This window comes from Marmota monax, unplaced genomic scaffold, assembly GCF_021218885.2.
Source record: "Marmota monax isolate L192 unplaced genomic scaffold, Marmota_monax_Labrador192_F-V1.1 WCK01_AAM20220418_F8-fsc00024, whole genome shotgun sequence".
Classification (NCBI taxonomy): domain Eukaryota; kingdom Metazoa; phylum Chordata; class Mammalia; order Rodentia; family Sciuridae; genus Marmota; species Marmota monax.
The window spans coordinates 9,046,841-9,191,019 of record NW_026695224.1 but is presented as its reverse complement, the minus strand read 5'-3'; the positions used below and the strand labels follow the sequence as shown (position 1 = coordinate 9,191,019).

The window sequence follows — 144,179 nt, the reverse complement described above, 5'->3', positions numbered from 1 at the left end:
CTGAGCTCAGCGGAAGGACCCTTGACTCAGATGATGTCCTCAGGTGTGGTCATTTCTCACGGGACCCAGCTTCAGCCTCAGACCCCATCCCTTCCCAAGTCATACTGTGACATTTAATTTTTCTAATAGATTAGTTGTGAGGTGCAGGGCAACAAGTTAGTTCCTATTGCAATGGATCGCTTAGTGGATAAGCCAAAAGCTAAAATTTAGCTTTGCTTTGTAACTCAAGGGGAAAAAACCCAACTGGTTCAATTCAAGCTCTAGAAAATGAGCTCGATCCCCACTCCCCCACCTGCCCCAGTTTGGAGCTAGAACTTGCTTCACTGAAGTATCCGTATGCCCAAGATTAAACAGCGTATTTTTTTCAGACTCCTTAGGATTTGTCAATAGGATGCTGAGCACCCAGAACATGGTAAGCACCCAGTACGCCCCACCCCCCCACTGTCCACACTGCATTAGGGCTCTCATTTGACTATCCCAAGATCAATCCGAGGGCCTTCCTTTGTTCCTTTTCTCTGTGGCTACAGGCTGGAGTTGGGTGAATGAGCACCCATCTCTCCCAGTCTCCTGGTATCACCTCTCCTCCTCACCACACATCTGTAAAATGGGTATTCCAACCCCGGCAAGATCGCCTCTGAGCCCAGAGACCCTCGGGAGAAAACTATCACATTATTCTCAGCAGCTCTCTGGAGTTTCCAAAGCTCAGACAAGGATGTCGGCTTTAAAGGAGAGATTTCACCCCGTGAAGGGTGCTTACACCCTCGGCTTTTCTCTCATCCTCTCTTCATTCTCCTCTGTTTCTGACTCTGTTTTTTTAACCCGGCTGTGCATGTATGCGCGTGTGCACACACACCCACACACTCGATCTGAAATAACACTCATGAAATCTCAGTAGCATATGTAGAAAAAGTCATATTCCCCCATACAGATGGGGAAACTGAGTCCCAGAGAGGGAAGGAGGGGATGAATCAGTGGGTGAACGCAGGGACCAGCACCTCCGGGTCCTGGGCTTTTCTCTGCATCCTGGTCTGCTTAGAGGAAGCCGAGCAGAGGTGTAGTGGAGGCGTGGGACTGGGGACGGCTGAGCTGGGACCCACCTGCAGCCCTTCTGAGTGCAACCCTACCCTGTGATGTGCACCACGTCCTGGCCCCAAGCCTGGTGATCGGGCTCTCTGGGATAAACAAGGCTTTTCCTCCTACCCCCAGAACGCTCGTCTCCCCTCTCTGACCCTGGTGCCAGCCCCACCCGGGGAGCCTTGCGTCACTGCAGTCAGGGCGCTGGGGCTTGTGACCTCCGCAGGAACTCATCCATAAACGTGCAAACAATGGCTCAGGAAGTGCAGCCCTTTGAAGTGCCCACGGGACGGGGGGCTCCTTTAAAGTCAGATGGCCCCTTCTCCCCTCCTGTCTCTCCAAGGCCCTGCGGTGGATAAGCCATAGCCATCATTTCCTTTTAGAGATGTAGAAACAGAGACTGAAGTGGCTCTGTGGTGGCATGCTGCTGATCTAGGCCAGCTGTCTCCGGGGCTGTGGGACCTCTGTCCCCGTAGTTGGGACCAAGCAGTCACTCTGTCTCACTGGGCTTCGGTTTCCTCATTTGAAGAAGCTATGGCTTCTTTTGAGACACCGCTTGGATCCAGAAAGGTCAGCCTCTTTTCAATGGCACTTTGAGAACCATTCAAACAAAACAGAATGAAGCCAACTTTTGGGCCCCGTTATTCCAATGACCTAGTAAGTTAATGCGTGAAAGAAGACAAAGCCCAGGTGTACTCATAGCTATTTTGAATGAGCCTGAGCTTGCCAACAAAATCCTTCTCCTCTGAGGAGCAGGGACGGTAGAACTGAGCAGAGGACCCACCATTTGTTTCCTTCTCTTCTGAGTCACTCCTGGGTGGTGTTTAAATATTCCACAACTGCTCTGTTTGCCAAGCTTGTTAATGAGGTCCTCAAAGTGGGCATTACAAGAGGGAGGCAGTCCTGGTAGTTTCAAAGGCAGCCTGCCCCAAGATTGGCTTTCTATTTCTGTATCATTTAAACAAACAGCCAAGTTGACATTGGGGAAAGTGACAACATCATTTTTCCTTCAGTATTTTTGGTGTTTTGTCTTTCCACAGTTTTTATGATAAGAGTATTTGGTTACTGATTTGTACAGACCGTGGGTAGATAAGGTGAAGCCTACAAATGAACAGAATTTGGATAAGAAGGACATGTAATCTGTAAAGACAAAATCAATGTAGCGAAATAGGGTTGATGGATTGTGGAATAAATGTTATATTTTGTTGCAGTGTATTAATCAGTTCTTCATTACTATGACAAACTACCTGAGAAAATCAACTTACAAGAAAAAAAAATTTATTTTGGTCATGTTACAGAGATTTCAGCCCATGGCTGCTTGACTCTGTTGCATTTGGGCCTGGGGTGAGTAGCACATCATGACAAAGGCTCATGACAGAGGAAAACAATATACCCCACGGTGGCCAGGAAACAGAGTGAGTGACAGAAAGGGGCCAGGCTGCATCCCAATAGTGCCAAACTGAGGACCAAGCCTTTAACCAAGGGCCTTGAGGGGTACTCCATAGCCAAACTGTAACAATCAGGTGGAATCTATTTCCTGAGAAAACACCTATTTTCAGAGAAATCAGCTAGACCAGAAATTTCTTATAGCCTTCCATACTTTTCTGTCTTCATTTTGTTGGAGCTTTGACGGGTCATCTGCTTTTCTCCTGCTTGTGAATTTGAAAATAATTCTGAGTAAAATGAAAAATGATTTCAACCCCATCCATGCTGTTCACAGGGCCTGTGTTAATGACTTAAAAGAAACGGAGGCAGCTTCTCCTTCTCCTCCTTCTTTTATTTTTCTAAAAGTTACACCAAGCACAGAGACATTTTGCTCCAACAATCTCAACTTAATTAGAGCACCTTCCAGCTTGAAGTACCAACAAAGCAGATTATGGAGTCCAAGAAATCTAGAAAAATGTTCAAGTTTTTTTATTGACAAAAACTTTATGTATATATGTGTATAAAATGAATTTAGGGAGAATTTCTACCATAGAGAAATGGATTGAAATTTTGTAGTAGGAATTCAAACAAGTCCTCAGCAAGGGGTCCTGGCCTCTCTCAACTCCAGCTCCCTAAATTTATCTTTCTTTGGGGCCCATATATGTGCAACGATTTATGAAGCTACCTCACTTTTGGAGACTGAGCTCCTACAGTAAGCCCCAGCCAACCAGACCAAAAGGGAACCACTAATGATACGCGCCATGGCATCTAACTAAAACCTTAAGGAAGTAAAGACATCCTCAAACAGATCAGTGCTTTCTAAAAACAGGAGATTCACAGCAACCAATCAAAAGGGTCTCCGACGACCTAGGTTGGCGTATTAGTGAAGTTCCCTCTACTTTAATCCCTACAAAGAGAGTTACCGGAAGAAACCTGATATTAACCAATCATTTTATTTTTATATTATTCTGTTTCCTTGTTCCTGCTCAATCTACCTTATAAACACCAACTTCTGCGGTGCCCAAGAGAATGTCTTTCTGTTTTTGTTTTTAATAGACAGGGGTGCTGCCTGATTCATGAGTCATTAAGAAAAACCAGTTAGAGATTTGAAGTCAGGTTGTTGAAATCTTTCCTCTCAACAGAAATGAAGAAAGACTTAAATTCAAGACATTAAATGACCAGATGAAGTAGCTAGAAAAACTGTAAGCAAATGAAAACCCAAACCGGAAGAAAGATAATAATAAATATAACAGCACAAATCAATGGGAAAGGGAAAATAAGCAACAGTTATAACTAACAAAGGCAAAAGTTTCATAGAAACGACAAAATGAATAAAGCTATTAATTTTACCTCTTAGCAAAAAATACTCATTAATAATAAGACCAACAGAAAATGAGAAAACAGATTGCCAAGGTTAGGAATAAAAGGCTATCACTAAGACTACACAGAAATCAAAAGGATAAAATCGGAATATTAATGAACATCTTGCAATAAATTCAACCACTTAGATGAAACTGACAAACTCCTTGAGAAACATGAGATATTAAGTTAAAAATACTAATATCACCAGATATTAATGAGACTTTAGAGCAATCAGTGATCTTATCCACGACTGATGGGAACATCCTTCAATATGGCTACTTTGGGGAAAAGTTTGGCAGTTTCTAATAAAACAAAACCTACAGCTACTCCATACCCAGCAATTCTGCTTCTCGATATTTGTTCAAAAGAAGTAAAAAATCACATTCATGAATATTCAGAGCATGTTTATTTATCATGGTAAAAATTCAGAACAACGTAACCATCTCTCATCAGGAGAATGGATGAACAACTTGAAGTTTACTTTGTGGAGTGCTACTCTGCAATAGAGGTATTCATCACTGTGCACGAATCCCACACATCATGCAAAAGAAGCTGGACGACATAGAGGAACTTTATGTATCTAATGTATTACTTTATAATTTCATTGATATGGATTTCTAAAACAGGCAAAGTTGATCTGTGGTGACAGAAATTAAAACAGTGGTTCCCTCTGTGGTGATGGGGACTATGGAATGCAAAGGAACTTGAGGGAAATTGGGGGATATGGTTCTGTAATGTCCACAGCCCACTTAGTCTAGGGCGGCATGATCGAGGGCCAAGAGACCAGAGAAGACCCCTGGGGATGGGGGATGAGATAGGAGGCTTACTGAGAAATGCTCACTGGGGGAATCCATGGGTAACAGGCTGGACAGGTATTTCACCAGAAAGTCCAGTGGCGATGGACCGGAGAGGTCCACCTCTATTTCACACAGTGCCTCCATGCTGCCATGATGCTTTGTCCAGGGGCAGTAGGGGGAGCCCTTCTGCCTCCATGATGTTCTGATCTGCACCACAGGGGGGCTTCATAGGTCAGGTTTCAGAAGCATCACCAGCCAGGCTGGCTTGGTCCTCCCCAAGGAAGTCAGCATGCATGTAAGAAAGTAGGTGTCCACAGATGGCCCTCACTTGCCCTGATTGCACACAGTGTCCTTCATGATGATGTGCATCTGGACATTCCGTCCCAGACTCCCTCTCACTGTTCCCTTAACTTGGCTGGAAATTTGAGAACAGAAAAGGGCATTTTAGAACATAGTGTTTTATGGTCCTCCTGGTCTTCAAGGAGGACACAAGTTTACATGAGTGCGTCCCGCTAGAGTTGTACATTTCAGTGACTGCAAACTTCTACTTAAAAGAACTATAAAATCAACAAAAAAGCATGAGCAAACTTTTCATTCAGGGTCAAATTTCATAGCATTCCCCTTTGTCTTCATATTTCTATTTCCTAAGCTCATGCTTAAAAACCTTTTATTAACCACCCTGCCACAACGTTGTTTCTTGTTTGAGACTTAAAGCTGTGTTAAAAATGTTTTCTCTATTGAGTGTGTTGAATCGAATGTATTGTGAATTTTTTACTAATATCAAATATGAAGGTAAACTTTCATTGGAAATGTGTCTTTTAATGAGATGGTCAGGATTTATTTCTAATCAACTCACCTATCTATTCATGAGCATCCCTTATTGCTAAAAAAAAGACTGAAAGCCCCTCATCAATAAATATATTTTTATTCATATAGATGTAAACCCTGAACAAAATATTTCCATGTATAAGAGATGGGAATGGAAGGATTTGTTGTAGGAAAAAAATTAATTACTACAAAATTATTTGCCAAAAATCATGCCGTGATCTATTATTTGTAATGACCTACCAGCTACCAAGTTTGTCTGTTCTCCTTTAATTTTATTGGAAAGAATCAGAACAATATAATTTACAAAAACATTGTTCCTTTGTTCCATACCTAGGAAACTCTTATGCCCCAAGGTAAGGTATGATCTTAGGCTTCAGGATAGTTGTGAGGTGCTTCTTTTTCTATAAAGAATTAACAGGAGACATAAATGTGGAAAGGGTCTTTCTTTGAGACCCCTGAAAGTGAGGCAGATGAATTTTAAGAGGTCACGCTCTCCCTTATCTCTCTTCCCCAACCAAGCTAGATTTCTGCTAGCTTTATGGCTAAGCCTTGCTTTTTCCTGAACAATTTTGTTCAACCTCAAGAAACACTCTTCTCTACTCTAGGGGGTAGGCATTTCTCCTGCCTCACAGCACAGAGGGGCACTTCCACACTTGGCATTAGGCACAGATCCCTTTTTACATCTTAGTACAAAGCGCATCTTATTTTTTTTTAATTCATCATTATTTATCATTACAGGTTGAGTATCCTTTATGCAAAATGCTTGGGAAAGAAGTGTTTCTGGATGCTGGATCTTTTTTTTTTTTTCAGATTTTGAAATATTTGCACATTATACGTAATGAGATGTGGTGAGCCGTGTTTGTAGACCGTTGCCGCCATTAGAAGATGGCACCGGTCTCCGTTGTGGATCTTGGTAAACAACTCCTTATTAGGAAGAGTTGGCGCGCTGTCCCTCAATACCCTATGAGAAAACCCCACGAGGCAGCTTTGGATTGGACTTGAGTAAGCTTTATTAGGCTGTGTGTGGGTGCGCGGAAGCGAGCGCGCTTGAGAGAAGACTAGAATTAAGGCCTGAATAAACCGCTGAAAGAATCCTGTGTTGTGTCTTCCTTGCTGGCGAGGGGGTCGCGACAGTTGGTGGCCCGTACGGGGAACCGAATACCTCTCAATCCCAGGATCCAGAACTTTCAGCTGTCAGGGTGGTGCACCGGTAAGTTCCCAGGTAAGTGGGTCAGTTAGCGGGTCGCTCCTCTGTAAGCAGAGAGAGCGGGGATTTTTTGGACTTTCGCTTTATTTCTTTGCTTTCGCTTTCTGCATTAACGCCATGGGCGCCTCTGCTTCTAGCCCTATTCTGTTAGCCCTGGATGGACTGCTACGATCTAAAGGTTTAAAAGTTAAACAGAGTACTTTGCAGATGTTCTTAAAACAAGTAGATCTAGCGGCCCCGTGGTTTGCTTACTCGGGCAGTCTCACGACCCCCAGCTGGGAAAAGCTAGGCAAGGATTTAGATTTTGCACACGAACAAGGGACCCTCGAAGGTGGGGTGATTCCTTTATGGAAGTTAGTAAGGAGTTGTTTATCTGACAGTAGATGTCAGGATGCCCTAACCAAAGGACAGGAGGTTCTTGAACAATTGCATGAGGAGAGGTCCGAGGGAGCTGAGAGTATTAAGAGTGGGGGGAGTGATAGAGATGATAAACGTTCAAGCCAGCCAAAGACTAGACTTTATCCAGATTTGACTGAATTGAAAGCCGTTGAGGAAGACACTAGTTCAGACAATGAGGAAGTATTGGAATTGCTATCAAGGCAAGCTAGAGAGAAAAGGGGGAAAGGTGAAACTAAAGGGCGAGGTGATCCCCGTAAGGCTGTCTACACAGAACATAAGTACTCAAAGACAGATGTGGGATATGAGGAAGAGAGGGAGGATGCTTTGGAGATTCCTCCTGACCCTCCACCCTATCCTAACCAGGACTCAATAGGACGTTTCATGCACAAACATGGAGAAAGGTTCATTCGGACATGGGTCTAGCATTCCCTGTGTTTCAAGATGCCAATCGGGGGCGATATCATGAACCCCTTGACTTTAAAATTGTCAAGACATTGGCTGAATAAGTCTGAACCTATGGTGTGGATGCTGCATTTACACTTACCCAGGTGGAGGGCCTTTCTCGCTTTTGTATGACTCCGTCTGATTGGGCGAGCCTGGTGTGCGCCTGTGTTTCTCCAGGAAAGTATCTGGATTGGAGAGCATTTATGTTAGAGGGGGCAGTGGAGCAGGCGGCCCAAAACCATGCGGCGGGACGCCCTGCCTGGGATAAGGATATGCTTTTGGGACAGGGCAGATTTGCCAATCAACAAACAGGGTACCCACCGGAAGTATATGAGCAAATCAACAACATCTGCATCCGAGCCTGGAAGTCCTTGCCTAACAGAGGGGAAGTATCTGGTAATCTAACTAAGATCATCCAAGGCCCCAGAGAGCCTTTTTCTGACTTTGTGGCTCGGATGGTAGATGCAGCGGGGAAAATATTCGGGGACCCTGATAGAGCTATGCCTTTGATCAAACAACTTGTTTTTGAACAATGTACTAAGGAATGCAAAGCAGCTATAACCCCATATAAAAATAAAGGAATAGAGGCATGGATGAAAGTCTGTAGGGAAATAGGTGGGCCCCTTACTAATGCAGGGTTGGCTGCTGCCGTTCTCCAGCTAACCCGAAAACCACCTCCTCATACAGGAAAGTGCTTTAGATGTGGCCAGGAGGGACATTTTAAGCGTGATTGTCCCCGAACATGTCAGTTACAGGACAAAAAAGGGTCATCCTCAATTGTTCGACAGCCAGGACTATGTCCTCGTTGCAAGAAGGGTAAACATTGGGCTAATGAATGCAGATCAGTCAAGGACATTCATGGACAGCCAATATCAGATAGACAGGTGCCAAAAAACGGCCGGAAGGGCCCTCGACCTCAGGGCCCGCAAATATATGGGGCAATGGAGAATGGGACAATGGAGAGCGAAACATGGCCATCTCTACGACATCCCAAAGATTGCGGAGAACCACTACAGGTGCCGCGGGACTGGACCTCTGTTCCGCCTCCAGACTCGTATTAACACCTAAAATGGGAGTCCAATTGGTGGAAACTGACTTTAAGGGACCTTTGCCACCTGGTCCTGTAGGGTTGTTAGTTGGGCGTGCTTCTTCCGCTTTACAAGGCCTTTACATTTTCCCTGGAATTATTAATCCGGATACAATAGGAACAGTAAAGGTTATGGTAGAAGCTCCGAAAGGTATTGTGTCCATCTCCCCAGGAGACCGGATTGCTCAATTGTTAATTCTACCCAGTCTACATACCCGTTTTCCTGCTGGCTCCCATTTGAGATTAAACGATAAGATTGGAACAACGGAGGGGGGGGGGAATTGTGTCTTTTTGTCCTTAGAAATGGATGACCGTCCCACATTAAACTTAACTATAGAAGGCAAATCAATTTTAGGATTACTGGATACTGGAGCAGATCGTAGCATAATAGCAATGAAGGACTGGTCAAAGGGGTGGCCGGTGCAACTCTCGGATCAATCGCTGAGGGGTTTAGGATATGCTCAAGCTCCACAGGTCAGCTGTAGACATCTATCATGGAAAGATTCTGAAGGACATTCTGGCATTTTTCAACCATATGTACTTGATCTCCCAATCTCCCTATGGGGACGTGATCTTATGAAGGACATGGGGTTTCAACTTAGTAATGAATACTCAACAGTTGCCCAAAAGATGATGCAAGACATGGGATATAGACCAGGTCTTGGATTAGGTAAAAATTTACAGGGACGTAGACGTCCCATACAATCAATACCAAAACTTAACAGACATGGGTTGGGTTTTTCTTAGGGGCCGCTGAGGATCAGGTGCCCATTACCTGGAAGTCAGGGGAGCCAGTATGGGTGCCTCAGTGGCCACTCTCCTATGAGAAACTGGCTGCAGCACATGTTTTAATTCAAGAACAGTTAAAGTTAGGACATATAAGGCCATCCACTTCTCCTTGGAATACACCCATATTTGTTATTAAAAAGAAGACTGGAAAATGGCGGTTGCTGCACGATCTACGGGCTATTAATGCTCAAATGCAACTCATGGGATCTATTCAGAGAGGGTTGCCTTTGCTTTCTACTATCCCTAAAAATTGGCCAGTGATATGTATAGACATTAAAGATTGTTTCTTTTCCATCCCATTGCATCCTCTGGATTCAGAACGTTTTGCTTTCACCTTACCTTCGTGTAATCACGAGGAGCCTGATCAAAGGTTTGAGTGGGTGGTTCTGCCGCAGGGCATGGCAAATAGTCCTACCATGTGTCAAATGTTTGTCGGTGCGACTATTGCTCCACTCAGACAAAAATATCCATCATTAAGGTGTGTACATTATATGGATGATATTTTGTTAGCAGCAAAGACCCAATGTATGTTGGAGGCCGCTTATACTGACTTAGTACATTTGCTACAGTTAAAAGGCTTGCTTATTTCACCTGATAAGGTACAGATAGGGGACTCCATTAATTATCTTGGTGCTACTATCTCTTGTAAAGCTATCACACCCCAAAAGATAACTCTGAGGACTGATAAATTACAGACGCTAAATGATTTCCAAAAATTATTGGGTGATATAAATTGGATTAGAAGCTACCTACATATTCCCAATGTTGAATTAAAACCTTTGTATGAAATTCTTAAAGGTGATTCAGATCTTACTTCCCCTCGACATCTTACTGAGGAAGCCAGGTCAGTGTTGCTTAAAGTGGAAAAGGCTATACAACATGCTAGCCTTTGTAGGTTTCAAGAGGATAAACCTCTCCAACTACGTGTGCTTGCCACTGTGCGACAACCTACTGGAGTTTTATGGCAAGATGGTCCTTTACTGTGGATACATCCACGTATGTCCCCTGGAAAATCCCTTGAGTATTATCCTGATGCAGTTGCTTCCTTAGCTATGTTAGGGATACGACAAAGTGTACAATTTTTTGGTTTCTCTCCAACGTCTGTGATTGTTCCTTATACATGTCAACAAATTCTGGTCTTATGTGCTAACTTGGATAATTGGGCTATATTAAGATGCTCTTTTCTAGGAGAGATAGATAATCACTATCCATCACATCCTCTTATTACATTTGTTAAGGAACATCCTATCATTTTCCCTAAGATCACTTCTTCTACGCCTATCCCAGGAGCTGCAAATATCTTTACAGATGGATCTAAGACTGGTATTGGAGCCTATGTGGTAAATGATCAGCCTCCTATCCAACATCAGTTTGCTCCTGGTAATCCACAATGGGTGGAGCTGCAAATTGTCATAAAAGTTTTTGAGCAATGTCCATTTCCTTTTAATTTAATCTCAGATTCTGTCTATGTAGTTCAAGCCTTAAAGGTGTTGGAAGCAGTGGGTCCCATACACACATCAGGAGTAATGTCTTCTCTTTTTCTCCATCTTCAAACATTGATTTGGAATCGTTCCGCCTGTTTTTACCCCTTGCATATTCGAGCCCACACAGGTTTACCGGGTGCTCCTTCTGCGGGTAATGCCCAGGCAGATCTTGCTACTCGTCCTTCTTGGGCGTTCCCTATTTCCTCCTTAGATCAAGCTAGAAAATTTCATAGTAAGTTTCATATTAATGCACGAGCACTTCAGAAACGCTTTACCATCTCCCGTGCTGATGCTCCACAGATTGTGTTGGATTGTCCTAATTGTGTGATTTTACATCACCCTCCTTCTATAGGCGTAAATCCTCGTGGTTTACGGCCTTTAACTATATGGCAAATGGATGTTACTCATGTTCCTGACTTTGGTAAACTTAAATATGTCCATGTATCTGTAGATACTTGTTCTGGCATTATCTATGCTTCCGCTTTGTCTGGGGAAAAAGCTGGAAATGTTATCACACATTGCTTGGAAGCTTGGGCAGCCTGGGGATTACCACAGTCCATTAAGACGGACAATGGTCCAGCATATACTGGGCGACAATTTTCTTCCTTTTGCAGCCAGATGGGTATCCAACTTGTCCATGGTTTACCTTACAATCCACAAGGCCAGGGTATTGTAGAGCGCGCTCATAAGACTCTAAAAGAGATGTTACTAAAACAAAAAGGGGGAATTGGCTTAGGCCACTCCCCGAAAGAGCGCCTCTCCCTGGCTCTATTTACTATCAATTTTTTAAATTTGGACATTCAAGGGCGCTCTGCTGCAGATAGACATTGTTCGCCCTCTGCCCCGAATTTTGGGTATGTTAAGTGGAAAGATGTCCTTTCCGGACAATGGTATGGGCCTGATCCCGTGCTGGCATGGGCACGAGGTTCTGTCTGTGTTTTCCCACAGGACCGAGCGGAGCCGGTGTGGATCCCTGAACGACTAACGAGAAAAGTCTCGAAGATAACTGATCAACAACGGGGGACCCTACAAGAGTCCAACGATGAGACCCTTCATTCTGCTGAGTATCCTGGCCCTATCACAGACGATGATGGTCCAGATGTTACCAATGCAGTGGTGGGCGGTAGCTCGGACATGGCCGATGCCGATGCCGGTCCATAAAAATTCTAGTGTCCTCCCCACTCTTTTTTCTACTTCATGTGAGATGTCTGCCCCTTGTGTCTCCCCTAGAGGAGACGAGGAACAGGCTTTCAACCTTTCTCGTGTTAATCTCACAGGAGTTTTCTGCTTCAGTTTTTTGAGAACCCGTTGTATTCTCTTACAGCGTAACAATTTGACCAATTGGGAGGACCCCTTACAGAACAGTAGGGTCTCACTGGGAACCTTGTCTGCGGTGCTTAGCCAAGTGAGTCAGGGGAAACAGGAGGGCTCAGGAGAGACTACAAATTCGACCGAAATGAATATCACCACTTTGGCTATGATTTCCCAGGTGTCACTCCCGGTGGCTTTTTCTAACGCTAGTAATGCCACTTATTTTAAGGCCTCTCCTTATTGTACCCCGTACTATTCTTTCCCCCCGACATTCACGCCTTGTCAAGATCATTCTTGGGAGAAGCGCAAAGTTGCTGTGGGTTTCTCTCTTTCCCCTTCTCTTAAAAGGTATTTGTATGATTCTTCCAAGGGTAATTCCACTATAGGGACAGGCTGGTCTTGGTTTCAATGGTTGATTTCCAAAGAAAAGGGGGCCACAGCCGATGTCTCTGCTCTGGCCCAATTGAGAGGAGTCCAGAGCTGGCTGTTTAATGTGTCTGGCTCTGTACAGGACACTGCTAATGGTAGGAGGCTTAAGATCAGTTCATACAATTCTCAGGTGTCCAATGCTACGCTGCCCTCTGCAGCAGTCTGCCTTCATTCTCCGTTTCTGTTCCTTTTGACCAATGATACCAATACTACAGGATCAGAAGTGATTGACTGTTCTAATTGTACATGTGTCTTGTCTGAGTGTTGGAATGGATCCTGGAGCACGGCAGTTGTTATGAAGGTCCCGACCTTCGTCCCGATTCCGGTTACTGCGGATCCGGACTCCTTCCCTATTATTGAGGTGCTCAGGAGCCGTAGGGATTTTGGAATCACGGCAGCTATTGTGACAGCAGTTGCAGTGTCTGCTGCTGCAGCGGTCACTGCTGGAGTGGCCATGGCTAATCAAGTGCAGACTGCGGCCACGGTTAATCAGGTCATCCAACAAACTTCCAACATTTTAGAGTCTCAAAGTAAAATCAATCAACATATTTTATCAGGAATTTTGGCCGTTAATCAAAGGGTGGATCTCCTCCAAGCTCAGATTGAGGAATTGTCAGACCTAGTACATTTGGGTTGTGTTGATCATCGTGCACATCTATGTATAACATCTCTCAGATTTAATGATTCCAGGAATACCTCTCAAATTATTGGACAGTACCTGGCCGGAAACTGGTCCATGGAAGCAGAGAAGTTGATCCAGACCCAACTGACACAAATTGCCATGTTGAACAACACTCGTGTGGACCCTGCGACATTGGGCCAATTTACGAATTGGTTGTCTTCTGCTTTTTCTTTCTTTAAGGAATGGGTGGGAGTAGGCATTTTTGGAGCGATGTGTTGTTTTGGGGTTGTCCTTTGTCTGTGGCTTTTCTGTCGCCTAAGAGCTCGCCATAGCCAAGAAAAGGCTATGATTGTCCAGGCTTTTGCAGCCCTAGAGAATGGTATCTCTCCACAAGTTTGGCTTGCACAACTTAAGCAATAATTTCCTGGGTTTTGGCCATTGCACCCCAAGTTATCTTTGACACTGCACTGGGATTGGCATGCCCTCCTCTTCCTGCTTTCCCAGTTATGGAAGGCCCATGCACTCTGCAGGCCTTGTTGCCATTGCACGCAGGTGGGCTTCCATGCTGGCGCTGCACTTTATGCTTTGGACCCTTCATTTTCTCAGGGGCTGAGAGATGGTGTTGCCACTTCCAACCTCATAGTCACTGACCGGCTACTTGTAAAATCCCCCTTCCTTTTCGCCGTCATCACGATGCAGGATGCGAGGCAAGGCACTGCACTTGAGTGATCCGGTCTCCGGACCTCAAGGGAAGCACGTCCTATTGCATACGGGTTTGGCGTCCAAGCCCTGCCCCACGAAAAAAGGCGTCGGCTGATATGGTGTCAGATCTAGGGAAGGCGCCTCCTTGGGACTGAGCCATACTTTGCAGCCATGTTTGCACAGTGGGATAGGACCTCTACTTTCGCCTGCATTAATTTTTAAGAAATAAGGGGGAACTGTGGTGAGCCGTGTTTGTAGACCGTTGCCGCCATTAGAAGATGGCGCCAGTCTCCGTTGTGGATCTTGGTAAACAACTCCTTATTAGGAAGAGTTGGCGCGCTGTCCCTCAATACCCTATGAGAAAACCCCACGTGGCAGCTTTGGATTGGACTTGAGTAAGCTTTATTAGGCTGTGTGGGGGTGCGCGGAAGCGCGCGCGCTTGAGAGAAACCTAGAGTTAAGGCCTGAGTAAGCCGCTGAAAGAAGAATCCTGCGTCATGTCTTCCTTGCTGGCGAGGGGGTCGCGACAATGAGATCTCTTAGGGACGGACCTCAGTCTAAATGCCACATTTGTTTATGCCAAATTAACCGGAAGGTAATTTTATCCAATATCTTTAGTAAGCCTGCATTGTGACTGTGACCCATGACATGAGATCAGGTGTGAAATTTTCTGCTTGTGGCATTGTCCCCCGCCACCCCTCTTGAATGCCCGCCTGACTTCCCTGGTCCCTCCTCAGGCGGGCTGTTGAAACCGGTGGGGCCTGAGATGGCTGCCATAGAGAACAAACATCTCTGACTGCGTCCTGATAAAACACAGGAACATTCTTCCTCTTCCTTAGCCTGTCCCCTCCCCACCCCTTCTCTTATCCTGAATCTGTAACCTCCTGGCCCCCACCTGGTGGGAAGAGGATTTGCTAGTTCTTGGCCAAGAACTTCCCTCCCCACTGCCCAACCCATGCTCAGCCTCCTTCCTGGTTCCACAATCCTGAGAGGGGACAAAGGACCCAGACTTTGGGGCCTTGGTAACAGCCCATGGTGGGTGGTCGAAGAGCTTCCCATTTTGGAGAATTTGGGACTTCAAGTTTTGGGGTTAGGGATGCTCAATCTGCCCTGGTTTTTAGGCACCTCCCTTCTCCACTGGTCTCTGTCCTGTGAGCACCTTGTCACCATGGACTTCAAATACTCGTTGAATTAACGGCTGAAAGTGAATGAAGGAGGTAAGAAGAGTCTATCCAACATCTCCCCCGTCCTTCCATGATTCCCTCTGTGACTATGAGTGCCGCGGCTTTATAATAAAGCTTTACATCTGGTGTGGCAAGTGGCCCTGCATCACGCACATGCAATGTGGTTGCTGTTTTTCCATAATCTCTGGGATTTGTAGCACTTTTCAATTCCATATATACTTTATAATCATGTTTTTAGACTAAGCTGATCAGTAGAACACACACACACACACACACATACACACACACACACACACACACACACACCCCACATCACAGAGGGAGCTTTATTGTAATTGCCTGCCATTTATAATATACCAAGGAGGAATTTACGTGTATGTCATATGAGGTCAGCTTGTAAATTTAATTATCTTCCTATTTTTTCCTCCTAGATTTACTGAATGCGTTTTAATAATGTTTCATCATTTTCTCAATTAAATTATTGTAAATGTGTTTTAGATGTACTCTTTCTTTTAAACATTTCATTTTCCAATGGTTGACTACAGTAGTCTTGCTAACTCTTGTTATTTCAAATAGTTTTTTTATAGATTCCCTTAAACTTTGTTTATGCCTTTTATTTCTCTTCTCTCATTCCTACATTTTCTTGTCTTCCTGCACTTGTTAAGACCTCCATTGCAATGGTGACTGGGAATAAGGGAAGTAGGTTCTTGTCCTTTCTGATTTTAGAGGAATATTGTCATAATTGATTTTTGCTAGAAGTTTCTGGGAGATCATCAAGTTAGTTTTTTCTATCCTTATGTGGTCATAAGTAAGTGAAGGATTTCATAAAATATCTTTTTCGAATCTATTGGGATTGCTGTGGTTTAGATAAGTGGCCCCCAAAGACCCATGTGTTGAAGGCTTAATCCCAGTCATGGCACTGATGGGAGGGAGTAGATACGTTAGGAGGTTGGACCTAGTAGAAGGAAGTTAGTCAGGTGGGGATGGCCTAGAAGCAGATATTGGGACCCTGGCCCTTTCTCTTTCCCTGTTTTTGCTTCTGAGGCCCAGTAAAGTGAGCAACTTTCTCCACCACATGGGCCTTGACATGTGCCTCAAGTGCCACAGGCCCAAAAGCAGTGGGACCAATCAACCGTAAACTGTGGAACCTTTAAAACCGTGAACCACAATAACCCTTTTCTCTTTCAAGTTTATTTTCTCAGGTATTTTGTAACAGTAATGAAAAGCTAACTAACAGAGTGATGATACTATGGTTTTGCTTTCTAATGTTTATAGAACATTATTATAGGCAGAATAATGACCCCCTGGATTTCCATTTCCTATTTCCTGGAACCATTGAATATGCTACATCACATGGCAAAGGGGAATTAAGATGGCCGGTAAAATTAAAGCATGAATCAGCTGGTATCCTGGGTTACTCAAGTGGACCCTTGAAAGCAGAAAAATAAGTGAAAATAATTTAGAATGATATGAGAACAATTTGATCATCTTTGAAATCTTTAAAGATGAAGAAAGGGGGCCATGAGTCAAGGATGCAGGTAGCCCTGAGAAGATGCAAAAGGTGGCGAAATACATTCTCTTCTAAATCCTCTAGAAGGGAAAAATGCAGTCTTGTTGATACCTTGATTTTAGCCCAGTGAGACCCAGTAACCTCCACAATTAGATCAATGGGTGTTATTTTAGTCACTCAGCTTGTGAGAATCTGCTATAGATACCACTACAAACTAATACAGCATTCATTTAATTACACAAAATATATTTTATAATATTAAATCTTCCTTTAAATTCTGGATGAATTCAACATGATCATAAATTAATTTTTATCATACAATTTTGAATTGGATTTAATGATTCAGTCTATATTCACAAATAAAACAAAATCATTATTTGTTATTATTGCCTTATTGGGTTTTGGTATCTAGGTTATATTCCTATATATTACAATATAATATTAGAATTATCTACTTACTGAATATTTAATACTTGTAACACCACCTGTGTTCTTTTTGAGAGTTGGTTTTTGAGAGTTCAGGAAGTTGGTTTTGACTACTGATTGAATTTCTATAATGATTATGGAATTATTCAGAATTTTTCTTTCTTCTTTTTAAAATATTTTTATTCTTAATCAATACAGTATCATTATATATAGTTGTGAAATACAGTGTGATATTTTAATATATGTATACAATGTATCTCCTTTAGCTTTTTCTTAAAAATATTCATTTGATCTGAATTTTCAAATATATTGACAGAATGTGTCTCATTGTGTTTCCTTATGATTTCTAAAAATTTCTTCTCAGTATGAGGTTAGTATTTGTATTCCTAAAGTGGTTTTTCTGTTTGTTGATTTTTCCCAGACATTTTAAACAACTGATTTTTTAAATTTGCAGATAACTATAGATTTGCAATTAGTTGTAAGAAAAAACACAGGGAGATCCTCTGTATGCTTTATCAGGTTCCCCATGCTAATGTGATGGGAAGTTACAGCACAAATCACAGCCAGGATAACTCATTGACGTGAGTAAGAGGCATCAAGGGGAGGATTCTCCCTGGTGCTGCTTATAGCTGCTCTGCTGCCCTTCTATCCCCCTTAGACTCTGAAGCCACCATCTCATTCTCTAGGTCCACCATTTGTCATTCAAGGTCATTGCACACATGAAATCATCAGTGTGAAAGTTTGGGGACTGGCTTTTTTCTCTTAGCATATACTTCCCTGGAGATTCACCTGGGCTGTTAAATGTGTCAATCGTTGGTTCCTTCTTCCTCCATGGCGTGGAGGTATTGACGGACAGCTTCGGTGTTTCCAGGCTTGTTACACCGGCCCATAATCCCAGCGGCTCAGGAGGCTGAGGCAGGAGGATCACGAGTTATTATGAATTAAGCTGCTGTAAACATGTATAGGTCTTTATGTGAACAGAAGATTTCATTTCTCTAGGATAAATGCTCAGAGTGACTGCTTGGTCATAGAGTAGTTAATGTTTCTTTCTTTCTTTCTTCTTCTTTTTTTTTTTTAAAAAAAAGAATCTGCCAGTCTGTTCTCTCTAGCAGCTAGATAATTTTACATTCACACCACCAGCATTGTACGAATGATCTAGTTTCTCCACATCCTGGTAGGTATTTGGTGTGGTCACTTATTTTTATTCTAGCCATTCTGATAGGCATGTAGTGGTGTCTCATTATGGTTTTAATTTGCATTTTCCTGATGATTAATAATGTTGAATATCTTTTCATGTGCTTATTTATCACCTGTTATATCCTCTATGGTAAAATATCTGTCTAGATCTTTTGCACATTTTCTAATTGGATTCTTTCACTTTTACTGTGGGTTTTTGAGAGTTCTTTATGTATTCTAGATACTACTTTTTGTAGTATTGATTTGCAAATATTTTCTCCCGATGTGTAGCTTATCTTTTCAATTCTTAATGAGGTCTTTCACAGAGCAAAGTATTTTAATTTGGATGATGTCCAATGTATCCATTTTTGTTTTATGAGATCATGCTTGTCTTCTTGTGTGTGTAAATTTAAAGATTCTTTACTTACTCTTAGGACCTGCTACGGTTTGGTTGCTATTCATCCCACAAGGATTGATGTGTGGGAATCCTGGTCCCCAGCATGGTGAGGTTAAGGGATAGCAAGACCTTTAAGGGGTGGGGCCTGCTGGGAGGTTGCAGGTCATTTACTTGCCATGAGAAAGGACTGATGTGCTCTGGGACTCCAGTTCCTCTTGGGCTTCCTGTCTTGGATGTGAACTCTCTTCCCGACTTGTGCTCCCTCCATGACGCCGTCTGAGGTGAGACGGCCAGGGCTCTGTTACCTGAGCTAGCACTATACTGTTGGGACTTTCAGCCTCCAAAACTGTAAGCTAAATAAATCCATTTCTTTTTGAGTATCCCACTGCAAGGATCTAATTATAGTAACAGAAAACAGACAAATATGAAATGAGATGCCCAGGCGTTCTTTTGAACACTACTCCACGTGTGTGTGTCTGCGAGGGTATTTCTAGATGAGATTAACATTTGAGTCTGTAGAATAAGTCAAGCAGATTGCCTGCTTTAAGTGTGCGGACCCTATCCAGTCTGTTGAAGGATTGGAGAAAACAAGAAAACTGAACCTGTGCCCATTAAGAAGAAATTTCCTCTTGGCTGGTTGGAACATTGGTTTTCTTTTTTTTTTTTCTATTCTTGCCTTCAGACTTGATCTGAAACATTGGCTGTCTCAAAGTCTCCAAACTGCAGATTATGGGACCTGTCAGGTTTTATAATTATATGAGCTGGTTCTTTATAATAAATCTCTATCTACCTATTACCTATCTATTTGTCTATCAATCATCTATTGTCATCTATCTATCATCTGTCATCTATCATCTATCTCATCCTCTCTCTCTCTCTCTCTCTCTCTCTTTCTGTAGAATCAACTAACATTTTGGCACTGGAAAGATTTTAAAGGAAGAATTTTAAGAATGAGTTTTCTGAAATTATATCTGGGTTTCCGAAATTGACTTTCTCATGTGATGGCATTTAATGACGGTAATGACTGTTTGTAGTGATAAACAGAGCATGTATAGTCCACAGCTTGATCAAGCAATGGGTATATGAAAATGTCAACACTGGATATTAGAAGAAGCAAGGAGCTGGGTGACTGTGTACATGATACTTTAGATAATTTTTCCCAAACTGATAAATAGAATGAGAAGGATTGTTTGCTTCTAATGTCACTAGTCAAAGGACGGAAACCAGAAGATGATCCCAGAGATTTGCAATCCCAGCTCCAGCAACATATAAATGACCTAAAAACTTACGTGTGTGCCCTGAAAGAGACCCGTATCTTGTGTAGCTGGAGGACCGAGACTTCTGAAAATTGAACGCAGAGTCTTATCCTGCAACTTGCCGAATTACATCACAAGTTGAACTCCCACCTTTGTGGAGTGTCTACTGTTAAGGTGAAGGCATTCATTGGGAACGAATCAAAAATTTATATTGTAAATCTTTCTCCCAATCTTCTCCACAAGGACTTTTTTTTTTTTTAAATCAGGGTAACTGCATTGTGAAAAAGTGACAGACTATAGAGGATGACTGGACATTGGCTCTGAAATGAAAATAATTTTAGTAGACTCAGAACATCACTGGGGTTCACTAGTCAGAATAGAGGCTTGTTACACATGCCCATAATCCCAGAGGCTCAGGAGACTGAGGTAGCAGGATCACGAGTTCAAAGCCAGCCTCAGCAAAAGTGAGGTGCTAAGCAACTCAGGGAGACCCTGTCTCTAAAGAAAATTCAAAATAGGGCTGGGGATGTGGCTCCGTGGTCATGTACCCCTGTGTTCAATCCCTGGTACCAATAAAAAAGAATAGAGGCTTATGGAGATCAGGTGATCAGTAGTGAAGTTTAGTTCAGTTCCATCTCCCAGAGGGCCCAGTGAGTCCCCGAGCCTAGCCTGGGGGATGATTCTAGAGTGCATGATCTGAATAGAGGTATCAGCACTGGCAGAAACCTTGCATTGGTTCCCCGCACTGTGGAGTGAGAGTGGGCATGGTGAGAAAGGCCAGTGGCTGCCACTGGGAGAATGACCTCTACCTAGGACAAGAGTGAACCCCAAGCAAGATTGCATTCCTGGAGGAACTGCGGAGATCAGTATCACAGTGAAGGTCTTGAGAGATGCAGGGGTGGGGATCCCCATCACATCTCCTGTCAACCCACCTTTTGGGCCTGACACAGAAGAGTGACGTCTTGGAGAAGGACAGCTGACGATGGTGTCATTAACCAGGAGGGTAACACTAGTTGCATCTTCTAGACCAGGTGTGATTTCATTACTTGAGCAAATGATCACTGTCACTCATGCCTTGTACACAGCTACGGCTCTGACAAATGCTTTTTCTCCTGTTAGTAAGAAGTTTGCTTTCAGATGGCAAAGCAGGCAGCTTCTCGGCCCTACCTCAGGGATAAGTCACAGTTTAGTTTTTAGGGATCCTTAGCACCTTTCCCTTCCCTAAGATATCATCATATGGGTCATTACATTGGTGATATTATCCTGATTGGACTCACTGAGTAAGAAGATGCTACTCATGTAAACTTATTTGTAAGAATTGTGTGTCGGAGGTAGGAAATAAATCCGACTCAAAAATTCAGGGACCTTTTACCCCAGTGAAATTTCTAGGCATCTAGTGGTGTATGGGGCATATAAAAATATCACTTATGTGGTACAAAAGAATAACTTTTGTATCTCCCCTATGACCAAGAAAGAGGCTCAACACTTAGTGGGCTTCAGCGGATTTGTAGGAAGCATTCTTTATTTGGCTGTGTTCCGCCAGCCTGTCTACCAAGATAATTGAGAAGCTGCTAGTTTTGTGTGGAGCCCATAACAAGAGAAGGTTCGGGATATGTCCAGGCTAACTATGCAAGTTACCGTAACACACAGGCCAAGTGGCCTAGATGGTCCCATGACTTGAGTGGCACTGATAGACAGGGATGTTGGCTGGAGTCTGTGGCAGGGATGGGTAGACCACGACACATACCTTAGGGTTTTGGAGCAAAGACTGCTATCCTCTGTGGAGACTACTTTTCTTCTGAGAAATACCTTTTGGCTTCTACTATGTCTCAGTAGAGACTGAATGCTCAACCATGAGCCATAAAATCACCACGTAACCTAAGCTGCTCATCATGAACTGGGTGTTGCTGGACTCACCACTCCATAATGCTAGGTGAATACAGCAGCAGTTCATCAAATGGAAGAGCTGTAGGTGGAATTGGGCTCGAATAGGACCTGAAGACACAAGTAACGTACAAAACGTGGCCCACATGCCCCTGGTACCCACCCCAGCTACACTGTCTTCCCTTTCCAGACTGCAATTCTAGCCTCATGGGGGGTTCCGTATGGTCAGTGGACAGAAGAGAGATTCAGACCTGGCTTATAATTGGTCCTGTGTGATCATCAGGCACCACCTCACAGTGCCAGCCATGGCATTACTGCCCCTTTCTGGAAATCCAGGAAGGATGGTGGTGGGGAAAATTCTTCATAATGGGCAAAACTTTGAGCCGTGCACTTGATTATTTTGTTTTGACCAGACATGTGATTATAGACCATTCCCAGACTGTGGCCCATGCTTCATCTGGATGATGGTCAGGGACTTGGAAGAAACACAATTGGAATACCAGTCACAAGGAAAACTGGGAAAGAAGTTTGTGGTTAGATCCCTCTGAACAGGCCAAATATGTGAAGGTATCTGTGTTCCATATGATTGCACACTGGAGAGAGAGCTCAGCAGAGGAGTGTTTTAATCATCAAGTGGATAGGATGACCATTTGTGGATTACAGTTAACCTCTACACCAGCCATTCCTGATGTTGTCCAGAGGGCTCATGGATAAAGTGGCCAGGTTGTCAGGATACACCTGGGCTCACCAGTATGAACTTCCACTCACCCAGGACAATCTGGCTATATCCCATCTGCTAACAGGTGACAAACATTTCATCTCCAGCATGGCTAATTCGAAAGGTGGTCAACCTGGTTAGGGTTTTTAAAAGAGTGTTGCCCACGTCCCCAGCGGGCGACAGAGTCAGGGTCACCCCGCATGAACTGGGCTGGCAACGAAAAGACCACACAAATACAAAATACCTTTTTGGGGGGTCAGGGACAGTTCTGCGACCTCAGGGGTCAGCTCCACACTGGGCAGTACTGGAAAGAGCAAGAGAGCGAGCACACACACACACACACACACAGCCCCTATTTATTGGGGAGAAGACATTCAATAGAATATTCCATCCCAATAAGGCAAGGGGTAGGATTTCAAGGGTGGAGTCCTGCTTGGTGATGTCCTGTGGTCAGCAGATTGACTGACATCTTGGCAAGTCACACCCATCTCAGGGGCTGTGTGGGATCACAGGCAAAGCGAGAGGAAAGGCACATTTGCATTGCACATCCCAAACAGCACACCAGTCCCCTCATGTGCTCAAATGTGCATAGCTCACACACACAGCCCATGGATGGCTCCGACAACAGTTGGATGGCCACCATCATAGAAGGGGAAACATTGTTCTTACTGGTGGGCACACGTGACTCTAGATACAGAGTTCCTCTGCCCAAACTAATATCTGGGGGTTTACTCGTTTCCTGATCAACCACCAATAGTAATCCACACGATACTGCTTTGGATCAAGAAAATTCACTTTAGAGAGAACAAAGTGCAGTGAAGGGCACATTCAGCATTCATAACAATGTCTATCACATTCCACCATCATTGCTAACCCCTGCCCCCTCCCTTCCCCTCCCACCTCTCTGCCCTATCTAGAGTTCGTCTATTCCTCCCATGCTCCCCCTCCCTACCCCGCTATGAATCAGCCTCCTTATACCACAGAAAACATTCAGCATTTGTTTTTTGGGGATTGGCTCACTTCACTTAGCATTATCTTCTCCATCGCCATCCATTTACTTGCAAATGCCATGATTTTATTCTCCTTTATTGCCGAGTAATATTCCATTGTGTGTATATGCCACATTTTTTTTTATCCATTCATCTACTGAAGGGCATCTAGGTTGGTTCCACAATTTAGCTATTGTGAATTGTGCTGCTATAAACATGGATGTGGCTGTGTCCCTGTAGTATGCTGTTTTTAGGTCCTTTGGGTAAAGACTGGGGAGTGGGATAGCTGGGTCAAATGGTGGCTCCATTCCAATTTTCCAAGAAATCTTCATAGTGCTTTCCAGATTGGCTGCAACAGTTTGCAGTCCCACCAGCAGTGTATGAGTGTGCCTTCCCACCCCCCCCCCATCCTCGCCAACACTTATTGTTATTTGTATTCATAATAGCTGCCATTCTGACTGGAGTGAGATGAAATCTTAGAGTAGTTTTGATTTGCATTTCTCTAATTGCTAGCGATGATGAACATTTTTTCATATATTTGTTCATTGATTGTATATCTTCTGAGAAGTGTCTGTTCAGGTCCTTGGCCCATTTATTGATTGGGTTATTTGGTTTTTTTGGTGCTTAGCTTTTTGAGTTCTTTATCTACCCTAGAGATTAGTGCTCTATCTGATGTGTGAGGGGTAAAGATTTGCTCCAAGATGTAGGCTCTCTATTCACCTCATATATTGTTTCTTTTGCTGAGAAGAAACTTTTTAGTTTGAGTCCATCCTATTTATTGATTCTTGGTTTTAATTCTTGCACCACAGTGTCTTATTAAGGAAGTTGGGGCCTAATCCCACATGATGGAGATTAGGGCTTTCTTTTTCTTCTGTTAGACCCAAGGTCTCTGGTTTTATTCCTAAGTCCTTGATCCACTTTGAGTTGAGTTTTGTGCATGGTGAGAGATAGGGGCTTAATTTCATTTTGTTGCATATAGATTTCCAGTTATCCCAGCACCATTTGTTGAAGAGGCTAATTTTTCTCCAATGCATGTTTTTGGCACCTTTGTCTAATATAAGTACTCTACCAACTGAACTACATTCCCAGCCCCTATCATTTGTTTTAATTCCTTTATAAAATGACATTTCTTTCTTGCTGCTTGTCAGATTTTTCCTTTGTCTTTAGAGACAGAAGTTTGACTGTTATTTGTCTTGATATGTTTTTATCTTATCTGAGGTTCACTAAGCTTCTTGAATCTGTAGATCTATGTTTTTTTCAAATTTGAAAAGTTTTCAGTCATTACGTCTTTGAGTATTTTTATAAGCTCGATTTCTCCTTTCCTTCGTAGTCTCAATATTATACTGTTTGCTGTAGTCCACGTGTATCTGATTAGATGACTCCTATTGCTCTATCCGCCCATTGAGTAATTTTTCCCTCAGTCCTTTCCATTCTGCTCTTGCCTAAACTTTGAATTTTGGCCATTTTATTTGTTTTTTAATCTCTGACATTTGTTTGGTTCTTCTTTAGATCTTCTACTTTCTAAAACTTTTTGCTGAGACTTTCTATTTTTTTTTATTTGTTTCAAATACATTTTTAACTGCTCATTGAAGCATTTTTGTGATGGCTAGTTTAAACTATTTTCTAAGTAATTCTAACATCTTTGTCAGCTCAGTGTTTACATGTATTTTCTTTCTTTATTCAGTTTAACAATTTCCTGTTCTCGGGATGATGAGTGATTTTCAATTAAAATGTCTTTTGTTTCATTCATTTCTGCTCTTTATTTTCTACTTTACTTGATTATCTGTTCTTTCTCAATTTGGATGCATATCTTCTTATTATTTTGACTTATCATTTTTTAATAATAAGTCTCTCCAGCTATTGGTATAGGTATATCCCATAAGTTTAATTATTTCCAAGTATGATTTTTTCTTTGCCACAGGTATTGTTTTGATGTGTTTAAAATTGAATGTGTATTTTTCCCCTAAATATCTCCTATTGAATCCAACTTGACTACATTTTGGTCAGAGTCTTGCTTTCTGCTTAAGAGGCTAAATTTCATAAGTGTCCTACATATCCTTTAATTGTGCATGATGTTATGTATGTCCATTTAACTCATACATGTTTTACTTGACTTGTTCTAATATTTTACAATCTCACTAGTTTCTATGTCTGCTGTATCTATTATTGAAACATTAACACTCCCTCTGTGATTATGGATTCATTATTTTTTTCCTTACAATTACCATTTTTTTCTTTTCACACACATTTGATGTCATATCATTTGGTGGCTGTATGTTTAGCATTGTTATGGGCTGATTTGAAAATTCAGTCTGGATGACTCCATTCTGCTTAGACAACTTATCCTGTGCAGAACTGGCCCCTTTCCTCATGAGCCCACTTGCCTAGAAGCTGACACCCACCCACTTGCACCCTGACCACAGTGTCTTTCAACTATGAAGCTAATGTGAGCTTGCTCCCTGTATCAGTACAAAAGGTGCAAATTTCTGAGTCTTGGTCCTTTTCCACTTTATGAAATATGTCTTATGATTGTACTTGCCTCTCCTGCCCCTCTTCTTTGTTTTTAAGCTGCTCCCACCAGTGTTCAGTGTCATGAGCCGCAGAACTGTCTGCTTTTTGCTCCCTTGGCCCTGGCTAGAATCAATCCTTGGTCTTTGCTTCAGAAAGACCAGGAGTTGTTTTTGGGATTTTGGAATAGCGTCTTAACAGCATTACTATGTTTTCATAGAAAGAATAATTTTTACTATCATATAAGGACTCTGTCCCTCTAGTGTTTTTCTATTAAGATTTGTTTGTTTTAATATAAATACAACAGTTTCCTTTTGTTCAGTATTAGCATGGTATAACCTTCTAACCTTTGATGTTCAACTTTTCTTATAACTGTTGCAAACTGTATAATATTGGATTATTAACTTTAGCCACCTTGATTATTTCTTGTAATTTAAAAGTTTAATCTAATCTATGTTAATTTCATTATTGGCTAATTTGGATTCATTTTTACATTTTTTTGGTGTATATGTGATATTTATCCTTTCACCACATTTATCTCTTTTATGCCTTCTAATTTGCTTAATTTTAAAATTCTCATAACACACTTTGCATATTTTACCTGCCATTTCTATTCTTTGAGTGTTTCATTTAACATCTGATATAGACAATTAATAAAATCCAACATAACCCGTATCTCAAACTTCCTCCTGACCAAGATTTAACACTGATCATTCCCTTCTCTTGGTAAATGTTCGGGATGTGGAGAACTGCAGTTTCCCTTTTGATGGATATCCGGTTGCTGCTTGCACCTGCTTCTCCTTCTCTTTCTTTAAAATTAACATTAAAAAAAAAAAGATTTATCCACCTGTCCGCTGTTTCATGTGCTTACTATTCATGATCTTCTGAGTTCATTTCCCTTTTTTCTTCAAGTATAAACTTTAGAGGTTTCTTGAAGAAATTCTGTGTGTGACAAATTCTGCTTTCGTTTATTTGAAAATAACTATTGCTAATCCTTTTAAATGAGCTTAGTAGGTGTGTTAGCTTTTCATTACTGGGATCGAAATAAACAACAACAAAAACAGCTTAGAAGAGAAAAATGTTATTTTCTGGGGCTCATGGCTTCAGAAGTTCGGTCCATGGTTGCCAATTCTATATTCTGACCCCAAGGCAAGGCCGAACATCATGGTGGAAGAGGGTGATGGAAGAGAGCTCCCACCTTGTAGAGGTCAGCAAGCAGAGAAAGAGAAGGGGAAGGGGCTGCAGGACAGATGAACCAAGGCATGTCCCAAGTGACCCATCTCCTGTGGCCACACCGCACCTGCCTACAGCTTACCAGTCAGTTAAGATAGATGGCTGATTGGGCTATAGCTCTCCTCAGCTCGTCATTTTACCTCTGAATGTCCCTGCGTTTGGAGAACACTCATGTCCAAGCTAGAACAGTAGGACACACAATTCTACACTAACAATTATTTTCTCTCAGCCATTCGAAGACACTATTCCAGCCTTCCTGCTTCTGCGGTGCTGCTGACAAGTCTTTCAATGCTGTTCACAAGCCTCTCTCGCGGTAAGGAATGTGTCTGCTTCAAGATGCTTTCAGGAAATTTGTCTTTTGTTTTCTGCAATGTGATTTTGAATTGAGATTTAAATTTCATTCTATAAGTTATCCTTGGGGTCCACTAAGGAACACAAGGGGTTCATATCTATCGGTGGTAGGATATCGTTGCCTTGTAGCTCTTCACATAAAGCCTTTCTCTCATCCTCACTACTCTCCCCTCAAATCCCAACTGCATGTGTGCCAGCTATTTTTATTCTTTTACCTTCCCTTTCACATTTCCTCTTTGCCTCCAAATCCTCCTTTCTAGTTTCTTTACATCTAATATCAGTTTCCTGATTCCTTTTATAGTTGTATCAGTATTTAGAGTTTTACTTATTTATTTAGTGTAACATATTGTATTTTCCTAAAAACTCTATTTCTAGAAGTTTCTTTAAATATAGCTGGTGTTCTATGGTAATATGTTGTTAGTTGCTCATATTTTTCATCTTGTATTTCCTTAAAAAAATTAAAGTCTTATTTCCAATTTTACATTCAACAATTACAAAATCCAAAGATTCTGAGATCTTTTTCTGCTTTTGATTTATGCTGATTCTTGCCTTATTTCCTTGCATGTTCTGTAATTTTAGAGCTTTGGTTTGGCTAGGCTGTACTTGGTCACCCTACACAAGTTAGGTTGAAGATCTGACCCTCCAGAGAAGACCTGCATTTGCTTCTGTCATGTATCCCAGTGAATTTCTTAATTCTCAGTTTAGGGTTTCACAGAGAATGCCAATAGTCTAGATTTCAAACCTCAAATATGCATGAGGCTAGGTCTGTTTTAAAATTGTGTGTGAGTGTGTGTGTGTGTTTGTGTGTGTGCACATGTGCAGGCACATGTGTGTATGTGGAGGTAGATGGAGTAATTGGTACTAGCCCGGTCCTCCTGCCATAGCATACCATTCGAATGGACAAGGTACATGAAACGACTATTGTTAGACTCTGGGCAAAGGCAATACCAGATTGTCATCCTTAAGAGAGAAAGCAAATGCGGTGAGAAAATGTCTGCAGTGGATCTCTGTCTAGAGAATTTTCTGGACTGTTTCCTGGGGTGGAAGGGCCCACAGAGAAGTGTCACTTAGCTAAGCAGACAGAGATGGAGCCTGGGGAGGCTGGGGAGGCTGCCCTGGTTGAAGTGTGGGGTGTGCTGTTTAGATAAAGAGCTCCAGAAACCTGCACAGGAATCCCTCCGAGCTTGGTGGACTACTCCTATGGACTGAACCCCTAAGCCCTCCTCCCCAAACTCATATGCTGAAACTCTAACATCCAGCTGACTGTCTTTGGAGATAGGGCTTTTAGGAGGGTCATTAGGGCTAACTGAGGTCATAAGGGTAGGGCCCCATGCCACAGGGCTGCCGTCCTCATGAGGAGGAGAAGGACACCTGAGTGTCCTGGTGCTCCCGACGCACTTGCTCTGTCCCTCTCTCTTCCTGCACATAAAGAGAAGCCTCGTGAGGACACAATGCAAAGGCAGCCATCGACAAGCCAGAAGAGAGGCTTCATCAGGATCCAACCCCGAGGGACCAGAACTATGAGAAAATAAGTTCTTCCTGTTGAGCCACACAGCCTTGGGGATTTTTGCAGCCTCAGCAGATAAATACAAATACTAAGCTGCATAGGCTGAAGGCAAGCCTTCCTGAGACCAGGTGAAGGACACCTACTGGGGAAAGAAGAGCTACAGAGGTAGCTGTTAGCCAAGTATCTGCGGAGCTCACCCAGGTGGGGCCGGGTTGCACTTCTGAATAGGCAGAGTGGAGAGACCTCGCTAAGTACTTGGGACTTCAAAAAAGAGACCCAGAAAGTTCACACTTTGGGAACAAGGCTAATCTACTCTTACAGTAAGGGACTCTACAGACGCTTTCTAACAACAGTTTAAACCAAACCGTAGAAGACTCAGACTGATCAGCATATTAACTATCTGGATGAACAAAACTCAGCGCCCTCTAAGGATTACAGCCAAACGTGGACACCCAGTAGACAGCATCTATAATGTCCAGGATACAACGTGAAATCATTCCTTTGTTCCAGGTGACAAAGGAACTGTGACTCATGAGTAGGAGAATAATCAGCTAATAGAAATAAAACTAGCAGTGTGTGTGTGTGTGTGTGTGTGTGTGTGTGTGTGTGTGTGAGAGAGAGAGAGAGAGAGAGAGAGAGAGAGAGAGAGAGAGAGAGAAAATAGGAAGCAAGGGCTTTGAAACTATTATTATAAATATATGCAGAAATTAGAAATCTGTGAACATAATGAGGAAACATTAGCCAAACAGAAACTATAAAAATAACCAAATGGAAATTCTAGAAGTAAGAAATATAGTATTGGAAGGGCAACACTTACAGTGCAGAAGAAACCACCAGTGACATTGAAAAAAAAGAGTAACAGAAATTACAGAAACTGAAGCACACAGAGAAAGAAAGTGAGGGGAAAAATGGTCAGAGACTCCGTGTGTTAGCTTTCTTTCTGTTGTTGTGTCAAAATACCCAAGAAAATCAATTTAAAGGAGACCAGGGAGTCAAGGGCAGCCTCCAGAGGCCTAGATTCCTTCCACGAGGCCTCACCTCCTCCTACAGCACCACAGGCTGGGGACCAAGCCTTGAACACATGAGCTTCTGGGGCACATTTAATATCTAAACCATAACACTCAGTGACCTGTGCGATAATCCAGGGGTTTAAGTTTGTATAATTGGAGGAGATGAATGAGAAATATTAAGGGGAGAACAACATTATTAAAACAAATAAAAACTGAAGTTTTTTGTATTTGATGGAAATTCTACACCTACAGATTCAAAAAGTTTGGTGGGGATAAACAAAGGAAATCACACCAAGGCAAGCCATAAGAAATTTCCTAAAGCCAGCAACGAAGAAAGAAGGTTAAAAGTAACCTGGCAATAAAATTATCTACGAGAATGATGAAAAGAATCCTTGTTAATTTCTCCTATGGGCAGATAAGGGAGAAGGCACTGGAATCTTTTAATTCCTCAAGGGCTGTGTGTGAATAATTATGAATTTTAAAAGAGACCTACAAAATAAAGCCAATCTGGAATTATCCAGCACCAATATTCTTCAGAAGTGAAGATAAAAATAAAAACACATTTGGACAAAAGAAAGCTGAGAGAATTCATTTTCAACAGGTTTATGCTAGGAGAATGGTTCAAGGAAGCTTTTTATGTTAAATAAAAATAATGAAAAAGTGGAATTACACAAAAAGAAGTGTGCCAGAAACAGAAAATATGTAGACTCTTCTTTTTTTTTTATTCTGTCTCTAAACTTTTTAATTCTCTTAAGGGTAACTGACAGTTTAGCACAAAAATGATAAAAGTGTCTCTTGGGACACAGAGAGAATGTTTGACAACAGCCCAAATAATGGGGTAGGATAAAATCAAAGTACATTGTTGTCAGGTTTACACATTATAAGTTAAAAAAAGTCTATTATTATTTGAAAATAAATGTATTGAAATAAAATAAAACCATTGAAACTAAACAAATGAATCATTAAAATAAACAAAGTAAATAAGCCAAAAGAAAATACAAAATGATACCACTCTTAAAAATTAATCCAAAAGAAATAGAAAAAGAGAAGGAAAGTTCCAGGCATAGATACAACTAATAGAAAACAGAAAGCAAGAGAGTAGACTCAAACCCAACCACATCAATAACTACATTAAACGTGAGTTGGAGAGAAGATGCTCCCATTCAAACACAAAAGCTCTCAGAGAGGATTTAAAAACTCAAGACCTGGGCTGGGGATATAGCTCAGTTGGTAGAGTGCCTGCCTCGCATGTATAAGGCCCTGGGTTCAATCCCCAGCACCACAAACAAACCACAACAGCAAACTCAGGACCCAAATGGGCCACCAAATACCCATTTGAGATGTATATTGCAAATAAAGATACAGGCAGGTTAAAAGTATAAGAATAGAAAAAGATAAATCATGCCAACCGTAATCATAACAAAGTTGGCATGACTGTGAGTAATATGAATAACAGAATAATAATAAGAGAATTAGAGGAACATTTCATGATAAGAGAGTTAACTAGTCAAGATTACAGAAAAAATAAAGTGATCATAAACCCAATAACAGAGCATCAGAGCAGCTGACAGCTGATAAAACCACAGCATAGTTTGAAACTTCATATTCCTGTGTCCATTATGCTGAACAAGTGGACCAGAGAATTATTAAGAAAATACCAAACTCACATAGCACCATCAACCAACTGCCTCTGTATTTATAGATCACGACATTCAGTAATTGCAGAATACACGTTCTTTTCAAGTACACACACTCACTCACCAGGATGTAATACAAATGGGCTAGAAAGTGAGGGTTAAAACTTAAAAAAAAAAAAACTGAAATGGAAAAAAAATGAATCAGAGGTTTCTGCTCATTCTAGAACTCAGGCCAAGACAGAAAAACTCCCTCATTGTCTTTCTTTGCCAGAAGACGGATCTCTCCAGTTCAGGTTTCTCTGTTGCTAGCTCAGCCCCTTTCAGTGTCTGCTTTTCTCCTCTGAGATCTCAGTTCCAAGTCCCCACCTGATATAAAAACCTTATCTTTTGTCTCTCATGGCCACAAGACACCAACCCTGTGTTACTGAGGTTGACAAATGTCTACAAGACAATTAGCCTTTACATAGATTTTGGCTTTCATTTATTTAAAAATAATTTTTTTCTTTTTAGTTGCCAATGGACCTTTATTTTATTTATTTACGTGTGGTGCTGAGATTCGAACCCAGTGCCCCACACATGCTAGGGGAGCGCCTGCCACTGAGCCCCAGCCCCAGCCCCAGCCCTCAGATTTTCTTTTTGTCTGAGGAGCATTTCCCTCCATCTTGCAGGCTTATCTGAGCCTTTCAAAATATGCCTGAGACATTTTGTTGACCATTCTAAGGGTTTTGTGGCCAGAGGGTTCTCAGATTATCTAGTTTACTTCTTTCTGGAACTGAAATAAAACCTGACATATAATTCTTTAGTTATTTGATGGGTTCAAATTACATTGGCCTAATCAAAAGTTCCCTCGGTTAGCGCCAGACAGCACTGGGCTTGAATTCCAGCCCTGGTATTCTCCCATTATGTAATTCTGAAAAAGGAATAAGACTTCTCTGGGCTTTGATTTATAAGAGTTTTAGAAATCATAACTCCAGGTTTTCAAGTTTGCTGTAAAGATTTTCTCTATACTTACACCATAGGACACACAAGAAGCAGAAGCAATGATGCTATCATTCATTCATTCATCAAATATTGAGTGCTCACTATGTGTTGGGGAACCTTTTACGTACGAGGATGTAATAACTTAAGTTTGCATGCAACCGGAAAATAATTCCAGATAATTTTAAGTACAATAAAAAGAAAGGTAATAGGATTGAGAATGTCTGTAGAAACACAGTAGGCTTTTCTGATCCATGATGGGTAATTCCTATTTGATGATATGACATTTGATTTAAAATCTGCAGATGAAAATGTTCTAAAGTTAGATAGTGGTGATTGTTAAATAAATACACTAAATTATATACTATAAATGGGCGAATTATATTCCAATAAAGCTACTGCATAAAAATGAAAAAAGAGAAAGTGGGGTGAAAATCTTGGGGAAAGAGCAAGCCTGCTGAGGAAGAGAAGTATAGACTGAGGCTGGAATTGGGCTCAGCCAATTTGAGAGAAAGAAAGACCTGATGTTGAGAGTTCCGTGATGGGGATTTTGAAAAGCAATCGAGATCTAGTCTGCAAGCTGAAGCCTGACCATACAGGGCTTTGTAGGCCATGGCGAGTATCTGGATGTTATCCAAGTAGCAATGGGTAGGCTTTGGGGGGAAAACCAACCTGACTGGAGAAGAGATACCTGGGTTATGCTCCGGAATGATCACTGTGCTTTCTCCAAGTCAAGAGAACTGATGAGAGGGGGAAAATTAGAAGCAGCAAATGAAGATATTCCCCAACAGCTGAAGATGAAGGACCTCACTGCAATTTTGACTTTGTCCTCAGTTCCCTCAGATTCTACTTTATTGATCACACACTTATTCTGAAAGCAGAGGTGTGACTAAAAAAGCCAGGACAGGAAGGGACCATTCATGTTGCACCACAAGGAAGACGATTAGCGTAGTATCCTGAAGTTCATCTTCCTTTGGATTCAGAGTGACCTGGACTATTATCCTTATGGGAAGGTCACAGTACCTTCAGCTGACCTCGCCTGGGCCACAGAGGGTCAGGAGTGTCACCCTCACTGGACTGTGGTTTTTCAGTCTTGTTCCCATCTCCACCGCTGATCAGAACCCTCTGAACCACCTCTGCTCTCTTCCATTTAAGAACCAAGTCAACATTCGGCATCTGGAACCCATAAGTAAGAAAACACATGGCAGATGTAAATCTATAAATTCTATAAAACATGCTGCTTTATAAACTTGGTTAACAGTATTGCCTCTGGAATCAGGCAAAATTTGGTTTAATTCTAAGCTCTTCCATTCAATGAATGACTTAGGAAAAGTTCTAAATTTTGTCAAATAAAATTAGGGAGAAAAATATCTATGCTTCACTGTGTGTTCAGGTGAGTTGTTTCTGTAAATCACTTAGCACAATGAGTAATACAGAGCGAGTGCTTCAAATGGTAGCTATTATTACAGTTTGTGTTACTTTTACAAGGGGAAAATAAATATTATAAAAAGATAAAATCCACTTACCTTTAATCCCTACATGAAGTTTAAATCATCATACTCTATGTAATCTAGGATAATTCAATTTTTTCCTGTAATAAAATTCATTTAAAATAAATTTTAACAATTACAAAATCTTTAGTAGAGTAACTTAACATTGACAAAGTATAAATAAGTCACTTAACCAACTATTTCTAATTGTGAATTACTATGAAGTATTGACATGTATGTTTTGAATACTCCCAAAATGAAACTCTAACTCCTATGTTCAGTGTTAGATGAATGTTACATATAAGTTACATATACATATAAGTACATGTGTTATATATTTCTGAAGAAATATTAGGTATTTTTAAGATTTACTTTAGAATTTTTAAATTCTAAAGAATATGACATTAAAGAATTCTATAGATTTCTGAAGAAATATTAATTTTAGAATTTATTTTATTTATTAATTCTAAAATTTATTTTGGAATTTTAAAGATTTTAAAGAATTTTTGTGACATTAAAGAATTTTAATGACATTGAAGTTATTGTACAAATAAAAAAGAGGACATTATTCAGCACATACAATGTTATTTTGAGAATGCAAGAACATCAAGACAGAGGTGAGATAAAATATGCTAAATGTATAATAACAATTGATTTAAGGTGGTAGAAGTAAATGTGATTTTTTTTGTTTATTCTTTTCTCCACTTTTTCTCTTTTCTAACATGCATCAATTCTTTTCTAGTAACGATAAGAAAATGATGCAGCTAATATTGCAAAAATCAACAAGCTGAATATCAAAATGCAATGGAAATAAATTGTTAGAATATATGGATCTCCACACAGATACTTGGGAACTGTGCCGGGAGAGAATGGTTACCTAGACCCAAGACTTACATTAAATGGGATAAAAAGGACCAGGATTCTTCCAAGTTTTCTACTGGAGTTTGTGATATGTGTAATGAATATGTATCAAGAATTCTGGGAGTGCCTTCATCCCATCAAGCAGTAACAGAGCATTTAATTAATATGCTGATGTAATGATTCAACAAAAACAAATAAGAAACTTTATCCAAGTGAGTAGGAAAGAGAAAAAGCCCAAGATTGTAAGCAAGTTCGCTTCCTAGGGAATGTTTCTTAAGTATGTTTTGATCTTCTTTGCTGATTGCTATACAAAACACAAATATCCAAGGACCTTTGAAGTAGAGAGCCCATCAATCCCAATAATTACCTTCAACTAACCACCTTGCATTTGAAGAGTCTGAAGAGGAGGGTTCCTGAGTCTGGGAACCTCATGCAGAGAGCAGAGCAGAGCCTTCTGAAAGGGAGGCAGTCTCCTCCCTCAGAGGAACCACCAGGGACTGGCATATGCCGTCTCCAAAAGGCCAAAAGTAGCAGAGGAAGTTTAAACATGCATAATACAAGCACCCTGGTCTGTAAGTCTCCAAAGTCATTATCTTTCAATAGAACTGTTTGGACTGAAATTTTTCTGATTTATAGATTTTAGGGCCTAGTATTTCTCTTTTCAAAGAAAGCACAGGGCATTTCATGCTGCATAACTGTCGTCCTGGCATTAGAGTATATCCACAAGTATTCCTTACATCCTAACCTTGCACCAAAGACCGCGTAGTAATAAATGGCTTTTAAGTAATACCAGCATAATTTAAAAAAAACTTCACATAATGGTCATGCCTTACTTTTCTGCAAAAAATTTGGCATAAAATCTATGACAATTATGCAGTGAAATACCCTCCCCAAATTAGTATATAAAACCACAGAGCATTTAACAGATTTAATAAACTTAATTCTTCACTTTAAATCTTAAGAGGAGAAAAGTGTTTCTGGAAGAAGTCACTGTTAAGAGGGACACGAGGAGAGGCCTGTCCAGTTGTGATGACTGCTGACCACAGCCTGTGTGGGGGCACATCCAACCCCTGCAAAGCCAAGTTCTGTATGAATAACAAGGATTGCTTCTTGGGGGTAATGAGTTTTTACCATGTCTGACATTTCATGAAGCTAAAATGCAAATAAAATGACTCATCAACTCCTCCAAGTGCAAACACATCTCACACATAATATTAAGAAGCATAGTACATGGCAACAAAACGGCGAAGTCAAGAATGTTTACTGTGGCAAGTTGGTTTATTCAGCAACAGAATCATAAAATAGAAACATTACATTCAAAAGTGGAAGTAATGAGCATAAACCATTATTTTAAAACAGAAAAATGATAGGATCATTTTTAAAAGCCCTACAGAAAGAAAGCCTTTAATTTATAATGCTATTCTTTAATGATTAATAAAAATTAGGTGGTTTTTTTTCCATGATAAAATATCATGGTACCTGAGTATTACATACATTCATCACTTATGACAGACACTATTAAAATTATTTAGTAATTACTTTACCTAATCAATTGTTTCCACTCACCTTAACACCTTTTCTAAATGCTTTCAACATATAAGAAGTAAATAATTACATTTACTTATAGATGAAATTTTCTGGTGTTCAGTTACCGAAGTACATATTTACCCATCAATTTAGAAAACTAACTGCTTACTATGTAAAAACTAGTTTAAAATCGTGACACTTGATCAAATATAATCTCTGACATTCTCATGATACTTCTCAGCTTCAAAAATGACTTTTAAAAAATAGCTTGGGGGTGAATCATTAATACATTCTGAAACATAGCCAAAACAAAGAGTTTGGTGTCGAAGGCTGAATTCAGAATAAGAACAAACTATTTATGTACATTATTTTCATAAATTGGTTCTTTGTTCAAAATCTCAAATATAAGTGATATTAGCAATATGCATACATGAGACCTAATACAAATGGCACTTCAGGGAAATTATTGCTTAACCTGGAGGAGAAATGTTACCACTGGATTCCTGCCTGGGGCATAAACTGTGGTTTTGCATTAATAAAGTAGGTTTTTCAATTCTCTGGCATTTAGTGACACTTTGGAAGCTTCCTGCTAATCATGTAGATATTTCAGACAAGCTCTAAAATTGGAGAAGACACTTAACAAATAAAACTCCCTCTTGGATGATAAAATATATTAATTCTACTATCACATAAATAGAACCAATCTGATTTATTTATCAGACAAGTGCTACCTTCTGAACCATCCAATCCAAATTAAATTCAACTCTGTGACAAACAATTCATTTTCTCATTAGGCAATCAATGTTCCCTTCAATCACAGCGATTCCCACCTAGCCTCTGGCCACAGCAGTCAGCTTTCAAACAAGTCCTAGCCCTGTAGATCACGTAAAAAGATATGATTTCCTTAGAAGTGGGTTGAAAGAAATCTGCAACAGAGATGAATGTTAAAGAGAAAATGAGCCCTTCCTCCCCACAGTAGGTGATCCAAGAAACAAAATTTAGATGAAAAAATGAATCTGTGGAGTGCAAAGATACAACATTTTTCCATGCTTCTCAGACTTTTCTTATTTTAAGAAAGGGGAGGAATTAGAGAAACACAGTATTACTGGTTTTTAGAGGAAAGTGGATTAAACAGTGTTTGTATTTTTTAAAACTCTTTCCAGTGTTGATTATTGCTGACCAGTAACTAGGATGGCCAGTGTATTCATTTGGTAACGCTAATGAAATTGAAAAATCCATAAAAATATACAGTATTTATCACTGGCAAACAAACCAGTAAAGCATAATATAACATAGAAGAGAAGGAATGTCACTTCATATCTGCTGGTTAATAAAAGCATTTTTAGTAAGAAATCTTATCATTTTTATAAAAAAGCTTCCCAATTTTAAATATCATTCCTCACATGCACATTGGAAATACTATCAATAAATGCTTTTATACTTTCAATATTCTTCATGGGGCACTGCTTTCAGTCATCTTTTTTGTCCGAGGTCCTATCTTCATGATCTTCAGGACAGACTTTATTACTTGCAACCGAGGCAGCTGTGTGGACTTCACTGGGCAGTGAGTACACATGGCTTGTCTGGAGGTCTAAGTACGTTGTAAATATCTTAGCATATTCTGGATGTCTTAAGGCAAAACATTTGAATTCCTCTGGAAGAGGAGGAAAGAAAATCCAATCAATTGGGTGAACCTTCTTTCGATAGGATGTAGATTAACAAAAGACTTTAATCATACAGTTGGAAAACTCTGTCACTCCACTCGCACACATGGCTCAGGGGAACATAATTTATCCATCGCTTTGGAAGACAGTTTCCCATTAGCTACTCAGCGTGAAGATACACGTACTCTGTGATGCATTAATTCTATTCTTAGATACACTGCCCAGAGAAATCTGTGCAAATAGTGTTCTTGGGGACATGTAGGAGAATATTCATAGCAACATTATTCATAATAGGTAAAAAAAAAAAACGGAAATAACTCAAAGGTCTATCAATAGCAGAAACTGATAAATTTTATGTTCATGGAACATAATAAATATCATACAGCAATGATGAACAGCCATATGACAAAAACATGTGGGTGAATCTTAAAAGGGTAATGCTGATTGAAAAAAGCCAGATACAAAAGAATACATATTGAAAGAGTCCATTTATATGAAGTTCAAAAAACTTAGACAAGACTAAAATACAGTATTTAAAGCAGCACACATCTGTGGTGCAATGGTAAAGCGGGGCAGAGACTTCCTGTCTGCTGGCTCCCTACACTGCCCAGGCTGATCTCAAGCTCCCAGCTCAGGCCGTTCTCCTCTCTCAGCCTTCTGAGGAGCAGAGACTATGGGTGCCCAGTGCCCAGCTCAGAGATGCCCCCTTCCTTTTTCTTCTTTTTAGTACTGGGGATGAACCCAGGGGCACTCAACCACTGAGCAACATCCCCAGCTCTTTTTACGTTGTATTTAGAGACAGGGTCTTGCTAAGTTGCTGAGGCTGGCTCTGAACTCTTGATCCTCCTACCTCGACCTCCTGTGCCACTGCGCCCTTTTAAAGTCCGGGCAACAGGCCCCTCCTTTACAAGTGAGGAAGGGGTTGTGGTTGGGAAGGGGCACACAGGGTTCCGGGATTCTGGAAAAGCTCTATTTCTTGATCTGAATGGTAATTACATGGGTGTTTGCTTTATAAAACTTCATTTTGTCCTATGTTTTATTTCATTTTCTGTATTTTGAGTAATAAAAATATTTATAACTTTTAAATTATTTCTTTCAGTAATAATTTTTTTTTTCAAATTGTTACCCAGGATTTTCTATTATTAGTGGCTTTGAAAGCTATTTTAGCACTTAACTCTGGTATAGAAAGATCAGTCTTGAAAAGCTGAGCCCTGGCTTATCATTGACAATGGCTTGGAAGGCATATAGAATAAGACCTCTGAGGAGTGGACTTTTTTTTCTTTTTTATCAAGTGTTTTAGATTTAAGAGCTGAAACAGAGGTGTAGAAGGCTTACTAAGGTCACTACCAGGATTTGAATCTTAAGACTCTAGTGAACTAGGGTTTTGTAAAATACAATGTTGCCCTCGAGTTTGAAGTTTCTCTGTCCTATTCGACATGAGTCTATTTTGCTGATGGAGAAGAGAACTAAGTGACTTTCAGGGTACCCGAGCTTGACAGTGGATTTACAGAAAGAACTTCAATTTAAGACTTGAACTAAAGTTCAAAAGATTAAGATCATCTGTTGGGATATCAGTGGCCTTAAAGAGGATCTCATTTCCAGTTGGCTAAGTGGAATTTGGGTTTTGACTAATCGAAAACCAAAAAGAGTTTAAGGGATCACATTCATGACACATGTCAACACCTATTTTTAAAATGAAATGATCAAGTACCTCAAACATTCCTAAAAAAAACTGAACTTGTACAATATTGGGGAAAGAGACATTCTGTATATTCTGAAAAGAAAAAAATGACTGAACTTCATAAAACAAAGCATACTTCCCTAAAAGGACAAATCATTTGTAGTATTATTTTTTCTTTGAAATACTTATGCTGAATAGTTTTTCAAAATTTGGTAATTCAGAGTAATAAAGAATTTTCCTTGTGAAAGGAAAATGGCCACAGAATTAGTATCCATGGGTTTATGAAGCTTCACCCTGGTACAAGTACTCCCCCCATTTCATCCTTTTGTGTTTTTTAATGCCCTCAATAGGTTAAGGGCCCTAGGTACTTAGTTACCTAAAAAGAAATGTGGGGCAGCCCAAAGGACAGTAGTTAAAAGCCGGTATGAGTTCTTTCCCATCCAGGGAGTCAGCAAGCTGAAACTCTGAACATCCTACAGGGAGGGGAGGTAATGAGAAATTAAGGAGCCCCCTCCGGCCTGACGGGGAAGACTGGGGAAGATAAGCCAGCCCAACTCTCAGGGCCACATCAAAGCCGGGGCAGGAATGCAAACGCCAGGGGAGCTAGCTCCCTGTCCTTCAGCCCTCCCTGGCCTGCGTGGCCGTGTGGACCTGGGCCACCAGGAGAAGGCACAGGCATCCACCACAGGTCTTCCTCCATGATTTTCCCTCCCGCACAGGGGCTGCAAAAGAGATGGCATGAGACATGAATGTAAAGGCTCACATAAGCTGCCATGTCAACATCAGTGACTGTGACCGTGTGGCTCCTATCATTGTTGGTCCCTCGGTCCACACCCTCTACTGGGGATGTAGTTACAACCAGTTTCATGAACGTGTTCAGGGTTGTCATGCCAGGCTGATGGCTGTCACATGCAGCAGATCTAAGAGGCACCAAGGTACAGTCAATAGTGCAGGCTCTGATGTTCTTTGGCTCGATGATCTTAGAAAATTTACTTATATTCTTTGTCCTCAGTCAAATAAAAGTAATTAAGAACACTGATTAAACAGGCTTGCTGTGAAGATTAATTGAGTTAATGTATAGAGAATGATCACAAGATGCCTAGTGGTCAGTAATCAGGTATTGCTTCTGCTGTCACACCACTACCTCTACCATCATCGTGGTCACGGTTATTGCTACTATTAATCTATATGTTAAAGGAAACACTGTCATACCCTCCGTATAAACGAGGAGCTCCTACTGCCTACTCACCATAGGAAACAGAGTCTCCTTGGGCAATCTCCTTGAAGAGACCCGAAACATCGAGGCTGGGCAGCCCAAGGGAAGCCTGGAGAATGGTAGAAAACTCTTCCTTTGTTATATAGCCATCCTCATCAATATCAAAGAGCTGGAGGAAAAATAAAATAAAATATAAGACTTTGTCTCCTTAAGCCTTTGTGGTATGGAATGATCTTGGAAAATAAACTCCAATAATTCAAACATTCATGGTGCCCAGGCAAGATATATGAATGAAGAAAGTTTGGGCTCTGCTACTCCGACACTTATGTTTAGTGGTAGAAAGAACCAGAATTAAAATAGAGGCACGGGGACATGTGAATCCTGTTGGCTTCTGGAGGAGTTGATATTAAAGCCAAGTCTCAGAACATGAGGAGATATCCCAGAAGATATCAGGAATGGCAGGCGACTGCCTGGGGCCCAAGTCAAGGGCCTGAGAGGCAGATCGCTGCGATCATGGTAGATACAAAGTGTGTCACCTAATCCTGCAGACGATGAACGGAAGGCAGTCTTGGAAATGGGGTGTGGCAGGAGGTGAGTGAGTGCCGCAGTCTGGCTGGGCACAATTCAGGAGCCACTTGTCAAAAGAAACGAACTTTATGTTTAGAACCACACACGCCAAACAAAACAGCTCCTCAGGAAAAACCTTCAGAGCCCAACTGCCACCACCGGTTTCCCCAGGCCTCTACCTCCCCCACTCCTCCTGCTCTTGAGGCCGATTGGCTGGGTCCCCTGGGCGGAGCCAAAAAAGTCCCCCAATGAGCAGCTCCCTAGTCTGAAAGGGCGGGGAAACAGCCCCAATGAGCATCACAGCAGAGGAGCCAATCAGCTAGAAGTTGCTGGGCCGCTGTGAGCCAATCATCAGCTGGCAGTCTGAAAGTCTGCTGGGGCCCCTTGGGCTGTGGCTCTCAACAAGTGAGGCTACAGACAAGAAAACCAATTAAGTTTGGGGTAGATATGCAGGAAAGGCAGGAGGGGCAGAGCTGATAAGCAGAAGAGACAGGACCTGCGGAAGAGGTGTGCAGACGGAGAGGAAGGCTTCAAAGATGGCTGAGGCACTCTAGGCGGGCAAGTGGGTGAAAGCAGGTTATGTGACCCCAGAGAGGGAACGAGCGAGCGAGGTCAAGAGCTGGACCTGGGCAGGTTAAATTTGAGCCAGTGGAGCCAGGAGTAAATGAGGGATTCAGATATTGCTTTAGGAGACTGATGAGGCGTGAGCTATGAATTCAGGTGAGAACTGATTACCTGTGGCGAACATGCAGTTAGGCAAAGCCCTGGGACAGCGGCAGGCGAGGTGTGTGAAGAGCAGAGAGACAGACAGACGGAGAAGCACTGGAAGGAGACCAGGAAGAAGAGTGCATACCCTGGACGCTAAGGGAAGGTTTTCGTGCTGAGGAAAGAGGTTCTGATGGTGGTAACGGCCACCAGAGAAAAGTGCCATAGAAAGATCAAGCAGGAGGTAAAAAGGTTTGCTCGGATTTGGTGACTTCAGTCCACAGTTTCAGGGAACTGGAAGCCACGTGGTCCAGGGAATCAAGGGATGGACAGAAGAGCAAAGGCAGCTGGTATGACCGCATCTTTTAAGAAATTAGCAGTAAAGGGTGGAGATAACCAGGTAGTAGCCAGGCACAGAGGGAGGCTGTCTTCAGGAACGTTTGAAGAACGGATCATGGGTGGAGGGAAAAAGGCAGCCGAACGGGAGAGGCTGAAGGTCAGGAACAAAAGGGGGCAACCGAGAAGCAATTCACGTCCCAAGGTCTCCTAAGACTTCAATGGGGCCAGCACAACTCTTCACAGGTGCTGACCGGAAGTTTGCAGATCACTGTGCATGTGTTAGCTCTTAACCGGCCACCACAGTCCACGTTCCGTGAGGGCCACTGTCAGTCCCAGCTTACAGACGGGACAGTGGGAGCCCAAGACACTTAGGCACCTTTGCTCAAGTCACACAACTTGTAAGTGGCAGAGCTGGCTTCAAATCCAGGCAGATAATGTCTAGAGTTCCTGCTGTGGAGGTCTCTACTTCTGGTTAAAAATAAGATCAAAACCAGAGAAAATCAGAAAAAAATATGGTATGAAAATTATAAAAGAACAACAGGCTCACAGCAAGTAGTGTTTTAATCATTCACACACATTGGGCGGGGGCATAACTTCTTGTCCCCAGAGCAGAAAGCACTAGATTCTAGGTCATTTCCCACCACTCAGCTCTTGATCAGGCAGGAGATGGTTGGAGAATGAGAAGTGAATCAGCGCCTGAAGAGCCCCGGTCCTTATGCACCTTGGACTAGGGACGGTAACTGCGGGATGCAGTGGCTGCACCGCCCCTCATCAGCGCTGGTGCTTCTTCAAGGCCTTCCACTCCTGAGCAATCCCTACAACCTCTGTCCACAGCCCCGGCCCTGCCACATGGTGACCCTCCCTTCTGCGCAGGCTCCCTTCACCTCCTCTGCCTCTCCCACACCTACCCCAGGTCCCTCCCTCACCATGGCTCCAGCGTCTCCCTGCTCCAGTTCCCAGACTGATGGGAAACCTGCGATCTGTGCTTTGGTGGAAAGTCTGACACCCTGGTTTCCTCTGGGGGAATGGTACCCCCTACCACTGTACAGAACCCTGCAGGACTCTGCATCCAAACCTCCCGACTCTCCCACCAAATATGTGGCCCAAGGCCATTCAGACCCTCCCTGGAGGATGAAGTATGAACTGAGCTGCAGCTTGTTCACTTTAACTATGGGGGCGCCCAAGGGAGGGTTCCCCAGGGCCCGCAGCAGGGATAGTTGCTGGTGCCCAGCTCTGAGCTCCCTTCATCCACTCCCTGGCCCTACAACTAATGCCACTGTGGTGTCGGCCAGTCTCTCTGTCACTCACACACGAAAAACTCCACTAATATTTTATCTCTAAAGGTCGCTGTGAAGGTGAAGTAAGGTAAAAGACAGCAGTTACTGCAGAGGCAGCCCAGGAAAGGATGGGGAAGGGTCTTGTGCATAAAAGGATCCTGCTAACCGAGAAACAGGAGTATGTAAAAACATCTCCCAAACAAACACACTTGAAAACAAAGGTTAAAGAAGGTTAAAAAAAAAAAGAAAAAAAACAACAATGTGAAGCATGACCCCCTCCTTACTGGAAAAAAGAGCTAACTATAGCTCTGAGTCTTCCTTTCTTCCCTCCCCCACCTCCAAACCAAAGTCTAGGCTAGACAAAATTCTCACGACTTCTTTAAAAACAGTAATTACTGTACTTAAGGGTCAAATTTTCTATCAGGTCTTTCATTGGTAAACCAAAGGTGACTCTCTGCCCAGCTAGACTTATAATTACACATACAATCCCATAACAGAAACAGAACTATCTGGATTGGAATAAGTTAGTTATGTGTGTAATTTTAGGGTTTGATGATGCATAAGTCTGTAAAAGCTGAAGGTTTGCAACTTTTTCTGAAGTTCTGGCCCTTGCCTTATGACCATCTGCTAAGAATCAACCACTTAGGTTGGTTATAGGCCTCGCAGTTAACTGAGTTTAAACCAGCACAGGATAAACAGTAAGCTCAGGGAAGCTGTTATCAATGATGAAGCACATGAAATTCCTGAGGTTTCCCCTGGGGGCCTCCAAGACATGAGAAAGAGCTCTGGGTGGCAGAGCCCTGCCAGGAGTCACCGTGGGACAGCCTTCTCAGAGACAGAAAGAGAAGAGCAGAAAATGGTCAGAGAAGGTCCATAGCAAAAAGCAAAGAGCATGCACGAGTGTCCATGACGGAGACTGTGCTTCACCTTGTAGGGGATCACATGAGATTGGGACCTGCAGGAAACATCATGTGCAAATACAAACAGATGAAGCACCTTCACTCTTACAACGAAACATACCTCTCCATTTCTACTCCTGAGTGGAAGATGAAGTCTGGGTCCCGACAATTCATACTTTCATCAAGTTCTTCTGGGGGCCAGGGACACGGATTTTACTCATTTGCTCCCAGTTAGATCCCTTGCCTCCATGAAAATAATGTGCTAACACAGGAAGGTGGGAACGTGGAGATTCAGGAGGGTGTCCACCTGACATCTCGACAGCAACGTGAAGTCCACCTCAGATGCCACTTAACATATTTCTGACATACAGAATGAGAAAATAAGGGCAGGTCGGAATTTTCCAGATAGTGAATCAGAATGACTAGTGACAAATGGTATTTATAAGCCTCACTTGATGGCTTCAAAATGGAAAGGCTGAAAAGAAATAATCTTTAAAGTTAATTTGTTAAATCACCCATTCTTCCACCTAGATATTGTTTCCTAGCTGCTTCCATTTTTGCTTAAACGAATGAATACTTGTGTTTTCTTTATTCTCAGGAGCAACTGACTTAATCACATTATTCTCCTGTAGATGTCACAGTAGATCTATAAACTCACAGGACAGATTCACTGATTTTCAGATAATACACTTAGCATCAACACTTGTTGACCAAGGTGCTATCAGTGGGGTTGACAGTACCTTAAATGCCACCTGGATGATCTCCTCTGTGTTGGCCGGGTGACACAAGACGGCCAGGCCAATCACGTACTCTCTGAAGTCGATGGTGCCATCATGGTTCTGTGAAAGGACAGAGGAAATCGATTAGGCAGGTCACTGTTGAATTACTGCTAATCACGTCACACAGTGAAATTGAAATATGCCACACATCATCATGGTGCCCTGAGCCTGTGTGGAGGAAAGTGCTCACTTGGGTGGAATGGCAAGCACATGGTCCCGTCATTCCCAATTCAGAAGAAAATTGCATTTCCTGTTTATCAATAATTATAAGTATTTTATTAATGAGGCCATTTACTGTGGCCCTCCAGCATCCAGTGTGGGTTCCCAGCTCAGTCTCACCTTGACGGGATCCCCTGTGGAGGCAAGGTCTAGGACTGACACACTTAGTGCGACCAAAGCATTAATTTCACCATTATAGGTGCTCCTTTCAGAATGGCCAGCACCAAAGAGTCAAAAAAGGGTGTTATGGGTTACTGAGCAATCTGCCACATCGAGAAAATGGGAAGGGAAGGAAAAGGTAAACGAGGCATGAGTAGAGGCTATATTCTTCCTCTCCTTCTGCTTTAATTTGCAGTAAACCATCAGCAATTGGAACAAACTTGGGCAAACTGGAAGAAACGGTTCAATAGCCCCTTGGGAGAATCAGGTCCCAGAAGATCCTGTGTTTCCAAGCCAATAAAAATGAGCTGTAACTAGTAATGATACACCCCAGAGGGCAGTTCATGATAGCAACATAAAAGAAGAATTGCTCATTCTATTCCAGGCTGTGTGAACACACAGTCTTCCTTACACTTTCACCTGGACAGGAACTCAGAGAGGGTGAGAACAGAAGAGAAAGCTCAAGACAAAGACAAAGCAAAGAGGGATGAGGCAGAAACCGAGGGAGGAGAGAGACTGGAGAAGGAAGAGGACTACGAGAAAGGGAAAATGAGAGTAAGAGAGAAACCTGGAGAGAGGGAGCGAGAAGAGGGGAGAGAGAAAGAACCCGTCAACAAGTGCAGTGATTATGTTTCCAGGTATTAGAATCATTTTGGCAGCAAAACCTTTAAGTAATAAATTCTCAGAAACACTGTGAGCCAGTAACAACAGGGCTAGAGCCATACTTCATTTGGTAGATTAATAAATGATGTTTGGCAATGACAGAAAGGTGATGTTGGACTGTGACTAAGTATCTGCAGCACTTCAGTCAAGAGCTCCTTAATGGCAAGGACTGTGTTCTTTGTGTGGCAGTGTATTTCCCTTGCCTAGCACACAGACAGTTGCTAAAATTAAAAAAAATATATACTTTTTTCTCTTCTGTCCTTACCTACCACTCTGAGATCAGAACTTCACTTTAAAACAGTATGGCAAGCATTCTTCATCAGGGTTTCATGAATGAACTTGGGAAAGGAGGAAGCTGTGGAGCATCTGAAAAGGTGTATGCACGTTTTTTAAATATGTATTTTTTTAGTTGTAGGTGGACACAATGCCTTTATTTTATTTTTATGTGGTGCTGAGGATCGAACCCAGCGCCTCTCGTGTGCCAGGTGAGTGCACTACCACTGAGCCCCAGCCCCAGCCACAGCCCTGTGTGTACATTCTTCTTAGGGAAAAATCTGGTAGCTTTCATAAGCTTCTCAAAATAACTAAGGCTCAAAATGTCAACAATTGCTTTCACCATATTGCTTTATCTTACTGCAGGGTGGAAACAAAAAGGAATGATAATTTAATTTCACGTTCCTACTAGAGAAGATAGAAACAGAGGTTTCAAGATTTCCCTAAAGTAACAGGGTTTATTCCCAAGATGAAAACTCGGGTCATGTGACTGCCATATTTGTCTGGAAGGTAGAAAAGTAGGGGGCTGTCTTTTTTTTTATTTTCTTTAATCAAGTTTATTGAGGTATCTTTTACATTCAGTAAAATGCATCCATTTTAAGTGGGTTGTCTGATTGACACATGGTGCCCCCTGGCAGCCACCAATCAACACTAACATTACATCCCCTGAGAAGTTTCAGGAGGCGGTTCTAGGGAACATAATTTCCTTCTAGGGCCACCACCCTTCAATTTTTTCTGTGCACCATGGAGGGCTGTTTTAAGGAGTCTTAGAGATTGAGGGGCTGACCAAGTCATAGCTGTATAGCTCGACACGGAAAGCTTTCGGTGGCTTTTCCCACTAATCAAAACAGAAGTCTTACATAGAAGTTCTGAAGAATAGATCTAAAAATGATGTACAAACGCTTAAATTACAATAATAGATTGCCTACAGGATTGGAAATACTCCTTTGAATTTACTTTGTACCTCTATTGTGAGATATCCAAATTTTACCCACACTCCCAAACCTTATGCAAAACACAGGTCAAGAATAGGAACTTACTCTGTGAGGGAGAAGGGGAACAATAATAGGTCCTTGCTATTACCATGAGTCACAGAACAAGGTAAAATTCTAGACCCTTAATTTTCACTAACAGTCTCTTATTTATGAGTAGTTTTGACTGACAAAATTATATTAAGGTAGACCCTTGACTTAGTCACATTAAAAAGTCTATGGAAGTTTTCTTTCTAGTAATGTTCAGGGGGAAAAAAACAGCATGTAAATTATTCTAAGGGATTATCTTACTATATTAATAAAATAAGACATTGCAAAGGTTCTAAATTCATAATAAAATTTGGAACTGGAAGGAATCTTACAAATCATCCAATTTCTTCATTTTTACTAATAAAAAAAGCCCTGAGATATATATTTCTCTTCAGGTTACAAAACTCACTATTGCTCTAACTGCAACTATAATTTAGGTAGTCTGAATGCCAGTCATTCAAAATAAAGCAAGTGACTTGATAAAATATATTTAAAAACAGATAAAAAGTTAATAGCAACATACACCGATTTTTGTCTTATGAATCAGTTTCATGACACAAATTAATTCACAAATCTATGGCTCTGTCTTTTAAATACTTACCAAGTTCCCTTGGAAGAATTATAAACTTAATAAAAACATCTAGACTTGAAAATCTTTTCAGGGCCATATTTCAAAGAAAGAGACCAGCTATTTGGTGGCAGTCCCTAACCCATCTATAATTTGTCCCAACCTGTCGCTCAGGTACAATGCAGAGTTGGAACCAAGGAGTTACTTTGAGTCATTGCAAAAAGATGTGTGACAAAGCTCCAGGATGTGGGCCTCATCCCCTTCAGGTCAACAGGTCAGAAAATCAGAAATGCCCGTGTGTCACTGTGAGCCCCTCGCCACCCAGCTGCTTCCATCTGCTTAGCTTCCAGGGCCAGAGGAAGGTTCTAGGCTGCTTGTTCATTTACCGCCCAATCAAGGAGTAAATGGCCCGATTCTCAAGTTTCAATTCTCTAAGGTTATTTCACAGTTGGATTTATTCAACATTTTTATTCATATGGGATAAGATAATCTTTATAACTTTTAAGTCTAGCAATATTTAAGGCTATGTTTGGTATACATTTGGCAATGAAAAACTCCAAAGAATAGGGACTATTTTCTTTTTATTGTGTTTTTATAATTGATATAAAATTGTGTCTGCATATAGAGATAATCAATGTTCTCAAAGTAAGTTTAAATGTTTATATAAAACAGATTTTACTAGCCAGCAGCCAACAAAAGTCTTCAAGTTGCTGAAGGTAAACTACAATTCAAAGAAATGGTATCATTAAAATACAGTAAATTCTCAGTTATCCAAAGAATCAGAGAAGAGAAGTCTGTTTACTGGGATTGAGTCTGTTTCTACCACACAGATAAGTGTGTCACCAATTTTCTTGGAATTAAATATTTTTAATTTACTTAGCACTTAAAGCAAACACTTTAAAAAAGTAATTCTGGAAGTTCTTCAAGATCAATACACATTAACATCAGTACCCTGCAGTTGCTTCCACAAATATTTTTTATGTCCCCATTCTGGGTATTTGTGCAATGCTGATAAGATTTCTGACTGAGATCGCTTTGTTAGTCAGCTTTCCAAAACACATTCAGTGCTCCTCAAAAATATTTAAGAAGTGACCTTGAGGATGACGTAGGAAATTTAAATGTTTTTAAAAGTTTGCGGCTCTTAACCACAAAGCTCCCTGATCCTTTCCCTGCTTTATCGGGTTGAAGAATTTAGTGGATTACATGAAGACGAAGTTATTGTTTTCAAAATCACATGGGATATTTTGAAATTGAAAGTATAAATGGTACAACTTCACATATTTTATCACTAGTTTCAATTTACTACATTGATTAATATTATAAATTTTAAAATAATGGAATAGATACACCAAAGACCTGCGTCTTAGGCTATAGTAGTCTTCCATTTAGAAATGGACAAAATTTTAAAACACTGTCAATTAATACTTCTTCTAACATTGAAAATATTCCTCCAAAACATAAAAGATTAAATGAAAACTAAGAAATTCAATCACTTAGGTTTGGACTGAAATTTTTAGTAGCCATGCTGGTGACTACATACAAATTTATACAAATTTAACCCAAACTTAGAAAGAACAGAAGATACACTGGGGTTACTTCAGGATGCTTTCTCATCTGCATGCTGGAGAATCATAGGCAATCCCTCAACATGAGGAAGAGGGAAAATAACACCACCACTAATGTGAGATGATTGTCTTACCTTTTAATAAAGCAGTTACAATGATGTTTGAAGCAAAAATTTAACTACACATTGTCCTTCCCACAATCATCATGTGGGAAAATTCAATTAAAAACTTGAAATATTTGAGTCCTTAGAAGACATCTTGGCAACCTTTTCCTTTCCTGGCTGCTCCAGACCTGACATATTCCTGGCTTCTTCTTGAATATTAATGTGTGGTTGCTGGCTGCAACCTCATGCTTATATAACCACACCTGGTCTAAGTAGCTTACCAGACCAAGTTGAGTTATAAGTCCCTTGAGGAAAGTGGACGTGCTCTCTGTGCTTGGCTCAGCTCAAAATTACATGTGTGTGGTGTTTCATAAATATTAAATGATGGTGATGATGGGGAGCACCCAGGCCCAATGCCAATCTCTCTCAGTTTCTCTGGGGATTTCTAATAGGCCAGTTACATCATTGCAACAGTTACAACTTTCTTCTGAATGAGTCAAAGGAGGAAAGAAGAATTTATCTTCCGACTCAGGAGGACCCTGCGAAGAAGCCTGGGATAGAGGGAATGCATTAAAAAACAGAGCAGCAGAAGGGATGGGAACCCATTCAATAGCAGCCAGGGGAGCTGAGCACTTGCAAATGCAGCCTGTCTTGCTGAGCAGACTCACCAGGGGATCCTGGATTCTGCATTCTCCACTCTAACAGCCTGTATCAAAGTTATAAAACCAAACTAAGGGTCATGCTCAAGAAAGGCACAACTATCTCACCTCCTGGGTGGCAGTTTCTCAGCATCCTATCTTCCTTCTCCTGGACGTAGGGAACACTGACTTTCCTGTTTGGCCTGTTTTGGCTGAGACAGATTTGAAAACTATTTCAAGGAGACAGAGTACTACAAGTAGCAGTTAGGGCTGTCAATCTTGGCTGCTCCTCAGAATCCCCAGGGGAGCTTTCAGAATATCCATCTGCACGCCCCACCTCTAAAGAGACTACTTTAAGGTATTTGGAGCTGGGCTCAGGCATTAGTATTCCTAAAGACCTCTCTTGGTGAATCTAAACTTCAGTCAGGGCTGAGAACCACAGCGACATTTGTTCTCTATATTGCTTCATATTCCATTTAGCTAATTACTATTTGTTTTCTTTGTTAGTTTTTTCCCCCCTGCCTACAGTTTTAAGATAAGCAAAAGAATTTCCTTGCTCTAAGGTAAGGCAAGACATGACAAGCACTGTGTAAGATCAACCAGGCACGCCTAACTTTGCATGATGTACATTTAAGAGTGATCATTTTGATTCATTAAGGCAACTGAAGACATTTTTGAACTATGGGCATATCCTTTTATTCCTCAATGCCCACGACTTTAAAAAAAAAACACAAATATATTAAAATAACCCTAAATTTCTGTTTCTTTTACTAGAAAAAAGAACTAAAGAATTCTAGAATTTTAGCATCATTTAAAAAAAAATCTACCTTTACATAAAATCCCTTAATTTCACATTTCTGAACCTGTTTCTATACAATTAAATAGGGTTCCTGGAAAGTACCTTTTATTTTTGTACATAATGAAAAGACCAGATGTGAATGAGAAAAACAGATTTTAAACTTCTCTCCTTCCATTTTTAAAAGAAAATATACCTCTGGAGTGCTCTGTTAATTTATTTCAGGATTAAAAAGAATTTCATTACTAACAACAGTCACAACAAGGACAAAGTTCCAAATGGTTGGAATTCATTAGCCCAATAAGCAACCACGCCTTAAATTCTATTCCACTAGAACTCCCCCGCCGACTACCTCCCCACTACATACATACATCTACGTACACCTGCTATCTCCCGGGCTGATATACAAACCACTGAGCAGTTTTCATTAAAAAAAAAAAAAAACTATTTTAATTAAGGAGCTAAGGGTAGCCCGTTATCAGAAATGTGCAGGGCTCCTAAGAGGGCTCGTCCGGAAGTGACAGCTGTTGGGCTGGGTCACAGCAAGCGTGGACAGAGTGGCAGGACCTTCAGCAGTCCTGTCCCTCAGGGAGCCTCCTGGCTTCTCTGCCCACTTCAGGAATACATGGTCAGCTGCAGCCATTCTTGGATGGACACCTGAATCAGGCCATCTGCATCTCTGTCCAGGGACTTGAAGGCACGGAACATGGCGTCCAGGCGGACCAGGCAGCTGATGAAGTCGTTGAAGTCCATGCCCCCGTCCTCGTCGACGTACCGGCGGACGATCATTTGGTAAAGCTGTTCGTTCAGCTGGAAGCCTGCTGCCTGCAGAGCTTCCCGCAGCTGGGATCTCCCCAGAGACCCGGAACCGTCCCTGACGTACTGCAGGTAGACGCACTGCCACCTCTTGATGTTGTTCCACAGATACTTGAACTCCTCGAAGCCCAGCTTCCCCGTGGTGTCGCTGTCCATGACCGATACGATGCTGCGGCACGTGTCCAGGCTAAATCTGGCGGTCTTCAGATACTTGTGCTTCGCAAGGACTTTGTTGAGAATGTTCATCAGGTCAGTGGCACCCACCTCCATGTCGGGTCCAGCCAGCTGCGCAAACTGGTGCCGAAAACGCCTCACCTCCTCGCTCTCCGAGGCTTCCACGGTGGTGAAGTGCTGCTGGGTGGGCGGCGGCGGCTCCGGGGTATACTGAGCGGCAGCAGCCTCGCTGATCAGGTTCACAATGCCCCCCATGATCCCGCCAATGCTTCCTCCTCCTCCTCTTCTCTGGACACCTCCTCCAATGAGACCTCCAAGAGCTTCTCCAAGACCTCGATCGGCCCCTTCCAACAAGGCCTTTGCAAGAAACATTCTTTCAACAAGCAAAAGTGTAAAAATTTCAGCAGCTTTTATCTCCTATACCTGGGAGACTGTATAGGGAGAGCGGGGGTGGAGCGCAGGTAGCTCAGGTGTGGGAGAACTGGCTTTTCAGACCTGCTCCACAGCACCACGCCTCCCCAAGGGAAGTCTCATCTCCACCTGAAGTTGCCTGATGCCTCCAGGTCCTAGCACCTGCCATACTTTTAGAGGGCCTCAATAAAATTGTTTTTGATTCTTCCAGATAAATATTGATACATTATTCTATCGCCACACATGAGAATATTTTACATAGAAAATGTAAAACTATACATTTCTACCTGCCATTGCTTTCTTAGTTCTTTTTCTCAGCACCTGAAAGGCGGTATGCATTTTCCCAGGAGGAGAAGGTAAATGATTCAAAGAAATCGTCAATTTCTTTTTCTAAGGGATATTTGTTATAAGGGGAGTGTCATCAAAGAATTATTGAGCATCGGAAAGATACTTACCAATACCCTGTCTAGAGCAGAGATTTTCAAAGTCCAATGTTCTTAAGAAAAACCTGGAAGAGGGTTTTTAAAATGCCAGGTGCCCAGGTCCCACCCTCAGACATTCTGATTCTGGAGCCCTGCTTGGGCGGGGTCCATGATTATTTTGGGATTTTTAAAAAGTATATCATTTATACAGAAAAACATACAAACTGTAACTGTACGGCTCAAAGAGTTCCATTGATGGTACATATCTGTGTCCCAGCACCCAGATCCAGAAACGAACCTCACCAGCACCCCAGAAAAAGCTTCTTTCTTCAAAACTTCTTTCTTCTTATTCACCTCTGCCAAGGTAACTGATATCCTGACATCTAGCACCATAAATTAATTTTTGCATCTTAATGAAATAATATAGTATATACTTTTCATCTTCAATTCACTCCTCCTCTCATCCTAATTCTACCTCCTGTCTCTATGAATTTGACTACTCTGTATGGCTTATAAAAGTGGAAGTATGTAGCATTTGTGTCCTCTTTGTGACAGGTTTACTCCACTTAATGTCTCTGATGTTCACCCATGTTGTAGTATGTCTCAGGATGTCATTCCTTCCTGGGGATGAATGATATCCCATTGTGTAAACATGCCAAGCTCTGTCTTTCCATTCATCCGCTGGTGGACACATGGGCTGCTTCCCTCTTTTGGCTATGGTGAAGAATGCAACTAAGAACATGGGTGTACAAACACCTGTTTAAGTACCCAATGTCAATTCTTTTGGGTATGTGCCTAAAAGTGGAGTTGCTAGAGGATATGATAATTCTATTTTTATCATTCTGGGGAACTCCCATACTACTTCCCACATTGGCTGCAACATTCTATCTCCCCCCAGAAGCTTGATGTTGAACATCTTTTCTCCTGCTTACTGGACATTCGTTTAATCTTCTTTGGAGAAATGTCTATTCAAATCCTTCGAACATTTTTAAATTTTTTCTTTAAATTATTATTATTGTTGAATTGTAAAAATTCTTTAATATTGTGGGTACTGATTTCTGATCAAATATATGATTTATAAATATTTTCTCCCATTCTGTGGGTTACCTTTCTGCTCTGTTGTTCTTAGATGCATAAAAGTTTTAAATTTTGATGTGGCCTTTTGTTGTCTGTGCTGTTGTTGGTAATATATCCAAAAATCATTGAGAAATCCAGGGTCATGAAACTTTTACCATCTGTTTTCATCTAAGAGATTTATGGTGTCAGTTCTTTTGATTTATTTTGGGTTAATCTGTTTAACAGTGTGTTTTAGTCAGTTTGGTTTTTGTTGTTGTTGTTGCTGCTGTGACCAAAAGACCTCACAAAAACAATGTAGAGGAGGAAAAGTTGACTTTGGCTCACAGTTTCTGAGGTCTCAGTCCTTAAATAGCTGACTCCATTGCTCTGGGTCCCAGGTGAAGCAAAACATCAGGTAGAGGGCATGGAGGAGAAGAGCAATTCTAGACATGGCAACCAGGAAGCAGAGGGAGAGCTCTGCTCATCAGGGACAAGATAAAGCCCTAAGGGCACTTCCCCAGTGATAGACTTCTCCAACCACGCCCCACCTGCCTGCATTACTGACCACTAATTACTATCATTGGATTAATATACTGATCAGATTAAGGCTCTCACAACCCAATCATTTCACCTCTAAACTTTCTTGCATTTTCTCACACATGAGTTTTTTTGGGGATGCCTCATATCTAAACCATAACGTGGTATAACGTAACTTCATTATTTTGCACATGGATACAGTTGTTGAAGCTCCATTTGTTGAAGACTGTCCTTTCCGCATTGAACAGTTTTTGTACCCTTGTTGAAAATCACTCTATCATATATACAAGGGTTTATTTCTGGGATCTCTATTCTATGTTATTGGTTTATGTGTCTCTCCTTATGCTTGGACTATTTTGATTACTATAGATTTGTAGTGATATAGTTTTGATACCAGGAAATCTGAGACCTCCAACCTTGTTCTTCTTTTCAAGATTGTTTTGGTTATTTCTAGATAACTTGAGCTGTAATACGTATTTTATAATTGGTTTTTCTATTTATTTTTCTTGAAGCGCTTCTTCTCCTGTTTCTCCAGTTTCCTGCCTGAACCACTGTTTTCTTTATGACGTCCAGATTCTTCCGTGGAACCTCTCCAGTCTCACAGAAGGACAGCGCTGCTCCTCCACTTGTCCTTGAAGCTTCTCCCCCAATACACTCATGGGAACATCAGAGAAACAATCCATCTGTGAGGTGATACTGCATTTGTTTTCCAGGTACCAGGAGATACTGCCTTTGTTCTTGGCAGCTGCTGGGCCAATGAAGGTGGAGTGGAAAAGGAGTCCCTATTTTGGTGTGTTACCCCTGGTCTTCAGGGCTCTGGAAATTGGTCCCTTTGCTGGGCCCTGGGAATCACTCAGACACCAGGACTGTGGTTTTTCTATTTCTGTAAAAAAAAAATCATTGCTGGAATTTTGTTTGGGTAATACTGGCATCTTAAAATATTAAGTCTTCTAATTCATGAACATGAAACGTCTTCCTATTTATTTGTCTTTAATTTCTTTTAGCAATGCTTTGTAGCTTTCAGTATACAGGTCTTTTAACTTCTTAGGTTTATTCCTAAATATTTTATTCTTTTTGATGTTACAATAATGAAATTGTTTTCTTAATTTCCTTCTCATGTTGTTCATTGTTAGTGTATAGAAATGCAACTGCTTTTATTTAGTGATTTTATATCCTGCAACTTTGCTAAATTCATTTCTCAGCTCTAACTTTTGTGTGGAATCTATAAGGCTTCTACAAATACAATCATGCCACCTGTGAACATGGATAATTTTGCTTCCTCCTTTCTAATTCACATGGCTTTTATTCCTTTTCCTTGTCTAATTGTGCTGGCTATGATTTCTACACTATGTTAAATAGAAAAGGAGAAAGTGGATATAGTAGTCTTGTTCCTTGTCTCAGAGGAAATACTTTTGATCTTTCTCCGCTGAGTCTGACATTGTCTGTGGGCTTTTCATAAATGGCATTTATTATGTTGAGGAACGTTTTTTTTCTATTCCTAGTGTGTTGAGTGTTTTTATACTGAAAGGTATGGGATTCTGTCAAATGCGTTTTCTGCATCAGTGAGAAGATAACGTAACAATGTGATTTTCCCCACTTCCTTCTCATAATGTTACGTATTACATGGGTTGATCTTTACATACTGAACCATTCTTGCATTCTAAGAGTAAATCCTACTTAATCATGGCGTACAATTCTTTTAATAGGTTACTGATTCTGTCTGCCAGTATTTTGTTGAGGATTTTTATATCAATAGTCATATGGAACACTGGTCTATAGTTTTCTTTTCTTGTAGTATCTTTCTAGACTATGTTATCAGGGTGATGCTGGCCTCACAGAATGCGTGAAAGGATCTGGCCCCTAGCTTTTCTTTTGGGGGAAGTTTTTGACTACTGATTCAGTATCCTTTCTAGTTTTACAGGTCTTTTCAGATTTTTTTTTTTTCCTTCAGGATTCGGCCTTACTAGATTGTGTATTTCTAGGAATTTGTCAGTCTCATCTAAGTTATCCAATTTGGTAGCATACAGTTGTTCACAGCACTTGTTTATAATCCTTTTTATTTCTATAAAAATTGATAGTTAAGTTTCCTTTTCTATTTCTAATTTTTTGGCTTGCTTTCATACTTGGATGCTTTCTTCAACATTACATTTGTGAGATTTGATTTTCTATTTTTAATAAGCATCTTCAGAAGTCAGAAGTCAGACTGTAACAGGAAATCCCATGCATACTTTGAGAAACCCTACCTTTGATATTAGGTAGAGTCAGAGTTCTAGTCTTCCAAGTATTCAAAAATTGTATTCGTGAAATCACAGACTTACAGACTAAACTATTATAGCACTTTGGGTCTTAATTTCAAGTCTGCAAAATGATGATAATAGCATCTCCCCTGCTTACTTCAAAGTAATTCAAATGAGACTTTTACATATCTATGAATATGCCACAGTGAAACCCCAACATTTTCTGTAAGTACTATACACCAATAAAAAAACTTTTAAATAAAAAAAAATTCAATCTGATTTATTATATCAGGGCTTAGACCCAGTGCTTAGGATACAAATGCAAATACAACAGCATTGCTGTGCTCAAGGACCACGTAGATCCACAGGGACTAGTTGTAGTTATAAGCTGATGACCATGTTCACATTTCTACTATTAATACTAATCTCCTACATTTGTATAAAATATGTTTTGGTATCTAGGTTTCATAAAATTCCTCTTAAAATCATAAAAGTATTCCAGATGAGAAAAAAAGAAAACAGAAAAGTTAAGCAAGTATACATTTTCAAGATCATTCGTCTAATGCATTGTAAATTAATTTTTAAGCCATAAAGTGCTAGAACTGAGTAATGATGAGTCCTGCTATTATTTGGGAAAGAATAGTAGATAGGGGACATTGCTATCTTTAGGACATGGGAGAATATCATGCCTCCTTCTGTTATAGCCCGTGGTTTAAATAAAACTGTCCAATGACTAGTTTTATTTTTCATGGGTACAATGAAATGATCTCTGAACACCAACAGACAAATGTCTTCCTTAACCACAAAGAAAAGTACCACAAAAAGACTGCCTGGCTTTTAGGATTCACAGAGGCCATCTGGCCTTGGATGGATTTAAATGCATGCACAGAAGCTTCTCTCAGAGGAAACTGAATGGGCTTTGTTTTGTAATATTGCAAATTAACTTGATAGCATCCACTATCATACAATGTGCTTCCTTATGCCCACCTGAAGTGTTTTTTTTTTTTTTTTGCTACAATTTAAATTCAGTCCCTCTTATTTATTTTCTGTGAAGAAGGAGGACATTTGGTTAATAATTTCTCATAAGCCATCAGAGAACAAAAGACAGGTATTAGATTAACAAGCTTTTTCTTCTCTGGACTATCTAATCCCCTAAGGCTATTTATTAGAACATTAATAACAACCAGAGTTCCATCTTGGAGGGAACTCTACAGAGCATCCTTGGAGAAAAAGGGTACAAGAAGAGGCCACACCTAATGGAGAATTTCACGCAAATTTGTGAAGGAAGAGTTATTGAACTTTAAACAATGACGTGAATGTTATCAACGACATTATTCACAGTAGCCCAAAGTGGAGACAACCTGAGTGTCTACCAACTGGCGAATGGATAAACAAAACAGAACACATCCATATCAAGGGATACTATTCAGCAATAAATGAGAATGAATTCTTGATACATATTACATAGATGAACTTCAAACATTATGCTAAGTGAAAGAAGCAGGGGCTATAGCTCAGTGGTAGAGCTTACCTAGCATGTACAAAGCCCTGGTTCAATTCTCAGTACCATAAAAGAGAAAAATAAATAAATAGATGGAAAAAACCAAACACAAGACACCATATATTGTAAGATCTCATTTACATGAAATAGCCAGAAAAGAAAGGCAAGATTATAGAAACATAGATTATAGAAATTAATAAAAAGTAGATTGATGGTTGCCTAGGGCTGGGAGATAAGTAGTTGACAGGAATTTACAGTTAATGCCACAAGGAGTCATACTGAGTTGATGAAAATGTTCTAACACTGATCGTTGGTGATAGCTACACAACCTGGTAAATGCATTTTTTAAAAAATCATTGCATTTGGACTGGAGATGTGGCTCAAGTGGTAGCGCGCTTGCCTGGCATGCGTGCAGCCCGGGTTCGATCCTCAGTACCACATACAAACAAAGATGTTATGTCTGCCAAAAACTAAAAAATAAATATTAAAAAATTCTCTCTCTCTCTCTCTCTTTAAAAAAAAATTTAAAAAAATCATTGCATTATATATACTTGAAGTAAGGAAATTCTATGGTATGTAAAATATGCTTTGAGGAAGTTTTGTTTTTAAGTCAATGCTAACAGCATACACCCCCCTTCCTGGGCTAGCAACCCTTCTGCAAATGAAGAGGATGAACAATGTGCTCCCAAGGCTCCTCTAGCTCTCCAGTTCTACGAGTCTAGATTTCCAGCGACAGCAGAGGCCTTCTCTTACATTCAGTTAAGGGTCCTTTTGGTCCCTGAGCCTTTCCATGCTACATATCAACTTAATCATTCTGTATCTTGAGTCTGGTTCCATTAATTTGAAGACAAGCGTATTTACCCTTATTCCCACTTTGACACACTGACTGTTTCCAAAGAATTCCTGATCTCAACCCATCAAGTAGGTGGCTCCTTCAAACAATTCCAAGAAGGGAGAAAAGAACCTGGTTTAGACTAACATAAGGACCTACGACTCTGAGTTTGGATCAAACCTCTCGATCAAGTGGGAATTTCACCTCACTGCAATGTGATCAAGACCAGACTCTCCTAATTTGTTGATAAGAATGTCACATTGGATGAAATCAAAAGCCTTTCTAGAATCCATATAGATAATATCTATTTTTCCCTTATCATTTTGGACTGTCACTTTGTCATCAGAGGAAATTAGATGGATCTGATGCAATCCATTCTTTACAGAGCTCTGTTCTCTACTTCCTTAAGGTCTTGAAGGAGGCCAATCACTGATCATCTGCTTTAGTTCAAAAGTCAAGATTGAGTTTTATGCAGACTCCTTCACTTCCTCTGTTCATCTCCCTGCTATACAGGCATTGAAAAGACAAAAGTAAAGTACATGATTCTCAGGTCTAAACAGATATTTCTAGTACAACAGCCCTCAGACAGAGAAAATAGAGTGATGGGCTGATGGGAGTCAAGTCAACCTGAGAACTGAAGAGGAAAGGGCTCAGATATATAGAATGACTTGGCTTTCAGGATGACTGAATAGAAAAGTTCATCTGTTCCACCCAGAAAATCATAGCCTTTACTAAAAAATTATATAATATGAATTAGAGTGGGTTTCACATTGCAAGTCCCGGCAAACTGAGATTGGAATCAAGATGCGTTCTCATGTGAACTATTTAATACTGTATTACTTATCAAATCTGAACTGCAAATTTAAATGATAGAAATTTTACAGTTTATTTTCAATCACTAAAGCCACCTAGGTATCCTGCCCCAACTTTCAGCATGAGAAAAAAACCTGTAGGAGACAACACCCCCCCTCCCGAACAGGAAGGGGCAGAGGGGACGCCTGTTATTACTGGCACTCCAGACTGACACTTGAACTGAAACCAAGAACAGGACAGGCAGGAAGAACTTGGGATAAAGAAACATTCATTCCACATAATGAAACAGTAACAAAAGATTTACAGAAGTTTACAATAGCCCCAAAGCCTGGGTTGCCAAAGTGCTAAAGTAGACACAAACTTTTCCTGTCTAATATTTAAGCAAAGCACATTGCAATGCCAGAAGCAGCGAGCGAGTACTAGCTAGCAGAAACAAGAAACCTCATGGCACTAGTCCAACTGTTTTTATAGAATGGCAATAATAACCGTCTAAATTTTACTAGGCAACGTTCTATTATGTCCTAAGAGGACTGGAAAAACAAGGTAGACTCAGACTACAGCTGAGGAACTGAAAATCCATCTTCCTCCTTCTTTTCCTCTCATGTGTGAAGATGAAGGATATACTACTAGTTAGAGTTGTGGGAGGATATTAACAAGAGGAACACAGATTAGTCCAGATTAAGATTCCCAGTGATCTGCTTTCAATCCAATGTGAAGATCCCACAGGTTAACAGTGGTCACTGTAAGAACAGACAGGCATCCTTCAATCCATTCCTTAAACCTGCCAGCATGCTTTGTTTGCATCGGCTTAGGTGATACACCAGGATCAGCAAATTACAGCTGTTGGCTAGATCCAGACTGGTGCCATTTTTGGAGATAAAGTTTTATTGGGGTGCAGTTATGCCCATTTGTCTGCGCACTGTTTATGGCTGCCTTCATACCTCAGTGGCAGAGATGAATATTTACAACAGAGACCTTATGGCCTGCAGAGTCAAAAATATTTTGCTTCCAAAATACTTAACTGACTCTGGAATATAGCTTGAAATATAGGTTGTGAGCAGGGAGCATGCACGCTGTTGTGGCATGGTGTCAGGTGGAACATCAAGCTGGACACGTCCTGAGATGGAGGGTGGAAGGCATGCTAGTAGCAAGAAGACAGCATGGTGTGTTGGCAAACTCACAACAACAATTACGTTCTTACTGAAATATTTGAGGGCTATCTCATAGTACACGAGATACTGCTATGAGGGCAGCATACGGGTCTACTCAACTGCACAGTTTAAGAACAAAATGAATGACACAGACACTTTTATAACTGTAAAAATGACTGCTTTGTAATTGCTTCTCATTTAGACTGTATTATTTCTTAATCTCATTAAATGCTTTTAAATCCCGTCAAGTGTGCTAGCAAAATATGTGGTACTTAATTTGAATTAGGAATATGAAGACACTGAGAGAAGGTAGTGATTTTAAACCACTTTTCCAGGCTTCAACTCTGGCGAATCCCTAATTAGCCTCTGATCTGGAGTATTCATATTCAATACATATTCATGAAGATAAAGATGCTAACTTGAACCCAAAGATAAAAAGATTTGTTTTTTGTTTTGTTTTGTTTTCCAAAGAGATTGAATCTTTCTAAAGAAATTATTCCAAACTAGCAAACTCTGCTCTGCTTCGGATCATGAATGCCATATTTTTGTTGGACCTTCAAACGGTCTGTCACCAAATATTTGAGATTCTAAAGAACATGCTAGAAGGATCTAATAACGTATTTTTAAGGACAAACTAAGGCAGAAACTGTTATGAAGTTTTTGTAGACTAGCCAAGAACACACTGAAAAGAATGAAGGAATGATGGAGAGAGAACCAGATCCCTTCTCCATCCCCCAAATCTGAACCACACCTGTAACAGACTTGGAAAAGACTGAGAAAGGAAAATAAAGGGGTGGGGGAGTGGAGAGGAAGGCGATAAAATGGGAAGGGGGTGAGGGAGGGGCTTTGGGAGTTTGGCACTGCAAGAAGTTACAGCTGCTGGAGAGCGACAGGAACTCAGCCCTGTCTCTCCCCAACCCCAGCCCTGGTAAGCACTGAATGCAGCCAGATAGGCTACTCCTACAGAAACCACTGCGGAGCGCCCGAGCCTCCTTGCTCTTCCCATCGAATGTTCCTCAGCGAGGTCCCTTTAACAGACTGAACAAAGGAGACCGGCTTGGAAGCAGATATGTGCCCAAGGCATGGCAACATTGCATAGCTCAGCTTCTCAAAACAGAGAGAACCTCACAGGCACAGACATGCAGGTGTGCTAAACAGGGGGAGCGGGAGGGAGAAACAAGAGCCTGAGTCATTATTCTCCCTGATCTTCCAGTAGGTTGAAGAGCCACAAGAAAAGCATTTCTAGACCAGCTTAAGGTTCATCTCTGGGGCTATATCACATCATTTAAAGAAGTGAAGAAAACTCAGTTATAAATGGTATCAGAGCCTATGGAAGCAGCCACGGAGAAGCACGACTGACCAGTGGGCTACACTGCTCAAGGGTCTCCAAGCGCCTGGGTCAGCTGACTGCTCCAGTTCAAAGTGAGCCAATGTTTTAATGCTCGCTTTGTGCCCCGTCCCCACTCCCAGATCTTCCTAAAATTAACAGTGCCATAGAAACAGTGGGCTGTTGGTGGGTTATCACTCATCATCAGAAGTCAGAACTAGTGTCCTAACAATTCTGTGACTGCAAACTATGACAGTTTGACACCTCGAGGACAGGGCAACCTCTACAGATACTGTGTTTAATGTTTATTTTAAATCCCAGTGAGCACAATGTCTAAGATGTGCTATAAACTCCTCCTCTGTCCCTGTTTCGGTCCCTCTCATTTCCCCCCATCCAGTCCTTGTTTGTATGTCCCTGCCATATTCCTTCCTGACACCAAATTCATACAGAGAAATGCCATTTCAAATTGCATAGTGTCTACAGCCATCATGGTAGCTGCCACATAAATCTTGTAAAAAGACAATTAATATACAAGGAAAAAGGTATCTCTAATTTCCCAGTTTACAAAGTTAAATCCAATGACATCCTTCTCCTTTCCCCTAAATCTTCATTACACTTTATAGTCACACTGTAGCATTGAAACATGGTCATTTCATGAGGGAGAACAAATTATTTGTATGCTGTGAGCAAGCAATGAATGAGGCCCAGGTCCTACATATAGAAGGAGGTTGCTGAAGAGTACCACAGTAAAGAATCATTCATCTGTGTGATCACAGAATAAGTCATTAGGCACACTGGTGTACTCTAGGAAAGAAGAAAAAAACCAAAAAGTCAAAGAAACAAAAATACCCTGTCCTATCTGTTATCAAGTTATAATTTCTTTGCAAAGTACCTTTTTCTGGTAGTTAATACCAGGACTTCCAGTACCAGCCAAAATGGAATAAACCCAGTTTAGCCTCTCTCTCCCAATTACAACGAGAATCACTGAACACAAGTACAAAAAGTAACTACCTCTGCCCAAACCACCCCAGCAGCAGGACTGGTGAGGAAATTCAAAAACTTGGAGAATAATCAGTAAGGATGTGAAACCATGGAGATCAAAGACAGGAGGATGACTTTAAATTGTTAGAAGAACAGTCAAGTTGGAATTCTACCTACAACACAAATGTCCCTTAGGAACAATTGCAAAACAGTCATATACTGAGAAGGAAAAATAAAGAGCTCATACTCCTAGATATTCACCCAAATGAAATTAAATTAAAATCAACATTTATATAAAAACCTATACACGAACATTTAGATTATATCTGTATTCATCATTATCCATGACTAGACACAAAGCAAATGTTCTGCAACAGAGGAACAGATAAACTATGGTACATCCATACAATGGAATATTACTCAGTAATAAAAGGGGAGAAACTATTGAAACATACAACACTCTGGCTAAATCTTAAATGCATTATGCTAAGTGAAAGGAGACAGACTCAAAAACCATAATAGTGTATGATTCCATTTATAGGGCATCTGGAAAATGTAAAACTACAGGGACGAGAGCTAATTAGTGATCGCCAAGCATTACAGGTAGGGCCAAAGCTTGTCTACAAATGAGTAGATAACTACAATGGGATTATTATTTTTTTTGGGGGGGCGGGGTATAACTGTTATGTATTTTAAACACAATGGTAGTTACCTGCCTCTATGCATTTGTTAGAACTCAGAGAATTATAACCCAAAGAGTGCATTTTACTACTGATTTTATATGCTAGAAAACAATTAAAAAGCAGAGAGTTTAAAATCTTGATATATTTTCTAGGAAATTTTTTGACAATTCAATTGCATGTACTAATTACATGTACTTAAAATTAACAAGCAGCCAAGAGTTTAACTGAAACCTTTGTGACAAAATTGAAACCTTTGTTACAAAGCATCTTCCAAAAATAAAATCTATTTGATCTTCACATACTTTTGGATAAATCCAGAAACTCTCAGGACAGAACATTATCACATGAGATTGATATGTAAATTTAGATATAAACTTTAAAATTCTTGACAATTATATAAACTTTTCCATTTCCATATTACAAATGTGGCTATATGGTCACAATATTTATTTATCACCTGGTATTTAAAATAAATAGACAATATCATAAATGTTGCACACATACATTATTATTATTATTGTTGCTAGGAAAAATTAAATCACGTAATTAAACCACAAGCTCAGCCTTGATTCTTTTTTTTTTTTTTCTTTTTTGGTATTGGGGATTGAACTCAGGGGCACAACCACTGAGCCACATCCCCAGCCCTATTTTGTATTGTATTTAGAGACAGGGTCTCACTTGAGTTGCTTAATGCCTTGCTTTTGCTGAGGCTGGCTTTGAACTCTCCTTCCTCCTGCCTCAGGCTCCAGAGCTGCTGGGATTACAGGCACATGCCACCACGGCTGGTGTTCAGCTTTGATTCTTCTAACACTGGTCTAAAGTACTCTGAATACCCGCCATATTCCTCATGCTCTGTAAAAACTGGTAGAATAAAATAAGATTGAATTTTAACATACCCTGTCAAAGAGAGCAAAAAGTTGTTTCAAGACATCGGAAACAGGTAATTTTAAATACTCAGCAAATTCTTCAATTCCAATTCTTCCACCTTTTGAGGAACGTGCAATAGACGCATATTCATCCAAATGCTTACGGATGCCATCCCAATCCAATCTAAACAAAAAATATAAATGTTACTAGTTCTTTTCAGTTGACATGGACATTTTATAGGCAGTTCTAGTCATTTGACTGAGGGAAAAATATTTTATGTATTAAATATGAATCTGATACATTTTTTTAAAGGAAATCAAATGGGAGAATCAAATGGGTATTTAAAAGCATGTGTTGAAAAGAAATAAAACAGTGTGTTGGAGATTAAGAAAAATTAAAAAATACAAATACATGTTGTACATTAGGCAAGCATTTAGTTTTTAAAAGCATATCTGTATAACTCAAAATACACTAAATATCTGACAGAGGAAAAAGTAAATAAGACAAACAATGGGGTGGAATAATAAATGACTTATGAGAAGAAAATCAAAAAGCAAATTTTAACCTCAACATTATTAGCACATCAATAGTATTTACTGAGTTTTTACAAAAGGTTATAATTCTTGTTTCAAGGAAATTCCAGGATGATAATGAAATTGTATTTCAGAAAATGTTGTGAGAAGGAGATTTGGTAGACTAGAACTTCCTCAAACGTGAGAAATTCTCAGGGTGATAAAAATACTGGAAAATATACAGAAGCTTACCTCACATCCTGCCTTTGCCTTGTAGAACTAAACAAGTAGCCTAATGCATATTTACAAATCCAATTTCAGTGACTGGCTACATTTATCAAATCGAGGGAACATTGTGAACATAATAACAAAACATTTTGTTATCTAGAAGGTATTTTTCTATATCTATATACATTTTCCATATCACTTGTTTAAATGTTTTATTTTAATATTGAGCTTTGATATAGTAACAAGTTCTGCAGCTCCTTCCTAGGGAGGATGCCAAGGTCTATTAAATCAAAGTTGTACAAATTCCTAACAGGGTTGAGAACAGGATGAATTGAACATGAGAGGGTTTGAGGGTTACACCTTTCATACCAGATAGCTCCAAGGGAAGGTTCTAAATGGTTTAAATTAGATCACAAAAATACAAATTTTTTAAAGGTGGCTTTTAAAAAAGTAATAATAACAAAGACCCAGAAGAGAAGAAAAAAGTTGACCTAGGCAAGTACTGAATGTTCAATGATGGTCAGAATATCCATTACACAGGTCAATTTATGTTCCCCATGGGAAGTACTACCATATGCCAGTACCACCTAATGATGCTGTCCTCCCTGTAAGCAGAGGGCAAGACTGAGCAACTGTTCTGAGCTATTTGAGTAGAGAGGCAATTTGTCTGGATTCATGCTTACTATCTTTTGGTTTCTTCCCGGGACTGGTGAACAGATCTCCAGAAGGTTTTTTTTTTTTTTTTTGCATTTGGATCCAGGGCTTCATATACGCTAGGCCAACCCTCCACCACTGAGCTGCACTCCCAGTCCTTTTTAAATATTATTTTGAGGCAGGGTCTCACTTACATTGGCAAGGCTGGTCTCAAACTTATGATCTTCCTGCCTTTGCATCCCAAGTAGCTGGGATTACAGGTGAAGCTAACTATTCTTGAAAAAACAAAACCAGATGAACAAAATAGTCGGTAAATTTACGACCCTGGCTTTCCTGACAAACATCTGGTCCTAGAACTGAGCATCAATAAAGGAAAAGAAAATAAGCACACAGGATTTCAAATTCCTTTTGGACACCTTTATGAAAGTACAATAATTTTAAAATGTACTTACTTTAATTTCTGGCTAATTTTAGTAAATTCCACCAACCCGGCTTCCATGGGCAATGTTAGCTGTCCTGCCGAAATCATCAATCTGCAGTCTTCATAGGTATGATCTGTCACGGGTATCCCCAGAGCTCTAGAAGCATCAAGAATAAAACTGAAATTCAATTTTTTTTTTTTAAATAGGAATGATTTTTCATCAGCTCTGAACTGTTCAACAAATAATAGCAAAAGGAAAAGTATTTACTACTTTTTAGGCCAGTAGCTGTGGCTTTCTTTGCCAAAGAGACATATTTTTCTACTTCTTCAAAGACTTAACTGGGGCCCCTAAAATGTTAGGTCTGCATGCTTCTGTCCATATAGCTGATAATTTCTGTTTTGTTGACTTGAGTTTCACAGAAAGCAATCAGAAGACTTACGTCCAAGTTTTTCGGGAATCCTTTACTAACTGTGAACTTTCTGACAATTAACCCAAGCTTCATTTTTCTTGGCTGCACATAGGAACAATTACTGTCCAGGTTTAAGGACAAAATAAGAATGCTAGTAGAGACACTGCTGGAACAGATAACGGCATCTGTGTGCACTGGACATGGACCGTCCATCTAAACCCTTAGCATCTGTGCTTCTTCATCCTTCATAACTAGAGGTCACCTACTTCCTGAAAGCAATCTTCTAAATTACTGAAGCAAATTGATACTAAGCTGGTATTTCTTGCAGACGTCCTCCCTTTCCTCAAAGGAAACCAGAACTCCTCTCTACCTCACCGCTGCTCAATGAGACTGAGGCTGACGGCAGTGAGGTGGATCAGAAAAGATGCGTATTAGTGAGAACTGCAAAGCACACCGAGTACAAGAAGAAAGGCTGTCCACACATGGTAATCATTTCCTGAAGCTTCTTCTTCACTAAAATTTTATCTGCAAATATTTAATGAAAATCATAGGATTATGTCTTCAATTTTACTTGACTTTGTTGAATCACTGCTAGGAAGACTGACTGATTGAATGAGTGCAATTAGAATAAAGCAGTTTTTCTCTATACATAGTTTTTCTGGGCTGTTTTTGATTAACACATATTTTGGTGTAAGAATACTTAAAAGGGAAAATTAAAATGTTAAATATTTCAGGAATTATAATAATAAACAGTACAGCATAATAAAGAAAAGGTGGGGTTTGGGGAACAGGTATGTGGATGTGAGTTCCAGCCCAGGCACTACCTATGATTTGGGGTGACTGTTCCCAGAGTTCACGTCCTCTCTCCCTCACGGGTGGCTGAGAGGTGACGCCAGGCAAGTGAAGGTTCCAGCACACTGCTTGGTGACAGTCTGCCACCACCACTGCAGCCCCCCCCCCCCCACCTCACCTGCTTTGCTCCTTTCCACTTCCAGATGCTCTTGTCTCCTCCTTTCCTGCCCAGTCTCACAGCAAACAAAGCCAGGAGACGGGCACTTCCCACAAGGGGAAGGAACTTTGGGGAGGACTTTGTGCAGCCGATCGAGGTTTTTCTTACTCTTTAAATAAGGCCATTATACCCTGCCTCCTCACAAATTAAGAAAAAGCTGCGTAAACAAATCCCCTCTCTACTTTGGGGCACATTTTGGGGAAGCCAAAATATCTGGTATAAATTATCTAAGTTCTCTGTACTTGTTTTGTAACTTTTGGACAGAAACTGATATGAAAACAAAATACAGAAAAGCAAATTTCGTAGCTGGTTTAGAAATTAGATAAAATATAAATATAAATAAAATATTAGATAAAATATATAATATATATATCTCAATCAGAATAATCAGGCTATAAGGCCAATTTCAGCTATATTCAGAGTTCCTGTTGAATTCTTACTAAAGAGAAAAAAATACTGCAGGTCTGTTAGCTCCAAACCTCCTACTAGTGACTGAGGGAGGTGGTGCCTGGGTGGGGGTGCACATCTGGAGGGCCAAGGCTGCCTGGATGGTGTAGCAAAACGCATGCTTTCATTACAAGACGGGGTGATTTATCTAATTAGAATACCAGCCAGCTAAAACACTCTTAAGTGCAGGAAAATATATGCCTATGCTTTGCAGTTTCTAAATCCTAAATTTATAGCCATTCCTTCACAAGAGTAACCTTTTTCCTTTTCTGTGCATCTTTTCAAACCTTTGCAAACTTCCCCTTCGTGGTGCTCACAGCCCTGATGATTCTGAAACCCTCAGGCATGGGCAGCTGCAGGGGAGCTGAGGGGAGGGGTGGGATGCTCAGCAGGAGCTGCCTGCAATGACAGGGCCAGCTGGGGAGAATCCACCTGTGGACAGTGCCGATTGGTCTCCTCTGGCTGTGCTATCCTGGTCTTTCAGGTAAAGACTCACTTCCATTAGTTTGAGGCTGAAGCTGGGGAAAATATACACATCCCTGGGCACGTTATTTTGCTTATGTACCAAAGTAAGTTGGAGACTGCGGCCCTCAGTGGGGCTGGGGGAGGAATTTGAAAGCTATGTTAAATGACATTTGCCAATGATTTTCAAATTATTTACTGTTTGAAATCTTATACAGTAACTTACTCTGCCATTAAATTGCGGACTCTATTGGCAAAAAGGACAGGATCGTTTTTTTCTGCATCACTTGGTACTTGAACAGGCATAAACTGAAAGACAAATACAACTTTCCATAAAAATCCTTAGGCCTAAGACATTCAAATGATAAGTAAATTAATTTATCAACATCGATGAGTAAGTCAACCAGTAACAGCTGCCATCCATTAAGCACCTACTATGTGCTGGGTACTTTACATTAGGGGCTTTATATGATTAGCTCTCTCACCAATTCCCTGGGGCCAGCCATACCATTTTCATTTGATGATGAATAATGGGACTTGAAGGGGTTAAGTAATATAGCCATGGCCACAAACAAATGGCAGGGCCATGGTGTGAAAAAAAGAGAAAGTTCTGTATAAGGAGATGCCACTTCTTCCAGATTGTCCTGTTCTCAAATCTCGTTAATCATGTTGACGATCATGGGCACTGGTGACTCAGAGATGCTTAAGCAAGACAAGACCCAGTCCCTAGTTTTGAGCAGTGACTTCAGCGGTATAGAGAGGAGGCACCCAAGAAGAAGAGGAGGAGAGCAGGGGAAGGCTGGAGGCCCCCACAGTGATCCACGCAAGGCCTGCACCCTGGAATGCAGGAAGCAGAGCACGGGTGTGTGCAAGGCACCTTTAAGAAAAACCGTCGAGGACTTACAGAAGCACATGCTACATGTCACTTTACTTTTCAAATTCATTTTACTGATTTGTCCAAAGGAGAGGGGGGGCATGGTGCACAGCGAGCCCTCAGCCGCTGCTCTGCTATGGGAGCCTGGAACAGTCCTGTAGTCTTCCAGGGCCGCAGGCCCCTCCCCCCTCAGTGAGAAGCTCTGACCAGATGGTCTAAGGTCCTTTCCTTAGCTTTCAACAGACCTTCCAGTTATTGTTCAAGGTGGAAAAATACACTAAGCCACCAGAGGTCCCCCTATCACTTAAGTATCCAGAACAACAAACTCAACGAATAAACAAGACAAAAAATTCCCCCCCCCCCATCCTGATAGTAAACATTTTTCTATTTGCTTTAGTAGGAAGCTCAAGGAAGGAGAAAGTTGGTTGAAAATCAATGCTCATAAAATCTCCTGCAAAATGGTATAAGGAAGAAAGTTTTCAATGCCAAATAATTCTTCATTTTTTAAAAAAGCCAAGTGACTATTTATAATGTACTTGATTTATAGGTCATAAAAGCACACACTGAAAACCCTGAAACATAAATGGCTGCTACACGGTTAACCAAACATCATACTTCGAGCTGTGGGCCTGGTTTCTATGCGTGCAGGCAATATTTTCCATAAAATGATTTTTAATTACTCTCATATTGGCAAGGTATTTTATTTTTTGAGGAAATACATTCCAACTGGAGTATAAAATAACTAAAAGCCTGGGTTGGACCCTCTTGGGCCCTGAGGGCACCATGCCTCCTGAGAAGCAATTCAGTGGAAACTCTAATAAAGAGTCCCCTCTCCTAAGATAAAATCTGGCCCTCCAGACTACATTTCCATTTTGTACCAAGTCATTCAAGATTCATAGCCTGAACACACGCCCCTTATTTGGAGAGGAAGATTAGCCAAAAAGAGGAGAACTTGATTGCTACTACCTGGTATGGCCCTTAGTGCACAGTTAAATAAATACCCCAAGGACTGCAGGACCCCAACTTTCCCTTCCTCCTCCATCTTCTCTCATCATGCTCAGTACTCACACTGATGGCCCATGTGACACCTTATCACAGAGTCACTTCATCTAGCTACACTTTTCTCAATTCCACCTCAGCCATGGAAGCAAACGTGACCCTCACCTCTTCCTCGACCCTTCCTCAGTCAGCGTCCCCATCGGCCACGAGCACTGCTTCTCCCCTCATCTAGTCCCTCACAGACTGCAACAACGTCATGGTCACACCAGGACTATTCACCCCTTCTTACCCGCCCTCCTCTGGCAACATCTGCCTGGGTGTGGGAGACAGGCACTTCCTAGAGCCTCTCTGTCACCTGGACACTCTCACTTCTGCCCACCTACAGAGACCACCATAGACCCCTTGGATCCCACCCTCTCCCTCCTATTAGAGGCAGGGGAGGGAAGCTACAGGAAGTCACACCTGCTGCTGCTGCTGCCTCTCAGGTTGCAATCCCACCTTGACCTCACCCTCCCTGGCCAGCAGCAGGCCACTTCCGATTTCTGAAAGACGATGGTCTCTGGGAACTTCTATTCCCTTTGCTACTGCACCTGAGACGGCTCTCCCGCCCCCACACCCCCTTAACTGTACCACCCTTCCCAGGTGAGGACCAGACTAGCTGACACATTTCCCATAGTAACACCTCTAGATCATGCTTTTGGCCCCATAGTCCCCCACCTCCTCTTGGGCCTTAAACAGCACAAGATATTTACAGCTCCCACTAACCAGAGCCAGGCCTGGACATCAGTGCTCAGAAAACTTGTTTATTCAATGTGTCTTGACCGCATCAAGCACATTCCTCTCTGCTAAATAAATGACGAGTGGGAACAGACAGACCGATGAGCGATGACACTCTGTTCAATCTTTTCTTTTTTCTTCTATTAGAAAAGAATTTAGAAGATCAATCTTAACACATGTGTGGTTCTAATTCTTCCTGTGATTTTTCTTTAAGTCTTCAAAGACAGAAAATGCAAAAGAAGGAAGATATTTATGAGTAATTCGATGCTTCTTCCCTCAAAGAAGAGAGAGATACATCCAGATGAGAAGGGAAATAAAAGCTAACAGGCACTGAACACTTGCCACACGCAGCACATAAGAAACCTTATTAAGTCCCCGTGACCCTACAGAACAGATACTACTGTAACCATGGTCCAGAGAGAACACAGGCTTAGGGAGGTTGAAGTAATTTTCTTGAGCACAAAACAGGTAGGCAGTAACAGAACTGGAACAGAACTGCCAGCTAATAAATACTCTATTTACAATGCTCCATTCTCTACTAGTATTCATACATTTTAACCAAGTCCAGAAGAAATTAGCTTGGTTAGAACAGTATGTATTGGGGTGGGGAAGGTGGCGGGGAGCGTGTAGTTATAAGATGGAAGTTGTCTAAAAGGTTTATTTTAGATTCAAAATTACAAACAATTCTTAGTGTATCTGGTTATTTTGATAAGTCTACAGCAACCCAATGACTCACCCAGATTTCTACTCCTGTAAGCTCTACTCAAGTGCCTCATAGAGATGTACCTTTTTAAGAAAATCTTGTATTTTTATTGCACCTTTTCTGCTTTTAGATTTGCAAGTACTTAGCACTGTTAAACCACCCACTGTGTTCAGCACAGGAACATGAAACACAAGTCTGTGGTGAGCATGCACCAGCCAATATATTCCCCATCTCTCAGGAGTGTAGTAGGCTCCCATCTAGGTCTGTACAAGTGTACTCTATGTTTGCAAGTGGACAAAACCGCCCAACAACACCTTCCTCAGAGTATGCCCTCATTGTTGAGGGAGAGACACAACTGTTTTGACCTTCCTTATGTAACTGGCTCTTTGAAGACTAAAAAAGTAACATATAGGGCTGGGAATGTGGCTCAGTGATAGGATGCTTGCCTAGCATGCCCAAGGCCCTGGGTTCAGTCTCAGCACCATACCCTCACACAAAAATAAATAAAATAAACAGCTGGACACAGTGGCACACGCCTATAATCCCAGTGGCTCAGGAGGCTAAGGCAGAGGGATCTTGAGTTCAAAGCCAGACTCAGCAACAGCAAGGCACTAAGCAACTCAGTGAGACCCTGTCTCTAAATAAAATACAAAATTGGGCTGGGGATGGGGCTCAGTGGTTGAATGCCTTGAGTTTAATCCCTGGCACCACCACCCCCCCCCAAAAAAAATAAAATAAAATAAATAGAAAAAAGTGACTTATCTGTATAGGTGCTGACCATAACACTCATTATTAACTACAGTCCTTTCCTAAATCAGATATTCTTTTCAAATGAGAAAAGAATTCCTTTCTATTACTGAAGGCAATGAATTGCTCAGCAGGATTTTGGGCCTAATGCCAGCCACTATAAGCCCACTAAGAGCTTTGTAAAGGAATTTTACAAAGCCAAATATGTCTACATGCCGACAGATAAATCATTTTAATGCATCTGTAATACACTGAGTGGCTTCTAACATACTTTGAATGCATCCTGAGATACAGCCCATAAAGAAGTCAAGCTTGCATTCAGAAACTGGCTGGTGGCCCCATGGTCTGACTTACCACCAACCCTCTCTTGTCAAGTCCTCTAGGAGGCTCTTAATTTCTGCCATATTTTGCAATGCTTCTTGCTGGCTAACTTATTCCCAATGCCCTGATAAACTCTTGGCTTACAGGCACAGAGAACACATGTGGCCGTGAGGTGGCTGCTTGATGAGGTGATCACTTTTCCACTTTGCAATGTTACGATTCAAAGGGTAATTTTCAGTGAATCATTTCACAGTCGTCATTGCTCAAGGATGCCCAGAACAGTTCCACAGGGCATGAGGTTTGGAACTTACCTTTTTAATACCCAAGAGTCAATAAAATAATATCTTTTCCAAAAATAAATCTCTCTGTTGGTGAAGCAGAGAGGGATGGAGAAAAGGAGATAAGAAAATTCCCTGTCTATTATATTCACTAGATTTCAAACAAGTGAAGAGTTTGGTAATCATCATTCCTGACTAGAGACGTGTGAAACTAAAGGACACGTCGATATTCTGAGATGTCCTGTGACTCACAAAATTAAGAGTGTCTAGAAGAGCTCTTTAATAATCCTCTCAAAGTTCACTGTACAAGCCACAAACTTAAGACTATCTTCTCGAGTGATACACCTTGAATTAGGTTTATCTAGTATTCAAGAAGTTCTAAGTGTGTGTCTAAAACAGTAACAAGGATTTCGGTCACTTTTAAAGTAAAAGAGAAAAGAGGGGAGCACTCCCAACCACCAAGACACTGAAACGGGAACAAAAAGAACAGAGACCTCAAACCAACCTCTATGTGGGAGGCTCAAGTTCTGCCTCTACAGACGTGCTGGAAAAGATGGACCTCAGCGGCAAGGCCCAGCTGCTCACAGCCTGAGCCAGGGCGTGGACAGACTCAGGGACTGAGGGCTGCTTAGATACACTTTTTAGTTATATCTGAACAGTGGGGAATTTAAATATTCAGATATCATAAAGTAATTGGAGTTGTCGGGTGAAAGGCAGCATTGTAAAAATAATTACATAATAATTAAAAGAAGATGACTAAAGTGAAGTCCCTAAACTCCCACCCTCTCACCCCACACCACAATTCAAATACATCAAATCCCCACTGAGTCAACTGTTTTCAACCAGCTGAAAGCCATTTTGTTTCTGAAGTTACAGAACAAAGGGTATATTCTTTTCTTTGGCCAGAAGATATTATCTAAGCAGGTCTCAGAAGCAGCTGGAGAATGCAAATATTGTCATTTTAAGAAGAAAGAAAGAAAGTCATGACACAGAAAGGAAATGTGGTAATAGCAGTCAGGGCAAAAATGAGGAATTTACATACCTCTGTTGTAATGTAGTTTGACCGCTGACACTTGTGCAGAACAAAGGGGTACAGTTCTTGTGCACTTCCACATCTGTTGCTAGGTCTTGTTTTAGCTGGAGAGCGGTCAATTTGGAGGAAAGAACAGAGGTGTGTGTGTAGGTGTGCGTGTGTGTGTGAGAGAGAGAGAGAGTGACATCTTTCACATTTGCAGAGAAGACAGCATGGCTGTTTTAACTATGGGCTTTATTGTTTATTTAGAAAAGGAGAACTGGACTAGACTACCTGAGCAGCTATTGCAAAAGAAAGATCTGTGCTCAGGGTATCTAGGAATTGTATGATCTGGGGCTTCCTGAAATATACTCTATGAAACATTGGTTTCAGGTGATATCCAGAGAAAAATGGCTTCTTCGGTCCAATATTTCAAAGGCCCTAAAAAGTACTGAGAAAAGAGACCTAATCCATTTTGTTTACCCTGGTACTTCCTAAAGGGCACGGATTAGTTGTTGTTTTCTCCTAGAAACATCCAAGAGCTGGTACTATGTTTTTTTGTCATGCTGAGATGCTGAGCTGGTTTTAAAACAAATGGTGTGAAATAAAACTAACAGTTTCAAGGAAGGCAAGCAACATGCAAATCTCAAGGAACATTTCACTGAAGTTAAACTCATTCTGAAATATAATTTGCTCTCCTATATCATCTGGAATTACTGACAACTTCTAAATGGCTGAGTGGCTAAACCAGCCAACAAAGCAAAACAGACCTGTTATGAATTAAATTCCACAGACCCGCATCCAGAGCTCTGTATTACATATGCAAATTGAAGGTTTTCATTCTGTTAATACAGGAATGCAATTAGAAACAAGGCAAGTGTTTTCAGACCCAATATTCTAACCCTCTTTAGCAGTTCCCTGAGGGTATCACTTGGTACCTAAAACCAACCTCCAGAGTCTTAAAGATCTGGCCAGAATTTTCCAAATGGTCTCCTTATTCTGTAGCTCCCCATCTGCCACTGAAACTCACACCAAGAGACCGCCACCTCCCAGCAGGACTGCCTTAGGCTCCCCATGTGGAATGACACTGTAAGGGGGAGCTTCTGCCTTCTTAGCTCTCCCCCTGATTTTCACAGACCTCCTCTTCCAGGACTTGTGGGCTCCACCAGCTACTGTGGGCTCCCCCTCTCCTTTTGTCAGGGAGCAGAAGCACAAGGTTCAGCCTGGTAGAGGTCACCACTGAAGGCATAAGAGATGTGATCAGGGGACGCAAATCTGTCCAGCCAGGGTTGTTACATCTTAGAAGTTTCCAGAAGTTAGATTAGAGGTGTTTCCCTAACAGGATTCCATGGGTTCGGTTTGACAGTACGGATTTATATGATTGAACTAGGGGTGCTTTACTACTGAGCTTCTTTCTCCACCTTTTTTTTTTTTGAAGCAGGGCCTGGCTAAGTTGCTGAGGCTGGCCTCAAACTTGCAATGCTCCTACCTCAGTTTCCTGAGTTGCTGAGATTATAGGTGTGCACCACCATGCCCAGAAAGACAGAGCTTATTTTAAAGGTGGTAAAACTTCACATCTGGTCTCTCCAGACCAGAAATTCAAAATTAAAGGAAAGCCAAATCTCAAGTTCCAAGGTTATATTTTGAATGACTTACCTCGATTTCCACCTTTGTGAAGGGCTGGCAGAAAGTCAAAACACAAAGCTGGATGCTGAAAAGTAAAAAAGAGAGGGCTATATCTTTATGTGGTAATACAAGTAGCATCTAATGTTACTCCACAGACTTTCTCTACACAAGAACGCCACCACAGAACACTTAATTCACATGCAAATATATATATATATGTATATATATATATATATATATACACACACACACACACACACACATTTATGTTTATATACATATATTTACTATAATGCTATAAGTGCATATAAATGCTACACCACAGGTCAAATACTTCTTGGACTGAGACAACCATTTTAAAGTTAAAATACCAAATGCCATACCAAATATGCATTTGTGAGTCAGAACCACAGCCCAGCAGTGTAAACCCCCAATTTGAAGTTTCCTTGACAACAACGACTCAAAGGCCTAAGCTGCTTGAGAAGCTATCCAAAGGCACATTTTTAGGGAAGCTCCTGAGTATAGCACTGTTTCTTGAAAGTGGTTAGCTACCTCTTCAAAGACAATTTTTGGAACCCCTGGGAAAGATTTCTGTGGGATTTTTTTTTTTTAATTTAGCCTCATTAGTCAGCTGATCCAGAAATCAGGCAGAGTGGATTAGACTATATGTTTAACAAAACGACCAATCAACCCTTTTCTGCTAGAAAGGAATTTAAATACTGTTTATTTGTAAAAATTACTTTAAGAGACATACTTGAGGAAGTGATGGGTCAAACAAGAACTTCAGTTAAAACAAGAAATTTCGGAAGTAAATTAACCACTTCCATTAAATATGTTATCATTTTGGGACAGGGTCTCAAAATGTGGCATTTGGAAAACACAAAATTGTGCTTTTTAAAGATTTTGTTTGTTTATAAGTCCTAAGAAATCCCTGATTCTTCAAGTATCTTTTTTCAGTTTCCTGAATTCACTCTCTTGTTTTCTTTTTTCCTTTATCACATCTTCCCAGGTTAGAAGACTAGAATAAGCCACTTTATTTTCTATCCCATTCCCTCTCCAGAAAGCAATTTATTTGATTAATGTCAGCTTGAACTGTTATGTAACCCACACCCCCCAAAAAAACCATACTGACCACACCATGAACCCAGAGTCACTATCTCTATAGGGAACTAAATTTGGAAAGGCCCGAAAGATGACACACATCAGGAAGTATAAATATGTACCCACCCGATTTTTAGGAACATCTATTTCTAAAATGTTCGTGACGCTACTTATTTCTCCTAATTCTCTCTTGCATAAAAGCTAAGAACCAGCTACTCAAAATCATGGTGGCATGAAGTCTAATAATAAACAGATTTCTTACAAAGTAGAGGATAATGTACTGTCTACACATCCCTTACGGAAGCATAACAGGACCGTAATTGTTTCACATGTGCGAAGGGTTATTCCACTGACCCATTCGTCACCCATTCTCATTAAAATGTATTATTTCAAAGAATCTGGCAGAGTTCTTGAAGGCAAATGATGATTTCCTTTTAAATATTTCCAAGTGGTCATCACCTATCAGACTTTACAAGGGGAACTAAACAAAAGATCTTGAAGCAAAGTGCGGTTCTACAGGTTCTGTTCTTTTTCAAGGCCCATTTTTAGCTCGGTTAATAGTGAAACTGTTGCTGTCCTCACTCAAGTGCTTAGAGAAACTGCTGATCCCTGCACTTTCAAAATCCAAGAACGGAACTGAAATCCCAGTGAGCTGGTTTCTCAACTTACATCAAACACATCCCAGCTATTGCAGGACGTGCAACTAATGTGATCTGAACTGCTTAAAACAGGGTGGTAAAGTCTCGATGCAGACCCTAGAGGATGCTCAATCTGCAATGCAAGTGAAAGTGCAAAACTCAAGCTAAATATGATGGAAACTGGTCACTGCAATGCTCCTTACAAGTCAGAAGACAAAAACTTGAGGAAACAGAAAAATAAGAAAATAAAAACCTTGAGGCCCATTTGAACACTGGCTAGAATTCTCCACATGGGAGATACCAGGGGTTACTGGGCGAAGTCATGATGCTCTCTGCAGACATCAGGTACTTAAGACTCTGGTTCAAATCTTTATTTTTTGTTTTAAAGAAGAAATAAATGATCTTTTATTTTCTTCCCTGAAGTAAAATGTATTTAAGCTAATCACAGACAGAGATGACTTACAATGTATATCCTTGCCATGTCCAGGTCACAGTATCCTACAATGACAAAAGTATTCAAGTAGTTATTTCAGAAGGAAAATATCGAATAAAACAAAGACCTTATCTTTTTTTTATGATGAACATTTTTATGTAATTTTTAAAAATTTATATATGACAGCAGAATGCATTACACTTATTATACATATAGAGCACAATTTTTCATATTTCTGGTTGAAAGACTTAATTTTTTTTAAAAAAATTTAGTTATAGATGTCACAATACCTTTATTTATTTACTTACTTATTTTATGTGGTGCTGAGGGTTGAACCCTCACACATATGAGGAAAGTGCTCTACCGCTGAGCTACAACCCCAGCCCCAAAGACCTCATTTTAATATTGGGATTCATGTATACTTTTCCTGAAATTAAAAATAATGCATTGAAAAATGAAACAAGCACATTATTATTAAAAGTGGTGAACTGACCTATGAAATCTTAGAATATGTCTCTACATAGCAAAATACCCATCTTCCTATGTCACTATGGATCTTTTTGTGGAAAAAATTATTCTGAATTTTTACAAAAACTAGTACACATGCTTAGCTATTTTCTCCCAATATGAACATATCTAGAAAATGAATTTTCTTACAATAAACAGAATACAGTTTATTTACAATAAACAGTTCAAAAAAAAAAGGAAGGGGTTATTTGGGAGAAAAGATTAAAGTAATGCATATTGAAAGAATTTGAGTATACAGAAAAAAAAATCAACCTATAAACAGAGGTACAACGAGCAAAAATTTGATGGTTCTAATTTTGCTTTTTTATTTTAATTTCATTTTTCCAAGGTTGAGAAAACAGCCACTGAATAGAAAGATGGATTGATGGAGAACTGTTAATCTTTTTTAATATTCTTTTTGTAACTGACTCTTTTTAGTTATACACAACATTAGGATTCATTTTGACATAATTATAAAAGTATGGAATATAATTTGCTCTAATTCAGTCCCCAGTATTTTCCCTTTCCCTCTCCTCCTCCTTCCCCTGTTCCCTTCCCTCTACTAATCTTTCTGCTTTTTACCTTTAGGGTTTTTTTCCAGTGTCTTTGTGGATAGACATGATGGGGAGACTCACTGTGGTATATTCACATATGCACACGGGAAGGTTGGGTCAGATTCACTCCACTCTTGTTCCCTTGCCCCGTCCCTTCTCCTGCCTCCTCAATCCCTGTCATCTACTCCACTGATCTTTCTTCTATTTTGATGGTATCCCCTATTTCCCTTTCTTTCTCCTTCCCCCACTACCCCCTGCCATCTTGGACTACCTCTCACATATGAGAGAACATTTGACCTTTGAGTATCTGAATCTGGCTTACTCCACCTAGCATGACCGTCCCCAGTTCCATCCATTCACCAGCAAATGCCCTAATTTCATTCTTTCTTAAGGCTGAGTTATACATTTTCTTTATCCATCCATCCATTAAAATGCAGCTATGGCTCCATAGCTTGCTGTTGTGAACTGTGCTGCTATAAATTTTGATGAGGCTGTACCCTATAGTATGCTGATTTTAGGTCTTTTGGACATACCAAGGAGTGGGATAGCTAGGTCATATGGTGATTCCATTCTCAGTTTTTTGAGAAATCTCATATTGCTTTCCAGAGTGACTGTACTAATTTGCAGTTCCACCAATAATATATGAGTGTACCTTCCCCCCACATTCTTGCCAATACATTATTATTTGTATTCTTGATAACTGCCATTCTGAATGGAGTGAGGTGGAATCACAATGCAGTTTTGATTTGTATTGTGAATATTTTTTCATATATTTGTTGGCAAATTGTATTTCTTCTTTTGACACATGTCTGTTTAGTTCTTTTTTAAATTTATTCATTTTTTAAATTTTGGGGGAGGCAGTACCGGGGATTGAACTCAGGGGCACTCGACCACCAAGCCATATCCCCAGCCCTATTTTGTATTTTTTATTTAGAGACAGGGTCTCACTGAGTTGCTTAGCACCTCGCTTTTGGTTAAGCTGGCTTTGAACTTGAGATCCTGCCTCAGCCTCCTGAGCCGCTGGGATTATAGGTGTGCACCACTGAGCCCAGCATGTGTTTAGTTCTTTGGCCAGTTTACTAATTGCGTTATTTATTTGTTTGTATTTTTGGTGTTAAGTTTTTGGAGAATTCTCAATCTTAAATAGTGTAGATAACTAACAGTTATCTCCTGCTTTTTATATAAATTCTCTAGCAAACAAAGTCCTTTCAGAACCAAAGCATTCCCCCCCAAAGTCTTTGGGAAACAGTGGCACGATCTACATCCAGAGAACAACAACATACCCAGCTGTGTGGAAAACAGCATTTCCTGAGCTAACTCTGGACTTTGAACAGGGTGTTAAGTGCTTTCATATATTTCCTTATTTCATCAAGCTACCAGCCACGGGTCACACAGCTCATAAGTACTGAGCCAGTAATTAAAGATCAAGCTTCTCTCAAATTTATCCTGCTGTATCAACCCTTCTCCATCAGTAATGACCTCTAAATCAGGAAAAGTCTCCTTCTAGGCTTAATTAAAATTACAAAGTTCTACTATCCTGTCCAGTGAGACCCTACATCTGGGATTTAATCAGACAGTGACAACAGAGGCTAAGAAATGTCTTCCTGAAGCTTCATAATAATAAAACGATATTTAATATTGGTATCAACAATGTGCCTATCTTGAAAACCAGCCACGGCAAGCAGAATGAACTTGCTGATTCCTTCACCATTCATCTATTCTTTTCCTTATTCACACAGGAAAAGGGGTCTGAGAGCAGGAGGTTGTTTGGAATATTTAAATTGCTCCCACAGAAGAACACTGTGCTTACCAGCTTGTTGGGGTATCTGAGGAGGATGGGCTGCACGGGGACTCCCGGAATGAAGGCTCCTGGAACCACATTGAAATTTTGTCATACGGTTTTCATATGAATAAAAATTTTACAATAAGAAAAAAATCAATTATAAATGCTGTAAGTACGCTGATGGCTTACAAGTACAGATCACAGAATCTATTGCATGTGTTGGCAAATGCCTAGTGTTTACTAAAATGAGGAATTTTTAAAATTATGAATCAGTCAAGCAAATATTTAATCCTGTGCTGAAGGCATTTACATATTTCGTTCCTTATTTGTGTGCATTTCCCAAATACCTATTATTCAACAAGATTTGTTTACAAAGCAGTAATGACAAAATCAAGATGAAGAGAAATAAGAATATCTAGATAAAGATAAAGACAACTCCTTGAAGTGAAAACTACCACAGTTGCCAGAAGTGAGCTATCACTTCAGGGATGTACATTCGAGCAGCCAAACAAAACCTTTAAAAAAGGGTCAAGAGTTATGCTCAGGACCACCTGCCCAGTATTCAAAAGGGAGTGAATCACGGAGGGCATTTGAAAAGCCATAATAAAACAGGGACTCCACTTCACATCAGAGGACCCTGGGGATATGCAAGTGTTCCTTGGAGGAAAAGAAAATTATCTACAGTTTGTGTGTGTAGATACATACACACACACACACACACACACACACACACACCCTATAAGAAAGAAGAGGTTATGATACCAAAAGAGAAAGTGAAGGAGTTAAGTTCTGTGGAATCACATAAAAAACTTTTTATCAGAAAAAAAGGAAATGCTCAGAGCAATCTAAAGCATTACTTTGTGTACTGCTATCTATAATCATTTGAGAAATCTTCCACACTACTTTGTTATAATACATAAATTAATTTATCTCACCTGGTTTAAAAGTAATCAAACAGGAACGATTAGTACAAGTACCTTCTGGGAAAACTAGTATCTTGGGAGAAAAGGAATAGATTTAATATTTCAGTCTAATGAATAGATTACCTCTTATTCGCTTTCTTATGACTTCACAAACAGCTGCGAATGCTTCAAAAACAAAAATGAAATAAAAAGCTAACTCTTGATTCTACTGAAAGCTCAAACCAGATTATTCAATTTTCTTCTAAGAGAAATACAGTTTAGCCATTTAGGTTCTTAGAAAATGAATTTAAGCTTTGAATGGAGAATATGCTTAATTTACAAACATACTACATTTTTCTGAATGATGGTTTTTACCAATGATCTGAATAAATTTTAAAAAAATACAGAGGCTGTAAGTCTTGGTCAAAGTATACACTAGGCAAAGCATATTAAATTCCCTCCTTGCAGCTACACATCCTTACCCAAATAACCACCTACTTTGTCTCAGTTTTCCCATTAAATGATGTTCACTCCCACAACAGAGTTCACAGAGGTCTTGAGGACAAAGGAGAAAATTGCTTCATGCTGACCTGACTTAGCCGATGGATGGAATACAACGTATTATCTATTTTTTGAGGATATGTTTTAGCTTTTAATGTATTTCTTTATGTTTTCCATGTGGAGAACAAGAAGTATGATTAGTTCCTCCATTAACCCGACTAGATGGCATCTTGGTTTCCTGAAGCTTTTAAAATTTAGTTATGAGCCACGTGCTAAGAACATCAAATAAAAGTAAAATTCTTGCACTCAACGCAGTTAGTAATATGTATTTTATAACAGAGAGGGAAAAGATTATTGAGTTAAATTGCTATAATTACAGGTTATTTCTAAAATAAAAATTATTATATATGCAGTGTGATTCCATCCTCCAAACTAAAAAATGGGTTTCCTATGAAAGATATAATGTTGTATTCAGTGCAAATTCTACAACTCCATAACTAACAAGGAGCAGCCATGAAATGAACCATAAAACCTCAGAGCTGGAAGGGGCATTAGGTCACCCAGCAACAGTAATGTTGGAATGTTTTCTACAATAACCCCACCCGCCCACTCCGGCCCTGGAATAGCGGTTGCTCAGCCAATGCCAGAAAATTCTAGAGATCCCAAAGCAAGACTATTCTTCCTCTGGACAGAAAGAAAGTTCTTCCTCAAAACAACCAAAATGAGGTGAAATCTACCTTTCACCTCCCACCTACTTATTGCAGATATACTTTTTGATCCAAAGAGAAAAATCAAACCCTAATTACAAATGCTATTCTTCTCAATCACTGTTTAAATTGTTCCTCAGAAGCCTTGGTTTCTAAAGCCTCCTGGTCAGCCACACTCCTTTGGTACTTTAACATTTGCATGTCCTCTGCAGGACCATCAGTGTGCTAGAGGTCATCTGTTGTCATCTGCACAAAGATCAAGGGACATTACCATGCAACAAATACTGCCCTCCCTAATCCTCAGCCAGCACTGTGAGGAAAGGCTGCAGAGATGGTGAGGCTGACCAAGCCTTATGGGTGATTTTGAGACACCTCTGAACTGAGAAGCACCACCTAAATATACTTCAGAAAAGATGAAAGAGCTGGCGGGGCGCAGAGGTGCACACCTGTAATCCCAGTGGCTCTGGAGGCTGCCAGCCTCAGTAAAAGTGAGGCACTCAGCAACTCAGTGAGACCCTGTCTCTAAATAAAATACAAAACAGGGCTGGGAATGTGGCTCAGTGGTTGAGTGCCCCTGAATTCAATTCCTAGTACCCCAAAAAAGAAAAGATGAAAGATCTGCACCATTTTTTCAGTGAACCCAACATACTGTTGAATATAATGGGGCTTTGGAATTTCATACACTAAATTATACGATATAGTCATATTAATTCATGGGGATTAAATTCAGAGATAGAAAAATCATGTTTTATGATGGGGAAGTAAAAATTGGCTGAAGAGTCTGGCAGATAACAAGGATAACACAGTGAAGTCCATGAAGGAGCTCACGCAGAGGCGGACTTCTGATTACTCACTAGTTCATTCACTCTGCATCCATCGTGCTGAAGACACCTGGTGTAGGTGTCCACAGATGTTAGCACCTGTGGATCCACACAAGAAAGTCTACAGATGGGGAGTCAACTCAATATGGCTGCCTTTTACCTGGGGCCATTCCCCTCCGGAGGTCGCTCGCTTTATTATTTCATTTATTGTGTTCTTTCGGGAATCCGGATCCACACGGGACACCAACACTGGCTGCACGGCCCGTAAGAGACCTTTAAGATGAAGAAAAAATCCAACCAAGCGTTTTTTTGACTAAAGCCAGCATAGCAATAGTATAGGATAAAACATAAGACAAATTTTATGGAAAACTAAAATGACAGCAAAGAAAAAACTAAAAAATACTGCAAAGTTTATTAGAACTTAGTTTCTAATTTCAAAAAGAGAGGTGGACAGTTATATCTAAAAAGATCTCATGGGCTGGGGTTGTGGCTCAGTGGCAGAGCACTTGCCTAGCAGGTGTGAGGCACTGGGTTCAATTCTCAGCACCCCATAAAAATAAATAAGTAAAATAAAGGTATTCTGCCCATCTACAACTACAAAAAAAATTTTTTTTTTTACAGATTTCATTAATGTAACAGAAGTATGTGGAGAGCGGATAATATGAAAAGAGGCAAATACAATTTTTCTCCCCAATGGTCTTCTGCCTCGACAGACATTAAACCTTTGGAATATTCAAGATTGTCGTGTTGAATTTTAGGAATATTTTGAAAAATGATTATCTAAATTTACAGTGCACATAAGTAGAAGGCAACTTTACACATTTTACTGAAATTTTCAAAAAGTCAAGTGTTCTCGACAGCTTCCAACCACACGCAAAATAAGCCTCCATTTAGCAAAAGCTTATTGCTACACACTTTCCAGGAAGATAAAAACACATTACATAAAGCCGGTGGTTACAGTCAAGAAACAAAGTGCCTGCGCTGAAGGACACAGCTTCTAGGACTGCTACCACTTCTGCAGAGCACAGGGGCCACCTTCACCCCCTCTCCCTTGTCACCTGAGAGAGAATCCTGGACAACTGGGAGATGTGACTTGGAGACTGATTCCTTAGAGAGGGACCAAAGTATCTGATGGGAAAAACACTACACTTGCTTCATTATTTCTTACGGCAGGAAGCGCTGACTGTTCCTCACCATGATTTTCAGAGGTACCTCAAGGAGACGCCCAGGGTAACCAGGAAGAAAACAAGAGTTTGGAGAAAAGACTCCGTATGCCTATCAGCCTAACACCCTGAACAGAAATTCATGAAAAAGCACGTAAACTGTGCATTGGTTCAATTCTCTCTAAAAATAAATAACTAACTAAATGAAACAAAACAAAAAACAAGAATCAGCATGTCCAGTATTTGAACACTGGTCTTCCCCAGCCATAAATAAGAACAAGACAGGATGATATGATAATAAAAATAGGTATTAAAAAGAATGATGAGGCTATAGATTAATAAAGTCTAGCCTTTTTTCATAAATTCATTCTTTCCATATAGGACCTAATTATAAGAAGAAATATGTTGAAATATTTTAAAATTTTTTAAAAAAATTTATCAAAAAACTCCCAATATGATTATTTTAATTTCAAGCATAAGCATGAAAATATTTCATCTGTTACCTTTCAAGTACTTACTGCCAATCATAGGGATCTGGACAGTTTCATACCGAGACACCAACGAAGGCAGTCCAGACACAATACAGGCAATCCCATCAAAGAAGGACGAATGAGGGGCGACAACAAAAATGGGTGCTTCCAAAGCGCTCGCAGCCTTTCCTTTCACACTCACTTTAAATCCCATGGAAAAGTAGAGGGCGTAACCCAGATATCTCAAAACCAAGTGAGTAACTGTCCTTTGAAAATAAATGCAGAAAAGACATAATTAGCTTTGCTGATCGAAGTTAAGCAGCATGGCTTCACTCTAAAATACAAGAAAAAAAAAAACGTGTCAAAGAATTGCATTTTAAAATATAAGCTCGGGAGATGAATAGCTAACACTTACAGGGAACTGCTTACTGTAGGTGCCAGTCACTATTCTTGGCCTAATCTATTGAAAAGTAGGTATTATTTGTTACTATCCCAATTTTACAGGTGACAATAGTGAGGCATGGAGAAGTAATTTTCCCCAGGATATGTAGCTATTAAATGTCTCCATTACTCTGTGACTATAAAGTGATAAAAATGCATTTTAGCTGGGTGAGGCAACACAGAACTGTAATCCCAGCGTCTTGGGAGGCTGAGGCAGGAGGAACATAAGTTGGAAGTTAGCCTCAGAAACTTACCTAGACCCTAAGAAACTTCATGAGATCCTGTCTCAAAATTAAAAAAAAAAAAAATTAAAAACTGAGGAAGTATCTCAGTGGTAAAGTATACCTGGGTTTAATCCCTACTACAAAAAAAATAAATAAAATTTATTTTTAATTAACACATGTTCCCCACTGAGATAACCAAATCAGTACTGCCCTTCAAAAGTAGCCAACTTAGGAATCTCTATTTGTGTCATGAAAATGCTGCTATCTCCTCAACACTTTTAGACCCTTCACCTGAATTTGTCCTCAGAATTACTTTAGGAATAATTTTTAGAAGCAAATCTCATCTGCATTGCTTAGCCCTTTGACATCATCACGAATCTTCAGAAGTAGGGGTTGGGGACATAGCTCATGACAGAGTGCTTGCTGAAGTGCCTGAAGGCCCTGGCTTTGCTCCCCAGCAACCCCCATGCTTCAGGAAATAAATTTGTATCTTGAAAACAACTTCAGAAATGAATTTACCATCTTACTTCCATGGACCAGAGAAGCACCTAAGGGATTCCAGAAATCTAGTTGTTTACTTTTTAAAAAGATTCTGCCACGGGAGACTAATTCATTCATTAAAATCCTGCCTGGGCCCATGGTGGACACCCAAGACAGGTAAAAGAAATCTCTGACTTGATAAGCTTGCCGGAGGAGGAAACCCAAGCAGATTCCCAGGAGCACAAACACAGACTGGAGATTTTCATAAATGAATTAAGTATACAGCTTTTCATGATAAGTAAAATAAAATATGCACAGTTGTCCCTTGGTATCCATGGGCAACCCTTGTGGATAAAAAGTCTTCAAATGCTCATGCCTTTTAAATAATATGGTATATAATGATACCTGCGTATAACCTTGATTTTAAATTGCCTCAGCCTATTTATAAGATCTAATTCATGTAATTGCTACGTAAATAGGTAGTAAACTGCATTGTATAGGGAATAATAGCAAGCAAAAGAGTCTGCACTTGTTCAGTACAGATGTATATTTCCGATATCTTTGATCCACAGTTGGTTGAGTCTGCAGATGTGGAGGGGTGACTACATACTGCTCGCAAGGTATCTAAGGAGAGCAATCAAAAATGGGCTTCTGACCTACGTCAACTTTCTGGTAATAATACAGAGGAATTATCAGCAGCTAGCCTCTGGGGAAGTCTGTGACTTTTATTTCTTAGCAAAAAGTGAGACACAGAAAACCAAAGTACTTTTCCAAAGAGCTCCGGAAATAACACAGCTCTCCTCTTCCCCTTTAGTTTGGACAGGAAATCTCTATTCATAATGGGTATGAAGTGCACCCCTTCACCAACTTTCAAACATTTCCAAGTATCCCCTATTCAGAGCCATTAGACACTGACATTTAAATGTTTTAAACATTAAAGTTTGAGGCCACAGACTTTGAGAGGAGTTAGTGATAACTATTTTCACAGAGAAAGGTAAAACTTTATTTTCTACTATTTATTATATTTATTTTTTGGATTCTGAAGGCTACTTCTCCCATCCTCCTAGGCTTACATAAGAATAGAAACAATAGAAACCAAAAAGATAATCTGAAAAAAATTGGAGAATCATGAAAAACGTCCCTTGAAGTGTTGTCTTGAGTTATGACACAGAGCATCATGATCTGCCAGCACGGGGTTCATCTCCACTTCAAACCAGCCTCATGTTTGATATTGACATTAGTTCACTAGAACATGCACTGAACAGAAAACTGCACATCCTTAAAAGTTTCTAGAACAGTATTTCTCAAAATTTTTGGAGGACGTATCCACATTTGAGATTTGGATTAAGGAACATATCCTTGTGTGATGGGGACGGAAAATCGGTACAAAATTTCAAGAGAGTTCACTAGTGTCCTAAAACAGATCTATGGATGTGGAATCCACATCAGGAAGCCCCACGTTGATGACACACAGGTGGCGACCATTTGGCTCTGCCCAACCCGAATGAACGTTCATCAGCAGCTTCATTCATTAGGATTAGTCTGTTCTTGATGCCAACCTAACTGTGGCAGAAAGGAAGTCTAACATAAAATGTTAACATCTGGAAGAGTTAGACTGCATTAATGATTAATCTGTATTAATGATAATCACTAAAGAAATTAAGGAAAAATAATATAATTGATACACTTATATGTCCCTGCAGAAATCATTTTGTTACTGTGGGGAGACCAAATCAATTGTGAAAATAGGAAAAGCAAAATATAGCAAACTGTTTTACAGTTGCAATATTTGCAGGTATACTGGTGCTGGGGTTGTAGCTCAGGTGGTAGAGTGCTCGCCTGCACATGTAAGGCACTGGGTTTGATCCTCAGCACTGTATAAAAATTAAAAATAAAGAAATATATGCAGGTATACTGATTGACTATCAGAAACGGGGATTGATATCTCTTTCTCTCTCTCTCTCTCTCTCTCTCTCTCTCTCTCTGTACCAGGGATTGAGCTCAGGAGCGCTTAACCACTGAGCCACATCATCCCCAGTACCACCCCGGCCCTTTTTTTCCCATTTTATTTAGAGACAGGATTTCATTAAGTAGCTTAGGGCCTTTGTAAATTGCTGAGGCTAGCTTTAAACTTGCAATCCTCCTGCCTCAGCCTCCCAAACCACTGGGATTACAGCATGTGCCACTAGGATTATCATTTTTGGCAATAATTCAGAAAACAAAGTCTTTTAACATAAGAAAATCATAACGTCAACAGATGATTAACAGAAATGTGTTTGGGCAGTAATTTCTACATAAATTAAGGTCCGTTTTATCAAAGAAATGAATTATTAAATTTGGGTAAGTTAAATAAAAATACTCATCAGTGATTTTTTGTCATCTGGATCTACCTGATATCTGGACTACGTGTTTCTTACCGTCTCCAGTCGGTCACTGGGTAAGTCGGCTTCTCGGGACAGCAAGCTATGAAGGCGGCGGCAAATGGCCAAGATAATAAGAAAAGCAATCCAATCAAAATGACCCGAAGTGGGAGCAGGATGATTCCAAGAAGGAAAGCCTGAAAGTCAAAGTGGATAAAAACAGATCGAATGACGTCATTTTAACATGTTGCTATGGAGCTGAAACACGCAATAGGAAAGCTTAATGCTATTCATGCATCTACCCACAGATGATCTGGGTACTGTGCTGCCCACATTAGAATGTAAACAGAGAAGAACAAGCCATGGCGTTTGACCTCACAAAGCCAATCACATACTGAAGAAAGAGTGATGAAAACCTGAAGAGAGCTTGATCTGTACACTGACCAGAGTGAATGGAGAGGCTGAGGGGACAGAGAAAGGGGTGTCTGATTTGGCAGTCAGGGAAAGCTTCCTGGAGGAGGTGCTGAATGGTCTTGCAAGTACTAGCAAGATAAGAGGGAGAAACTGTTATTTGACAGCTACAGGTTGAAGGAAGAATGTGAATGGAGGCACCAGAGTATGTTCGAGAAAGTGAGTGTGCTATTGAATATGCCTGCCGGCCCTAACAATAAGGAGATGGAGGAGGAGAAAATAAAAGAAAAAATAAGTAATGCAAATAAGAACAGCAAATCATACATGAATGCTTCCTACAGGTTCAGGCTGTAAACACTGGCACATAGTAATTCATTTAACTGCAATCTGATGTCAAAGACAGAAGTGGTACAGAGGGTTAAATTAAATTACTTAATAAGATCATATAGTTAGTAAATGGCAGAACCAGGATCTGAACCCAGTTTGGTGGCCTTTGCTTATACCACATTGCCTTTCAAGTGAAATAAATTCTCCTTAGGTATAATGCACTGTCTTTTTTTTTACATAAAAAATTACACTATCTAACAGTGCCTCTTTCTATCTCTACTAGCTCTATGTCATCAAATAACTTATAAAAAATGCAAAAAGTATTCTAGTTACCTGATCTCTGCCAAATTATTTGAGTGCATGTGTATGTCTGGTTCAAACATACATAAAAGAAAAAGGTCAGGTCTTCACTGTGTAATTCAGTGACCTTGATCTTGATCGGCATGTACTCATGTAATTGCCACCCAAGTCAACACATGGAACATACTACCACTCTGGAAAGCCAGCTTGTGCCTCTTCCAGTCCCTGCCTATGCTCTTGGGCAACAGAGGATGAATTTCTGTCACCACTGCTTAGACGGATGTGTTCTTGAATGTCACACAAATGGAATCATGTGACGTAACCTTATATGGCATGCTCCCTCCACTTAACATATTTCTTGGTTCAACTGTGTTGTTTTGCATAACAGTAATTCATTCTTTTGGACTGCAGAGTATTATCCCACTGTATAACCCTTTGATGATCTGTTCACTGATAAAGCCACTGTGAACACTCTGAAACACGCCTTTCTGTAAATATATGTCTTCAGTTTTCTAGGAGTGGAATTGCTCAGCCATAGATGTTAATTAACGTTATAAGGAACTAACAGTTTTCCAAAGTAGTTGTATCATTTTAAAGTATCCCTGGCAGTGTGTGAGAATTACATTGCTGTATATCCTGGCCAATCATTGTTGTTGGTAGTTTTTTGAAAAATCAACTTGTTAAGGGACAATTTACATAAAATAAAAGGCATCTCTTTTAAACTCTATATGAGTTTTATCAAGAGCATAGACCTATGAGTATGAACGAATATAATCTATTCATTCATCTATCCTTCTGTCGACACCCAACTGTCTAATTAGTGTTATTTTGAAATAAATCTTGAAATCAGGTTGTATGTGACATACAACTTTTTCTGCTTCAACATTTTCTGGGGAGTAAGGTATTCTAGATCCTTTACACTTCCACATAAACTTCAGAATTAATTTATCAGCTTGCCAGACACAATCAAATCTATTTATTGGGATTTCAATAAATCTATAGACAAATCTGGAAGGAACTGTCCTCTTAATAACATTGGTTCTGATGGTTCATAAACATGATTTATTTTTTCCACTTACATGAGTCTTCATTAATTTCTAACAGCAATATTTTGTTGTTTTCAGTGTAGTAGTCTTACAAGGTCTTGGTTAAAAGCATTAAGTATGTAAGGTCATTTTATTCTTATTATTGTTATTGTTATTATACATGCGATTATTTAATTTCATTTTACAACTGTATCCTCGTGGGGTATAGACATAAAATTGATTTTAAGTTCTGATCTTATTTCCTATGACCTAGCCAACTTGATTTATTAGTTCTAGTGGTTAGTTGTTTTGTAGATTCCTTAGAAAGTTCTTTATACACAACCATGTGCTCATCTCTGAATAAAGACAGGTGTACACTTTTCTTTCTGGTCTATGCTTTCTTTACTTTTTCTTGTCTTATTGCACTGACTAGCACCCCTAGTTCAGTGCTGAATAGAAATGGTGAACAAGATAATTGCCTTGTTCCCAACCTTTGGGGAAAACATTATATTAATAGGAAGTACTTCATAAATATCCTGTATCAAGTTAAAAGTTTCCTTTTATTCCTCCTTTATTGAGAACATTTTTTTATTATCATCAGTGGGTGTTGAATTTTATCAAGTGAGCAACAAAATTTCTGTATCTGAGAAGATCATAGATTTTTACTATATATTCTGCTAACAAGGTAAATTACACTGAAATTGAAATTTTGGTATGTTAAATTAACCTTGGATTACTGAGACAAATCAAACTTGGAATATATGTGATATATTATACTTCCCAAATATTGTTGTATTTGACCTGATGACATTTTGTTAAGAGATCTTATATCTAAAACCATGAGAGATATTGGTCTATAATTTTCTTTTCTTGTAATATCTTTTTCAGATTTTGGTATTGAGGTGATGCTAACCACATAAAACTTGTTGGGAAGTATTCCACCCTTCTCTACTTTCTGAAAGAACTTGTGTAAGTGTTTTATTGTGCTCTTAAAAGTCTGACAGAATTTATAAAGTGAAATAATCTTGGCAAGGAGTTTTCTTTAAATGTGTGTGTGCAATTCAAATTCTTTCATAAAGATCTAGTCACATTTTCTAGTTCTTCTATTCATTTTGTTGTACTGGATGGATTCTTGTCCTTTCCTACATGTTTCAAGTTTTGATAATAATCTCTTAATAGTCATTTAATCTGTAACGAAATATGTTTTTTTCATTCCTGATACTGGTAATTTGTATTTTCTCATTTATCAGTCTTGGTGGGGATATAACAATTTTCTTAACTTATTCTATTTTATTAGTATACCAACCAAACGTTTGAATTAGTTGACTTTCTTTGTGGTTTGCTTTCAATTTCATCTCTTGTATTCATGTTCTTGCTTTGAGTTACTTCTTGTGTAATTTATCATCCTTCTAGCTTCTGGAAGTGAGAACTTAAAATCACTACTTTTAAAACTGTTATTTAAGTATTTAAATCTGTTCATTTACCTCTATACATTGCTTTCCCTGAATCCCATAATTTTGGTATTTTGGATTTTCATTTTCTATTTAGTTTAAAACATTTTAAAATTTTCACTGGTGATTTCTTTTTTGACCCAGGAACTCTTTTAAAGTGTTCAGTTCAATGTCTAAATATGTGGGCAGCTGTAATGTTAAACAAGTGCCTCTGATCGTTTTTCAAAACACACTGAGAAAAGGCTGTGCTGGATGAGCCCCACTGCAGGTCCAAAGAAGCCTTGCAAATGTAGTCATGCAGGCAGCCACCAGCCAGGGCAGATGATGACATTTCTCTGGGAATGGTTTTCTGATGGAGTCCCAACCTTATTCTTTTCCCTGTAACCACCACAGGGGAGGCATGGTTAGCATGTGTGATCAGCTTCTTTATCCTTCTAGTTTTTCCTTCCTTCCAGAATCCCTGAAGGCTCTTGTGCAAATACAGTTTAGGGATCTGCTGAGAATGTAGGAGGAATTTACATGCCAATTAAGGGGCTCCTTCCTCTCTAGCTTCCTCCTTTCTGGTACTTCCTTCCTCAATTTCTAGTCGCTCTGACTGCCATGAACTCTGTTCTCTGTCCTCTTGCACAAAAGACCAATAAGACTGAAGCTTTCTACCAATCCCTCCCATGGTATCAAGAGAGAACCCTGGGGAAAAAAAGAGGGGACACAGGGAAATTTCACACAGTATAGGAACAAATCTCCTCCAGTTTCTGTCTTTTTTTTTTTTCTCCAGAGTACCTTCATATAGTTTCTTATAGGACTAATCATTGTAATCTATGAGAAGATTTGTTCAGTTTAAGCTACTAGTACTCCACCATCCCTGGGACCAGAACTAACCCTGTTAAATTTCTTCACCTGAAAAACTGACTTATGAATACAGTAAAACTTAGCTATCATTCTATTTTCTGTAAGATAAATTATGAATAAACAAGACATGGAGGAGCTCCAGAACTATTACTAGGAGAGATCTTGTTTGGCCTTTATTGCACTAACACATGGAATTATATATTTTGTACTTGTTTTTTAACTTTCTCAGTGAAACATAAGCGTTAGATGAGCAGGCCGTATTTCTGTAGCTCACTGCTCTATCCTCAGATATTAGCACTACACCTAGTAGAGGCATTCAACAAATATTTTTGGTCTGAATGAATGGCCCCCAAATTACAACCAAAAGCTCATTTCAATTCTGCTCTCAACTGAGGACATAAAAAGGAAGCTACTTTTTTTCCATGCCACAAAATAACAAACTCTTAAGTAGTCAAAAAATGGACCAGGGATGAAATTAAGCCCTATAATGAGTTCCAAAAGTGACAACAGTTCTTAAGTAAGACACTAGTCATCATTCATTGTCTGATTTGAATCTGACTAAATCCTCTTAAGTATTAATTTGTCATTCTTGAATGAAAGTATGTCCATCCTTTAAAATAAATAATACAGACAATACTGTTCTCAGCCATTACTCTTTACTGGCTAAGGATGTGGCTCAGGGGTTAAGTGTCTCCGGGTTCAATCTCTCACACCAAAAAAATAAAATAAAATAAAAATAAAAAATTTTTTTTTTCATCTTTACCCAGAACATTCAAGCCATTCCAACATCTTTGGTATCATTCATCAAGAGAGATTTAAAAAATTTAATGATCAGACCATGTTCAACTCATTCAATCTAAGCGAATTTTAATAATATATATAATTTATAGACAACTAATAGCATAATGATCAATATTAAGATCAGCATACACTATCTCACTTAATTCTAACCTTCCTTTGAGGTTTATTATTTCAATTTAATAGATGAATAGTTCAGGGAGATTACGTGACTTGGCCAAGTCACACTGCTAATATTAATGCCTAAGTCTTCTAAGACTAGTGCCTCTCCAATCCACCACAGCTCTTATAAGAGTCCTTTCAAAGCCATTCTAAACAGTCACAGACCAGGTGATTAAAAACAGACAACAACAACAACAACAACACACACCAAAATTAGTAATCTACTGTAGGTGCAATACAAATATTTATAAGTACGCCACATTGAACCTTGTTCCAAAATACGAAGCCAATAGGTGAACATACTTTCCATTTACACATGACTGATCTGACTAAATTTAATCTGAATGGTCAAAGTATTTAGAAGTGCTGCAGTCATGTCAAGCTACCAAGGGAACATCTGTCCATTTAAAGACACAGATCAACTTTCAAACTAGTTTCTTTACAAGGAGGTATTACCACGACCCTTCCTTTCTCTTCCTTTCTCATACTCTTTTCAACCAGACATCTACCTCCCATTATCCTACCATCCGATACTGCTTAGCTCAGCACTAAACCTGCCCTCACAGGACAGCACAATAGTCTCAGCTGTGCATACAAAAAGAATTCAAAATTACACTCCTTCAATCCAAAATAATGAAATCTGTGAGACAGACAGGGAAAGAAAATAAAAATTAAAAAATTATTCCCCTGCAGGACACACAGGACAAGTATATCTTGTAGAGTCTATCTTATTCTTCAATCAATAATTTCATCAAGAGGAAGTCCAAAAAGCGAGACTGCGTAAAAGCAGTCCTTTATCAGATAAGGGAAGGAAAGCAAATTTCCTTTGTGGGAACAGCTACTTTTAACAGTGGCTCCCCCTCATCCTGGAATCTAGGAAAAATGTTTGGGTGAAAGCTGATGGAAGATGGGAAACCCTCAAACGCCCTAAACGGATACGTCTAATAAGTCACCCCTCTTTCTCGATTCTGAATTTCTAGCCAGGATGTCCCAGCTCAGCTAGATCATTCCAGCCTTACCTGTTCTAACTCCCAGCCTTCTCCCTCCTTACTCATCCCAAGGCAAAAGGAAAAAAAAAAAACCCTTCCCCAAGCCCACTCTCCAGAGGTAGGTCTGCCTCCACCACCTCCCTCACGTCCAATCCAGCCGGATCGCCCAGCTCGGGCAAGGTGGGTCTCCGCCCGCTCAGCCTCTTGGCCTCCAGAGGCTCCTCTCAGACCTGCCTCCTCCGCACCTGCGCTTCTCCCGCCCGCAGCGTCCTCCACCCCCAGACCCGCGGCCCTCGGACGCCCCCGGGGGACTGCCCCCTTTCCCGCAGGCCGCCCCCCTCGGTCACCCGCGCCCCGCCGCTCACCTGCAGCAGCCTGGCCGTGCCGAGCCCCGTCTGCTGCACGAAGGGGTTGGGCACCGGCGGCGGGATGAAGGACGCCTGGCGAGGCACCATGGGCGGCCGATGCTCTGCGGCCCCGACGCCCGAGCCTGGCACGGTGGCCGCCACCGCCGCCGCCTCGGAGCACCGGTTCATGGCCGAGCTGGGCGTGGCACCCGAGCGCAGCGAAGGAAGCCGAGCGCGCAGGCCAGCGCCCCAGCCCAGACCCAGCTGCAGCCCCTCAGGAGTCCCAGCCCGAGGCGCCGCTCCGGGCCCTCTGCGCACGCGCCAAAATTACCTAGGCGCCGGCTGCCCCGCCTCTGGGCTGTGGCCCCGCCTCCCTTAGGTACCTGGCTCCTCCTCCTCAGTAATCTAGCCCCGCCCCCTCGGAGATGACTGCTTTCTTTCAACAAGATGACGGTGAAGGGTAGCTTTGTAACCTTAATGCTCCAACCAGGGACGACACTTTAGGCGGAGTTCTCTGCTTTAGGGTCAGGCAAATCTGGGGTTTCACTTTGTCTTACTGTTCTGGCCATGAGCTGTGTTCATGATCCTTACTGCCTCCTGTAAATCCAACAAGGCTAGGAGCAACACCTTCCCCTGGGCTGTTCCCGCAAGTGAATTGAAATCACTAGGGTGCTTTGCTCTTGTGTAAACCAGTTTGAGTTCCAAGTTTGTAGGCTAATATAGACATTCGTACCAGGGATGGAAAATGCTCCTCATAAATCTTATGGGATGACTGGGGAATGGTTCCCCAGAGGATGTAACGGGGCTGCTACTAGAAAAGGCAAAAACAAGTTGACTTCCACAGTAGATGAGGAACCTGACTGAGAAAAAGGGAACGATTTGGGCGTGGCTCCATTTCGACCTGAGGAAGTACAGGGGCCTGTCTGGGCCTTGATGGGTGAGGGCCAGGGGACACAGGGGTTGTTCCAGGACCTGAGACCAATGGATTGATCTCCGAGCGCCTAGAGTGAAAGAATGAAGATGGCTCTTCTGGGTCTCTTATTTTTCCAGATAAATTTCATGATTGGTTTTTCTATTTCTATGAAGAATGTCATTGGCATTTTAATAGAAATTGCATTAAATATGTATAATGCTTTTGGGAGTAGGGCCACTTTGACAATATTAATTCTGCCTATCCAGGAACATGGGAGATCTTTTCACCTTCTGAGGTTTTCTTCAATTTCTTTCTTTAGGGTTCTGTAGTTTTCATTGTAGAGGTCTTTCACCTCTTTTATTAGATTGATTCCCAGGTATTTTATTTTATTTGAGGCTATTGTGGATTCGGGTAGTTTTTCTGATATCTCTTTCAGTGGATTCATTACTAATATATAGGAATGCATTTGATTTATAGCTGTTGATTTTATATCCTGCTCTTTCTTTGCTGAATTCACTTATTAGTTCTAGAAGTTTTCTGGTGGAATTTTTTGGGTCTTCTAGATATTGAATCATGTCATCAGCAAATAGTGATAGTTTGAGTTCTTCTTTACCTATTTGTATTCCTTTAATTTCTCTCTTCTGTCTAAATGCTCTGGCTAGAGTTTCAAGGGTGATGTTGAATAGAAGTGGTGAAAAAGGACATCCTTGCCTTGTTCCAGTTTTTAGAGGGAATGCTTTCAATTTTTCTCCATTTAGAATGATGCTGGCCTTGGGGTTAGCATAAATAGCTTTTACAATGTTGAGGTCTGTTCCTACTACTCCTAGTTTTTCTAGTGTTTTAAACATGAAAGTGTACTGTATTTTGTTAAATGCTTTTTCTGCATCTATTGAGATGAAGATATGATTCTTGTTTTTACATCTATTAATGTGATGAATTACATTTATTGATTTCCATATGTTGAACCAACCCTGCATCCCTGGGATGAATCCCACTTGATCATGGTGCACTATCTTTTTGATATGTTTTTGTATTTGATTTGCCAGAATTTTATTGAGATTTTTTGCATCTATGTTCATCAGGAATACTGGTCTGCAGTTTTCTTTCCTTGATGTGTCTTTGTCTGGTTTTGGTATCAGAGTGATATTAGCCTCATAGAATAAGTTGGAAGGGTTCCCTCCTTTTCTATTTTATGGAATACTTTGAGGTGCACTGGTGTTAATTCTTCTTTGAAAGTCTTATAGAACTTGGCTGAGAGCTATAGAAACAAAAACAGCATGGTATTGGCAGCAAAATGAACTTATAGACAAATGGGACAGAATAGGGGACACAGAGAATAACCCACATAGATACGGTTATCTCATACTAGACAAAGGTGCCAAAAACATTCACTGGAGAAAAGATAGTCTCTTCAACAAATGGTGCTGGCAAAACTGGAAATTCATATGTAGCAAAATGAAATTAAACCTCTCTCTCTCACCCTGCACAAAAATCAACTCAAAGTAGATCAAAGACTTATGTACTAGAACAGAGACCCTGTGCCTAATAGAAGAAAAAATAGGCCCAAATCTTCACCATGTAGGTGAAGTTAGGATCTAACTTCCTTAACAAGACCCCTAAAACACAAGAAGTAAAATCAAGGATTAATAAATGGGATGGATTCAAACGAAAAAGCTTCTTCTCAGCAAAGCAAACAATCAATAATGTGAGAAGAGGGCCTACAGATTAGGAGAAAATCTTTACCACATGCACCTCTGATAAAGCATTAATCACTAGGATATATAAAGAACCAAAAAAAAAAAAACTTAACACCAAAAAAATAAATATCCCAATCAATAAATAGGCTAAGGAATTGAACAGACACTTCACAGAAGAAATACAATCAGTTGACAAATATAATAAGAAAAAGGTTCAACATGTCTGGCAATTAGAACAATGCAAATCAAAACTACACTAAAATTTCATCTCAATCCAGTCAGAATGGCAATCATCAAGAATATAGGCAACAATAAATGTTGGCAAGGACATGGGGGAAAAGGCACACTCATACATTGCTGATGGGGCTGCAATTTGGTGCAACCCCTATGGAAAGCAGTATGGAGATTCCTCAGAAAACTTGGAATGGAACCACCATTTGACCCAGCTATTCCATGCCTCGGCTTATACCCAAAGGACTTAAAATCAGCATACTACAGTAATGCATCCACGTCAATGTTTATAGAAGCTCAATTCACAATAGCCAAACATTGGAACCAACCTAGTGTCTTTCAATAGATGAATGGATAAAGAAAATGTGATATATATATTCAGTGGAATATTACTCAGCTTTAGAGGAGAATGGAATTATGGCATTTGCCAGTAAATGGATGGAGTTGGAGACTATAATGCTAAGTGAAATAAGCCAATCCCAAAAAACCAAAGGCCGAATGTTTTCTCCAATATGCAGATGCTAATACACAACAAGGGGGATGGGGCACTAGAGAAGAATAGAGTTACCTTAGATTAGGTAGAGGGAAGTGAAGGGAGGGGAGGGGAGAGGATGTGGGGATAGGAAAGGTAGTAGAATGAAACAGACATTATTACTGTATGTAATTATGTGACTACATGACCAATGTGATTCCACTACATGTACACTCAGAAAAATGAGAAATTATATCCCATCTATGTATGATATATCAAAGTGCATAAATGCATTCTACTGTCATGTATAACTAATTAAGACAAATTAAAAAAAAAAAAAAAAACACTTATCCCTACTGATAAACTCTGCTTGCAGCAGGCCGGGAACCAGGAAAAAAATCAATGTGGGCATTGGTATAGCTCCTCCTCTAAATGTATCCACCTCTGAATCTCAGAATCATCTAACCCTATCAGAGAGCTGTGCAGCCTTGAGTTAGTCACTTAACCTCTCTGAGCTCCTTGCCTCATCAAAGGGATTAATTCCTGCCCCCATAGGATTATAGTAAGGATTAAATCAGGTGTAATGTACATAGAAAACCACTCAAGAAGTGGCATGTTGAGGATCAGCTGAAATTTCTCTCAGTGTAACAGAGATCCTGATTAGCAGTGTATGAGAGCTATGATGTAAGCTTCCCAGGCTAGGTGGTCTTCAAGTAGGACTTCCTAATACCTTCAATGGCAGCATATGCTGGGGCTCTTTAGTCAGATACCTGCAGAAAGTGTGTCTGTTCGGGGCGATCAAGAACACAAATCAGTAGGCAGGCTTTGATAAAAGAAAAGATCACTTTCGGTCCACTGAGGTCACCCCCGAGCTGTCCTGAGCACTGCTCACCTGTTTCCCCACCAGCCCCACCAGGAAAGGCCTGGAGGCATCAGACTATCAGACGACAGCTGGAGCTGGCAGGCACCTCTGAAAAGAATCCAGGCCTTGAGCTGCTGTTTGGCAGCAGCTGGGGGACTTCTATGGAGGAGAGCAGGGGCGGGTAGCCTGGCCAGAAGGCCGAGTGAGCTCACCTGGTTCTGATCACAGCATCTGTGTTCAGAAAGCAAGCACGTTACTGTCCTGCAGGGTGACTGGGGAAGGTCTTGTGGGGTAGGTGGAGGGCCATGTTGCTGTTGGAGATTCTGGGCTGAGGGTCGAGTTCCTCCTCTAGGTCATCCTCTGGCCTAGCCTCTGTTCTGTTACCTAACACTACAGGACCCTGGGCAGACCACTTGTCTCTGGCCCTGGTTTCAACTAGCTAAAATAGTCTCTCCCTCTTGAGGTGGTTGTAAAGGTTAAATTAAATGATGCATGTAGAGTACCTGGCACGCAGCAGGTTGCTAATGAAGCAGGGTGACACGGTTGCTGCTCACTGTCAGCGCCAGCATTGGGACAGGTATCACTATTAAGAAACAGACCGAGAGAGAAAACCGAGCCCGGAGCCTCAGGTATCATTCAGCCTGCAGCTGGGTGGAGCGCTTTGCGCATGCGCATCAGAGACCCCCCCAGCCCCGCCCAGCCTGAGGTGGGCTCCCGCGGTTTCTTTTGGCAGCTCTGATGTCTTCGGCACGCACCATCCCTACCCCTCCCGGGGCACACTGGCTCTTTTTCAGTTTCCTCTTCTGGCTTGGGCTGCAGCCCCCTCTGGGGGCTGAGAAAGCAGACGGCGACACGGCCACTCAGTTGGTGTCTTTATTTATACTGGTCACCACTTCCCTTGGGGAACTGTTGAAAAGGGAGGCAGAGGGGCGGAGCGGGAAGCCGCGGCTGGGTCGGCCTCCATCCAGTGGAGGCTGCCGGTGGGGAGGGCGTCCTAAATGGAGTGATCGGGCCAGCAGCGCTGGGTGGGCTGGCATGTGTCACTCAGTGACTTCAGACCACCTGAGCCCTTGTGTCCGGGAATGAATGCCATAAGGTGGAAATAAAAAATCACAAGAAAGTGCACACAAAGCAAACTGCTAATGTAGGGGCAGCCAGCAGTGAGAAGCCAGGTGTCTAGGGTGGCCACCTGGCCACATCCCTACCCCACGGCCCCATGCCAGGCTGTCGGGCCGCCAGTGCCCTCTGGAGACAGTCTCTGTTGGCTCAGAGGCTGCTGGGAGCCACAGACGTTTGTGGGGGGAGAAGAGCCCAAAGCGAGGCAGCACCAGGTCAGCCCAACGCAGGGCTGCATGGACAGTATCAGAGCATCTCTTTGGGGGGGCTCTGAGGGGTGTGAGACTCGGGGGAGGGGTACAATCCAGCACCTTTCTTTGGGCAAGGATGAAGGCTCTCTCTGGACTCTTAAATTACCAGGTGAGGGTGAGAATGCTGATTAGCGACAGAGCCGAGGGCATGGGCACAGGCCCCTGGGGTCCCTCCCCGGTGCTCAGGCCCCATGTGTGGAAGGGACCCACAGGAAGGGCCGTCGGAGCCTGAGCAGCTCAGCAGCCCAGCCAGTCGGATTTGATGCTTCCAACCTTCACGCTCTTCAGACTTTGGTTTTCCAGCTTCAGGTAATAAGCACCCTTGAAGAAATAGCTGTGACCTGGGACAGAGAAGGAAAAGAGACTGTGACCACCCATCCTGAAATTCTGGCACTCCCAGAGGATTCCTGGGAACTGGAAAGTCTGCCTGGCACAGGGAAGAAGGTTTTGAGCCAGAAAAACCCTTCTGGGGCCGAAGGAAGGGAAATGCCCTATGGGAGTAAGGTCTATGATGGGTCAGAGACACCAACCTCTTAGAGCTTGTGATGGATTAAATTAGATAATATGCTGTTAGGAATAGTGAGAGTACTCCCCTTGGCACCATCATCAAACCAAGCATTTTCCTACACCCGAAGTGGGCAACCAGGAAGCGTCCAGCCCTCCCAGGCCCACAGATGGCTTTTATTTGGCTCACAGGAGTTTCTTTGTTTTTATCTTTCATTCTGAGTAAGTTGCCAACATGTAAACATCTGGAAATGTCACAGGAATATAGATTTCTGGCTTCTTTCTAAAATAACTAGAATATCTAAGAACATGAGATCAAAATCTGTGCAGGCTGACCACTGTCAGAAGCTGCAAAGCAACTGGGCCCTCCTGCACACTCGCTGGTTCACTACAGAACTCACTACTCCCTACTGTCTCTGCCTCCTCGTCTCACCTGTGCTGTGTGGCCCATCCAGGCTTCAGAATCTGTCAACTCCCCCTCGTATATATGATCCTACTTACTTTGTTTCAAACTCTAGCACACAGTAGGTGCTCAACAGATGTTCAGTTGAAGATAATCCTTAGCCTCACACCTGACAGCACACTTAGCCTTGCACCTGATGGTACAGTCCTTCTACTTGCTCACGTAGGACCTCTGGCCGCTGGAGTTCAGAGCTACGTGCTGAGCATATAGTAGGGACTCCAAAGGATCTTTGGTTCTATCTGGCTCAGCAAAGGAACAGACAGAGAGCCTGGCAGAGTTGGCCTTGTCCCCAGTGGAGCGCCCTTCTGCTGATGGGAGGCAATCGAAGGCCTCTTGCAAAACCCCAAAGGGCCTGGACCAAGCCCCAGAATGAATCCAGGGCACCAGGCCATGTTGCTGGCCCCCTAAGGCCTCCCTCCCTGCCCCCACCCTGGCTGGAGGCCCTGCAGCTGTGTGAGGGGCCTTTTTAGGTCTCACTGCCTTGGAGCCTGGCTGGGGGAACAGAGGTCAGGGGTCTGGACGCCTTCCCAGCACTGGGCTGAAGGGGCTGGTTTGTTTCCTGGGGCGAGCATGCCGGCCCTGCACAATGAAGGAGTGTGTGCTGGAGCGGAATGGGGGCCCCCCCGGCTGGGGGTGGGGAGTCCTCGAAAGCGGACAGAGGCCTGGGGAGCTCACCACCGCCCTGCAGGTCCACAACGGCATCCAGGTTGTCGGAGATGGCGTTCCAGGCATCGGCGATGAGCTTGGGAAAGCCGGGATCCATTTTCTTCTTTACCTCATTGTATCTGTCAGGAAAGAGAACGAGACACGGTGGACCAGTAGGCCTCTCGGAAGGCCACCTCCCCGAGATCTGGAAGGGAGAGAGGACCCAGAGGATGGCTCCTGAGGGGGCCTGGGAAACCCTACCTGGCCCTTCCAAGAGGCACCCAGAAAGAGGGCAAGTGCCAGGAGTCGGGCCAGGGTGTGAAGCCCAACACCACCACTCGCTAAGGACATAAAAACAATCTTGTGATCTCTGCCAAACAAGCATGCAAAGTGTCTGCCTGTCCCTGAGCCTAGGACTTGGTAGGTGTCTGGGAAATGTTAGTCCCTTACAAATCCCTGCTGCAGTCTCAGGAGCACTGGCCCGGGGCCCATGGAAGGGGACCCACCCCATAATTCTGTCACTGTGTAGTTTGAACTGTCAGGTGGAGGTGACAACCCACATCCTGGGAGATGACGGTGGCTGGGAGGGTGAGGCTACAATGCAAGGTGGTGGGTGTGAGCCAGGCCTGTTAGTCACAGGGCGGACTGCATGCCACCTCCGTCCCACCTGCTGCTGCTGTCCCCACCTGCGGCTGCTGTCCCCACCTGCGGCTGTTGGGGTGTGTACTTACTCAGGGCCCCACCTTTAATTCAGGTAAATACCTGGAGCCTTAGCTGGCAGGCTCTTCTCCCTGACTCTGCCTTCTTAAATTTTTTGGAAAACTTTTTAGATGTTGCGGTCATTTTGACTTCTTTGTTTCTCCACCCTCTCTCAATCTGTTTATTACACTCTAAATATTTAACTAGCTCCCACTCTATGCCTGTGGGTATCTCAGTCAACAAGGTCAAGTTGTCCCTCAAGGAGAAAATTTTCTAGACCCCTCTGTGTTTGAGTCCTATCTTGGAGGGAGCCACGCTGTCCTCTGTGGAGCTTCTGAGCCAGTTCCTTTCTTCCCATGGCCAGCTCCCCTGGGGTCCCAACTTCTCCTCTGGCTCCCTAGGACAGGGCCCATCCCCCTCAGCCCACCACCCCAGAACTGCCATCATTTCAGCCACATCATGGACCTTCCCTCTTGCAAAACCTACTTCTTCACGACTTGGGTTACCAAAACCAAGCTCCCTAGCTCAAATCCCAGCACTCCCAGCTGCCACCCCTCCACTGACCCCTCCAGTGACATCGCCAAGGGTTATGATGGCTCCAAGGTGTGTGGCCCATGCTTGAACTTGCCCTCATTTCTCTCATTCTCCCCCAGCAAACGGGAAGAGCAGGAATTAACCCCACTGTATAGATGAGGAAACCGAGGCTGAGAGAAGTGAACCCATTTCTTCTCATCCAGGAAGAACACAGTAGGATGGCATGCCATGTTGGCTTGGAAGGGGACTCTGTGTCTTCTTCCCTTTTCCCCTCTGCGCCCGCCATCTTGAACAGTGCTGCTCATGGGCTGGCACACTGCCTGGAGAAGTTCCACGGGTGGTTCTCCTCTGCAGCGTAGAGCAGGTATGAGGATATTTGTGTTCCAGCTTCCTAACCTGTGTGTCTTCGACCTTCTTGAGCGTCATAAGCATGGGGCTGAAAATAGCGCTTACCTAAAATGAGAAATTCGGGTGCCATGCACAGCTTCAGGCCAGGGTTGGGCACTAGCCCATAAGGACGGACACCATCATTTGCCTCCAGTGTATTCCAGTCACTTTCACTCTGTTGTAAGCTCCGCGAGGACACTGCCTCCTGGCACCTCGCTAAGTGCCTGGCACATAGAAGAGGTTGCATGTATATCTGTGGGCTCAGAGGAAGCTTCACAGTATTCTGGAAGCTACTTCTCACCTTCCATCACTCAGGGGCTCTCTTTCTCTCCAGTAAGTTCTGCCTCTGCAGTCTCAAGCTCATCAATGACCTCTTCTGAGAGAGATGTGTCCTTTGGAAGCCCAGCCCAGGGCCTCTGAGCAGCCCTTCGGCTCCATCCCTTCCACAGAGAACTCAGGGAGCTACCTGGGTAGTGCAGGTGGTCCATCTTGGCCCCTGGCTTTAGGAGGAGGTGGGCTTGATATGGAGAAGGCCTGGGAGGCAGATAACTTTGCCTGGAAACTCAGCCGGGCACTGCCACAGCCTGTGAGTCAGCGTGTGTGCATGCACACTCACACTCACACGGGAACACATCTGTTATCGTGTGTCTCCACACACACGGTGCCTGGGAGGGGTGACTGTGGAAGTCCTTCCAACACTTGCCAGGAAGACTGCAGGGCTTCCCGATTCTAAGATTCCTATTTGTGTGATCCTATGCCTCTCGCCATCCAGGGTTCTCAGATCTGAGACTCGGAGCACCTGTGCAGCTGAGATGCCACTCGTAGCAGGTGGGTGTGGTTGGGAGTGTCCCAGGGCCTGTGGGCGGAAGGCCCACTCTGTGGCTTCCTGGCTGGCTGTTTTCCTTTTGAGGCCTGAGATATCAATCAGCTTAGGTCGCTAAGTGTCTTAGCATTCCACCCTGATGCTGGCAGGCTGGGGACATAAGCAGCTTTTAAATCAGGGCAGCTGGGGCAGGAAAGGGGGCCTTGGAGGAAGCAGGATTGTTTGGGGGATGGCAGATAGCATGTCCCTCTGAGGAGCTCCTGGGTAGGACCCAGATGTAGTGACAGCCACAGAAGAATGGGACACTAGGGGGGACAGGTTGGAAAGTCACCCCCATAGCCTTCGTGCACCAGTCTGGCCTTCCTAAATGACCAAATGAACCAGAAGTCACAGCGGAGAAAGCAAGGGGCGGGCAGAGAGGAGAAGCCACCACCCTGGCTCTGTCCAGCCTACTTCTTTGGGCCTCAGTTGTTAAGTGTCAACAATTGTCATCAAACTCCGAAGACCTGGGCTGCCTCTTGCCAACCAGTCCTGGGCATGGGGCTGTCCAGCCTGATAGTGGCCTTTCAGAACTGGACCCTTCTCTTCAAATGACCTGGAGCAGAGAGAGAGCCACCTGCCTCCAAACTGTTCCCCTGCCAGTCGGCTCCCACAGCCGCTGGGCCCGTGGTGGACACTCCAGAGAGTTCCTGCTGCTTCTGCGGGTTCCACTGTGGATCCTGGCTCCTGTGAGCGGTGGCTGCCTTGGCATGTCCCTTCTGCCACCCCTGCACTCTTGTGCCCACCTCTTGGGACTCCACTACATCAGGGGCAATGTAGACTAACTAGTATGGTCTCTGGGAGAGCCAGGGTTCGAAGCTTCACCTGTCACCACATGGCAATGGGACTTTAAGCTAGGTGTTTAGCCTTTCTGCAAAATGGGAATAATATCAATCAGTGTCTCCCAGAGCCCCTAGAACAGTGTGGGGCACACAGTGTCCACAGGAGCAGCTGTTATCTTGTCTTCATTTTGATTCCCTCCTTCTTCAGTGAGTCACCCGAAGAGACGGGCTCCAGATTGGACTCGAACCCATATAGAAGGCAGCTACGAAGGCCAGGAGATTCTGACCAGCGTTATGCCAGCTGTGTGCACAAGGATGCTTCACTCCTTGGTGACTTCTTAGAAGGGATGCAGCCCTGGCAGGTCAGAGGCCAGAGAGGGGCATTCATGGCCCACTGACCTCTGAACTTGACCCAGGAGGCATCGAGCCACAGTGTCTTCTCGCACGCAGTTGGCTGTGCTGCTCCCCTGCCCACAGCCTCCCATACCTCCAGAATTTGTCTCCAGCAAAGATGTACGTCTTCTTGTTCTTGCTCCAGTTGAAGGCGGCGTCCACTTTCTGCACATCAGGGGGCAATCCCAGGCTGGTCAGCGGCTTGGGGTAGCCTCGCTCCAGGGTGCTGGCAGAATAGACCCAGTACTCATTCCCTGGGGTGGAAGAGAGGATGCGTTGGTGGCTGGTGCCAAGTCCCCCAGGCCAGGCTGTCCCTCCCATCATCTGTCTGGCACGGGACCCCACAACAGCCATTTTCAGTGGGGAAGAGCTTCCTGCTCGCATAGGGGTTCAGCGCTGGAATTGGGCCCCACACACAGGGTTTTGTAAGTCAATTACAGAATAGAGAAAGTGTCAGGCTGAAAAGGTAAGTGTGAGTCGGTGAGTGAGATGGAACCCACAGAGTGTCATGCCTGCCACAAACAGGCACATGCCCTGACAGCCAGCAGCTGTTCTGGTCAGGACCCAGGGTTGCCGTGGATGGAGAGGGGAGTTGGCTGGGGGGAGAACGGCTACACATGGTCTTGATGAGCCTCCCACACTCTAGAAAGCCTTCGCTGAGCCCCACCTCGGGCCAAAGCAGGGACCCATTTGGTGGCCCCGTCAGAGCCCGTACCTTATCTGCTCCTAGCAGCCTGGGGATCTGTCTCCCTGAGCAAAAGGGCAGAAGCTGCATTCCCAGAGCCCAACAAAACCCAGGACATAGTACACGCTCAAATAAATGTTGAAGGAACCAGGCTTCCCACACTTCAGCCGTGTGCACCAGACCTGATAGATTTTTCTGTTTCCAGAGACTCCCTTGTGCTACTATTTATTTATAAAGTTTTGCTTTCAGTGAATTCCACTGGAAATCTTTAAAAATAAATGTCTTAAAAGAACTTTAGGGGACTGCCTCAATGTCATGTATCAAATAATCTTTTCCTATACTAACTACCTCTGTTCAAAAAAACAAACAACAACAACAACAAAAACGTGTAAGCTAAAAATGAAAACCGGCAGTTTTTAAATATTCGATCTCAAGCACCCGCCTGCCAAAGGCTCAAAGAAAGATGTCAGAGACACACGGGCTCTAAAATGAGATTTCTTCCTTCTTGAAAAGGAAGCAGAAAGATGGAAAGATAATTCAAAGGAAAGGAGATGTTTCTATGGGGGTGAAGCTCTTTGGTGTCAGGTGACAGATGAATCCCATGCTCTGGGAAGCGTTGCCGAAAGAAGGAGCAGAGGCACACACAGGTGCCCGGGGACTGTGGTCTGGGCAGAGGAGAGGGCCTGGGCCATCCCACACACCTGCAAAGAACACGGCCTTCTCCTCCTGCGGGGCCTCGTACACAGCGTCGATCTTTTCCGGGAGCTCAGGCCAGAATGTGGCCACCAGCAGGGGCCCCATAGGCTTGTCACGTGGATTCACTGTCCGCCAGATGAACCTGAGGACAGGAAGAGGACACATCTTAGGAAGCCACACCTCCAGTCACTCAGGAGCAGCTCTGACCACATGTGCCTCCCCAGGCCCACCAGAAGCACCCCAGTAAGGCTCCTATGATGCGAGGGGGAGACAAGACCAAAGGCAGGCTGGAGAAGCAGGGAGGGTTTGGCAGAGTCCCTCCGCAAGGTGCTGGGGCTGAGAAGAGCCCCTTTGCTCCCTGCCCCCACTTCCTCCAGGAAGCCTCCTCTGGCTACCTCGGCTGACACCGTGTTCTTCTTTTTCTCAGCTTCTCAGAATCATCGGTTCTAAGAGTATCTTATCTTATCCACGTCGTACCAGACACTTTACGTGCCTTGTAAAATTTAATTCTGAAAAAGAGTCAGTCTAGTTTGCACACTTGATGGTCTACCCGGCATCTGCTATCTATTTCCCCATCATCCTTTCTCTGAAAATTCACATGTATGCCCCACCCCTCTCCACCACCACCAGCAGCCCCCACTGCCTGTGACCCAGGCGCTATTCTAAGAGTAGATGCTGATTCGTCTAAGTCAATGGTCCTCAGAGTGTGGGCCCTGGGCCAGCAGCAGAAGTATCACCTGTGGATTTTTTAGAAATGCAAATTATTAAGTCCCCCCCCCGCCCCCGAGATCTATAAAGCAGACTCTCTGGACTTGTGGCTGAGAATTTGCATTTCCGTAACCCTTCCAGATGATTTTAATGCACACCAAAGTTTGCAAAGTTCAGGTCCCAGCCAATCAGAGCCCACCATTCCCTGGCGATGGTTACTGACTCAGCAGCAACCATGACTCATGTTGGCACAAGACAGAACAGATAACTTGTATCTTATCATCTCACATCTAGATGTGGTGTGTGTGTGTGTGTGTGTGTGTATCTCTGCTGGATTTGGGGACCCTTTCACTCCAATTGCACTGGCACTGTTCTCTTAACCAGGGGAAGACCCAGCCTTGGGATAAAAGTCAATGTCAAGAGTGGCACTGCACCAATACCTCGAGTCAATGACCCTCTTCTGCCCCTGGAAGCAGCCTTACCCCTGGACACTGTATCACATAAAAGCAATTTCTCTCCACTGCTTAAGCCCTCATGAGTTCGCAACCGGAGTGGAGGGTAACTCGGTTCCTTGCAGCAAAGCCTCCTGATACAGGAAGGTGTCATGACCCTTATTTGGCCAATGAAGCTCAGAGAGGTTTTGGACTCTGAAAGCCAAGTTGAATGACCCTGCAGTACCATCTTCCTGCCCTCCCAACGTCTAGCACTGATTTCTGCATATGTCCAGTGCTTAAGTATTTACTCATTAATTCAATGAGTCCCATCAAAGTCCTTTTGGAACAAAGTGTGATGTGGCAGGTTGTGATGGCTCTGGCTGGGCCCCTCTGACCTCTGCACACTGCTCAGGGCTTCCTGAGCAAGAGCCCCAGGCTAAGGGCACTGCAGGAGGGTACGGTTCCCACTCACCTCTTCCCCATCCCACCAGGGGGCTGCAGGGTGGCCCTGGGGCCTGATGATGCTTGATTCATCATTGCATTTTGGACCCCGGTTCTCTTTGCCTCTGCCATCTCCCTCCTGGCGAGGCAGGGAGGGAGGGCATCTGCACCCTGGCACCTGGCCCTGTGCCTGGAGCAGAGGAGGCTCTTCACAAGTTCACGCTCCCTGTTCCTCCCTGCGTAAGTCAGGAGCTTTCACATGTCCTTAGAGAGGCTTTGCAATTTTCCCTGTCTCTTGCAATAACCAACCGGTCACCCCATCGCCATCCATCAGAATCCTGCTTCCCCTTAACGCCTGTTCAAAGGCTGGCTCCCCTGTGAAGCTTCCTAGGTTGTCCACAAAAGCACTTTGCCAATGCCTCTGCAGTCTCGTTCCTTTCATTCTGTCGCATATGACTATCAGTTTTTTATGCCTCTATTTCCCAAACCTGACTGGTGAGGCACAGGTTTTAATGTGCATCAGAACTATTGCAGGACTTTGCTACCATGCAGATTCCAGAGGGACCTGCCTTCAGAGGGTGCAGCCAAAAAGCTGGGGGCAGAAGCCCACCTTTTTAAAAAATAGTTCTGTGGATGCATAATGGTCGTTCAATAAATTGCATACATTTAAAGCACAGAATTTGATAAGTTTGGAATTATGTTTACCCTGGGAGGCCATCACCATAATCAGAAGTAGAAATATATTGATCACCTTGTGCCCACTTAGCCTCGCATCTTTCCACAGCTGACCTCTGATCTGCCTTCTGTCACTGTAGGTTAGTTTGCATTTTCTAGAATTCTATATAAATGAGTTATATAGCATGTACTCTTTTTTTTTCAGGGGGGCAGTTACTGGGGATTAAACTCAGGGGCACTCGACCACTGAGCCACATCCCCAGCCCTATTTTGTATTTGATTTAGAGACAGGGTCTCACTGGGTTGCTTAGCACCTTGCTTTTGCTGAGGCTGGCTTTGAACTCGCGATCCTCCTGCCTCGGCCTCCCGAACCACTGGGATTACAGGTGTGCACCACTGCACCCGACTATAGCATCTACTCTTGCCTAGCTTTTTTTCACTCAGGATAATCATTTTGAGATTCATCCACACTGTAGTGGACATCACCTCTTGTTAATAGATTCTTTCTCATTTCTTTTAATTTCAATTAATTTCTTTTAATTTCTGAGGAGTAATCCACTGTGTAGGTATGGCACGATTTCAGACACCCACACATTTAGCACTGATGCCCCAGGTGACTCTGATACAGGAGGCATATGGACCTCCCTTTAAGAGCACTCATCTAGATATGGAGCAGGGCCTCTGTCCCCAGTGCAGTCCTTCCCCGCCCTCCAGCTACGAAAGCCTCCAAAGTAACTGGCATAACAGATGCCGAGAAAATAGTGGTCAGTAGTAATAGTTAATGTGACTGAATACACTCACTCCATGTCAGGCATTGTTCTAAGCACTAAGCCCACTGAATCCCTATGAGATATGTTGGAATATTATCATCATTTTATAGATGAAGAAACTGAGGCACAAAGAAGGTACTTAATTAAGTTGCTATGATTAGGCAGCCGGCATGTGGCATTAGCCAGAGTTCATCATCACTTCACCCTACGAATGGGTGAACAGATAGAGCCATCCATGGGTGGAAGGAGAGGGGATAAGGAGTAGGTGGTTGGCTGGATGAGTGGGTGAATGCATAGATGGATGAGTGCAGGTGAGTACGGGTGGGTGGACGGATGATGGAGAGAGAGATGGACTCTCTAGTGAGGACCTAGACACTGCTAGCCATTATCCAGGGGTGGAGGGCATTAGGGCGATGCTCAGACCTTAGTCAAGTGAGGAGGGGCCTTTACACATAGCATGAGGGATCTGGTCCCTCCCTGCCACCCAGAGCAATTAGGCTATTTGGAGATCAAGGCCATTCAAGAAGGCCAATGGTAGCCTGGCTTGATCTAAGTTCTCCCCTCCATTTCACTTTGGGATGACCCCGTACACGGCCATCCATGCAGCTTTGCCACCCATCTTTTAGAACAGACGTTGGGTGTGGCCACGGGATTTGCATCAGTGAAATATTCTCAGACATGATGTAAATGGAAGTTTTCAATGTCCTTGTGTGGTGGGATTTGGCCTCTTGCACCCTGTCATCTGCCACTAGTAGCCACTGACCCCAGAAGAACAAGTGACATACAGAGTCTACCTGACCCCCAACTGCACCTGGAAGCCTAGACACCCAAGACACCCACAGAGCTGAGAGTGCAAAAGAACTGCTCGTGTGGCCAGCTACGGACGTGCGTGTTGTGACACAAGGCGAAGACTGGTCGTCCTGGGGCCCCCAGGGGGGTCCTCAGTAAAGGACGGGGACACAAGAATAAAGGAAAGGGGCAGAGGACAGAGGGCAAGAGGGACTAGACGTAGCTCCTACACTCACCGGTCCTTGAAGAAGAAGATCTCACCACGGATCTGAGCGATGCCATCAAAGACAATGTCCTGTTTGCAGATCTCAGGAGTGACAGGTCCCAGTGTAGGGGTGGGGCCGGTGCCAGTGTCAATGTCAGTGTCAGGGGAGACCCCTAGGGGTGGGAGGGACACCTGAATTTAGATTCTCCCCCGCTCCAAGGGTTGTCCCCAGCAGGCTGGACCCTAAGGCTGCCCACGCATCTAAGGCTCAGAAAGAAATGTCCTCTGGTCCAGTGTTGGCCCAGGACTGAGAGGGGAGTGGAAAGAAACAAAGCTCACACACTCTGTCAGTGCTCTTCGTTCACGTCACCTGAGTGGCTTCTCGCGCTGCGTCCCCAGGTGAGGGTCATCACTATTCCCAGTTCACATATGAAGGAACGGGGGCCCAGGAAGGTTGAGACACAGGGGCCAGGATTCAAACCTAAGGCTCAGGTTCTTATGCCGCCAAGAGTCAGGGCAGTCAGGGGGCTGCTTGGGTGTCCAGCAGCAGGGGTGTGGCACTTCCTCAAGGGCGATGCCTTTACTCTCATGATAAGCAGCCACATTGGAGGACACTGAGTCCAGAGAGGTAAAGACTTGCTAGATCTCCTGCAGCTGGTCAAAGACAGAGGCAGCTCTGGACCCTGCACCTCTGGGTCCAGATCTTGGGTTCTTTTCCAATTGGATGTTCCCCAAGCACCACTGCACAATTGTGGCCTGGTCCAAATTTTATATACATATACATACATACCTATCTCTCTCTCTCTCTCTCTCTATATATATATATATATATATATATATATATATATATATTTTCCTCCCCAGTACTGGTGATTAAACTCAGGAGTGCTTATCCACTGAGCCACATCCCCAGCCCCTTTTTATATTTTATTTAGAGACAGGGTCTCACTAAGTTGCTTATCGCCTCACTAAGTTGCTGAGGCTGGCTTTGAATTTAAGATCCTCCTGCCTCAGCCTCCCCAGGCGCGGGGATTCCCGGTGTGCACCAAGGACCACTACATTTTTAATTTCTTTTTGTAAAGAAATGCAGTGACTTTTTAAACTCTAGTTAAATTTACTGTGAGCAGATAACAAAAAATGAATCATTGATATCAGGGACTTGTGGTTATACTTCTATTAAATAAAATCATATTAAGAAGACTAGAAACTTCCACTCCTATCTCATGAAGGTCTCTCCACACAACGGGAAACTCCAACTTGTGGCCAACCAACTCTCCTGGATTCTAAACCCCCCTGGGTTGCTTAAACGCGGGGGACCTGGAGCCTGAAAGTTCACCGTTCTCAGGTCACAGTTTACTCACATAGAACATGGAAAGCCCTGGAAATAGGGAGTCCGAGGCGTCTCCGGGAAGCACAGCTTTGACCCACGCCAGGACCAGGTCCCCACACTCCTGCCTCCAGCCCTTGTCACCAACAGTCCTGGCCAGATGGGCCTTCCTGCTTCTCACACCCTGGGCCCCCTCCCAGGTCACATGACTCCCCAGGTCCCCAAGCTGAGAGTTACCGTAGAGTTCCTGAATGCCCTTGATGTCGTCCTGCGACAGGCGGAAGTTCTTGGTGTAGGTGTAAATGGGGGCCATCAGGGCCCCAGGGTCCTGTGAGTGCTCCAGCCCCATGGCGTGGCCGAACTCGTGAGCTGCCACTAGGAACAGGCTGTACCCTGAGGGCCAAGGCAAGGGACAAACAAGGAAAGATGAGACTCGAGTGAGACTCGGCCCAGCCAGGGGGACTGGGGCGGACATTCTCAGGGCGGGGCGGAAAGCCCTGGAAGCGGCACTCTGATTTCTCATGTCCTCATGCTTTTTAGTAGGGTCATCCAAAGTCCCCATGGCCTGCTCCAGAGAGGGCTGCAGTGTCATACAGAAGGGAAGCTTGAAGCACCTGCAAATCCCCTTTGTTAAAGTTCAAAGTCCCATGTATTAAAAATTGTGCTTCCTGTCTCTTTGTGTCTCTTTAAAGAGGAGGAACAAAACCTGCTCCTAAACTAGGGTCTCCAGAGAGGTAGGAGAGGGGGGCTGCTGGGCCAGCCCCGGGCTCTCTGACTCCTGCCCCAGGGAGAGCAGCGAGCGCCATTTCCACCTGGCCAGGCTCAGCAGACACGCCCCAGGGTGGGTTCACTGATGCCCACCCCCCAAAAGATATGTTCAGGTCTTAACCCTGGGAACCTGTGAAAGTGACCTTATTTAGAAATGAGGTCTTTGCAAATCAGGTCACACAACATTAAGGTGACCAGACACTGGAGTGGAGTGGCCCTTGATGCAGTAGGGCCCACGCCATGACAAGAAGAGAGACGGAGACGGCACGGAGCAGAGGGGAGAAGGCCACGTGATGAGGGAGCAGAGAGTGCCGAGGGGCAGCCTTGGGGGCCCTACGGGCACCTTGGGTTAGACTTCTAGCCTTCCAGAAGCATGAAAAAAATCCACTTATGTGGGTCGAAATGGTATAGCCACTTTGTTGTGGCAGCCCAAGGGAACAAATTCAAAGTCACAGTCCAGGCAACAGAGAAGCCCACCCTCAGGTGCACAGCAGGTGAATCAGGCATGTCCACAGGCTGGTTTGGGCCAGCCTGTGGCCCTCGCCAAGCTCCCTCTCATTGTGAGGAAACAGACATGCTGACCGAACCCAGCAGGCCCTGGGCCAGCCCTCTCACTGGTCATCGTAGGCCCTGCAGCCTAGAGTGGACACAGGGCCCAAGCACACTGTTCCTCAGGGAGGCTGTGGGCTGTTCCTGGTCACTCTCTCACCCCAGCCTGAGGCCTGGAGGGTGGGGTTATCCCAACTGGCTGTGTCCCCAGCACAGACAGGGACCACCATTCACAACCTGGCAGAGGACAGCTGATGGGTCAGGATGGTCTGGCGGCTCAGGGAGGGACTCCTTTTCCCTGCGGTCTGCTGCCTGCCCAGCCCCTTGAGGCTCTCAAGTCAGAGTGGGGATGTGTCCAGGGAGAATCGCCCTCTGGGACTCCACATGCTGTGGTAGCCTCAGACCTGGAGGTGTGGCCGAGGTGGCAGGCAAGGTCTGGAACCCAGGCCAGCTCGGGGGATGCGAGGGGTCCTGTCTGGAGGCTGCGTCTGCCCACCTGAGGGGCTGGGCAGGGTCTCTGCTCTAGGTGCAGGCCTGGGGTATGTGTCCCTTACGGGGGCAGGTGGGTGTCCGGGGGCAGTGTCGATGCTGGAGGTGTGGAGGGAATGTCCATCTGCCCAGTGAAGGGCCTCCTACCTTGGTCGGGGCAGAAACCCCACTTGCGGTCATCGTCGTAGTTGGCCGAGGTCGCACACCACATCTTTCCGTCACTGCGGCCGGCGCTGGTGCAGCTCTCGTGCTTGTTGCCCAGGAAGGTGAAGGGGAAGACACAAGGGGCCCCTTCGGAATTCCCTCCAACAGTGGACATGGCTGTGGGCAAGGTGCATGGGTCAAGGTCACCAGGGGAGGACAGCATGATGCCGATGTCCACAGACCACGCTGAGACACCCCAGGCGCGGCAGCCAGCGCTCCCCAATCCCTGCGCCAATCACCCTCTCTGCCGATCACCCTCTGCCGGGGGGCCACGTGCTGCCCCCCAGGGGACCCAGGCCCAGAGAAACTGAAACTTGGAGAGATGAAGAGCTTGGCCAGGGCAGGTCCTGTTAGGAAGTGGCACAGGCTCAACCCTGGCTGCCAGATCCCGGAGCCGGCACTAGCTTCCCGGGGCTGTGAACCCAGGGGCAAGACACCAGGAGGCCGGGCAGGGCTCAGGGTCCCAACACGCTCAACGAGAGAGCGACCCCACCAGACCCCACCAGCAGGGTCCCACAGGGACCAACCTCCGGGTCAGGGCTGGAGGAGGGCGGGATGGAGAGAGGGACATGGAGACAGAGAGACTGAGGGAAAGCAGGCCAGGAGGGGCCGGGCGGACAGAGGCAGAAAGAAACACCCAACGTGACAGCTGGTGTCACCAATTTGGCTGAACTGTGGTGACATTTGGGTGACACCAATTCTGCTGGACTGCGTGAATGCCTCACGGGGGCTCTGACTTCTGCATCGGAGCCGCCAAGGACCCGGCTGGCACCCACCCTGGGGAGGAGGTTGGGGTGGTCAGGCGGGTTTCTGAGAGACAGCAGGGTGCTGGGCCCTGTGGGCAGGGGAGGAGGGGACACCCACCGGTCTCAGGGCAGAAGCCATACTTCTTGTCGCGGTCGTAGTCCTCGGTGGTGCCACACCAGCGGTAACCGTCCGTGCGGCCCTCGGTGGTGCAGCTGTTGTAGGAGGTGCCCTGGAAGCGGAAGGGGAACTTGCAGGGCTGTCCGTCGGCGTTGCCACCCATGGTGAACAGGGCTGCGAGTGGAGGAGAGAGGGTGACTGAGAGAGAGTCCCCTGCCCGGGCACTCACCGGCTGGCTGCCGCCTGCCAGGTCACACCAGCGAAGTTGCTGTGTTGTTAAAATTCAAACATCTCCTCTGCTGACGGGTAAGGAGCCGCTTCTCCAAGCTCCTGGAGAGGACCCCTGGCCCCCTGGCCCCCCTCGTCCCTGCCCTGGGACCTTGTGGACACGAGCCAGGAAACGCATGTCACTCAGCAGGGCCTCCAGAACCCTTCCCCAGTCCTGAGTCACCATCCATTCTGCCTGGTCAACACCCACTCCAGGTGGATGCTAAACATGCCACCCATGGTGGGCATGTCCCCATGTGTCTCTCCATCTGGCAGACAGGGACACTGAGGCTCAGAGAACACTGGGTTCCAGAAGTGTTCCTGGTCACAGGAATAAGGACACGGATGGAGACTGTAACTGACAACTACCAGCACACTCATCTCCATTCCTCTCACACACCATCACATGCATGGGTGACCCTATGTGGCTTCACCTCCTGTCAATCAGAGGCCCTCTCCTGGACAGTCCCTCTGTGGTCCCTGCAGGAGGGAGAGGAGGGTCAGGAGGAGGAGGCTCTGCCCTTGGGAACTTTTCCATACACCCTCCAGGCTCCCGCTCTGGCCTCCTGGGGCAGCCATGATGGAGAGCTGGGGAAGAGGGTGGGATCCAGGATGTGGCCTCTCCCTCTCTCTCTCTCTCTTAGGTTCTTCTCCTGCTCCCCCGTCCCCTCCTCTGTCCCAAAGCTACAAAATGGTGTGTCTCTGGAATTGCCAACTAGCAAAACCACAAGTGCGTAACAAGGACCATCTGTGCACAACGGCGCCAGCGGTGACCTCACCAGTCCCAGTTAACTCCAGCATGGCCAGGAAGGAGCCTAGCCCTCCTCCCACCACGGAACCCAGGACCCTCTCCCCACTGTTCCACTCTCCCTGAACAGGAGACACTGTCCCATCATGCCAGAAACCATGGCACCTCAGGAAGAGAAACACACAGAGTCCAGAAACTGGTGGCCTCAGATGGGGGGAAAGGTGAAGTGTTAATTCAACTAGGTCCAGCCCCAGGCCTCTGCCACCCAGAAAGCCCTTGTCTCTGCTCAGATCCTCCCTCCTGGGTCCAGTCCCCAGTGAGGGGGGCGGGAAGCAGACCCTGAGTCAGCAGTCAGGAGGGTCTGAGTAACAGGAACCCCAAACAGGCACGTGGTGCAGGCCCACACCTGGCCACAGACCAAGTCGACCGCTCGTGTCCAAGGCAGGGAAAACCCTCCCAAAATTATGAAATACAGCGGCTTTGCCTCCTCTTCTTGGGGACCCCCTGTTCCATTAGAACAGCTGACTCAGGGAAGGTTAGTGTCACCTGCATGTCCCCCCAGGAAATACAAGATACAGAAAATGTCTTCTTTAACAATTTCTGGCTTGTCATGGTCGATGGCTTGAACACTTACTTAACGCAGAGTTTAGCTTTGGTAATAAAGTGTAAACAGGAAGACAATTCGCAAGCTGTTTGCTTCTTCTGTCAAGATGGACGCTGTCCAGTGCAAGTCACAATGGGGACAGAGACACTCCTGGACAAGTACAATTATAGCCCCAAATGATGAAGACACTTTATAGGAACTGAAGATACTTTATCAGATGGAGAAGGAGGTAGCATTTAGACCCCCACTTTCAGATTTTTCTACCATTTTCCCCAAATCTTCTGGGCTTTTGATCATGAGAATCATGGAGCATGCTGACTCGATCCAATATGGAAGACCGTAGACTTTTTTTTTTTTTTTAATTTATGAGTGTAAGGTGTGTCAAGGATGGTTTTAGAAAGGATTGAGTCAATATCGTTACCCTTTTTTTGATCCCGTTCCTTCTCGATGGCTTCAAAGATCTCTGAAAATGTTATTTCAAATGCTGACAAAAACACACCCAAAAATATCAAGTCAAGCTTGATGTCTTCGTCAAAACAGAGATATAAGCTGGACCATCCGGATGAACAGAAGGACAGAGTCCACAAGAGCCGGACAGCGGGACTGCTAGCCTGCATGCACGAGCGCGCGCCCACACACACACACACACACACACACACCCTGCAGCTCTGTCAGCGGGACCTGTGCACGAACAGTGGCTAACAGTCTCAGGGTTGCAGTCCCCAGCCACGTCAGGTTCCAGCTTGGTCTGAGACCTGCCTCCCATCCTTCAGCTAGACTCTCTACCCCACCCCAAGCCTCTTCCCACCCTTGGAGCCCTCAGTCCTGACTGGAGTGTAGAAATGGTCCCACAGAGAACCACTGGCCACGTTAGTAGTTCTAACTTGATTCTCACATATGTTAGAAAGAATAATCAACACACTAAACCAGCCACTTCACAAACAATGATGCTAACCGTGGCCTGGAAACACATGCACTGGTTGAACCAAACTGGGACGTAAACACGGTTTCTCAGCCAACCACAGATCCCATATACAACAGTGGTCCATGGGGCCACAGCTCCTAGTGACATCGTCACCATCTCAGCACGGGTAGGTACAGCTTACGATTTCACACAAAGTGGAATCGCCCAACAATGTACCTCTTAGAGTGTGTCCCCATCATCACGGGACACCAGCCTATGATGACACAGGTGAGAGAGACACAGCAATGGCTCAAGTCGGGACGGCCTGGGCTGGGGTCCTGGGGGGACCCTGGTTGACAGGCCTGTGGGGTCTGGAGATGGGGCCGTAGCAGGGAGCCCCCGAGGTTGGGGCCTGCAGTGGAGAGCGGGCTGCTCACCTTCGTGGGGGCAGAAGCCGTACTTGCCGTCCTTCTCAAAGTTGTAGGTGGTGGAGCACCAGAGAAAGCCGTCGCTGCGGCCCGCGTCCGTGCAGCTGGTGTACTCACGGCCATTGAAAAGGAAGGGGAACTTGCAGTACTCGCCGTCGGCGTTCCCGTACTTGACGCGGACCACTGGGGAGACACGGGGCAGGGTGGGGGGTTCAACCTCCTGGCTTTCTTTGGACACCAGGCTTCCGAGTCCCCAGGGCTGTGACTTCCCTTCCCTTCCATCCACAGGTCCCTCGGAAGCAGAGGGGAAGCCCCAGGTGGCTAGGGAAGCCATGGTCCTGTTGCCAGGTAACAGGAAGCTGCGGGGGGGGTGGGGTCGGGGTGGGAGGGCGAGGAGGCCTGGGGCAGGCCGAGGGCCACCATCTTACCTTGCCCTTCTCCCAGGGTCCACAGCTCGTCGTCGTCAAAGTGGGAGTCTCCCCCGACCCCCGTGCCCGGGGCGAAGGCATGAGCCAGGAGCCCATCCTTGCCGTCGAAGGGGTAGCCGTCGCCATGCTCTGGAACACACGGGCCTCAGCTTCTGCTTACCCCGTGGACCCGGGGGGCCCGTCCCTACCCACGTCTGCACCCCTGCACCATCTTCCATCTGTCCCCAGCCCCTGACCCACTGGGGTGACCCAAGGATGGTGAACACAGGGCATGAACGGAGAGTCTGTGGCCTGACTCTCACCATCGTCTGGTCCACACGACCCCCTTCCGGGCACCACCTGCCTTCACTGATTGTGCTAACCCAGGGATGCTGCACCCCCCCACAGGCCTACAAAGCCACACCCATGTCCTCGCCACTGACTCTCGCTGTCCCTAGGGTCTACCCTCCTGCCCACACTGCCCTCTTCATAGTGTCCCTTCCTTCATGTCACATTGTCACCCACATTCACCGCACTCACCCCCGGGCCTGCTTTGCTACTGAGGTCTAGCCCTCTAGCACGTCTACACTGATTTTGTGCCTGTCCCCTGGACCCATTGCCACACCACCCACCTTCACGTCTATGTACCGTCAGTGCCCGCACCACCAGCCCAGCGGTGGCCTTGACCCCAGCTTCCAGCTGCTAACTCCCATGTCTACACTGCTCCAGTGTCTGACCTTCTAACTACAGCTTCTTACGGGGCCATCCACCAGGATAGCCACTAGCTTCATGGGGACCTTGAACACTTGAAATGGGACCTGTGTGGCCAAGAAACTGAATTTTCATTTTAAAAAGTCTTTAGTCATTTCAATTTAAATAGCCACGCGCACTCAGAGCTGCCCTTTGCACAACAGAGTAGCCACTCAGGGCTTCCCCGGCTCCAGGTTCACACAGCAGCGCGTCCATCCCCTGTGCTCCCAGCCACGGGGCTCTGATGTCTGCCTGTGCTGTGCTGCCCCCGCTAGACGACCCCCGTGTCTACACCGGCTACTGCGCACCTGAGTCGCCCAGGATCTCAGGTCTCTCTGACGTCCATGCAGCCCCCTCATTGCTACCCACCCTCCAGCCCCCGCCAGCCCCCGCCAGCCCCTCTTCTGCCTACCCCAGCGGCCAAAGTTGATCATGATGTCAGCCTCTCCGTCATGGATTCGAGAAAACCGGAGCGGGGTCACGGAACTCCAGACCTGGAAGGCGCGTGCGAAGGCATCGTCCACCGTCTCCGGGTCCAGATCAGGAGTGTAGCCAATGATCCTGGAGGGGTGGATGGGCAGGTGAGCACGCAGGCGTGTGTGCGAGGGTGTGCAGGTGTGAAGTGTGCTTGTGTGCGAGGGTGTGCGTATGTGAAGTGTGCTCGTGGGCAGGTGTGTGTGTCCGTGAGCATGCAAGTGCATGCATGAGCACAGAGGCTTCCCTCTGAGCTGTGTGATCTTAGGCAAGTTTTCTAACTTCTCTGTGCTTTATTCCTTTCCTTTGTGATGAAGCGATCTGGCACCAGAGCCCACACTGGAACACAGCCTTCCTACCCCAGGGCCCCTCCAATAAGAGTAACAACTAATACTTATTAAACTCTTGCCACAAGTCAGACTCTGGAAGACTTTTATTTATACTCCATCTAGCTTAGTCCCACAATTAACCCTATGAGGAAGAGTTTTTAATGGCCCATTTTATGGAGTAAAAAAACAACATTTGGGGCCCCCAAAATTAAGAAGCCCAGCCTGGCGCAGTGGTGCACGCCTGTAATCCCAGTGGCTTGTGAGGCTGAGGCAGGAGGATGGTGAGTTCAAAGCCAGCCTCAGCAAAAGCAAGGCACTAAGCAACTCAGTGAGACCCTGTCTCTAAATACAATACAAAATAGGGCTGGGGATGGGGCTCAGTGGTCGAGTGCCCCTGAGTTCAATCCCTGGTATCCCCCCCCACAAAAAGCCCAACACCCCCTGGTTAGTGAGTGTGTGATCTGAGTCCAGGTCTGTCTGACTCCATTTACCAAGAGCCTTGCATGCAATGGTCAGTCCTGACTAAAGAGACCTCGTGGGTCCCCTGAGCGGAGAAATCCAGGCCCAAGGACACCCTGTGTCCCTCAGCCCGATGGCCCTGCCTCCCCCAGCCCTGCCCTGGCACCTGTAGGTGATCTGGTTCTTGTCCCACTTGGGCTTTCGGGGGAAGAAGTTGTAGTTGGCCACGTCGGGGTTGCCACACCGCGGCTTCCGCATGGTCTCGATGGTACTCTGGTCCAGCTCGCCTGTCTGGGGCAGCCCGAAGAACTTCTGCATCTTCTTCAGGGTGTCTTTCAGCACAAACAGGTTGCAACTCTCCTTAGGGCAGCCGTAGAAGGTGTTCAGGTATTGCTGGAGGAAATGAAGAGTCGGGGAAGAAGAAGCCACAGTCAGGTAGGTATCACTGACCAAATCACGCTCCAGGGACCCACCTCCAGCGCTGAACCAGAGCTGTCACTCACTTGCTGAGTGACATAACAGCTGTAGAAAGCACAGGCCCACTACTGTGCAGGGAGCTTTCTATGTGCTCTAGCATTGAAGTCATTAAAGATCGACACATTCAATGCTCACAGGAATTGCAGATATTATCATCCTCAGCATAAAGACAGGAAAAAAATAAAGCACAGAGAAGAAAGTTGCCTACAATCACACAGCTCAAAAATGGCAGATCTGGATTCAGGACCAAGCCATCTGACTCCAGAGCTCACAGTGGAACAAAACCTTCCAGCACCTGTCCTTTACCCCTGTCATCTCAGCTAGCCACCTACAGCTGGTGACTTAGGGATTGTTCTCCTCCCTTTTCTTCACCAAGAGCTTCAAGAGTTATGAGTTTGAGCTCCAGCAGCAGACAGAACCTGGGTTCAAATCCTGGATCTGACATTTTCAAAAACAAAGTGGTCCTCTTCTTCAGTGGCTCTTGCCAAAGGAAACCCCAAACCAAACAAGCCCCTGTAGAGGTTCAGGGACCAGCCGATTCATTTATCAGATGAATGCATGAGGGTGTCTATCATTTGTCACTCCTCAACTACTGCTGGGGACAAGCCGATAAACAAGACAGGCATTTCTGGTCTCGAAAGTTCAAATCCCAGTGCAAGGTAGGGGAGGGGGGCTGATGGATCACACACAAATAAATGTGAAATTGAGTAAGTGCTAAGGTCCATGTTGGAGAGGTGAAAGGAGCCAGGAGATCTAACATGACCCTAACCTCATTGTGGGTAGTCAGTCAGGAAAGGGGTAAAGAGAGTCTAACAACAATCACTGTAGGAGAGCAGCAAGGGCTACTGCTTACTGAGTGTTCACCAAGTGCCAGGTACCTACACTAAGTGTCTACACCATGACTTCTCCTTTCACCCCAAGATGGGTACCATTATTACCCTTGGTTTGCAGGTGAAGAAACTGAGACTCTAGAAGTTAAATCAGCTGCTGGAGATTATCAAGCCAGCTTGGCCCAGAGGTGCATGCCTGTAATCCCAGCCGCTGGGCAGGCTGAGGCAGGAGGATCTCCAGTTCAAAGCCAGCCTCAGCAAAAGGGAGGCACTGAGCAACTCAGTGAAACCCTGTCTCTAAATAAAACACAAAACAGGGCTGGGGATGGGGCTCAGTGGTCGAGTGCCCCTGAGTTCAATTCCCAGTCCCCCCCCCACACCAAAAAAAAAGAAAAACTGATTACCCAGGGCAGTTGGTTAATGTACTCCTTGACTTGAGGCCAGGGAGTCTAAGCCCAGAGCCCCTCTTCTTAAGCACTGCTCTGGGCAATCCAGATGTGTACTTGACGTCAAAGGTGTGAACTCAGAGACCACTGTCATGGTCCACAGTCCCACTCAGGCTAACCAAAGGGCACATCACTATGCCAACCTGAAAAAAGTAGACCTCTGAACATTTAAGATCTCCCACTGCACCCATCCAGGGGACAGACGGTGTGTGTGTAAGGAGGGGGGGTCAGGGGTGGAGTCACATCCTAAAGGTGCTTGGAGTGGGCAGAGGGCATTGGATTCCTGTTCTGCACAGATTAGGGCAGAGGCTGGCTGGAGGGTAAGGGATTTCGAGGGTGACAGAAGCAACGGGGAGACAGATGTCCGGTGGTCCCTGAGTGGGCCACAGCCCTCCGTGCTTTCAGAGCGAGGGGAGATGCTTTTCTGCCGCCTGGCCCACGGCTTATGCAACGCTGAGGCCAGGATGCTCAGCGAGCCAAGAGCGCGCGCTCGCAAAACAACATCTGAGCCGCAGCTCGGGATCTCCTCCAGGAGGGAGGCTCCTGGCCGCTCTCCGACCCCGGCAGGGCTCAGTCCGCCCCCGCCCCACGCGCCGGGCTCACCCGCGCCTGCCACTCCCTCCCCCACCCCGCCCGCCCGGGCCGCCGGGTCCTCGCCTGGTCCTCGCCATCGGTCTCCTGACCCTTGGAGAAGTTCGAGGAAACTTTCCGTGGCTCACCCCTTGACCTTTCTTGCCAACTTGCCCAGTAAACCAGGCGAAAAAAGATGTGCCCGGTTTCCCTCCTGCCCCAATTATGTGCCTAGGAGTCCCCTGGAGCCGAGCGAGGACCAAAGATCCCTCTCCAGAAGTGTGCCCAAGTTCCCAAGAGTTTGCTAAGCCCCACTCTGGTCATCCTCCTGTGTGCAAAAGTTCATGCAAATGATCCGCCAAAGCACCACCTTTCCCAAGTCCCCCGTTTGCAAAAGGGACCTCGTAGGCTGTTTGCCAAAGGCCTATCAAGATGCCTGCCAAGGTTCTGATGCCGGCTCCCCAGAAGTGTCCAAGGGAGGTGTAGGAGGTCTGCCCCTACCCACCCCCCAGACACCCAAGCACTCCTTATTTGCAAAAAGAGCCCTTTCCAAACCTTTGTCAAAGCACCCACCCGTCTCCCCCTGTCCCTCGGCCTGGATGTTGTCCTTACTGCCCCCCCCCACGCCCCCATGTGTCCTGAATATTGCCAAGTTGCCTCTCGGAGCTGGGTCCACTCACAAAGCTCTGCACTGTTTACAAACCCAGCCCTCCCTCAGCTCGCCGAGGACCCCCAAGCTGCTTCTGGGACCCTCCCCCGCGCCCGTGACCCCCGCGGGGGACCCCCATTCTTTGCTTCCGAAGTTTGTTTAAACTTGGCTCCTGAGGCCAGCGCAGCAACTCACCACCGCCAACTCTTTGTCCGTCTTGGGGGCGACATCGCCCGGGAACTTGATGATGGGGGACGGCGCGGCGGCGGCGCGGCCCAGCAGGCAGCCCAGGACGCAGAGCGCCCGCAGCGGCCGGGCGAGCGCGACCCAGGCCCCTCGCGCCGGCATCGTTCAGCTCCCGGGCCCCACGCGTCGCCCGGGGGTCGCTGGCTCGGTGCGTGTGGCCGCGTCGCCGCGGGGCTGGAGCTCGCAGCTGCAGCGCAGTCCCGCGTGCAGGGGGCTCGCTGGCTGGGTCGCCTGGGCGTCGCGTGGCTCAGCCTCTCATGGTCCGGTCCCCGCGCTCTCAGCCCGCGCCGCGGCCCCTGGTCTCGCAGGTCCCGGCGGCCTCCCTTTTGTATGTTTAAAGCCCCAGAGGCTCGGCCTCCAGCCGCCGCCGGAGGGAAGTCTGGATTGCAGCGGAAACAAGGGAGGGCAGCGGCCAGATGTGGCCGGCTGGGCTGGGAGGGCTCTGGCGGCGCGGCTGGGGGAGGGGGCGCGCCGGGCCCGCCCCTCCGCCCCGCCCCCACTCCCTGGGCTTTTCTCTTGTTTCCAACCTCCGGTTACCCCAGGTCTAGGACTTGGCTACCAGGGCGACCTCCCCACCGTACAGCTCCAGAGCCCAGCTGAGGACCCCCTGCCCACAAACATCTGGCGGGATGGCTCTGGGCCCTCTGTGTCCTGAGGTTGAAGGGTGGCAATGCTGGGAAGGACTGGAGGGATGCCCGGGGGTCAGGACACCCTGCAGGCTCCAGGGATGGGATGGAGCAGTCAGATGACCAGGGGCATTGAATGATGAGCAGATGTTTAGAGATTTCAGATGTTTAGAGAGGGAGGCAGAGGTGAGAGGGAAAGAGAGGGGATTCAGGTGGGAAGTCCCAGCTAGCCTCCTTCTCTCTCTCCCTCCCTGCCTCCCCCCCACACACTTTTCATCCCCCCAACAGGTAAGTGCTGGCTTGGCCTCAATCCTAGGGTAGAGGCTACATAGACCTAGAGGAGCCAACACCCAGAGTCTCCCAACATATGTCCTCTCCCTCTCTCAGGGAAAGACAATTCAGTAGGTGACAACTGTGTGGGACCTCAGCAGGCTGGGGGGTGCCTGACCTCAGCCCCTAAACTAGTCAAGACAGTCAGGGAAGGCTTCCTGGAGGAAGCAGCCCCTGAGCTGGCACCTGAATTGCTAAGGGGGGGGGGTTGCTGTGTGGGACTGGGGGAGGTGTCCTCAGCAAGAGGTACAGAGAAGGACCTTCCCCTATCTGAAGGGAGAGGAGATCTGGCTGGAACCCTTAATCAAGGTCCAGACTGGGAAGAAGGGGGTGGCACTGGGGTCAGCAGCAGGGACGAGTTGGAGGTCACTGGACGGAAGGGTTAGGGGGCTCTGCCTATGAAGAGGGTGTTCTGGGACAGCCTCTGCAGCTTGGGTCTCAGTGGGCTTCCGACAAGCACAGGCTTGCCCGGCAGGCAGGGCTGCTGGCTGGCCAGAGTCCGCCTTCAAGGAGCCTCTGGGGAGGGACCTGGCCCCAAAGGAGGAAGCAGCCAGTGAGCAGCCTGGGTTGTGGGGGACGGCAAGTCTGAGGTCAGCTGGGGAGGGGGACTGCTTCCAGCTCAGCCCCATTTGGCTTGCGTCCATGTCCTGCGGATAGTCGGAGAGCCAAGCGGGAGAGCCTGGCTCAGGCAGGGAAAATGGAAAAAGTTGTCTCACGAACCCAGGGGTTGCAGACTCGCGGCCTGTGTGCTCAGCCCGAGCTGCATCTGGTTCTCTTTTCCCCCCCAAAAGACTGGGGATTAAACCCAGGGCTTGGCACATGCCCTCTGCCACTGACCCGCATCCTCAGCCTCCAAATAGTATTTTGAAATTTGGAAGACTTTATGTTAAAAAAATCAGGATTCCCGTTTTTCTTTTCAAAATGCCCCCCAATCTGGCAATACGGGGAGCCAGTTTCCACAGGGGAGTCGTCAGCGGCAGCAGAGCAGTGGCCCCCTCTTACGACAAGGTGGGGTCGGGTCTGCCGCAGTCCACACCACTCTCTGTTGCTCTGTGCGTGACCCACTTCTCAAGTTTTGCTCATTACATTACTCCTGGGTGTGAGGTTCTGAATGGTCTCTGGAAGTCCTGGAGCCTGTGCTTTGGGGCTCCTCTGGCAGGGACCGCTGACTTTGACTGTATCGATTCCCAGCCTTGCTGGTTTGGGCATTCCAAGGGCACTGGTGTCCATTGAAGGTGCTTGGTGCCCATTTAGTGCTGCCAGAAGTACAGAAGCCGCTCACTTGGAGAGAGGCCTTGGTGCCCAGCAGAGCAGCGACAGAGCCCAGTGGCTTGAGAGAGCAGGGGCAGGATCAAGCGGTAATGCACGTGGTGTTGGACGTGGTGCCCACTCCCTGTGGCCCCCTGGGAGTCTCTTCCCATGCCTGGTAACCCTGCGAGCCCCAAGTGGATGCGGCAGGGTCACAAAACGAGAGCAGCCAGATCCACTGCTGAGTTAACATACGAAAAACAAATCTTACCTGATAAACCTCTGAGCTTGAGGGGTACGTTTCCTACAGCTGCATCTTCCAGCCAATCCTAGTGTAGATGTCAAAGGGGCTGTGTGGCAGGTAGAATTGTATCCCAAAGAAAGATAACGTTCAAGTCCCAGCCAGTGGTGCACACCTGTAATCCCAGTGACTTGGGAGGCTGAGGCAGGAGGATGGCAAGTTGGAAGCCCGCCTCAGTAACTTAGCAAGGCCCAGAATAACTTAGCAAGACTCTGTCTCATAATAAAAATAAAAAGGGCTTGGGATATAGCTCTAGTAAAGGGCCCCTGGGTTCAGTATATATGTATGCAGTGTGTATATATATGTATTCAAGTCTTAATGCCCACAAGTGTGTGTCCTCCTAGGAAATAGGATCTTTGTAGATATAATCACATTGAGACCATACTGGATGCCGGGTGGCATTACTGCAGTAACTGGTGTCCTTATAAGAGGGTGGAATTCCAGGCACAGAGACGCACAGGGAGAACCCCGTGTGACCCCGGAGATCTGAGCAGTTCTCCTGAAAGACAAAGAATGCCGAGGACCTCCAGAGGCTGGGAGAGGGGAGGGAGGGTCTTCCTAGAGACTTCCGGGGTCGTGTGGCCCTGCAGACTTCCAGACTGCAGAACCATCAGAAAATAAAGGCAGTTGTTCTAAGCCACCTGTGACTCAGTGCTTTGTGACAGCCGTCCTAGTCTCCAGTGCGGTTAGGACAGGATGTAGGGATTTCTCAGGCTACGGCAGGACTCTCCCTCACTGGCCTTCATCCATCCATCTGGGAATTCCTTAAACAGCACGGCTCTGGGTGCCGAGGTTCAACAGCATTAGGATGACGTTGGGGTTTTTTGGGTGGAGAGGGGGTATCGGGATTGAACTCAGGGTCACTCGACCACTGAGCCACACCCCCAGCCCTGTTTGGTCTTTTATTTAGAGACAGGGTCTCACTGAGTGGTTTAGCGCTTTTGTTGAGGCTGGCTTTGAACTTGCGATCCTCCTGCCTCAGCCTCCCGAGCTGCTGGGATCCCAGACGGGCGACCGCTCCCGGCCTAGGATGGAGTTTTGCTGCAGAGACAGAAACAGCCCTTCAGGACACTCGCCCAGGGTGACAGGGCTCTGGGGGAGCGAGTGGCCATCAGCTTTCCATAGCTGCCCCTTAATTTTCCTTCGGGGGACTTCCTCCCCCCCAACTCCAGGTCTGTGGGGGTCTAGCCTCTCTCCTCCTGTCCCCACAGTGCTGTGCCGCCCAGGCCTGGGTAACCGCGGCCAACCCCCTGCAGCGGTGATGATCCCGAGCTGGGCTGTGGGTTCACTGGAGCCAGAGGACATGGGTTCCGGGGCCCTGGCTGGGGTTTGTGGGGGGCCCCTGCACAAAGAGGGTTGAGGCTTCCTGAGGTCAGAGTCACATGCAAGAGGGCAGAGCCAGGTAGTGCAGAGAGAGAGAGAGACAGACAGACAGACATGCTCCCCGGCTCCTGCCTGCCCACAGCCAGGAGCAGACAAGCTTGTCACTGTGTGATCCAGTGAGTCCCCTCCTTACAACTTTGGGTTTTGTTGTGATTTTGCTTAAGCTGCTTGGATCGAGTTTCTGTCACTGGAGTCTTGACTGACGTCATGAGAAACGGTAGCTGCGGAGCCAGGGCGCTGCCCGCCGGGTTCTGCCTCCGCGGTGGGCCCCAGGCCCCTGGGTGGACCAGGACACGAGGCCCGCAGGAGGGGAGGCCCTCCCGGGACCACTGGGAGCCCCCGCTCCCCGCCCCTGGCCTGGGCCCTGGACTCCAGCCACCAGAAGCACCAAAGGTCAAGGCTCAGAGCCTTTCACCCGCTTCGACTTCCTCAGAATAAAACTGGAATTGTCCCCAGGAGCAGCAAGACGTCCACCACCTGCGGGGACCTGTGGTAGCCACCAGGAGGCAGGAGATGGCCACCAGATAACGTGTAGGGACCTTGGTGACAGAAGGACGCACTTCAACACCCAAGGTGACAGACAGGGATGATGCAAGAACAGGACCAGCAGCACAAGACTGTCACCACCCCAGGCCTGGAGGGGACAGTCACTGGAACCAGGAAGGAGGGAGAGGAGCACGGAGCAGGGACCCTGGGGGAGGTGGCTGGAAAGGTGTCCCCCTCCTCTCCCCTCACCTCTTGCTGGTCCCCAGTGGCCGGACAGGTGGCAACCCCCTGGGGACAGACAGAAGTGCCCTGCGGGGAGGACCCCAGCCGCCTCTCCTGGCACACCCGCCCTGCTCCCCTGAGCCTGGCCACGCGGCCTCACTCTGTTCTGAAGGACGGTGGCCCTGGTGACCGCCGTGGTGGCAGCTTCTGGGCTGCTCTTTCAATAGTGGCAGGACCTTCGGGTCAGCCTCTGGCTTGGAGCCCTGGACATTCTACTTCCTGTCAGGCTGCAGCCCGTAGTCAAGTGCAGCAGGACAGAGAGCTGCCCAGCCCCCCCCCCAGGTCCCCTCCACCTGTGTGTCCACCCACCCAGCGCCCAGTGCTTCCTGGGCCGGCAGAGCTGGCCTTGGGGGTCTCGGCTCACACGCGCCTCCCCAGGGAAGCCCTCCAGACTCATCTCTTGCCTTCGGGATTCACGTCTTATTTCCTTTCTGGCGGTGACAATTGTCCTACAACAATCTTGCCACTTTCTTACTTCCTTATTTATTTCTTTGTTGATTGTCCTGGCTGAAAAGTCAGCCGTGTCCCCAATACCTAAAACAGTCTCCCATACAGTAGGTGCTCAATAAATATCTGTGGGTTCAATAAATGGTGGCATAAGTGAATGATTCTTCTCTAAAAATGGGGAGGTGGGAGGCAGGCCCAGTAACCGCAGGTGGACATGGTGGGGTAGTTCCCAGGGTGGAAGGAAAGGGCGGAAGACGCCCTGCAGGCTCTGGCTAGGCTGCCCAGGAGTTGTTTGGGCCAACACAAAACTCTGGGGCTTCTTTTGTGAAGGTACAGACTCCATCCCAGTCCGCTCCTTCTGTCACGGGGAGGTCAGGTGAGGACAGACAGCATTAGACTTTGGGGAATCTGAGAGTAGAGTTATTCATTTGTGATCAACAGCAGGAGAAATCCCAGGTGGGACTTCCCAACAGTGAAGAGAAGGAGTGAGGAGTGAGGTCTACAAGGCAGCCGAGCCATCTGCTTCCCTAGAGGACCTCAGGGAGACAGAGGACAAGCAAGTCTCCCCTTGATCTAGATTGGGTTGGACGGACTCAGAGACAGCTTGAAGATCCTGGCCAGGTTGGGAGGGACAGGCAGGCCCAGGCCGCAGGCAGAGGTGGGTCCTGGCACGTCAGGGAAGGCCTAGCCAGTATGGGGACCCCAGGGACCACAAGAGATGGTGTCACTCAAGTCCTTGTTGAGTGGCTGCCAGCACAGAGAGAGGCGGAGCCTATAGCCCTGCCCGGGTCCCCAGTGCCTTCAAAATGGGAGTCCTGCAGCCAAGCATCCCCTGCCCTCACTGCCCTCCACTCAGGGGCTTCCTGTGGCCTGTGTCCATGTTCCCCAGATGTCCCCTTGACCAACCCACGACTCTACCCTGAGATTGGCTCAGACTCACCTGCAGGGAGCCTTCTCCATCCCCAGCCCTTAGCTGCAGGCATGTTCGAGTGCCACCACGGCTTGCCGCTGTGACTTCACCTCATGGAGCCCCAGTGCTGCTGTTGGGTCAGCCCCGGGAGGCCGGGTCCTGAGAGGAGGTGGCCCTGGTGACTTCACGTCACGGAACTTTGCTTTTTTATTTGTCCAAACTCCTAATAGCCGTGCCCCGGGGCTGTACTGGGGATCCGTTACTGTTCACTGAGCTGTTAACACTGTTCCTAGTGTGCATGCAGTAGGTACTTAATAAGAGTTCACCAAGGTCCCTATGGTGGTGTGTCCCCTGCCCGGTTCATCCAGGAGGCAGGTGTGTGCTGATCCTCTACCACGTGGCGCGCCTCTCTCTGGGACTCAGTACCAGGACCCCTGTGGGCTGAGCTCTGGCGGGTCTGGGCTGGACGCCCCTCACCCTGAAATAGGACTGGGCCTCCCAGTGTCCCGGGCTCCTTGCTCCCTGGGGCAAGGGACTCCCGGTCAGGGAAGGGGCGTGTCCTTCAGAGCTCTGGGCTCTAAGGCTGGCTCCGCGTAGGCAGACCGCGCCACCTGGCGGTCACTATTGGACAGGCAGCCTCACGGCTCAGCGCCTCCTGGGTCAGACCGTTCTCTGGGGTTGTGACTCCATCTAGTGGCGATAATGCACAATGACACTCCTATCCGCTTCAGCCTGGCAACACCTGAGCAGGTTTTAAAAACTCCAGGCAGGACCCCTCCTCAGGGCTACAGAATCAGAACTGGGGGCGTGGGGGGGAAGTGCAGCCACAGAACTTACATAGTAAATATGATTCCCATTTGACTTTGATTCTGGGAAACTTTAAGAAGCACGACCTCAAAGGGGCTTCTGCTGGGTAGTTATTCCTGCTCCCCGTGCGCAGTGACAGCATCTGCACCGTTCCCCGTCTCACGAAGCTCATCACTACCTGTTGCACCGTTGATCACTTTAACGGGGGGAATGGCGGGCTGGGGCTCGCATTCCAATTTAAAATAAAGGAACCTGAGCTATCAGTGGGGGGATGTCTTGGCCCCAGGTCATATGAAGCTCTTGTTTGTCACCTGTTTATTGCTGTAGCTACCTTGTTTGCCTGTCCTGCATCCTGGTTGGAGTGAGGGTGAGGTTGGGCACCCATCCTCCATCTGAGATGAGGACATAGACCCCTTGTAATAACAAGAGCTGAATTTGTTCCGTGTGTCGCGATCCTGGCCTGTTCAAGGCGCTTTACATGACCTGCTTCATCGGAGCCTCCAAACAGACCCCTTGAACATATTATGGAGGTGATTATCCCTTTACTCATGAGGAAACTGAGGCACAGAGAGGTTAAGAAACTCACTGAAGGTTACACATCGAGCATCGACCTAGGAAACCTTCCCCAGAGCCCATGGTCTTGGGCCTCTGTCACCCAGTGACCTAGGAACAGACAAGGTTAAGCTCTTGCACCTTGGACGACATCATGGTGGTCCCTCTGGACATCCTTGGCCCTTGGGGTCTCTTGGTTCCCGTTTGTTTGTTTGCCTGACAAATGTGTCTGAAGCCCCATCCCGGGGACTGCAAACACAGCCGAGGTCAGCTGTCATCGATGCTTTCCTGACACTTACTCAGTAGGAGATGAACTGCACAGCTAGGAAACGAGGTGATTTTAGGCCATTGGATTTTAGACCTGTGAAGGAGGGGATCTGGATCATCTGACGGGGCAACGCGGGGGTGGGCAGTCAGGGGAGCCTCTTGGGAGAGATGACGTTATATCTGAGTCCAAAAGATGGAAAGAGACCAGGGTGGTGTGATCAGGGAAGAGTGATTCAGGGATGAGGAAATGGCAGGTGCAAAGGCCCCGGGGCGGGCACAGGCTGATTGTGTTGGAGGAACAGCAGGTAGACCAGGTGGCTGGAGAGAGTGAGTGAAGCCACAATGGGCATCTGTGGGTCAGGTCACCACGCGTCTGCCCCGCCTCCTCTGGGGTCTGCCGCCTTCCCACTGAGGATGTGTGGCTGGGAAGGCAGACCTGGGGACCTGCACACCCTCTTCATGGGCCAAGTGGGTCCTCCAAGTCTTCTTAGCCTTCCTTCCCCTGTGGCCCTGAAGGGACGGGTTCACACTTGTCCCTCATGGGATTCTGACATGTAATACAGAGGGAGCCGGCCGCCAGGGCTCGCTGTGGGCCTGGTGACCCCGGTGCCCGCCCAGGCTGGCTGACTCTGCCTCCCCCAGCCCCACCCACGAAGCCCCCTTGGGCCTGATTGAGCCGAATCCCCTTCCGTTGTCTGCACCCAGGGCCCCTCGGAGGCAGGGAGGGAGTAGAGGAGTGGAGGCTGTGAGGCCCGGGAGCCAGACCAGGCCCAGCAGGGACAGTGGGGTCCTCACCCTGCTCCTGTCTGTCGAGATGGCATGCCGCCTGTGGGGAGGGGCCTAACCCGCAGTCCCCGGCCCGACGTCGCCTGCCCAGGGCACCACCGGCAGAGGACAGGATGGTGGATTTGGGCTTGGAGCTCACTGTCTGCTTCCAGAGCACAACCCGCCCCCCGCGGGGCCTCTACCTGGCTCAAGTGGACAGTGCCCAGACTCTGTCCCCACTGTGCGCTGCACCAGAGAAGAGTCCAGTCAGAGGCAGGGGCGGGAGGCCGCCAGGACACCTGCGGGCCACTGGCCAGGAGCTGAGGGTGGGGCTGGGGGCCAAGTTTGGGGGTGCAGAGAGCTTCCTGCCCTTGGATTCCGGAGCATCAGGGCCGGTCCTGTGCGCAGCAGCCAGCTGGTGACCCTAATCCTCTCCAACAACGAGCCTGGCCCTGGTTTTTCTAAGAATCCACTCAATCCCCTTTCCTGTAATTCCAGCGGTCCTTCCCCCTGCCAGGCGGTGGCCACAGCCGCCCTCCTCCCTGTTGCCACCCGGGACCTCGGCTCCTCCTCTTTAGTGACCCTGCTTGACTTCTGTCCAGTGCCCTCCCGGCCACAGCCCTGACCTCACGACCTTCCACGGTGCTGGGGCCGCACTCTCCAAGTCTGGCCTCTCTGTGTGGCCCATTCCATTCTCATCCAATCAGCTGCCTTCCCTGCTGAGTGACCGTCACAAAGGGGTTGTCAGAGGCCACAAACTCCATCCGCCTGGGAATCAGCACCCCCACTGCAGAACCAAGAGGGGCTCCTGGGGAATTGTAGGCAGGTGCAAAAGGGTCGTGGGCCTGGAGAAGGGCTGGGTTCAGAGTGCCCCTTAGGGGACCCCCTGGGCATGTTCTCCAGTAGGCCAGCTGGAGGGAGGGAGGCCAGCCTCCCCGCTGGGCCTCCAGGAGCCCAGGAGGCCCACCCAGGGCTGGTCATTGGCCTCTCTGTGGTTGGGTGGGGTGTGATGGGGGCAGAGGGGCAGTTCTCCCCAGGCCCCTGCAGCCTGGGCCACGGGCCACAGGTGAGTGCCCAGCCCGGCCCCTGCAGGAGCCTGCAGTCAGCTGGGGATGATTGACAGGTGTCAAGACCCCAAGATGAGCCTGAAGCTGAGGGGAGCCTTCCTCATCAACTTCAGGCAGAGTGAGTACTGAGTTACAGGAGGGGTCAGGAGGGCCACCCAGGGGTAGCACAAGTAGGAGTCCCCGAAGGCCAAGCAGGGGAGGGTGCCCCAAGATGGCGGCTGGCCTGGCCAGTGTGGAAATAGGTCCCCTTAGACGTGGGAAAGGGCCCTGCTGGAGGGGCCGGAGCTCATGTCCTGCTGGGACAGGTCCTCCTCCGACGTGTGCTCTGTCCCCCATGTCTGCCTGCAGTGGGCCGTTCCTAAGTCACACTGTGGCCCTGTTGGGCAAGCGGCAAGGCCATGGTGACAGTGAGAGTCACTGTCCCCAAGCCACAGATACAGGCCCTGGAGTGAGACACACGGGGCCAGGGCCCGGCCACAGCTGCAGACTCACTCTCCAAGGCCACAGAATGGCCAAGCCCCACGTGTCCAAAGGGCGAGGTTCCAAGTGAAACGCGAGTTTCCTGCCTGCTCTTTGGCAACCCTGGCGTGTTGGACGCAGGTGGCCAGAAGGCCTGGTGGCCTCGGTTGGCGGAAGCTAAGCAGAGGTGGTCCCTCTTCACTTCCAGTTCACCCCGGGGCTGCCCACTCCCTGCCTCTCACACCCAGCTCACTTCACACCCTGAGCTCACCTCGCTTGGGCCGTGGGGAGCCACAGCAGGTGTTTGAGCAGGTGGGGATTGGGCCCGATTTCTGTGTGAGCCACTTCTCCCCAGAACAGCTGCAAGATGAGCCGGGAAGAGTCCAGAGGGAGGCTGGGGTCTCCGGCAGGAGGGCAGGACACGCTGGTTTCCAGTAGTGGGGTTCGGGCCAGGCTCTTTGGTGGGAGGTTAGAAAGAGCCATCACTGGTTGCTGTGGCTAGAAACTATGATGTTCCCGCTGCCGGCTGCCTCGGAGGCACATTGATCACAGTGGACTTTTAACCAGGGCTTTTCGGAAGTGTTCACTCATCCCTTCAGCCGACATCTGCTGAGCCAGGTGAAATTAGGGTCCTTATTTCACAGACGAGGAAACCGAGGTACACAGGAGTAAAATAGCCTGGAGACATCCAGCAACTAGCAAGCGAAACATCATCAGGATTCCCCTCCTCTGTCCCACCCCCGCAAGTTGGCACTGAGCAATTTTTGTTGGACCAGAAATCGTGTTTACCAGGTCTCTGATTCCTCTCTATTTTTGTGGGGTGGTAAAGGGAAATCAGCTTGAAGTTTGTTTTTTTGTTTTGTTTTGTTTTTTAAAGCATGAATCGGTGAGTGTATCAGTTAGCTATTGCTGCCTAACAAGCAGCCCCAAGACACCGAGGCTTTAAACAGCAAGCATTGATTTCTCACTAGTTCGCAGGCTGGCTGGCTGGGCCTGCTGATGCGGGCTGGCCTTGGCTGATAGGGCTGGGCTCTCTTTTTCCTGCAGAACTGCTGGGTCAGCTGGGAGGGGCTGAGCAAGGCGGGTCCTGCTGGGATGATGGGGCTGTGCTCCACGTGGGCTCTGCTCCAGCAGCAGGCCAGTGCGGGCTGGTCTTCATGGTGGAGGCGGCCTTCCAAGGGAGAGGGCTGAAGTCCCCTGAGGCTTGCTCAGGACACAAGGCACCTGTTCACTTTTGTCCTTCAACAGGTCACATCAGATTCCACGGGGGAGGGGCACGGACTGCACTGCTAAATGAGAGGGAATTTAAGTCACATAATAAAGGTTATGGATGAAGAAAGGGGTGGGGTTGGGGCTCTCTATATATATAATCCATCATTTCCATTATTCTCAGTGGACTGAAGCCAGATACCAGGCACCTCTGTCTGGTTCCACAGCCTCACCAGGTCTCTGTCTCTCATATCTGTTAACCACTGGCTCCTGCTGGTGAGTTGGCCACCTCTTTCCGCAGTTCCCCCGACTCACGCTCATTCGCCTTCTATGGCTCCCTATTGCCTACAGGAGAAATCCAAGCTCCTTAGCTGGGCACCAAAAGCTCTTTCCCATCTATATGCCGGGCTCACCTCCTGCCTCTGCCTCATATCCTTCCCTCCTGCTCCCTCTCACACCCCCAAAGCCCTGTCACATGGTCTTAGACACAGACTCATTCCTAATGCTCCTTAGAGCTGCCTACTTCACAGGCTGCTCCTCCCGGCCAGGACCCTCCTCCTGCCTGGGGAAGGCTCCTCTGTCTGGACTCAGCTCGACATCAGGGCTGCAAAGCCTCACTCGACCCTTTTGGGCCTCCTCTGACTCAATACGATGAACCCTCTCTTGCCCTCTGTGTCTTTAAGGGAGCTGTGGACACGGCCCTGTCACCCCAAGCAATGCCCCTGTGGACACACCCGCTGCCCACCACTCCCTCTCTCACCAGAGAACCTGCAAGTCCCCGGCGAGTGAGGTCCCTGGACTTCCCTGCAGGGGCTGCCTCCACCCCTCACGACCTCAGGTTCACAGGGCAAGCTGCTCGACGACCTCTCTGAGCCTCAGTTCCCTGTGCTATGAAGAAGCTTGCCACCTGTCTCTCTATCTGAGGATGTCGTCTCAGAGGCTTCACCGAGAGCATGGAGAATGCACTTCACCCAGAACACAGTAGGTGCTTAATAAACAGTCGAGGAATGAACACATTTATCCCAGTCCCAGGTCTTTTGCAGCCTCAGTGCCTCCCAGTCCCCTGTTGGTGACACTATTTCTGTCCTTCAGCCCCTGTCCACGTCCTGCTCACTTGCAGAGATGGGGATGAGGGGAGGAACGCCTACTACCCACAAAGTACTTGAAGTTATTGCTCTTGGGGGATCAGAAACCAGAGATTAGCTGCCTGTCTCTGTCTCACAAACAAAATCATGCGGTGGCAGCTTTGGGTGCAAAAATACGACTCTTGTCAAAAGGATTATGCGTACTAAATCCAGCTAGAATATGCTGTGATCCTCTGTGCGTGTGCGCGCGTGCGCGTGGGTCTGTTTAAAGCAAAGCCTCAATAATCATACGTTTACAACTAATAAATTGGGTCCTTTAATTCCACTGCCATAAGCCTTTGAAATATAATCTCTCCTTTCAGACTTAGGGAACATGACTTTTTATAATTATAATTCTCCAGCGCACGTTACCACTTATAATTAAATTCACTTTTAAGAAATCTGAGGCTTTTTCTTTCTTTTTTTTTTGGTGGATTATGTGTTCATACGATGTCACGACGGCGAAATGAATGTATAATCTGTTGAATACACGGGGTTCGTTTTTTTTGGGTAAGAAACATACATTCCGCTGTTGATCAAAAGCGACGACTTCAGATAAGATGAACGATGACCGCGGTTTCTCAGCAACAGGCTCCGGCAAAGACCGGGCAAAGTCAAACGTGTCTCTCCCATCCCCACCTCCCCGAGAGGGCAGCCAGCCCCCGGGACGGAGGAATGCATCTGTGACTTGAAAAGACACCAAAGTTAACTTATGGCCAAATTATCTGCTGGAGATGACGCAGGGTTGTAAATTTTGCAAAAGCAATTGACTGAAGGCCCCCGGCTGGATGATCCGAAAACAGACCCTAAAAAAAGGCTCCAAGTCGGCTCACATGTGCAGAAGGCATGTGCAGATGTGAAGCCAAAGACAGGGAGAGATAAGCAGATAAGGAGATGGGAACCCTGCGTGCAGAGAGGCAGGAGGAAGCAGGCGCTGTGGTCTCACAGTACGGCCTGCGTCTCAGGTTTGCATCCCGTGTGTCGATGCCAATGAGCTAGTGTTGGGTCATTCAGTCCAAGGTCAAGGCTACGTGCTCCTGAGCGGGCATGTTCCCTGTGTGGCCTCGGCAGAAGGAGATGCTTCCTTAATAGCGATGGGGGATTTCTCCACCGGCAGCAAAGCCTTCCAGGGTTATATCCTGGCTGGTGGCCCAGAAAATCTCAGCTTAAATGACATTATTTTCCCCCTCTAAGAAGGGCAACTTGAATAACGTAAGGATGTAGCATGAACTGGAGGGTCTGGGTGGGTTTGGGCAGAGGCATGAGAGAGAGGGTACTTCCCGCTCTTAGGACAATGAGCAGGAGTCAGAGGCCCCCAGGCCTCATGGCTGTGTTAGTGGTTTCCAGGAGCCCAAGGTCAGGAGGGCTCATGTGTGTGTCTCTGGGTGTCTGTGTGAGCGTGTGACCTCGAGCAAGGGTCTGAGTGTGTGTTTGTGCCTCTGTGTCTGTGCTTGTGTCTGTGTGAGGTGTATGTGTGTCAGAGGGTGTGTGCATGTGCCTGTGTGTTTGTCTGTCCATATGCGTGCGTCTTAGTCCAGTCGAGCTGCTCTAACAAAACAACGTCCACCACCAGATTGCTTACAGCAGAGACTGATTTCTCACGGTTCTGGAGGCTGGAGAATCCGAGACCAAGGTGGGTGCAGATGTGGCGTCCAGCGAGGGCTGCTTTCTGGTTCATACCCTATGGCCTCTTGCTGTGTCTATAGGTGGCCGAGGGGCCACGAGGTCTCCCTCCAGCCTCTTTTCTCATCCACCTCCCAGAGGCCCTGCGTCTGGATCCCCTCCCCTCGGGAGCTGAGGTTTCAACATATGAATCTGGGGAAGACACAAACCCTCAGACCATCGCAGTCTGTGTGTGTGTGTGTGTGTGTGTGTATGTATGTCTATCCGTATGTCTGTGTGTGTCTGGTGTCTGAGGGTGTATGAGTGGGTCTTTGTATCAGTGCCCGTGTTTCTCAGAATATGCCGGATGTAGCGTGTCTGGAGTCACGTGTGCCTGTGTGTGATTAAAGACTGGAGGGGGAGGGGAAGAGGACAGGAAGTCTGTCTCTTCCCTGGTCTTCAATTCCCCATCAGTGAATGATGGTTTCCAGGTGCACCAGACAATCTACTAAGGTTGCACCTACTGTGTGCAGTCTCTGGCCAGGCACTGGCCTGGGGCTGCAGAATTGAGAAGTACCCTCCTCCATGGGGTATAAGGGGCATCAGGTGGGGGATAGAGAAGGCTGCGTCTTCTCAGGGTCCTCCATCAAGAGCAAGGGGGCAGCCCAGGCAGCCACTTCTCTCCGAGAAGACAGGGTATATCACTTTCCTAGGTTCTTCTTTAACTAAAGACACAAAATGTGGCAATTTTAGCAGTGATGGAGGCCCTTGGTGTAGTCAGGGCACAGAGAGGAAGTCAAGGGAGTAGATTCAAGCAGGTGAGCCTAGGAACAGCAGTCAGCCCATCAGAGGTGTGCGGCACAATTACCCTTGGACTAGAGCCTGACACGGAGTCAAGAACTAGGGCAGAAATGATCACTATGACGACTCACAGTCTCACAAAGATTTTCCAGCTTGTGCAATGGGAAAAGAGAAGCTAAAGAAGGGAAAGTACTAGCTCAAGTTCACGTGCAACGTTGAGGCTTAGACAGTAGAGTGTAAATGTAGAGTCTGTAGACCTTGACTTCTGATCCCTGGCCTCTACTTAAAAAGCACGCACATAATACTATTTAGAACTCTGCCTGGCTGCCTCCCTGTCTAAAGTCAAGGATAGGAACACAGTGGGGCTGAGGAGGAGATGGGAGGTGGTGTTAGGCTCATTCCTGCCTCTATGGTGTAACCTGATACCTGGAGTCACTAATGGATGTTCAATGGGTGGATGGTGCACAGGTGGGCATATGGGACAGATGAATAAGTGGATGAGTAAACAGGATGGGTGAGTGGATGAATAGGCAGATAGATAGATGATGGATGGATGGATGATAGATGAATAAATGGATGGATGGAAGAATGAATAGGTGCATGGATGGCTAGATGGCTGGATGGATGATGGATGGAAGGATGAGTAGATGGATGGATGGATGATGGGTGGATAGATGGATGGATGGAAGAATGAATAGGTGGATAGATTGCTAGATGGCTGGATGGATGGAAGGATAAGTAGGTAGATGGATGGATGGTGGATGGATGGATTGCAGTCAAGAGAAGAGACAAGGCTGAGAGCTAACAGTGCTCTCCAGGACTGAAGACCAGTGTTCATCTCTGTATTTACTTTACTTTTGCCCTAGGGCTCCCACAGGGTTTTAAATACTTAGTAAGTCACCTGGATGAAACTAGATTTCACCTCTTAAACCTGCAAAAACCCAGAAGACCCATGACAGCAGGTTTGCATCCCACATGTAGACTGCCTTGAAGTGGAATAAGAGCGGCCTCTCTTGAAAGGAGGATTTCTAGTTCCCCGCAGTCCCCACCACTCCCTATTGCCTTCACCTGCCTCCCATTCTCAATTTTGTTCCTGGTCTAGCCCTCACCCCAGGTCTTGGTGTTCTCAACTTCTGAATTAAAGGAAATCGTGTGTTGCTGGCTTTACTCTAAGTTCACTGGCCTGCGCCCAGCTGCTGTTTTCTCTTCTTCCCTTACCCTTCCGGTCTACCCTTGGGTGGTTCTGGGCTGTGCACCAGGGGATGCTAACCGGAGCCTCAGCGCCACCTAAGAGAAGCCTCCAGCAGGCCTCTGCAGCCCGCCTCCCTCCGGATCCCCCAGGGATGGCCCATGGTCTAGCCAAGGGCTCCCTCCTGGCAGGCAGGAGGGTTGGGTGCTCAGAAGACCAGCAGGCAGGCTTGAGGGAAGCGGCAGCCAGCCTTCCGGAAGTTAAAAGGGAATGATTTCTGAAAATGTCCCTTATGCACTTTTGTATTTCATTGACATTTTAATTAAGACTGGAGCACTCTTTGGGGAGCTCGGCTCTGAAGTTGAAATCACTTTAATATGCTGCCCGAGTACAAAGCTGGAGATGAGTGGAAGCCTGGGGTTCTCATAGGGTCCCTGGTACTTAGCGACTCTTTTTTCCACAATGCATTATGATGTTAAGACGGTTTATGAGTTTCTATTGGCTAAGTGCAGCCATATCAAATTAGAATTGGGCTCAGTGGATTTTGCTCTAAGAAGATTAAAGAGCACCCAGGCCCTCCCTGGAGGGAAGCAGGTTCTGGGATCACCTCGAGCTTTAGGCAGCCCCTTGGGGTTACCAGGGTTGTTGCACAGGGCGGCAGTGATTCTCTGATGGAGAGGCCCCGTGAGTGGTCACGTGGTAGAGGTCACGATAAGAGCGTGTCCTCCTGGCCGTCTTAGCTGGGGCGAGTCCACGTGGACCAGGACCCGCACCTCCCTTGGAAACCTCGCCAACTCTCACCTTGCTTTTGCTTACAGAGCCCTGCCTCTGTTTTGGTATTCAAATTTATTTTCTCTGGGTGTCTGGAACCTGAAGGTGATCAAGGGTGCACGGTGTGAGGCATTCCCAGCCTGCTTTCATTCGGAGCATCGGTTTGATGTCGCTCAATGGTTGGTGTCGGCCCTTGTTCTCTATCAAAACATTTTTTTCCCATATCATCTAAGTTTTGTGCCAAATGTCTCCCACAAGTATTGTGACTGATATTATCAGTCTGAAATCCTTATTTATCCTCCAAACTGTGAAATAAATGAAGACCACTGACGTAGAAGTTGTTACCAAGGTTTGGGTACTTTGTGTAAGTGGGAGAAAAGAAGAGTGATTTAATAAACATTAGTGGGAAAATGGTTACACAGCTGGGAAACATACATATAAGATGGGATCCCCACCTCACAATTAACCCCCCAAATAAATTCCACATGAAATGCTTTTATACCTACAATAAAACATAAAAGAATTAGATAAAATATGAAAGAAATTTGATATAATCTCAGAATGGTTAAGAGTTTTCCAAATATGACTGAAACAGCAGAATTCATTAAAAAACATTGGTTAATTTTTCTACAATGAAAACTTTATAAGTCTGTGAAACAAAACATAAACCTTAAAAGTATATGTGGAAAAATATTTGCAGTTCATATTCTCCAATGGTGGATTTGCTGCATATATAAAGAGTCCCTACAAACCAATAAGAAAATATCCAACAATGGAACAGAAAAATGTGTTGAGAAAATCAACGGGATATTCAAGAACTATTTGTCACTGATCAGATTGGCAATTACCACAAATCTGGATAACGTATTTAGGAGGTTCTGAAGAAATAAGCAGTTTTATTGGCACATGTTTTACCTTCTCTGGATGGATTCATGAGAAAGAAATGATTATCTCTAAGGGGAGGAACAGGGTGATATATGTGAGAGAGACTTTTATAACCTTAGAATTATCTTAACATATGCATGTATTACATACTAAAATAAATAAATACTATATCTGCATTTGCAGACATAATGTATATATATTTGCTGATATAAGTATATATCTACAATATAGATATGAGTTAGATTGTAATATAAATATAGTTGGAGAGGTACGTATATTGAACTAATGGCTTGATTCTTTTTATTTATTTTTTTAATATTTTTTATTTTTTAGTAATCGGCGGAAACAACATCTTTCTATGTGGTGCTGAGGATCGAACCCGGGCCGCACGCATGCCAGGCGAGCGCGCTACGGCTTGAGCCACATCCCCAGCCCAATGGCTTGATTCTTGAACTTATTTTTCCATTAATAGTTGCCAATATAAGCTCTAGCCCGGCAGGAAACACCTTTGGAATCCATTATATTTTAATTAAAGAGAACCATTCTCCTTTTTCCTTCCTCCTTTGCCTTCCAAACCCTTCACAGCCTCAGGTCCAAGAGAACAAAGGTGAAGTAGAAGCTCAGCAAATGCTTCGAAAGGACTGAAGACACCTGAGCCCACTGAAGTGAGCCAGGAGGCCCCTCCCCTCCCCCTTGTTTCACGGGGAGGACCTGAACACCTGGTCATCCTGGTTTCAAAAAGAGGGAAATTGGAGAGAATCAAATGACAGGCCACCGGGGCCATTGGGTGACAGAAGGAAATGGTTGGGTCAGGCCACGGGATGGCGGAAAACATCTCAAGTCTTTGTTTCCTGGTTAGTAAAATGGAGATAATAATAACTACTTCTAGGAGATTGG

At 44.7% G+C, this 144,179-nt stretch overlaps 3 protein-coding genes across 4 annotated transcripts; all 3 read right to left on the bottom strand.

The window, feature by feature from the left end:
* Positions 1-36,334: 36,334 nt before the first annotated feature.
* Lpcat2 (lysophosphatidylcholine acyltransferase 2) lies at positions 36,335-97,041 on the bottom strand. Of its 2 annotated transcripts, none has more exons than XM_046434918.2 (14): positions 96,787-97,041; positions 90,167-90,306; positions 86,638-86,870; positions 85,132-85,244; positions 82,976-83,036; positions 82,068-82,126; positions 79,227-79,261; positions 77,055-77,109; positions 69,914-69,996; positions 67,391-67,516; positions 65,574-65,727; positions 45,691-45,789; positions 41,197-41,332; positions 36,335-38,256 (listed from the first exon to the last, which is right to left on the bottom strand). In XM_046434918.2, the coding sequence occupies exons 1-14, from the start codon at positions 96,955-96,957 to the stop codon at positions 38,072-38,074; spliced, it is 1,650 nt and encodes a 549-aa protein (XP_046290874.1). In that variant the 5' UTR covers positions 96,958-97,041; the 3' UTR covers positions 36,335-38,071. The 2 variants fall into 2 exon arrangements, with proteins under 2 accessions (XP_046290874.1, XP_046290875.1); XM_046434919.2 differs by having other exon boundaries at positions 86,653-86,870; positions 96,787-97,040.
* On the bottom strand, positions 51,936-65,566 carry Capns2 (calpain small subunit 2). Its single transcript, XM_058575821.1, has one exon. It carries the CDS (start codon positions 53,096-53,098, stop codon positions 52,352-52,354), a length of 747 nt encoding a protein of 248 aa, XP_058431804.1. The 5' UTR covers positions 53,099-65,566; the 3' UTR covers positions 51,936-52,351.
* Positions 97,042-101,802: 4,761 nt separating the features above from the next.
* On the bottom strand, positions 101,803-125,877 carry Mmp2 (matrix metallopeptidase 2). The gene is made up of 13 exons (XM_046435159.2): positions 125,721-125,877; positions 122,720-122,946; positions 121,704-121,852; positions 120,563-120,691; positions 120,144-120,317; positions 117,184-117,357; positions 116,263-116,436; positions 114,547-114,702; positions 113,014-113,155; positions 108,966-109,102; positions 107,674-107,833; positions 103,953-104,062; positions 101,803-102,651 (listed from the first exon to the last, which is right to left on the bottom strand). The coding sequence occupies exons 1-13, from the start codon at positions 125,871-125,873 to the stop codon at positions 102,548-102,550; spliced, it is 1,989 nt and encodes a 662-aa protein (XP_046291115.1). The 5' UTR covers positions 125,874-125,877; the 3' UTR covers positions 101,803-102,547.
* Positions 125,878-144,179: the final 18,302 nt, after the last annotated feature.

What these genes read in the sequence shown, in the direction of transcription:
- Capns2 (XM_058575821.1), bottom strand. Translation starts at nt 53,098, where the DNA reads ATGTTTCTTGCAAAGGCCTTGTTGGAAGGGGCCGATCGAGGTCTTGGA.
- Lpcat2 (XM_046434918.2), bottom strand. Translation starts at nt 96,957, where the DNA reads ATGAACCGGTGCTCCGAGGCGGCGGCGGTGGCGGCCACCGTGCCAGGC. An exon ending in CCAGTGACCGACTGGAGACG is followed by an intron (nt 86,871 to 90,166) that starts GTAAGAAACACG and finishes TTATTTTCAAAG; the next exon opens with GACAGTTACTCACTTGGTTT. An exon ending in TCAGATACCCCAACAAGCTG is followed by an intron (nt 79,262 to 82,067) that starts GTAAGCACAGTG and finishes TTGTCATTGTAG; the next exon opens with GATACTGTGACCTGGACATG.
- Mmp2 (XM_046435159.2), bottom strand. Translation starts at nt 125,873, where the DNA reads ATGCCGGCGCGAGGGGCCTGGGTCGCGCTCGCCCGGCCGCTGCGGGCG. An exon ending in TGGCTTCTGCCCTGAGACCG is followed by an intron (nt 116,437 to 117,183) that starts GTGGGTGTCCCC and finishes CCTTGCCCACAG; the next exon opens with CCATGTCCACTGTTGGAGGG. An exon ending in GAAGGCCGTGTTCTTTGCAG is followed by an intron (nt 107,834 to 108,965) that starts GTGTGTGGGATG and finishes CTTCCACCCCAG; the next exon opens with GGAATGAGTACTGGGTCTAT.